Source organism: Oncorhynchus tshawytscha, linkage group LG05, assembly GCF_018296145.1.
Source record: "Oncorhynchus tshawytscha isolate Ot180627B linkage group LG05, Otsh_v2.0, whole genome shotgun sequence".
In the NCBI taxonomy this organism is placed as follows: domain Eukaryota; kingdom Metazoa; phylum Chordata; class Actinopteri; order Salmoniformes; family Salmonidae; genus Oncorhynchus; species Oncorhynchus tshawytscha.
This window is the reverse complement of record NC_056433.1, coordinates 39,300,618-39,432,015: the sequence shown is the minus strand read 5'-3', so window position 1 is coordinate 39,432,015 and position 131,398 is coordinate 39,300,618. Positions and strand designations below refer to the sequence as shown.

General features: G+C 42.3%; 2 protein-coding genes across 6 annotated transcripts in view; both read right to left on the bottom strand.

Moving 5' to 3' along the window:
• Positions 1-13,211: 13,211 nt before the first annotated feature.
• LOC112232945 (sterile alpha motif domain-containing protein 5-like) lies at positions 13,212-85,028 on the bottom strand. Of its 3 annotated transcripts, XR_002950710.2 has the most exons (5): positions 41,299-41,560; positions 40,806-40,935; positions 40,030-40,063; positions 39,594-39,681; positions 13,249-13,376 (listed from the first exon to the last, which is right to left on the bottom strand). XR_002950710.2 is itself a non-coding variant. In XM_024400284.2 (2 exons), the coding sequence occupies exons 1-2, from the start codon at positions 84,810-84,812 to the stop codon at positions 13,338-13,340; spliced, it is 537 nt and encodes a 178-aa protein (XP_024256052.2). In that variant the 5' UTR covers positions 84,813-85,028; the 3' UTR covers positions 13,212-13,337. The 3 variants fall into 3 exon arrangements, 1 of the variants encoding a protein (XP_024256052.2); XR_006083423.1 differs by lacking the exon at positions 40,030-40,063 and having other exon boundaries at positions 41,299-41,566; XM_024400284.2 differs by lacking the exons at positions 39,594-39,681; positions 40,030-40,063; positions 40,806-40,935; positions 41,299-41,560 and adding an exon at positions 84,315-85,028 and having other exon boundaries at positions 13,212-13,376.
• Positions 85,029-99,884: 14,856 nt separating this feature from the next.
• stxbp5a (syntaxin binding protein 5a (tomosyn)) overlaps positions 99,885-131,398 on the bottom strand; it is a 157,198-nt gene continuing 125,684 nt past the window's right edge. The window contains exons 9-27 of one of the 3 annotated variants that reach the window (XM_042321893.1): positions 130,707-130,785; positions 129,947-130,101; positions 126,908-126,980; positions 126,436-126,583; positions 123,243-123,310; positions 122,179-122,219; positions 121,783-122,006; positions 120,341-120,531; positions 120,049-120,174; positions 119,429-119,580; positions 118,208-118,267; positions 116,065-116,115; positions 114,912-114,962; positions 109,348-109,629; positions 104,399-104,771; positions 104,025-104,190; positions 103,798-103,909; positions 103,312-103,532; positions 99,885-103,140 (exon numbers count right to left, since the gene is read on the bottom strand). In XM_042321893.1, the coding sequence (XP_042177827.1) occupies positions 103,099-103,140; positions 103,312-103,532; positions 103,798-103,909; positions 104,025-104,190; positions 104,399-104,771; positions 109,348-109,629; positions 114,912-114,962; positions 116,065-116,115; positions 118,208-118,267; positions 119,429-119,580; positions 120,049-120,174; positions 120,341-120,531; positions 121,783-122,006; positions 122,179-122,219; positions 123,243-123,310; positions 126,436-126,583; positions 126,908-126,980; positions 129,947-130,101; positions 130,707-130,785 (2,615 nt within the window). In that variant the 3' untranslated portion in view covers positions 99,885-103,098. The remainder of the gene's footprint in view (positions 103,141-103,311; positions 103,533-103,797; positions 103,910-104,024; positions 104,191-104,398; positions 104,772-109,347; positions 109,630-114,911; positions 114,963-116,064; positions 116,116-118,207; positions 118,268-119,428; positions 119,581-120,048; positions 120,175-120,340; positions 120,532-121,782; positions 122,007-122,178; positions 122,220-123,242; positions 123,311-126,435; positions 126,584-126,907; positions 126,981-129,946; positions 130,102-130,706; positions 130,786-131,398) is intronic. The other 2 variants (XM_042321894.1, XM_042321895.1) reach the window with 2 other exon arrangements.

The following is a 131,398-nucleotide window of genomic DNA, read 5'->3' as shown; positions in this document are numbered from 1 at the left end:
TGTAGAATTTAATAGCTCTCATCAGGATTTGGATAATAGGTGGGTGTCAGCCTAATTCTGCTTTGTAAGCATTATTTTGTGTTTTTTTAACGTTGTACACAGAGGATATTTTTGCAGAATTCTGCATGCAGTCTCAATTTGGTGTTTTCCCCATTTTGGTTGGTGAGTGGACCCCAGACCTCACAACGATAAAGGGCAATGTGTTCTGTAACTGATTCAAGTATTTTTGCGAGATCCTAATTGGCATTTCGAATTTTCTGTTCCTTTTGATGGCATGGAAGGCCATTCTTACCTTGTCTCTCAGATCATTCACAGCTTTGTGGAAGTTACCTGTGGCGCTGATGTTTAGTCTGAGGTATTTATAATTTTTTGTATGCTCTGGGGCAACGGTGTCTAGACGGAATTTGTATTCGTGGTCCTGGCAACTCGACTTTTTTTTGGAACACCATTATTTTTGTCTTACTGAGATTTACTGTCAGGGCCCAGGTCTGACAGAAGATCTAGGTGCTGCTGTAGGCCCTCCTTGGTTGGGGACAGAAGCACTGCAGACTGTTCTAGTGCCCTCGCCAATTCGTCGATATATATGTTGAAGAGGGTGGGGCTCAAGCTCCCCGGCCCTGTGGAAAGAAATGTGTTGGTTTTTTTGGGCCAATTTTAAACTGCTCTCTCTCTCTCTCTCTCTCTCTTTCTCTCTCTCTCTCTCTCCAGATGTCTTTTGATAAAGCAGCTGTGGTAGAGATTTCTAACTCGTGTCATTGGTCTCTATTTGCCCATAAAACGGTGCAGGAATGATAAACACGGCTTCTCAGTCAACATCTCTCCTTACTTTAAACCCCCATCGCGTCCAGCTCTGACCATGTCTGAAAAATAAATCCTGACTTTGGGATTCTGCTGCTTTATCATGCTATTGCAGCTGCTTGTGTTCAAAGGCATGGCTGCCCTGCTGTGTGTGTGGTGTGTGTGTGTGTGTGTGCTTGCAAATATGTTGTGATGCATGTGTCATACTGTGCAGGGAGACACCAGCTGGTTTAAGGGAACATGCACTCTGTTTCAACTCCACAGCCTAGCATAGAGGCCTGTCTGGCATCCGCTTCCCCAGCCATCGCCCCCTCTATTCCCGGAGCTTAGCATAAACACGGCTGTGTGTGTGTGGGATGGACTGGGATGCCGGCTGTAAACAGTGGGGACAGCAGTCTGCTGAGTGATCCATGGTCCCGCTCCAGCTAAGGGACGCGGCTTTGGGAGGATGCCCAAATATGAGCCTGTGTGCCTGGCGAGAGAGGGCCTGCACTGGGTTTCTCCAATGGGTGTTGATCCTACAGTCAAGGATAAGCAAGAATGCTATTCATCTTCATTAGTGTAGCTGTACAAGAAAACCCACATAAAGTACATAGAAACGGGCCTATATGTGCGTGTTGGTCTACTGTACTTAAATCATTATTATTCAGTTGCCTTTTTCCCTAATGTTTTTTTTTTTCCACAAAATTGGAAGAAGATATCTTCAACAGCAAGACTGAAGTAGAAAAATTATTATTTGTAATTGCCTAACATAAAAACAAGCCATAAACTAAGATCACAGAGGCATTGCTAGGCTAGCTATTGCAGCAGTGCTTATGTGTGTGGTAAAGTTAATAGCCTTAGCCAGAGCTAGTGTGGAGCTGAAGATTGCTCATTTGTGTATGGGTCCATATAGAGCTATAGTTAATGAAGTCAGTGCCCTGGCAGTCCTTTTACGATAAATAAAATAAACCAGCCATATGGGAGGTTAAAATGTCTAGAGACATCTCTGCACACACATATTAGCACATGTTTGTACACAAATGAGTTTGTATGTGCTTGAACCAGGCTTGAAAATCTGTTTGTCAGGCGTTAATTACACTCAAAATCCAAACAATACAATTTTAAAGTAGGCTACATCACATTTTCCCGGCAGCGCAGCACAGAATTAAAATGCACTTGGTTGAAGTTTACTGTTTACTGAAAGAAACCCTTCTAAAATAGCCTGCTGTCTGATGTTCAACTAAAATAGCCAAGCTAGCAGAGTAGAGGCCCTAAGTGAACGGTGGCATGCAACCAAGTCTGGCACAGCCATCAAGAAGACCTGGCCTCTACAGCAGAGGGTTAGAGGAGAGGAAGCAGGATCCTGCCAACAGGTGCATTAATGCATCGATGTAATTTATTCAAGCCTTCTCCTTGAGAACCCTCTCCATCTCCATCCACTCGTAACCAATTACCAGCCTGCATTCTGTACGTGTGGAAAATGCATGAAGAAAATAATTTGATATTCCAAACATATTTTCCATTTTACAATTTGAATTGCTGCCCCCTATGTAACCATTAACAGGTCTGTCCTCTCCTAGAGAGACCAATCAGGGCTAAGTGTGCATGGTCAATTTCCTGGAGAGACTTGACACGCACTGTATCTGTATGACATCATCTACCCATAATCCTGTTGTGACTCCGGGTGAAGCTGTGTTTAAATGTACTGTATGACATCATCTACCTATCACATACATTTCTGCAGCATTGAAGATCCAAGAACACAGTGGCCTCCGTCATTCTTAAATGGATCAAGTTTGGAACCACCAAAACTCTTCCTAGAGCTGGCCACCCGGCCAAACTGAGCAATCAGGCGAGAAGGGCTTTGGTCAGGGAGGTGACCAAGAACAAGATTATCTGGTCTGATGAAATCAAGATTGAAATCTTTGGCATGAATGCCAAGCGTCACGCCTGGAGGATACCTGGCACCATACCTACGGTGAAGCATGGTGGTGACAGTATCATGCTGTGGGAATGTTTTTCAGTGGCAGGGACTGGGAGACTAGTCAGAATTGATGGAAAGCTGAACAGAGCAAAGTACAGAGAGTTCCTAGTTGAAAACATGATCTAGAGCACTCAGGACCTCAGACTGGGGTGGAGGTTCACCTTCCAACAGGACAACGACCCTAAGAACACTGCCAAGACAGTGGCTTTGGGACAAGTCTCTGAATGTCCTTGAGTGGCCCAGCCAGAGCCAGGATTTGAACCCGATTTGACATATCTGGAGAGACCTTAAAATATGTGTGCATCGACGCTCCCCATCCAACCTGACAGAGCTTGAGAGAATCTGCAGGTGTGCCAAGCTTGTAGCATCATACCCAAAAAGACTCGAAGCTGCCAAAGGTGCTTCAACAAAGTAAAGTAAAGGGTCTGAATACTTATTTATGTAAATGTAATATATTTCATTTATTATTATTTTTTGCAAAACAATGTACATCCTGTTTTTGCTTGTCATTATGCAGCATTGTGTGTACATTTATGAGGGGACAAAAACCATTTAATCCATTTTAGAATCAGGCTGTAACGTAACAAAATGTTGAAAAAGTCAAAGGGTCTGAATACTTTCCGAATGCACACTCTTGGCATTCTCTCAACCTGCTTCATGACGAATGCTTTTTTAACAGTATTGAAGGATTTCCCACATATGCTGAGCACTTGTTGGCTGCTTTTCCTTCTCTCTGCGGTTCAACTCATCCCAAACCATCTCAATTGGGTTGAGGTCGGGTGATTGTGGAGGCCAGGTCATCTGATGCAGCACTCCATCACTCTCCTTCTTGGTAAAATAGAGTGATAGAGAGTGATGCATCACAAAGGAGAGTGATGGAGTGCTGCATCAGATGACCTGGCCTCCACAATCACCCGACCTCAACCCAATTGAGATGGTTTGGGATGAGTCTTGATCTGGTGGTCCTCAAGACCTGAACCCCATTGAAAACCTCTGGAATGTGATCAAGAGGAAGATGGATAGTCACAATAAGTCCAAATAGTTGGTCTCTGCTTTATATTAACTGAATGTAAATATCTCAGTTTAAATAGAGCTTCACATGGGAACCTAACCTTTTTCAAACAGCTATTTTAGGCAGTAGTCCATCAGTAGTTGTCTTGAAGGATGTGTCAGTTTAGGAAACGTTTTCAACTTCAGCATCTCTGACTCAAAGCACTATAGCATTTAAACCTTTAGTGGCCTTGTGTACTCTCCCAAAAAGATTGATTTCTTGAAAACTGAAAGCTCTTGGATAAGATACAGAGCTATTGTCAGGTCACTGGAGGTCAGCTCAGTAATGTCTCCTAGCATCTTAACCGCATATACACAGACCCAGAAACAACAAACAAACCACCTGAAAGTGTCCAACAGAGTCTGAGCAGAGTGCCTCAAAGTTCACTAGTTCAGTCAAGTTTGTCCGACTTTGTGAAGGACTTATTTCAAACATTTTAAATTAACAGAGACTCTCCCTTAGATAGAGAGAGATACAGAGACCCAGTGCCTTAGGCCCCAGACAGACTGTCACCCCAGTCCCATGCCACAGGGCCAGAGACAGCTGCAGAGCACCAGAGCTATTTTTTTTAACCTTTATTTTACTAGGCAAGTCAGTTAAGAACAAATTCTTATTTACAATGAAGGCCTAGGAACAGTGGGTTAACTGCCTGTTCAGGGGCAGAACGACAGATTTGTACCTTGTCAGCTCAGGGGTTTGAACTTGCAACCTTCCGGTTACTAGTCCGACGCTCTAACCACTAGGCTACCCTGCCGCCCCAGCTATCAGGACAGTTCATCAGTACTGTCCTCAGGTCAGGTTGGGACACACTTATAGTTTGAACACTGATCTGAGAGCATTACATTAGCACAACAGCTGCACACTTAGCATACAGTAGTATCTGACCATACTGACTTCAGATCAGTTTTGTCTGAACTGAGTTCAGTTGGGGACAACCACTTAAACCACCAGCCCCACAACACTAAAACAGAGCAAGGCTCACACTGTCAACTGCCATCATACTAATCCCTATTACACTGTCACAACAAATCAGAACACATCCTTATAGCTTGCCTCTACATTTGTTTACGAAACTAAACCATGTCTGGCATGTAGTGGGGTGATAGTGCCTCTAAACCAACTGAACAACCCTAACACATCTAACTCAGACTAAAACCATGGCAGTGACAGCACGTTATAAATGCCAGTACTTCCTCTATTGTAGGAATTTCCTGCCCAACTGAACACCTATCGGAGGAAATAACCTCTTTCCTCCAGACACAATCAAAGGGCGCCAGCGACAAGAAGTGTCTGCCTGTCTCTTATATTAGCGTCTGGCTGTTATTGTACCGTTTCCCTGTTAGCACTCTGGGAGAGAGGGAGTTAGAGAGAGACAGAAAGACATACGTAGATAGTGAGAGAGAGAGAGACAGTGAGACAGAGAGAGATAGTGAGAAAGACATAGATAGTGAGAGAGAGGGAGAGAGAGAGAAAGAGAGAAAAAGAGAGAGAGAGAGACAATGGAAAAAAGGAGGCTCCTATAGCTCACTTCAGCCCAGCCCTGCTCTGCTCTACTATAGTCAAATTATTACAACTTTCATTAATTTAGTCCCACAAAGACTATCCTCAGAGAAATACAAGGAGTCCTTTATTCCAATCAATGACTGAATGAAGCGCTGAGACAAAAGACAGAACCGTGTATAATTGTTATTGTTAAATGTTATTGCTTGGTGTCGCAACATAAACATCCTGGAGAGACGAAGGAAATTGTTCCTAAATTGGACACTAAGGACTTCCAGATAGACATGACCCAAAGTAATGTGACTACAGAGTACAATGTGGCATATTAAGGCTAAATAATTATTCATTATTTGCCATGGAAAATGAATATAAATTGTGGTAATTGGGCTATTACACCAATGTTATTCTAACAGATGAGAGCAGTTTGAGGCAGACGCGTCAGGGTTGCTCTGTTTACTTTACTCTGACGGTACTTGCAGTTGGCAGCTGCAGCATCCTAAGGCTATGGCTGATGTTAGTGTGTGGAGAGAGGAGAGGGAGGTGGGAGGGAGGGAGGGAGGGAGGGAGGAGGAGAATGGTTAGAATCTGAGCTGGCATCCACTGCCAAAAATACTATCTAGGCCATCAGTATCTAGTCAACTGGTGTTCATTGGTGCCTTCTATGACCCAGAGTGGTGGCGAGTGAGTCATATTCTATACACGCAACATGGAGACATTCGGGTTGGTAGTGTGCCGATGTCTGTAGAGTCAGTGAATCTAGCCAGTGGATGCTGCAGGGCAGGCTAGATTTCAGATTTCAGAAAATTTCAGTCTCTCGATGTGCAAAACTGATAGAGACATACCCCAAGCGACTTACAGCTGTAATCGCAGCAAAAGGTGGCGCTACAAAGTATTAACTTAAGGGGGCTGAATAATTTTGCACGCCCAATTTTTCAGTTTTTGATTTGTTAAAAAAGTTTGAAATATCCAATAAATGTCGTTCCACTTCATGATTGTGTCCCACTTGTTGTTGATTCTTCACAACAAAATACAGTTTTATATCTTTATGTTTGAAGCCTGAAATGTGGCAAAAGGTCACAAAGTTCAAGGGGGCCGAATACTTTCGCAAGGCACTGTAGCTGATGTTTTGTGCATTGAAATCCACAAGCGAAGGGAAAAGGTGACAGGAGGAGAGTGCATAGATGCCATAAGGAATACAACGTGGCTGCTATGAAATGGAACAGTGTTTACGCATGATCAGGGGTGTCTTCATTCTGCCGATTCTATTGAAAAACGTTTCTTAAACAGAAGCAAATGAAACAAAACAAGGCTAAACATACCTGAATTTGTCCAATAGAAACTCTAGTTTTCAACTGTTGGACTAATGATTACACCCTCTATCAGCGTGATGCAGGCAAGAGTGTGCAAGGTGGTTATGAATGTCACTGTCTGTCCATGTGTCCCTTTCTGTCACATCAAATTTGTCTCTCGACCGGTGTGCACCTACGTTGTAAACTTTCATTTATAGGCTAGGTTGTAGCAACCTCATGAAGGGTATAGGGAAAATGTGACTATCATGTAGTAGAATAAACCTATCGCTGTTACATTTTAACTGGGTGAATGGAATATGAATGACATTCACCCAATATGCTGTCATAGAAATAAGGCCATGCTCATTAAAAATAATCATCCTCTCTCATCTGAAACGGCACTGACCGCCACTGGTGTGGACTAACAGTGAAATGTTTACTTACGGGCTCTTCCCAACAATGTAGAGAGAAAGAAAATAGAAAAATAATTAACAAGTAAAACACGTAATAATAGATACACAATGAGTAAAGGAAACTTAGCTACATACAAGGGGCACCAGTACCATGTCGATATGCAAGTGTACGAGGTAATTGAGGTAGGTATTTACATACAGTATACTGTAACTAGGAATAAAATTATATATATTAATTAGCAGCAGCAGCGTATGTGATGAGTCAAAACAGTTAGAGAAAAAGGGTCAATGCAGATAGTCATGGTAGCTATTTGGTTAACTATTTACCTAACTAGAGTATTTAGCAGTCTTATGGCTTGGGGGTAGGAGCTGTTCAGTGTCCTGTTGGTTCCAATACCGCTTGGCGTGGGGTAGCAGAGAGAACAGTCTATGACTTGGGTGGCTGGAGTCTTTGACAATTTTTTAGGGCCTTCCTCTGACACTGCCTGGTATAGAGGTCCTGGATGGCAGGGAGGTCGGCCCCAGTGATGTACTAGGCCATACACACTACCCTCTGTAGCGCCTTGCAGTCGGATGCCAAGCAGTTGCCATACGAAGCGGTGGTGCGGCCAGTCAAGATGCTCTCAATGATGCAGCTGTAGAACTTTTTGAGGATATGAGAGCCCATGCCAAATCTTTTCAGCCTCCTGAGGGGGAAGAGGCGTTTTTGTGCCCTCTTCACGACCGTGTTGGTGTGTTTGGGAGTGTGGAATAAGAAATGGGAAACATGAGTGTTCAACTTCCTGCATGAGTGCCAGTAGCAGGTCATCACCACACAACCAGCGGTGAAATCAGAAACCCACCACACTATCTAGGATTTTAATAGAGCACCATACACCTGTTTCTTTTTGATCAGATTACCAAAATAGGCTTTATTTCTTGCTTGCTTTTAGGTTTTCACTAACATTTCCAATGAATATTTTATACACTCACTAGCTACTAAACCATGTTTGATTGTATTGCCTTAGAAATTCACAAGCAAAGGGTGGCAGACCTAGCCTAAAGGGTCTATGTAAAGTGTCCTGCTATCATATCGATCACTCAGATATGAGCTGCTAAGAGGCTGTGACCATCAAAGTGACTTGAAATGTAGCATGCCTGTTAAGCAGTCTCTCTCTTGCTCTCACACACAACCACAGCAAAGTTAGTTTTCAAAGTCAAGAGACAGACTAGCATCTCTCTGGTTTGCAAAATTACTGCTAGGTTGCTGAAGTGGGTTTCATACACCCTTTAAACCCAAAGACCTGTGATGGAAAATCAATTATAACACCCTCTCCCAAACCTGGCACATACTGTACAGTGAAATATATTGAGAGAGAGAAAAAATACCTTCACAGTTATTGCATAACTGTGTAAAGTACATGAGTGTATCCTTATTATAGCATCGGATGTGCTAAAACCATCGCATTAGGAGGTGTCCATCCTCACACTACGCTGTCAGCTCTGGGACTGACAGGACGGGTAGCTAACTGTTGTTTTTCATCATCAGGGTTATTTCTGTCAGGTTGTACCATCACGTTGGCATTGGGTATGTCCCAAATGGCAACTTCCCCTATAAAATTTGGAACAAAATTGCAGTCTATTATGAGCAGTACTAAATACAGAAGGGCCATACTTGCCAACATAACCAAGCATTTAAAGTTAAATGGGTTTTCATGGACAAAATGTGTATCAGCCGATGAAAAGTGTTGATTTACTTGCATGTGACAGAATGCTAAATTGTAGCTAGTCCAAATCAAATCAAATTCAAATCACATTTTATTGGTCAGCAGCATGGTTAGCAGATTAGCACATACACATGGTTAGTAATTGCGAGAATAGCAAAATGCTTGTGCTTCTGGTACAGGCAGTGCAGTAATATCTAACAAGCAATCTAACAATTCCCCAACAACTACCTAATACACACAAATCTAAAAGCGGTGAATGAGAATATGTACATAAATATACGGATGAGCAATGATCGAGCGGCATAGGCAAGGTGCAACTAGATGGCATAAAATACAGTATAAACATATGATATGAGTAATATAAACATTATTAAAGTGACTAGTGATCCCTTTTGTTAAAGTGGCCAGTGACTGAGTCTCCATATAGGTAGCAGCCTCTCTGAGTTTGTGATTGCTATTTAGCAGTCTGATGGCCTTAAGATAGAAGCTGTCTCTCGGTCCCAGCTTTGATGCACCTGTACTGACCTCGCCTTCTGGATGGTAGCGGTGTGAACAAACAGTGGCTCGGGTGGTTGTCGTCTTTGATATTTTATGCCTTCCTGTGACATCAGGTGCTATAGGTGTCATGGAGGGCAGGTATTTTGCCCCCGGTGATGTGTTGTGCAGACCGCACCACCCTCTGGAGAGCCTTGCGGTTGAGGGCGGAGCAGTTGCCATACCAGGCTGAACTGGAAGTACAGGAGGGGGCTGAGCACGCACCCTTGTGGGGCGCCAATGTTGAGGGTCAGCAAGGTGGAGATATTGTTTACTACCTTCACCACCTGGGGGCGGCCCATCAGAGAGTCCAAGACCCAATTGCCCAGAGCGGAGTTGAGGCCCAGGGCCTCCAGCTTGATGATGAGCTTGGAGGGTACTTTGGTGTTAAATGCTGAAGGCCCTAAATAAGATCTGGTGAAACCAATTACCTTCAGAAGTCACATAATTAGTTAAATAAAGTCCACCTATGTGCAATCTAAGTGTCACATGATCTGTCACATGATCTCAGTATATTTACACCTGTGCTGAAAGGCCCCAGAGTCTGCAACATCACTAAGCAAGAGGCACCACCAAGCAAGCGGCACCATGAAGACCAAGGAGCTCTCCAAACAGGTCAGGGACAAAGTGGAGAAATGCAGATCAGGGTCGTGTTATAAAAAAAAAATATCAGAAACTTTGAACATCCCATAGAGCACCATTAAATCCATTATTAAAAAATGGAAAGAATATGGCACCACAACAACCTGCCAAGAGAGGGCCACCCACCAAAACTCACGGACCAGGCAAGGAGGGCATTAATCAGAGAGGCAACAAAGAGACCAAAGATAACCCTGAAGGAGCTGCAAAGCTCCACCGTGGAGATTGGAGTATCTGTCCATAGGACCACTTTAAGCCGTACACTCCACAGAGCTGGGCTTTACAGAAGAGTGTCCAGAAAAAAATCCATTGCTTAAAAAAAAAATGAGCAAACACGTTTGGTGGTCAGATGAGACTAAAATGGAGCATTTTGACCATCAAGGATAACGCTATGTCTGGCGCAAACTCAACACCTCTCATCACCCCGAGGATACCATCCCTCCATGTTTTTAATCGGCAGGGACTGGGAAACTGGTAAGAATTGAAGGAATGATGGATGGTGCTAAATACAGGGAAATTCTTGAGGGAAACCTGTTTCAGTCATCCAGAGATTTGAGCCTGGGACGGAGGTTCACCTTCCAGTAGTACAATGAGCATACTGCTAATGCAATACTTGACTGGTTTAAGGGGAACATTTAAATGTCTTGGAATGGCCTAGTCAAATCCCAGACCTCAATACAATTGAGAATATGTGGTATGATTTAAAGATTGCTGCACATCCGCGGAACCCATCCAGTTTTGGAGCAGTTGAAAGGGAGTGCATAACTGGCGGCAGGCAAGTCAGGTGCAGGAGAGCAAAACTGGGTAATCAACGGAGCAGTTTTATTCATAAAACCACTGGAAACCAGAACAACAAACAAATGGGTACAAAACCCATCGCACACCAGTGAAAACGTGCACATGCACTTACAATAAACAATTCTGGACAAAGACATGGGGGGAACAGAGGGTTACATACACAACATGTAATGAGGGAAATGAGACCAGGTGTGTGGGAAGACAAGACAAAACAAAAGGAAAATGTAAAGTGGATCGATGATGGCTAGAAGACCGGCGAATCTGACCGATAAATTCACTCACAGAGTCAGAGTATACGTCTATGTAATTCTCTGAGGCTGACTGAAACATATCCCAGTCCGCGTGATCAAAACAATCTTGAAGCGTGGATTCCGATTTGTCAGTCTAGCGTTCAATGGTTCTAGTCACTGGTACAGTGGCTCCTCCTTTAAAAGTTGCGAGCTTGCACCGCAGGACTTAGAGGTACCCACGGCTTCTTTGCTTCAGACCACCACAAGGGGGAGTTAAAGCACTCATTATGCATTTGGGTCCCAAGGTTTTTATATAACCAATCATATTGAGTGGTTCCAATGATGAATTTTGACACGAGCCAACCTTGCCTTTGTAGCATTATTCAACAAAGATGGCTGACAAAACATTACGGTGGAACCAGACGTAAGTTGTTACGTCATAACGTTGCAAAAAATGTACAATTGAAAGGAATATGTTAGTTAATGTGGAGACAAACGTTTTGTGCATATTTTTTGTCATAAAGTTAATTTTACAAAAATCGCTATTTAGCAAGATATCTGCCTAGCCAACATTAGCCAGCTAGCTAGTTTTAGGAGAATGAATGTGTAATTCGTGTTGTTTAATGACTCCTGAGAAAACCAGCAAACCAGGCTGTCGTCTTATGAAACAGTGGATGTAAAGTAGTTACTGCAAATTGAATGTACAATTGTGTAAGCTTGCCTTACAATGCAACTGAAGTAACATAGCTAGCTAACTATTTACTTGCTTATAGTATAGTGGAGGATAAAAATAACTGTATGCCTATGGATGTGTAGCTAACTACAGTATGTAGCCGATCTGTGTATGGACCCTAAAACGTTTGGTATGAATATTAGTTCAGAACCTATCTATGAACCTCAGCTATCATAGTTGCTGTATCAACTTCAAGTCTGAATGGCATTAATGAAGCCTATGGATAGAGTAGAATATAATAACTTTATTGTGCCAAGAATGCAAGTCCTATATACACATATACTGTAGTTATTACCATGCATGAGATTCCCACATTGTAGCCTGTACATTGAATATATTCACTGATCATGTACTCTTCCTTGGCAAATAAATGTGCGGTTCAGGTATGAATCTGAGACATTCTTTTGAATTATTTGAATGATGCTGTTTCTGCATGTATGTATTACAATTATACACTTCAACAGTGTTTACCACTCCTGGGACATCAATGATTACACATTGTAACTATGCAAAAGACTAGAAACCTGATTGATTTGTAATTCATATATGCAGAAAAAAAACGATGCATATCTAACTCCCTTCATCTGCATTAATCTGAGGACACAGGATAGTATTTCAATGAGATACTTAATTTCAACCAGTGGAGAATGTGAAACGCTTTATTGAAAGAAGTTAATTTTCCAGGTACATAAATGCATTATAGTTATGATAATTGTAATATTATAAATATGAGTTCAATCTGTACTTCAATGCACATACGTTGTGCATTATAAAACAAGGAAAAAAGACAAGGTGGGGAGAGAAGTGTTGAAGACAGAAAGAGAAAGAGGTAAGAACAGCGGCAGACAGCATATGATTCATGAATTACAGTGCTACCCTAATATTCTCTCAGTTCATCACAATTGCAGTGTCTCCTAACCAGCCTTGGGCCCCCAGTTGGATCGAAAGTTATCCTAAGAGCGGGTGAGGTGGATATGACAGGACTGGCTTCCTCTCTCACATCAAAACATACCTGCAGACAAGAGAGCATGATTAAGCCATGTTTTTTTATTTTTAACATGGGCAGTCATCTTAAATCAGTAGGTGAAATGCAAAACTGACCTTGGATCATTAACTCTGGGACTACTACATCTCTGTCTGTATTTCAATGTAAAGCATCTCTTTAATAATACTTCCGGTTGACCCGACCAAGTGACATCTCACCTATGATCGTGCTGTGCATGTTACGGTTTTCTAGGTGTGAAGGAGAGTCGGACCAAAATGCAGCGTGTAGATTGCGATCCATGTTTAATGAACGAACGTAAAACACGAATCAATAACAAACACTACAAAACAAAGAACTTAACGAAAACCGAAACAGCCTATACTTGTGTAAACTAACACTGAGACAGGAACAACGACACATAGGACAATCACCCACGACAAAATCAAAGAATATGGCTGCCTAAATATGGTTCCCAATCAGAGACAACGATAAACACCTGCCTCTGATTGAGAACCACTCCAGACAGCCATAGACTTTGCTAGATAACCCCACTAGCTACAATCCCAATACATACACACCAAAACCCCAAGACAAAACACACCACAATACAAAAACCCCATGCCACACCCTGGCCTGACCCAATACATGAAGAAAAACACAAAATACTTAGACCAGGGCGTGACAGTGCAGCCAGTTCAAATGCAGGAGGGGTTCACCAAAACAGCTGATATAGCCTAGAGGATTTAGGGAGAAGGGGGAGAGGGGTGAAAGGAAGAAGAGACTGTTATTGTGTGTGTGTGGTCTCAAATGGTGTCCACACTAAGTGGCTACAGAGTATTTTATGCTGAAAAACAGACATGAGGACAAACAATAGAAGATAATGTCAATAGAAGATACTGTATGTGACGCAGACACCTATCGGAGTGTACCTGAAACATTTAAATATAGAGGGCTATGTGTCTCACCACTTGGTTATTGCAAGGCTAACCCCCAGGGAAATCATGACTTGGCAGCAACAGATAGTCCAGAGAAAATGACTGTGTTTATGTGGTGTAAATCTGAAAATTAGCAGCTGACATCTTAAGAGTTTTAAATTAATGCATGTGAGACTTGTTCCATGTACAACAAGACAGGCAGAGATGGTGAAAAAGAACACAGAACAGTTTAAAACTTGTTGGGGATAGGGGGCAGTATTTTCACTTTGGATGAATTGCGTGCCCATAGTGAACTGCATCCTACTCTGTCCTAGATTGCTAATATATGCATATTATTATTACTATTGGATAGAAAACACTCTGAAGTTTCTAAAACTGTTTGAATTATGTCTGTGAGTATAACAGAACTCATAGGGCAGGCAATCTTCCAAACAAGAAGTGAAATTCTGAATGTGGGTCAAATTTGACGTCATCGCCCCTTCCCTTCCAAATAAGATATGGATCTGGTAGCACTTCCTACGCCTTCCACTAGATGTCCTCATTCAGTAGAATGTAGAATGGAGCCTCTGGTGTGAACTCTGACTGAATGGGAGGGGAAATAGTCACTGTCTTAGAAGAATGCAATTTCCCTGTGGCGCATTTGTCTGTGGGTGTCACCATCGTTCCATTTGGCTGCAGATGAAAACGTATGATCCGGTTGGAATGTTATTGGATATATATGAAAATAACATCCTGAAGACTGATTCTCTACTTAGTTTGACCAGTTTATTCGACCTGGAATATTTCTTTTTGAAGTTTTCGTCCCAGTTGTCCTGGACCAGCGTCAGCTTTTGGGCACGTGAGCTGAAAGTGCTAGCAAATGCAGCTAATTGGACACTAGTATTGGACATTATGGAACAAAACAACAATTTATTGTGGAACTAGGACTCCTTGCACTGCATTCTGATGAAAGATCATCAAAGGTAAGGGAATATTTATGATGTAATTTTGTATTTCTGTTGACTCCAACATGGCAGAGAAATATATTTACGTCTGAGCGCTGTCTCAGATTATTGCATGTTAGGCTTTTTTCGGAACGTTTAAAAACAATCTGACACAGCGGTTGCGTTAAGAACCAGTGTATCTTTAATTATATGTAGAACAACAGTTCAGTCAGCCTAAACCTACAGGAAGGAGCTGTTGAAGATGGATGGCTTATCGGTAAATGACTTATGTTTTATTTGCAAAGTTTAATTTGCCATGTTAGACCTCTACTGGGAAACAATATCTAAATGTTGTATTCATAACTGCAGGAGACCGGGGCTACCCATTAAAAACAAGGCTGATGACTCCCCTCACAAACCCCTCAAACCAACAAGAGGCAAAGTACAACCAAGCCCACGCACACACAAGAACAACAGTGGAGTGCACCATAGACCTGCTGAAAGGGCTTTGGCTGTGCTTGTCTGTGACAGGAGGCACACTGCAATACCAGCCTATGAAGGATTGCCTCTGAAATGACATTCCTTAAAATGCCATTTCGTGAATGTAATACAATGTGCAAATTCCTTTTTAGGTTTGCTACATTGTCAAGGCTTGCAGTGTGCTCCACAACATTGCAATCAAAAATGGCATTCCACTGAATGATCCACCCAAACCCGATGAGCCCATGCCTGACAGGGAGTGTCAAGAGTCAATATCATACAACGGTTTTAGGTATCTGTTCTTCAAAATATTGTAATCAAATCGACAAGGAAAAACATTTACATTGCACCATAATTTATTGTCTCACATGTTTGAGACATTCAACAAGTTCTTTCAATGATTGATTTCTCTCTCAGGCCGTTGCATACATCCTCTAGCTGCTGTTTGAGTCCAAGAATTGATGTCTTGATCTCTTCTTGCTGTTTCAGGACTGCGTCAGTCAAAACATGCGGCGCAGCTGAAGCGCTCACCAAAGAGGACACCCTTCTGGTAGGCCTGGGGCTGAGGGGTCAGAGGACACCCTTCTGGTAGGCCTGGGGCTGAGGGGTCAGAGGACACCCTTCTGGTAGGCCTGGGGCTGAGGGGTCAGAGGACACCCTTCTGGTAGGCCTGGGGCTGAGGGGTCAGTGGACACCCTTCTGGTAGGCCTGGGGCTGAGGGGTCAGAGCACACCCTTCTGGTAGGCCTGGGGCTGAGGGGTCAGAGGACACCCTTCTGGGAGGCCTGGGTCTGTCAAGATTTCATGTTTTGTTATTTTATATTCATTTTGTTACATTTGTTCTGTTATATATATATATATAAATATTCTTTCTTGACAATATATATATATATATTGTCAAGAAAACATATTTAGATGTGTTCCATGTCTAAAAATAGTTGCGAAAATAAATCTTGACTTACCATCAGTTGGTGTGTCTGGTATTCCTTCAGGGTCTGGGAGAGGGTCCTCAGTACCAACATCACAAATTATGCCAGAGACTGAGGTCTCTCCAATTATGCTGCCAATGTGCTGGTCCAGAGCAGACAGTGAAGAGTCACTCTGCCCTCCTCCTGTTGCACTTATATATCTTTTGTGGATCATAATTTATGTTTTTTCATATGTTTTCAAATGAAACAATTTATTTTTAATTTCATTAACTGTTCTGCATTCAGATGAGGCAGAATTTACCACAGCTCTAACATGCTCCCAAGCAATATTGTTTATCTTATTTGTCAAGACATTGCTGAGGGCTCCAAAAAGTAGGTCTTGTTTTGCTTCCAATTTGGCGATCAAAAGTTCTATTTCTGCATCCTAAAAGTTTTTTTACTTTGTCTTCTTTGATTTCCCCATGTTGGCGGACAGAAATGAATGACATTTCGTGCAGCTTTAAAGGTTTGTGACCATAAATTCTTTATGTAAATGGGACTTCACGTGCATTAACACAGTGTTTGAGAACGTGTCTGATTTATCAAGGCAGAATACTTAGTCCCATCCAATAATATGGCACACTTAAGCCCTATGCTATCTTCAACAGGTTGTACTGATTCATATCCTAGCACAACTTAATTTCCTTACCATCTTAAATAAGCATGCCCCTTTCAAAAAATGTAGAATTAAGAACAGATATAGCCCTTGGTTCACTCCAAACCTGACTGCCCTTGACCAGCACAAAAACATCCTGTGGTGGACTGCAATAGCATCAAATAGTCCCCACGATATGCAACTGTTCAGGGAAGTCAGGAACCAATACACACAGTCAGTCAAGAAAGCAAACGCTAGCTTTTTCAAACAGAAATGTGCATCCTGCTCTAACTCCAAAACATTTTGGGACACTGTAAAGTCCATGGAGAAGAAGAGCACCTCCTCCCAGCTGCCCACTGCACTGAGGCTAGGTAACACGGTCACCACCGATATATCCATGATAATCGAAAATTTCAATAAGCATTTCTCTGGCCATGCATTCCTCCTGGCTACCCCTTCCCCGGCCAACAGCCCCCAACCCCGCAGCTACTTACCCGAGCCTCCCCAGCTTCTCCAAAATCCCACGTTTTTTGTTTATTAGTTTCACAGCTTTTATGGGAAAACGATAAATTTGGTCCTTAAAACATATACGTTTATCGTACATCAAAAAATAATGAAAATGAAGAGCATTATGGATTTGTCAAAAAGCAGTCTGTGGACTATCGTGGTCCTTATCGCTTCTTGGTGCCACATTACTCGCAATCGATAGTGCACTTGACGTGGTTTTTTGTTGAGGAAAAAAAACTCTCCACTGCCGGTCCTTATGCTTGATTCAAACCGCATGTGACGAAGTGGATGATTATCATAATGTATAGCGGTTAGCCTGCATGTAAGTGTAGCCTACATAAGACTATAATACTGACAGCCAACTGTCCTGCAGACTCGCAAAAAAATATTTAAAATAACTGCAATAACTCGCTATAAACTTCTTCAAAATAACTTCAATACTGCCATCTGTTAACGAGAGTGCAAACTACCAGCTGTACACGTTATAATACTGATCCTTTTCAAGTCAAAAAGGCATACAGTAAAAAATCTTGTAGGCCTACATTTAGATGTTCATGTAATATAGCCTATGTAATATGATTATTACGCAATAGCAGTGTATTTGTGGGCAAGGCTGAAGAAAGAGGTAGCTCCTTATTAAATTAATTTGTAATCTTAATTTGCAAGCGGTTTGCTTACGGTGTCCCTTTTCAACACAACAGTGCTTGACTTGGGCATCACCTACCTGCACCTCTTATAAAATATTAGCTCAAATGTATTGTACAGTTCATGCACCTAAATATAAACAGTTCCGGCAACTATTTTAGTTCAATTTACCCACTGCACACTAACACAATACAAGTAATTCAACATGCCACAATCTGCAACGATTAAGTGGACTAGGCATTTTACACAGAGCAATTTGAGCAGTCAGTAAAATACTCAGTTGCTTTGATGATGAGAACATTCTGTTGGACTTAGGTATGTTAATTAAGGACACTTCTAGCCATGAACAAGTATTTGAAGAAGTTCAACTACTTCAATGATTTTAATTGGCTGATGCACTTGTGACAGGATATAATCAGTGTCACCTGTTGAAGTTAACATGGTACAAGTTAGCTCTATGCTAGCTGATGGAAAGGGAAAGATGGATACCTAGTCAGCTGTACAACTGAATGCATTCAACTGAAATGTGTCTTCCACATTTAACCACTCTGAATCAGAGGGGTTGGGTTGAATGCTATGATTTAGTGTTTGGCACATATGCAAGTAAATCAATGCTTTTCATTGGCTGATATGCATTTTGTGTGTGAGAACCCATTTAACTTTAAACACTTGCTTACATTCGCAAGTATTCAACCGTGTGAATACTTTTTTCATCTTCCAATTGATTGTTTATTGTCTGTGTGTTAATCCCTAAACAAACAACGTAATCATAATCTGGATATTGTTATCTTGTTTTCAGGGAGTTTTGGGATTAGACTCTTGGCATAATCTCACAGACATGTGTCTGCCTTCCTTATCCCTAATGTCCAGAGAGGATTATGGGAATCTGTCTCTCTAGACAATGGAGGGAGTCCAAAAATACAAACAAATACAAAACATAATTATGGCTTAGTCCGATCAGAGCTCATTGTTGGCCCTGGCCCTTGATGGCAGACATTTCACTGAGTGTTTTAATTGGCTGGTACAGTAGGAAGCAGAGTATTTTTAACCACTCTATGTACTTAGAGCTCTACTGTTATCTCACTCAATATGGAAAGAAATGATGCAGAGGACACAATGCAATATGATTGGAAGTTATTACAACAACTCATGCAGATAAATAACCTGAGCATTTTTCTATGGTGATAATCAAATATTATAAACAAACAAACAAACAAACAAACAAATAGAACATGATTATTCTGAAAATCATGCCATGCAAACCAGTTTGCCAGTTGGTGTATTTGTGTAAAGTAGTAAAACAGCCTGCACATAAATCTGAATGGAGCCAAAACAGACCTTGGACACCCCTTTCATTCTCTGCAAACATCAAAGCAGTGACTCGCTCCTGCAGGTTCATGCTCTACAACATCTGTGGAGTACACAGTAAACCAAGAATAGTTTAAATCACAATGTTAACATTTTTGGGGTTAAATGTTAACCCTCGAGTGTTACGCTCCCTGGAATTAGTGTTGATAACTGGAGTTCATTGGGACGGAATACTTTAAACTTTTAACCTGAGAGAATTAGTTAAATCTATGGAGTTAGCCACAGAGGTGGGAGGGGCGTCATTGGCATATTTCCCAGCATGCTCTGTTGCAGGCAGATTTTTAAAAAATAGTTTGTTGTAAAAGTGCTGGACATCTTCCTGCAAGTTGGCTTCCAACATACAGTAGATTGGATATCACATTGCAAATCACTCTAAGATGACACATATTTAATAAGGCTTTGCACCCTAATAACTCTAAGGAAGTTAATTGAAAGAGAAATGTACTCTGCTGGAGTTGATTGTTAATTCAAAACAACACAGAAAAGTGTTGGCAAGAGAGTTGATTAAAAACAACACTGTAAAGAGTAAAATGTCAATTGGAGTTCAATTTAAGCAACTCTGTAACGATCTGAGTGTAATGGGTGAGGAGTCAAGCGCAGGAAGCAGAGAGTTCAGGTGAGTGCTATTTTAATGCACCGACAAACGGCGAACATAAGCCAACCCTCACGAACACACAGGGAGTAATGAACAAACAAATGCCCCCAAACAGGGGGACTTAAACGGTCCAGGGAAAAACCCACAAAATGGGAAAAACACAAAACCCATAGACGTGCACACAAGCACACTAAAACAGATGGTCACAATAATTAATCCCGCACAAGGAACTCTGCGGGCCGGCTGACTAATAAAGCCTACTACCTAATTCAAAACAGGTGCACTCAATCAACACATAAGGAGGGGGAGGAAATAATCAGTAGCAGCTAGTAGGCCGGCGAGCGCCACCCGAACGGGAAGGGGAGTGTCCTTCGGTCGGAGTCGTGACAGTACCCCCCCCTTGACGCGTGGCTCCCGCAGCGCGCCGACACCGGCCTCGAGGTCGACCCGGAGGACGAGGCGCAGGGCGATCCGGATGGAGGCGATGGAAATCCCTCAACATTGACGGATCCAAAATGTCCCTGGTGGGTACCCAGCACCTCTCCTCCGGACCGTACCCCTCCCAGTCCACGAGGTACTGCAGGCCCCTCACCCGGCGTCTCGAGTCCAGAATGGCCCGTATTGTATACGCCGGGGACCCCTCGATGTCCAGAGGGGGAGGAGGGACCTCCAGTACCTCACCGTCCTGTAGGGGACCAGCTACCACCGGCCTGAGGAGAGACACATGAAACGAGGGGTTAATACGATAATAGGAAGGGAGTTGTAATCGATAACACACCTCGTTTATTCTCCTCAGGACTTTGAACGGCCCTACACACTGCGGCCCAAGCTTCCGGCAGGGCACGCGGAGGGGTAGGTTTCGGGTCGAGAGCCAGACCCTGTCCCCTGGTACAAACACGGGGGCCTCACTGCGGTGGCGGTCAGCACTCCATTTCTGCCGTCCACTAGCCTGTTGAAGGGATTCCTGGACGGCCCTCCAGGTCTCTTTGGAGCGCTGCACCCATTCCTCCACCGCAGGAGCCTCGGTCTGGCTCGGATGCCACGGTGCCAGGACCGGCTGGTACCCCAACACACACTGAAAGGGGGACACATTAGTAGAGGAGTGGCGTAGTGAGTTCTGGGCCATTTCAGCCCAGGGGATGTATCTCGCCCACTCCCCTGGCCGGTCCTGGCAGTACGACCGCAGAAACCTACCCACCTCCTGGTTTACTCTCTCCACCTGCCCATTACTTTCGGGGTGATAACCGGAGGTCAGGCTGACCGAGACCCCCAGACGCTCCATGAACGCCCTCCATACTCGGGACGTGAACTGGGGGCCCCGATCAGAAACGATGTCCTCCGGCACCCCGTAGTGCCGGAAGACATGGGTGAATAATGCCTCCGCAGTCTGTAGGGCTGTTGGGATACCGGGCAACGGGAGGAGACGGCAGGACTTAGAGAACCGATCCACAATCACCAGAACCGTGGTGTTGCCCTGAGACGGGGGAAGGTCGGTCAGGAAATCTACGGATAGATGTGACCATGGCCGTTGTGGAACGGGGAGGGGTTGTAACTTCCCTCTAGGAAGGTGCCTAGGAGCCTTACTCTGGGCGCATACCGAACAGGAGGAGACATAAACCTTAACGTCCCTAGCCAAGGTAGGCCACCAATACCTCCCCGAAGGCTCCCACTGTCCTCCTCACCCCAGGGTGACCCGAGGAGGGTAGGACGTGAGCCCACCGAATCAGTTGGTCCCGAACACCAAGCGGCACGTACCTCCGCCCCGCCGGACACTGAGGAGGCGCGGGTTCAGCCCGTAACGCCCGCTCGATGTCCGAGTCCACCTCCCATACCACCGGTGCCATCAGCTTTGAGGCCGGAAGGATGGGAGTAGGTTCGGTGGACCTATCCTCCGTGTCGTAAAGGCGGGACAGTGCGTCCGCCTTCACGGTCTGGGAGCCCGGTCTATATGATAAAGTGAACCGGAATCGAGTGAAAAACATGTCCCACCTTGCCTGCCGTGGGTTCAGTCTCCTAGCTGCCCGAATATACTTCAGATTTTGGTGGTCGGTCCAGATGAGAAAGGGGTGCTTAGCCCCCTCAAGCCAGTGTCTCCACACCTTCAGAGCCCTGACCACCGCTAACAACTCCCGGTCCCCACATCATAGTTACGCTCCGCTGGGCTGAGCTTACTCGAGAAGAAAGCGCAGGGGCGGAGTTTTGGTGGCGTACCCGAGCGCTGTGATAGCACGGCACCCACCCCAGCCTCGGACGCGTCCACCTCCATTATGAATGCTAGAGAGGGGTCCGGATGCGCCAACACGGGTGCATCCGTGAACAGCGCCCTCAACCTGTTGAAAGCTCTGTCCGCCTCTGCTGACCATCGCAACCGCACCGGGCCCCCCTTTAGCAGTGAGGTAATTGGAGCCGCTACCTGGCCAAAACCCCGGATAAACCTCCGGTAGTAGTTAGCAAAACCCAAAAACCGCTGCACCTCTTTTACCGTGGTTGGAGTCGGCCAATTACGCACGGCCTTACTGTGGTCACCCTCCATCTCCACCCCCGAGGTGGAAATGCGATAACCCAGAAAGGAGACGGCTCGTTTGGAGAACACACACTTCTCAGCCTTGACGTATAGGTCATGCTCCAGCACGCCCAATTTTTCAGTTTTTGATTTGTTAAAAAAGTTTGAAATATCCAATAAATGTTGTTCCACTTCATGATTGTGTCCCACTTGTTGATTCTTCACAAAAAAATACAGTTTTATATCTTTATGTTTGAAGCCTGAAATGTGGCAAAAGGTCGCAAAGTTCAAGGGGGCCGAATACTTTCGCAAGGCACTGTACACGGGAGGATCTTGTCAATGATCTCAAGGCAGCTGGGACCATAGTCACCAAGAAAACAATTGGTCACACACTACGCTGTGAAGGACTGAAATCATGCAGCGCCTACAAGGTCACCCTGCTCAAGAAAGCACATATACATGCCCGTTTGAAGTTTCCCAATGAACATCTGAATGATTCAGAGGACTACTGGGTGAAAGTGTTGTGGTCAGATGAGACCAAAATGGAGCTCTTTGGCACCAACTCGACGTGTTTGGAGGAGGAATGCTGCCTATGACGCCACGAACACCATCCCCAATACATGTGTGCCTAGCTTGTAGTGTCATACCCAAGAAGACTCGAGGCTATAATCACTGCCAAAGGTGCTATAACAAAGTACTGAGTAAAGGGTCTGAATACTTATGTAAAAATATCTTTTAGTTATAAAAAATTGAAAAAGCAAAAAAAATTATGTTTTTTTTCCTGTTTCTGCTTTGTCATTATGGGGTATTGTGTGTAGATTGATGACGTTAAAAAAAAAACAATTTAATCAATTTTAGAATAAGGCTGTAACCTAACAAAATGTGGAAAATTTTGAGGGCTCTGTGTAGCCAATATACCACGGCTAAGGGCTGTATTCCGGCACTATTGAATAAGAACAGCTCTTAGCCATGGTATATTGGTCATATACCACACCACATCAGGCTTTTTGCTTAATTATGTTCCAGGCCCCCAACCATCCACTCACGAGGAAATCGGCCAGCAGCTGAATCGAGTTGATGATCCCTGTCATATTATATTGTATGACTGCTATTACATTGGTAGGCCAATGTAATGTCACCTAACTTAAAGTAACATATCATACTAAATGGAAGTTTACGGATTTTAGTAAAATATATATATTTGGTTCTGAGACCAGGTTGTTTTTCCAGTTTCAAGTTTTGGTACATTCACATCACTCTGCATCCCTCTGCTGGTTTACCTCTGAAGCGAAGCAAGGTTGGTCCTGGTTGGTCCCTGGATGGGAGACAAGTTGTAGTTGGATGTGGTTGAATATATGTGAAAAAAACACAATGTGGGGATTTTTTTTCCCCGAGGAAAAAAACGTGAACATTTTACATGTGAAACTTCACACGTGTCTAAAAACAACGTGTCTGACTAGTTCATTTTAAAAGTATGTAAAAAAAATATAAGGAATGTGACATTTTTGCCATGGGATTTGTTCAATAAATAAATATAATTGATTTCTAAAGCCCTTTTTACATCAGCAGTTGTCACAAAGTGCTTATAGAGAAATCGAACCTAAAAACCCAAAGAGCCAGCAAAGCAAATGTAGAAGTCTGAAAACCACATTCTTTTCATGTGTTTTTATTTCCCCGAGGGCTGTTCAGACATTATCATTATTACAAACATCACTGAGCCCTGCCTACTGAATTTTACAATACAACTGGCACGAGGCCCTGCAACACTTCAACTATGTATCTTGGTCATTATCATTCAAACAGTATGTGGGTAATTTCCTAAATGGCTGTTCACTTTTCTAGAGATGAATCTCTAACATTGAGTATGACCCAGTCTTCTCTGCTAATGAGGGCCTGATTTGAGGACACCCAGTTACACCACCCTAGAGGGTATCCCCTAACTGGCCAATACAAATGAACCACAACATCTAGGCACCATACACAGGGTGTCCTATATGAAATAGACTAACACATCACTACATAGCCCGTTGTGCAATTGTATGCTCTGAATTACATGTTCTATATTCATTCAATTATGTAAACTTCTCATTGGTTCTCCTATGAATACATCTACACAAAGTACAAATTATAAACAAGCTTCAAATACAAACTCTCTTTATCCACGCAAATCAACGGATCCCATTTACAATACTCATGCAGCTTTCCTAAATTACAATGCTAATAAGAATATGAATAAGCAAGAGAGATTATGATGCACTATCTGGCTATCTCTATAGCACATCAACGTATCTAATACCACATCTCTAATTGGCTATCACTGTCATTGTACCTCGTTTCAGAATGCCTGGGCAGCATAAATTAACAAGCAAGCGCTGTTACCTAATTGCCTTGATTAGCATAGAACCCTGCTACAAAGCAAAGACAGCAATCAGAGCAGGAAATCAACAGTGATTACCTCTACCCACATGACTGTGAACAGTGACAAACTGCTCTAAATATTCAGTGCAGAATGGGGCAAATCTGGGACTGACACAGCATGTTTTAAAAAGAACAAAATAGGGTTGTGTGTGTGTGTGTGTGTGTATGTTTGTCTAATGGTGTGTCTCTTAGAATATGACACAGACCTCGCTGGAATAGTACTTCATTCCTGTGCCATATCTACAGTCTGTGACTCAAGGTGTCCACTAATCTCCAGCAGGAATGCATTAATTGCTGTTAATGAAAGTTGTGATGAATGCCATGGCGATTGGACCCGAGTAATGCATTATCCCAGAGAGACTGTACTGGTTATTACAGGTTAATCCCCATGGGGCGCACAGGCTTTAATCAAGGAGCTGACAAATCAACACAGTGTCATTAAGCAGGAACAAGGCCTTTTAACACAGCCCTGCTCTGATTGCCTTGGAAATGGACCAAGAGGTGGAGCTGTGTTTTATCCCCCCAGGCTTCCAATGAATGATCCCGTATTGATGACCCTTGTTAAATCCTCGTCAATCAGTGTAGATGAAGGGGAGGAGGCATGTTAAATAAGGATTTTTAAGCCTTGAGACAATTCAGACATTGATTGTTTGTGTGCCATTCAGAGGTTTAATGGGCAAGACAAAGGATTTAAGTGCCTTTGAAGGGGGTGTGGTAGTAGATGCCAGGCACACCAATTTGTGTCAAGAACTGCAACGCTGCGGGGTTTTTCACGCTCAACAGTTTGCTGTGTGTATCCAGAATGGTCCACCAGCCAAAGGACATCCAGCCAACTTGACACAAACTGTAAGAAGCATTGGACTGGAGTCAACATGGGCCAGCATCACTTTCGACACCATGTAGAGTCCATGCCCCGACGAAATTAGTCTGTTCTGAGGGGGGTAAAAAGGGGGGTGAAACTCAATAGGAAGGTGTTCCCAATGTTTGGTGTACTCAGTGTATATGGTAATGTGATTGTTTGGCAATCGTCACAAAATCCTGAACTCGATTAATTAAAGGAAAACTTCAAGATATGTAACTTCCAAAATACTGAAATCATCGCCGCATGATGTATTTATATATAGATGTATTTATATATCTATAACTGCCATCATCATTGCTTCAGTGGCAAATGAGAGAAAGTACAAACATGCTACTGTAAATATACACATTTCTGATATTCTGAAAATATAGCGACCATGTTCTAGGTATGTTTCTGTTTCTATTCCTTTACTTTGGCAGTTACCTGACATTGTGAGACTCGGGTTCTAATCCAGCTGGTTACAATATCACATGTGAAATGGGAAGGGAAAGGGAGATACCTAGTCAGTTGTACAACTGAATGCCTTCAACTGAAATGTGTCTTCCGCATTTAAACCAACCCCTCTGAATAAGAAAGGTGCGGGGGGCTGCCATAATCGACATCTTTGGCGCCCATGGAAAAGTGGGTTAACTGCCTTGCTGAGGGGAAGAATGATAGATTTTTACCTTGTCAGCTCATGGATTCAATCCAGCAAACGTTTGGCTACTGGCCCAATGCTCACACACCAGGACATTTAAATCCTCGACAGGGATCTGTTGACAGGACTATCCCCTAGTGCCACCAACAACTCCTCCCATCCCCTCTCACACTCACCCCTAGTTCCCCTTCTACTGGCTAATACATGTAATTTACAGAAGGCTGTTGTGCTGAGACATGAGGCTTTTGGTCTAGCTGAGGCATAGTAGAGCCTTAACGGATACAGAAGGCTGCATATACTGTACTAAGCTAAATAATCCACCGGTTACGGTCTCTGATTTGGAACAAGAGCAGAATCACCATCACCAACGTTCTGTTGGTAATCACATCATCAGAGACATTCCATTGATCCTGCTGAGGCTGTAAGGCTGCATGCAGCAGGAAGGGAAAGGGAGGTAGAGGAGAAGGATGCAGAAAGTAATGGAAACTGGATGGGTTCATTGTAGCAGGACAAAGTCTTTCATTCTCAAATGCAGATACAGGGATACTGTATAATGAATACAAGTCTGTGTTTGTCTGAATATACATTTGAGCATGCATGAATGTCCCATTGCAGTTCATAAAGTGTGAATCCATGTGTTTCTTCAGTAATTGATTCATTGTCTCTCACGTAGTTCTGGTGTATAAAGACTACAGGATGGAAATGCTGATGAGACAGTATAAAGCAGCCTATCCGTGTGGAAATGGAATGGGAGGGGGGATTACACCGTGATGTTTCCCCTGAATGACGGACTGTTTAACTGCTTTGGCAACCAAGCAGCACTAGCTAGTGTGGCTCAGGCCACACTAGCTAGTGTAGTGGCGGGCTAATTAAGTGTAGAAAGAAGATGAAAGTGCTGATGGTAGAGAGATTTGAGGGTCGACTAACTGACAGCTCCAATCACTTCCACAGACCACAGTATTCAGTGGATAACCACTTTAAAGTGTGTAGACAGGCATCATGGATCACTGGGCAACAAGCAGAACACGTCAAGAATCAATAGATGTCAACAACCAACAAATGACGCCAAGACAAAACATCAAAGCAAACGGCCAAGCATACAGAAAATCAGTTTCAGTTGCCCCCGGTAACAGATCAACCTGCATGCTTCAAGAAGGCATGAAAAGGAAATGCTGACTAAACCTGAACCTCATGTTGTTTATTGGATTACCCATAATATGCTGCTGTGAGAGAGTTGGTTGTCCAGGGAACATTAATACTGAAATGGTGGGATGGCCATTATCTGCATGGCTGTTATTAGAATCCATTGTTGGGTGGCAGCCCTGACAGACAGGTATGTAGCTATATATTATGTCAAGATAGATATTGCCTATTATTTCCTGAAAAAAATATATTTACAATCAAATAATGAAGTAAAGAGCTTCAAGGCAACACTAAAACAAGTGACCATCAATCTGAATACAATTCCATGTGAAAGACTTGATTAGCTTTATCAATGGTGAACAATACATGCTCACTTCCTCTACTACCCAGCAAACATTCCCAGAACATTAGCTAAGATTCCCATTCATTTCTAGTTAGGGTCATATCTAACATTAGGATAACAGCCTAATGTTTTTTTAGGGCAACATATTTTTCCCTTCTTTTAAATGAAATATCCTTCGAATGTTCTAATGTTCACTAAAATGACGTGTACAACATAGGTAACAACGACTACAGAACATGCCCCAAAAGTTCTCATTAACTTTCGAGGTAATGTAATAACACAACAACTGTCTAGTTGTGCTGATGATTATTATAGCCCGACCAATATGGGATTTTTGGCTCTGAAACCGATACCAATTTTAGCTAGGCAAGAGTAAAAAATGACAGATACAGTAGGGAGAACAATTATTTGATACACTGCCAATTTTGTAGGTTTTCCTACTTACAAAGCATAAACAGGTCCGTAATTATCATAGGTACACTTCAACTGTGAGAGACGGAATCTAAAACAAAAATCCAGAAAATCACATTGTATGATTTTTAAGTAATTAATTAGCATTTTATTGCATGACATAAGTATTTGATCACCTACCAACCAGTAACAATTCCATCTCTCTCTTAGTTTAAGAATCCATCTTGTTCTCCACTCATTACCTGTATTAACTGCACCTGTTTGAACTCGTTACCTGTATAAAAGACACCTGTCCACACACAATCAAACAAACAGACTCCAACCTCTCCACAATGGCCAAGACCAGAGAGCTGAGTAAGGAAATCAGGGATAAATTGTAGACCTGCACAAGGCTGGGATGGGCTACAGGACAATAAGCAAGCAGCTTGGTGAGAAGGCAACAACTGTTGGCGCAATTATTAGAAAATGGAAGAAGTTCAAGATGACGGTCAATCTCCCTCGGTCTGAGGCTCCATGCAAGATCTCACCTCGTGGGGCATCAATGATCATGAGGAAGGTGAGGGATCAGCCCAGAACTACACGGCAGGACCTGGTCAATGACCTGAAGAGAGCTGGGACCACCGTCTCAAAGAAAACCATTAGTAACACACTACGCCGTCATGGATTCAAATCCTGCAGCGCACGCAAGGTCCCCCTGCTCAAGCCAGCGCATGTCCAGGCCCATCTGAAGTTTACCAATGACCATCTGGATGATCCAGAGGAGGAATGGGAGAAGGTCATGTAGTCTGATGAGACAAAAATAGAGCTTTTTGGTCTAAACTCCACTCGCCGTGTTTGGAGGAAGAAGAAGGATTGGAGGAAGAAGAAGGAACAACCCCAAGAACACCATCCCAACTGTGAAGCATGGAGGTGGAAACATCATTCTTTGGGGATGCTTTTCTGCAAAGGGGACAGGACGACTGCACCGTAATGAGGGGAGGATGGATGAGCTGACAAGGTACAAATCTGTCGTTCTGCCCCTGAACAGGCAGTTAACCCACTGTTCCCAGGCTGTCATTGAAAATAAGAATATGTTCTTAACTGACTTGCCTGGTTAAATAAAGGTTACAAAATTTTTTTTGAAAATGTGTAAAATATGTCACACAACAAAATGCTGCAGATGTCTCAAGTTAAGAGGGAGCCTGCAATTGGCATGCTGACTGCAGGAATGGTCAACAGAGCTGTTTCCAGAGAACTGAATGTTCATTTCTCGACCATAAGCTGCCTCCAACGTTGTTTTAGAGACCACGTGTAACCACGCCAGCCAAGGACCTCCACCACTGGCCTTTTAACCTGTGGGCTCGTCTGAGACCAGACACCCAGACAGTTGATCTAATTGTGTATTTTCACAATGGAAGAATTTCTGCACAAACTATCAGAAATCGTCTCAGGGAAGCTCATCTGCATGCTCATTGTCCTCACGAGTGTCTTGACCTGACTGCAGTTCGGTGTCATAACCGACTTCAGTGGGCAAATGCTTACCTTCGATGGCCACTAGCACGCTGGAGAAGTGTGATTTTCACGGATGAATCCCGGTTTAAACTGTACCTGGCGTTGTGTAGGCGAGCGGTTTGCTTATGTCCACGTTTTGAACAGAAAGCCCCATGGTGGAGGTGAGGTTATGGTATGGGCAGGCATAAGCTAAGGACAACGAACACAATTTCATCTTATTGATGGCAATTTCAATGCACAGAGATGCCTTGATGAGATCCTGAGGCCCATTGTCATACCATTAATCTGCTGCCATCACCTCATGTTTCAGCATGATAATGCACAGCCCCATGACGCAAGGATCTGTACACAGTTCCTGGAAGCTGAAAATGTCCCAGTTCTTCCATGGCCTGCATACTCACCAAACATGTCACCCATGTTTGCCTTTATATTTTTGTTCAGTGTAGATGACATCGTGATACAGTCTACTCAATGGGGAGAGCATGAATGGCAACAACACCGGGAAACCGTGTTTACATATCTAAGACAAAAATATAAACGCAACATGATTTTACTGAGTTGTTGTTCATATAATGAAATGAGTCAATTGAAATAAATACATTGGGGCCTAACCTATGGATTCCACATAACTGGGCAAGGGTGCAGCCTTGGAAGGCATAGGCCCACCCACTAGGGAGCCAGGTCCAGCCAATCAGAATGAGTTTTTACCCACATAAGGTTTTTATTAGACAAAAATATAACCTCAGCATCTTTGTGCGCATTTTTCTGCGAATGGAACATTTCTGGCATTTTGTATTTCAGCTCATGAAACATTGGACCAACACTTTACATGTTGCGTAATATTTTGTTCAGTGTATTTTTCATTAAACTGTAACAACCTCGGCTCTCAGCTGTGCGACATAAGTCCCTGAAGATGGGACAAAGCGCATGACAAGTTGGCCCTGAGGAAGCCAGCTGTTCTCAACCACTTCATTGCTCCATTCTTCCAAGAATGAAGAGGCAAATACATGCTGCATGCTCTCCTTCCCATACTGTCCTGTTGTGTTTCAACACCTCTTAACCCCCTTCCCTGAATAGAGTTGCCTTGCCCCTGATCAGATTTAGGTTTGTACCTAATCCCAATTTCAACTCAATCACTCTCTCTCCCCTACACCTTAATACACACACAGGCGCACAATACTGTCATTTTAAATTAGTGCTGTAATGACGCTCTTATTTGGTTACATGTGTTAACTGTTGTTACTTTTGTCAATTAGTGTTAATTTGTTGTTCATGTTGTTACCAATTTGAATAAATGCATTTCATGTACAAATGTTTTGCTGTATTTACATTTAGAATATTTCAGGAATCATTTCCCTCGTAAATGTACAGTGTTAGCAGCTTAATATTGTAATTTTGCTTTACAACAGAGATACTGTAATATATTTTTCAGTACAATTTTCTTACTTAAAACATTACATCATCCCTGCTTTAAATTTACACTCGTGTATGTTTAAGAGGTGGGTTTTAGGGTGTGTGTGTGTTCGGGTGTGTGAGATATGAAAGTAGAAGCAACGTAGCAGTGAGTGTCAGATCAGTGTTGTGTTGTCACTAGTTGGCCATTGTGTCCTTTAAGTATACATTTACCCAGAGCAACAATTTCAAGCAAATTATATTACTTTCAGCCCAACATAACTAATTTCAGTCAGCAGCTTGATTTGATCCTCTTGTTTCCGTAGCGGGAAAATGGAAAAATTGTGACACATTGCCGAGTGTAATTTTAGATAAATGGTAGGCTTACAGGCTTATTGTTCTGAGTAAATCAGTGAGGTTCTCTTTAAAATAAGTTTTTGAACAGCCTGGTTCACTGCTACATGTTTCTCTGGAGAGAAGCCTGACGTCAGCTGTTCAATTAATTTAAAATGACAGCTCAATATATTCCTCTCTACCATTGAGATGGTGTGTGTGTGTGTGTGTGTATATACCTCTAACGCGCGTGTGTATGTGTGTGTCAGTAAGAACAAAGATGTGTGTATCAGTAGAAATATTTTGTTATCCCAGTGCATCATTCAGACTACAGAGGCAGAAATATCATCTACAATATTTATTTTCCTCTCAAACACTGTCAGCCGCATCAAAGGTCTGTTAGGTGGTTCAACTAGTTCTAAGCCAACGGCAGACATGTCTATGGAAAAATACATTTCAAACAGTTACATTTGCATAGAAGATAATAATTTGTAGTGCTGTTAAATTGAAAGCCATTAGCTGAAAAGATGACTCCCACTCCGCCAAACTCTTCTCCTGTTTAAATCACTCTACATATTTTTTATTAGAAATAAGGAGATGTTAACACCCATAAATAGATTCATGGCTGGAATTAAATAACTATTAGCGCATAACTTGCAAAAGTAAATTCACACCAGTTCCTTTCATTTTCACTAAAAACCTCAAAATGATTAATTCAATTAAAAATGCAAAAATGTGTTCCTCAAACGTAAAATAAGATTTTTCTTTGATTACAGCTAAAATGTGAATTATATAGCAGAATACTTAATTCATTCTAACGCAGCAAAAACTTTTAAAAAGACAAATTCCCAGTACAATATTAGAGAATGCGGCTTTCAAAGGCAATTTCCGATAGAGCCTACATGTGCAGCATTTACCATGAATACAATCTCCACACATGCATTGCTTTTAAAATCTACATTGTCTTCAACCCTTGATCAGATCGTATCCTGTCTGGGCAACACAGCTGATTCAAAAAAAATGTAAGACAGTGAAAAAAATAATATAACAATTAAATCAACTACAACCAGCATCAACATCACTGACTACTTTCTACTCCTGTCGACATTCATTCAGAAATGAATGTAAAAATATAATGTATAGCATCCATGTAAACAATCCTTAAGCACAGCTAGCAGACATTTTAGTCATTTAGCAGATGCTCTTATCCAGAGTGACTTACAACACACACACACACAGTGTTAGTGATGGAGCCTGGTATAGAACATAGCCAGAGAGACAAGATCAATAGGGAGGCTTGTGTTCCAAATAGAACCTGGAAGCATTCCAAGTGGGAACACTCAGAAGAACATTAGGCAGTTCTACGCATGGCATGGCTGGTGATTGTCGGGACAGAGACAGAGTCAACTCTGTGGAGACTCACTGGGAACAGAAATAGGTTTAGTGTGACAAGCAGACAGGCATTAACAAATGACAGAGAGGACTGGGTAGATAGACACCAGACACAGATGGGGGCAGGGAAAGATGTTAGACTGAACACAAAAAGAGAATAAGCCTTTAAATATAATTGCATTATCCGTTTGTGTGTCATTGTGTGTGTGTGTGTGTGTGTGTGTGTGTGAGAGATGTGAATGTACAGTTGAATTCGAAAGTTTTACAAACACTTGTATTCCAAGGCCTACCTTCAAACTCAGTGCCTCTTTGCTTGACATCAAGGGAAAATAAAAATAAATCAGCCAAGACCTCAGAAAAAAAATTGTAGACCTCCACAAGTCTGGTTTGTCCTTGGGAGCAATTTCCAAACACCTGCAGATACCACGTTCATCTGTACAAACAATAGTACACAAGTATAAACACCATGGGACCACACAGCACTTAGGTTGGAGTCATACCGTCAAACCACTCAGAAAGGAGACATGTTCTGTCTCCTAGAGATGAACGTACTTTGGTGCGAAAAGTGCAAATCAATCCCACAACAACAGCAAAGTACCTTGTGAAGACGCTGGAGGAAACGCATACAAAAGTATCTATAGCCACAGTCAAACAAGTACAATATTGACATAACCTGAAAGGCAGCTCAGCAAGGAAGAAGATCCTAACCGTGAAGCACAGGGTGGCAGCATCATGTTGTCGGGGTGCTTTGCTGCAGAAGGGACTGGTGCACTTCACAGAATAGATTATTTCATGAGGGAGGGAAATTGTGTGGATATATTGAAGCAACATCTCAAGACATCAGTCAAGGAGTTAAAGCCTGGTAGCAAATGGGTCTTCCAAATTGACAATGACCCCAAGCACACATCCAAAGTTGTGGCAAAATGGCTTAAGAACAACAAAGTAAAAGGTATTGGAGTGGCCATCACAAAACCCTGACCTCAATCCCATAGAAAATTTGTGGGCAGAACTGAAAAAGTATGTGCGAGCAAGGAGGCCTACAAACCTGACTCAGTTACACCAGCTCTGTCAGGAGGAATGGGCCAAAATTCACCCAACTTATTGTGGGAAGCTTGTTGAAGGCTACCCGAGACGTTTGACCCAAGTTAAACAATTTAAAGGAAATGCTACCTAATACTAATTGAGTGTATGTAAACTTCTGACCAACTTGGGATGTGATGAAATAAATAAAACACCCTTCTATTTTTTCTGACATTTCACATTATTAAAATAAAGTGGTGATCCTAACTGACCTAAAACAGGGAATATTTTCTACGATTAAATGTCAGGAATTATGAAAAACTGAGTTTAAATGTATTTGGCTAAGGTGTATGTAAACTTTCGACTTCAACTGTGTATACTTGTGTGTGTATGCTATTCTGTATTCCCCCCAAAACACACACACAGAGAAACACACTCATGTCTGAGCAAGCCTTCTATCAGTCCAGATTTGACACACACAGCAGCAGCGTAGCACCGTTCTGTCACTCCCAGTCAGCTAATGAACGAGAGGACGCTCTCACTCAAGGCTACCTGACCCTCTGCCACACTGACAGGCTAACAATGCTAATCGATTTACACACACACCACCTCATATGTGCAACTCAATTAGTCCCCTTAGCAGAAACAGAGGACCCATTCAGAACAGTAGGACTTTGTTAGCGGCTACAAGACACACTGACACAGCCAATTGTTTTCATTTCAGACTGGTACAACTGGGCACAGACGTCATTTCAATGTCTATTCCACGTCGGTTCAATGTAATAACATTGCAATTATGTGAAAACAACATTGATTCAACCAGTGTGTTACCAGTGGGGTCCTTGTTAAGTTTCAGTAGCACTCAGGCCTCAAAATTGTAAAAATAATTCTAGACTAGAACTACACTAGCTACAGTACTTTAAGGCTACCGTTTGTAATGCAACATATTTTAGAATGTCTTTTCCCCTAAGGCTCAAGTATTACATTTGACTTAATGTAATAGATTGCTTGTCAGGTTGTTTTTATGGTCATACTAACCACATTTAAAATATAGGAAATTAGACGTTAGTGCCAAGTGATTGTTCTTATATTAAACATCTCACCGCATTCAGGTTTTATTGCTTTCCAGAGACAGCCATTCCAGGATTGTTCAAAGGCATTCCTTCATCTAATGTTCCAATAGGACATGGAGCAGAATGTGAAAGGGATTCATTAATGCCATGTTGAAGCTGCATCACCAAACCCTTTTCTGGTAATGAAACTCATTCAAGTGAAACTGACAGTGTTTTAGCAACATCAAATGTTATAAAAATCTGTTCATATACACCCCCAGGAAGACTATGATGTATTTTTTTACGTTTTTATGAGCACTTAGATCAAATCAAACTTTGTTGTATTCGGCGCATGTGACAAGTGTAAACTTTACAGTGAAATTCTTTACTTACAAGCCCTTAACCAACAGTGCAGTTCAAGAAGAAAATAAAAAGTTATAATAAAAAGTAACAATAACAGGGCTATATACAAGGGGCACGAGTCAGTGTTCAGGGGTACAGGCTAGTTGAGGTAAACTGTACATGTAGGTGGGGGCGAAATGACTATGCATAGGTAATAAACAAACAGCGAGTAGAAGCAGTGTACAAAGGGGGGTCAATGTAAATTGTCTGGTGGCGATTTTTATAAATTGTTCAGCAGTGTAATGGCTTGGGGGTAGAAGCTGTTGAGGAGCCTTTTGGTCCTCGACTTGGTGCTCCGGTACCGCCTGCTGTGCGGTCGCAGAGAGAACAGTCTATGACTTGGGTGACTGGAGTCTCTGACAATTCTCTGGGCTTTCCTCTGACACCGCCTATTATATAGGTCCTGGATGGCAGGAAGCTTGGCCCAGTGTTGTACTCAGCCATTTGCACTACCCTCGACTTACCGAGCAGATGCCGAGCAGTTGCCATATCAGGCAGTGATGCAACTGGTCAGGATGCTCTCGATGGTGTAGCTGTAGAACCTTTTGAGGATCTGGGGACCCATGCCAAACCTTTTCAGTCTCCTGAGGGGGAAAAGGTTTTGTCATGCTCTCTTCACGACTGTCTTGAAACGAGGAGCTTGAAACTCTCGACCCCCTCCACTACAGCCCCGTCAATGTTAATGGGGGCCTGTTTGGCCTGCCTTTTCCTGTAGTTTACGATCAACTCCTTTGTCTTGCTCACATTGAGGGAGGGGTTGTTGTCTTGGCACCACACTGCCAGTTCTCTGACATCCTCCCTATAGACCGTCTTATCGTTGTCGGTGATCAGGCCTACCATTGTTGTGTCGTCAGAAAATTTAAATGATGGTGTTGGAGTCGTGTTTGGCAACGCAGTCGTGGGTGAACAGGGAATACAGGAGGGGACTAAGTACACACCTCTGAGGGGCCCCAGTGTTAAGGATCAGCGTGGCAGACGTGTTGTTGCCTACTCTTACCACCTGGGGGCAGCCCGTCAGGAAGTCGAGGATCCAGTTGCAGAAGGAGGTGTTTAGTCCCAGAGTCCTTAGCTTAGTGATGAGCTTCGTAGGCACTATGGTGTTGAACGCTGAGCTGTAGTCAATGAAAATAAAATTTGATTTGATTTGAACAGCACTCTCACATAGGGGTGTTCCTTTTGTCCAAGTGAGAAAGGGCAGTGTGGAGTGCGATTGAGATTGCGTCATCTGTGGATCTGTAGGGGCTGAATGCGAATTGGAGTGGGTTATGACCAGCCTTTCAAAGCACTTCATGGCTACCAACGTGAGTGCAACGGGGCGGTAATCATTTAAGCAGGTTACCTTTGCTTACTTGGGCACAGGGACAATGGTGGTCTGCTTGAAACATGTAGGTATTTACAGACTCAGTCAGGGAGAGGTTGAAAATGTCAGAGAAGAAACTTGACAGTTGGTCCACGCATGCTTTGAGTATACGTCCTGGTAATCTGTCTGGCCCCGTGGCTTTGTGAATGTTGACCTGTTTAAAGGTTTTGTTCACGTCGGCTACAGAGCGCGTTATGGCGCAGTCATCCAGAACAGCTGGTGCTCTCGTGCATGCTTCAGTGTTGCTTGCCTCGAAGCGAGCATAAAAGGCATTTAGCTCATCTGGTAGGCTTGCGTCACCGGGCAGCTCACGTCTGTGTTTCTCTTTGTAGTTTGTAATAGTTTTCATGTCCTGCCACATCCGACGAGCGTCAGAGCCGGTGTAGTAGGATTCAATCTTAATCTTGTATTGACGCTTTGCTTGTTTGATGGTTCGTCTGAGGGCGTAGCGGATTCTCAGAAGTATCTCCAATCTGCGTCCCCTTTTCCGGCATCTTTTCTTCACGCAAAAGGCCTGTTCCAGTGAAAGCAGGATATCGTTCTCGTCGGACTCTTTAAAGGAAAAAGTTTCTTCCAGTCCACGGCGAGAATTTGCTTTTCTGATGTCCAGAAGTTATTTTCGGTCATGAGACACTAGCAACAACATTATATACACAATAAGTAAAAAAATATTATAAAATTGCACAATTGGTTGGGAGAATGTAAAACGTCAGCCATGGTCTTCGGGACCGTCTTATATGGTCATTTTCTTACTTTCAAAAAATGTTTGGGAATGACGTAGAGTAAGGCATTTGTGAAAAATTCTATAGCAATGTATAGTGGGAAAGCGGCCGTGTGTTTGGACAATTAATAGAGCCGGTATGACCAAAAAAAAAAGTTACTGTTCTAATTACGTTGGTAACCAGTTTCTAATAGCAATAAGGCACCCCAGGGGTTTGTGGTATGAACTGTAGCCAATAAACAGCTGCTAATGGCTGTATCCAGGAACTCCGTGTTGCGTCATACTTAAGAACAGCTCTTAGTTGTTGTATATTGGCCATACCATACCCCCTTCTGCCTTATTACTTAATCATAGCAGTCAAACAAGTTAAATCGACATCCATTGACCGGAAATGATCTGGCGAGTTTCATAAGGTCAAATGATCTTTTCTCCTGCGATATATTACATCATGTCATAGCTCGCAATAATTATTATTTTGAGGAAAACCACATTTTGCTTCTGTTGTTACAAGTTACTACGATAATCCTTAATTGGTTCGATTATGGAAAAAGGGTTTATGTAAAATATGGAACTCCTCTTGCTGTGAAAAAAAAAAATGTTAGTTTTTAGGCCTTTTAGGCAGGTTTAGAGTGGTCAAGAGGACTGGATAGTTTTGCTATATCTGGCAACCCTGTTGGCAGTCAAAATTGCATTGATAAACTATGGGGAATAGTAGCAGGCTCGCCCTTCTGCAGCTTGCATGCCAATGCATTCTTGTCTCGACCCACGTTTTGACAACTGAATGGGAACTGCCTGGCCGCCCATTTTATCAATGCCAAATTTGATTGACAACTAAGCTTTATGCATGCTAACTGTGGATAACAGTTGTTCAAGATCAGCATAGCTAGCAAAGTGATTCACATTTCTTGCTTGCTAGCCAAATGACACCTGCATCTCTAGCTGTAGCCACTGAAAAATGATATTAGGGGAGGAAGTTGGTCACTCACCCATTGATTTCTACATACTCCCAGCAGCTACTGTAGCTAGCTAGCTAAGGTTAGGCACTGGGTTGTTTGCTTGCTAAATAAATAGCTTCATAAATAGATATGCTAGTCTATTAGCCACATTATAACTGACTTGTGATCTTTGCCATTTCTGGTTTGATTGTATTGACAATCCCAGCCTTAGTAACATTTGTCAGTTTTTGTCCAGAATATGGAGTCACTAAAACTGAAATAGTGCATCCTGAATGGGTGGAGGCAGCAATCAATGTACCAACCCGATAGCAATATTTTTTGGACAACCAAGAAATGTATTAGTGAATCATATTAATCATGCATTGAACTGCATCCATCTATTCTGACAACAATCCCTTGTTGAGTCAAACATAATCTATTTTTAAAACCTCTTATAAAGTTGGTTTTGTAGCATAAACTGGGAATTTAATATTTTTTACTGATATTATGATTGTTTGTTTCATGTCTGCAACGTAGTTGAAACGCTGTCAGTTCCACTTTAACTCCTATTGTCTTTCAACACTATGGCCTGCTACTGTATCTATGTATCTTGCTCTATCATCCTCTCCTACGCTCTTCACGACCACCTGCTTCTGAGAAAGCCTTTAAATAACATCTCATTAAATGAGGAATAGCGTGGTGAGGAAGAAAACTATTTGATTTCTGGCCCAAATGGAATATCCAAATGGAATAAATGGGAGAGCAAGGCATGCTCTCCCATGTCCAAACCTGTCTCACAGAAGAGACATGGTCATCTTAGTGTGTGTAGGACATGGCTTTGATATTCCCACTCTCATCCCAAAGGCATAGGTGTGTGTGATGGGGAGAGGGATAGGGTGTGTGTGTGTGTGCACGTGCCTGTCCGCTTGTGCATGGCAAAATCTATTTCAGAATCAGTGTATCACCTCACGCAAACTCTCACACATGCCTCATTGCACAAAAATCTAATTTACCAGAGTGGCCCCCAAAGGTGACAGTGGTTTTAAAACCATTCCAGGCAATTACACAGATGAAATCCTGCTCTACTTGTGACCCCGGTCACAAACCTGCTGCCTCTAAATCTTCCAGAGTATCCCCCATACTACACTTATAACTGCAGACATCCGAACCTAACAGCTAAAGAGCATTTAGAGAACCAGTTAACCTAAATAACCTTACAGCTCAAGAATGTTTACTTACCAGTCAGTGACCACAAGCATGTCTGCAGTAACAGTGCATTGTTAGGTATCTAGCTGATTTACCATAGACCTGACTGTTCATTTCCTTAGCTATACCCTTACCGGGAAAAAAACAGTCTGGCAAACAGTTGTGGCAAACCAATTTGTGCAAGCTCATAATAAAATTCAAAATCAAATAGCTAAATGATTAATAGTCTGACCATCTAAAATTCCATGTGTCAGCTTAGAACTCCCCCCCGTGTATACCCTCGTGTATAAAATGTGGCATTTACAGAATACTCACTGCATGTAAGGCTTTTATGTTCTTCTTTAACTTCAGGTTATAGTCGAGTCGTCCAAAAGCAAGAGCGTTTCCTGGTCCATCTTTTCAGCTGCAAAAGACAGTAAAAGTGGTACCTAATCAGTTGCACAACTGAATGCATTAAATCGAAATGTGTCTTCAGCATTTAACCCAACCCCTCTGAATCAGTGAGGTGGGGGGGAGGGGGCTGCCTTAGTCAACATCCACGGCACCGGGGGAACAGTTGTTGTTGGGGGTTAACTGCCTTGCTCAAGGGAAGAAAGGCAGATTTTTCCACCTTGCTGGCTCGGGAATTTGAAACAGCAACCGAGCTGGAAGACGTAGATGCTACTTTACACAGGGTCATTCAAATTTCGCAGTTTTACTTAACCTCAAACTTTGGAGATCAAAGAGGCCAGGTTCCATTCATTCAGCGTACCTTTACAAAGCTGCCCATTCACTGGCCTTGGCCTCTGCATTTAAGTACAGAAATAAAGATATGTTAGAAACATAGTTAGCTAAACTAACTTGGCTACATCAAATTGATGGTAAACTCTAACGCTAGTTGGCTAACAGAATTTCCATCCATCCTCCTCAACTTCAGAAGTCTGACTAAAGCGGTCACTGTCAGAAACCATTGAAAACCAGTACAGTAACGATAGCTAGCTCAATTAAATCACCATGCAAGCATGAGATAAACCTGCCAAATAGTTTGGTTAAATGAACCCAGATGGAGAATAAGTCAAACCTAGCTATGGCAACTTAGCTAGCCAGCTAACTTAGCTAGCTTTAATTAATGAGTGAAACAGTTTCCGAGACAGTCCAGAAGATGTGTCAGATATCGGGTCAAATATCCATAGCACAACCATAATAAACCAGCACCAACAACTCTTGCTGTAAATACAGAAAACAATCCAACTATTGACCCAATGCCTGCAACCCAGCAATTGGGTCATCCAAACAACCCAACATGTTGTGTAACTGACATCTCAAAGCCATGCATGCAAAAATCCTTGACCTGTCTGATGCTCGCATATTTCTGTCCTCAGTTTGATTGTATTTTTTTTGCCTTGTAACGGATTGCTTCTAAAAATACAGAAGGAAAAATACATCCAGATGAGCTAGCTACAAGTTTAAAGCAATTACATATCTAATTGTTACAAATTCTAAATGTATTGCCAACATTTTTGAGAATAATACAATGCATTTACTTACCTCAAATCTTGAAGAAGATACACTCATTTATCACGCAAATAAAGCGTGATCAGTGAGAGCGCAGCAAACATATTTGCAGGGTGTTGATGCATCCCCCTCGCAATACCACAGGAAGGGGATTGGTATCCATCTGCAAAAGTTAGGTTTTGCTCTGATGTCAAATCAATTCAAATTGTCGCTAGCTTGCTACCTAAGATGTTGTGCTAGCTGACATGCTACTGAACCGTGATACTAGAATATTGTTATTAAAGGACAGCAACATATTCACCTAGAAATATAAGTGTTTAGGCAAATCATTAGTTAGCTACCTATCAAATAAATTGTGCAAAAATATGATAGCTAACGTTAGCTAGCTAAGCTCTAGTCAGTCAGTCAGTCAGTCAGTGGCAGACAGAATGAAACTATCCTATAAAACATGACATTGCTAACTAGGCATCATTTAGCTAATAAAATGTTAAAGTTTATTAGGAAGTTTAATTAATAAGTTACTCACCGGACAACTTTGGTAGGTACTGTAGATAGTTTAGTTTCCATTTTTCAACAGATGTTTTTAGTCCCCTTGATTGGTCATCAATGGTTACTGGTCTTGAAACTCGTGTGTTCACCAGAAACGACTTCTGGGAAACTGTTGCCACTAGTAGCAATACATATTATTGTTGTCAAAGGTTTGCCGCAGATTCACCACTAGTGGCAAACTTTTGCATACTTCTGGTAACATTTTACGACACACTATTTACTTTGCAAGAAGTTTGCAGCAACAAATACATTTATGTACTAGTTGAACTGCTTTGAATTTCTAAAGTGAATGTGGTCATAAAATAACAGATAAACCATGAGATGTATCTTGTGAATTACATTTACACTATATTTGAATTCAGGTCATTCATTTTCAGTGCTGTGAAGCAAGGCTGCAACTATGGTTGTGTAATTGCTCCTGGTTTATCGTGCTGCAGTTGATGATAATTCATTTCAGCATGCTCGATAAGAGTCATATCTGTGGAAAAACAAAGGAAATAGTAGTCACCAGCAGCCTCTAGGCAGATTCAGACGTAAACATTAGTTTATAGTGCCCTTTTCTCCGTATCTGGAGAGAGTTGATAGGGGAAAGAGAGAGGGAGGGGTGAGGGAAATGGAGAGAGAGGGAGAGAGATCAAGATTTATTTTGAAAACACTGTGCCTTATTCGTATTGGCTAACTGACAACAACAACAAACAAAAAAACATGCATTGTCTGCTAAACAAACATAAATCTGTGGCCAAAGACAGTCTCCAATGGCTTGTTGCGACCTTATGTTCCACCCAGGATGAAGTGGACTAAGTAAGTACAGTGCCTTGCACAAGTATTCATCCCGTGGTGTTTTTACTATTATGTTGCATTGAAACCTCTGGTTTAGACAGATTTTTATTTGGATTTCATGTAATTGACATACACAAAATAGTCCAAATTGGTGGAGTAGAATAAAAAAAAAAATTTGTTTCAAAGAATTAAAAATATTTTTAAAACACACAAAAGTGGTGTGTGCATATGTATTCACCCCATTTGCTATGAAGCCCCTAAATAAGATCTGGTGCAACCAATTACCTTCAGAAGTCACATAATTAGTTAAATAAAGTCCACATGTGTGCTATCTAAGTGTCACATGATCTGTCACATGATCTCAGTATATATACACCTGTTCTGAAAGGCTCCAGAGTCTGCAACACCACGAAGCAAGGAGCACCACCAAGCAAGCAGCACCACCAAGCAAGCAGCACCACCAAGCAAGCAGCACCATGAAGACCAAGGAGCTCTCCAAACAGGTCAGGGACAGAGTTGTGGAGAAGTACAGATCAGGGTTGGGTTGTAAAAAAATATCCAAAACTTTGAACATCCCACGGAGCACCATTAAATCCATTATTAAAAAATGGAAAGAATATGACACCACAACAAACTAATGGACCAGGCAAGGAGGGCATTAATCAGAGAGGCAACAAAGAGATCAATGATAATCCTGAAGGAGCTGCAAAGCTCCACAGCGGAGATTGGAGTATCTGTCCATAGGACCACTTCAAGCCATACACTCCACAGAGCTGGGCTTTATGAAAGAGTGGCCAGAAAAAGTCATTGCTTAAAGAAAAAAATAAGAAAACACATTTGGTGTTCATCTGGGAGACTCTCCAAACATATGGAAGAAGATACTCTGGTCAGATGAAACTAAAATGTTTGACCTTCAAGGAAAACACTATGTCTGGCGCAAACCCAACACCTCTCATCACCCTGAGAACACCCTCCCCACAGTGAAGCATGGTGGTGGCAGCATCATGCTGTGGGGAAGTTTTTCATTGGCAGGGACTGGGAAACTGGTTAGAATTGTAGGAATGATGGATGGCGCTAAATACAGGGAAATTCTTGAGGGAAACCTGTTTCAGTCTTCCAGAGATTTGAGACTGGGATGTAGGTTCACTTTCCAGCAGGACAATGACTGGTTTAAGGGTAAACATTTAAATGTCTTGAGAATCTGTGGTATGACTTCAGCATCGCTGTGCACCAGCGGAACCTATCCAACTTGAAGGAGCTGGAGCAGTTTTGCATTGAAGAATGGGCAAAAATCCCAGTGACTAGATGTGCCAAGCTTATAGAGACTTACCCCAAGAGACTTGCAGCTGTAATTGCTGCAGAAGGTGCCTCTACAAAGTATCTGTTTTTTGTCTTATTTCTTGTTTGTTTCACAATCAAACATATTTTGCATCTTGAAAGTGGTGGCATGTTGTGTAAATCAAGTGATACAAACCCTCCAAAAAGGAGGTGAATACTTTCGCAAGCCACTGTAAGTAAACATAAATGTTGCTACAGTATTGCATAAAAACAGGATGAATCATTCTCTACTATTGTATTCCCTTATTGCACATCCACCATCCAGACCTACTGATGAAGGAAATTTGATCTACATTGGACAATGAGAAGGATCGCCATGTGTCTACCACTGATTCATAGGCCTATAACTCAACATTCAGAATTGTCTCACTATCTACTGTTTATAATAGAGTCCCTGTTTGAGTGATTAATAGTATTCACCCATTGTGATTGAAGGTTGCATTATCCCCTTATCTCCAGTAGAGACAGACATTACCATACATTGCATCAGCTGATAACCTCATTGGTGGAGATTTCTCTTGGTCTTATTCTCCCTCTCCCAACCAATCACAGCATACTAATTGCAACTCTCCTAATTACAATTACAGATTCTGTTTTGCCATCGCTGCATCCATGCATATTGAAACAGGAATCCTCTCTGAGATGTAAAAACAAGGTCATATTTCATACCCACACGCACTTCAAGCTGGCACATTGAAAGTGCGCTCTAACTGCAGCGTACATACTGAAAAATGCCCTTGTTGCTTGATTAAATTAGACATTCAGTATAATCATCCCCTACATTTATAATTGGGTGTTGAATCACAGGTGGAGAAAAAGGCCTTCATCCCATCAAGGACCTGATGGGCCTTTAAATTCCAAGCAGGCCTTTTTAGAGAGAGAGGGAGGGGGAAGCAAAAGGAAGGGAATAATTCTGAGGGTGAAAAACATTTTCTAAGGCAGGCATTTGAGCCTCAAAAAGGCCATTAAAGAGAATCTTTCTGTAAACTTTCCAAATGTCGACAAAATAAAATTGTCTAGACAAGGTGAGATCTTTTGTGTCTGTAAAATTAATTATTCAAAAAATGTCGGTTGAAACACTTATGCGCAAATATTGATATAATAACCGTCAAAACAAACTACAGATGAAACAAGTTATGATGAACTTCACAGGGTGGTGAAAGTGCAAGGTGGTGAGCTTGATGCTCCTTTCCAATAAATATCTACTTCTAGTGACATAATTATCGATGCTTGGCTGCAGTTTGAAAAATAATGTAGGCTATGCGTGCTCCATAGTCAACTGCGCCCACGTAGCCAATACCAGAGTGGGCACAATGCTAAATGCAAATCTCCAGATCGTATGAGCTGGTAGCATAGCTAGCGGTAGTGGTGGTAGTCAAAGTCATGTTTGGACTGTAATGCAGTTGATTGGTGATGATGAAATGAACACATCTTGGTGTTGACAACCACACAAGCATTATACTCAGATTTTTACCCCAACATAGTGAGAAAAACACATATAAACAATAGCCTAAATGTAGGCAAATTTTGCTGGTGGGCAATGAGGAGATTCGTGATATTTCCTCCACTGCATCTTCCCCACACGCATTTCCATTGTTTTGGTCAGTGCCATTGACCTTTTTACCACGTCTATTAGATAGCTACGTTTGCTCTAACTCTTAGTACATTTAGAAAGCTAGCTAATCAAATCAAATTGTATTGGTTGCCTACAAATATTTTCCAGATGATATTGTAGGTGCAGCAAAATTGTTGTCCAACAGTGTAGTAATACCTAACAATACAAGACAATAAGCAGAAATAAAAAATAAAATCAGGACGAGCAATGTCAGAGTCCAGAATACAAATATACTGTATACACATTCAAATATAGGTATACCACCCCGTTCACAAATGACCTATGCAAATTCGAGCATGTGGAATGATCATCAGAGCCAGGTTCGCTGGATCCATTATCTCGGAAACGGCCACCCTCCTGGGATTTTCACACACAACAGTGTCTAGGTTTTATCGAGAATGGTGCAACAAACAAAAAAAACATCCAGTAGGTCTGTGCGAAAACATCTCGTTGATGAGAGAGGTCGAAGGAGAATGGAAAGAATCGTCCAAGCAAACAGGCGGGCTACAAACAGACAAATAACGTCGCTGTAACGGGTGTCGTCGGTAGGATGAGACCAAGGCGCAGAGTTCTTTGAGTTCCACATAATTTATTAACGAAGTGAAACATTAGAAAATGTGGTGTCAGGAAAATAACCTCACACTCAACGTCAACAAAACTAAGGAGATGATTGTGGACTTCAGGAAACAGCAGAGGGAACACCCCCCAATCCACATCGATGGAACAGTAGTGGAGAGGGTAGCAAGTTTTAAGTTCCTCGGCATACACATCACAGACAAACTGAATTGGTCCACTCACACAGACAGCATCGTGAGGAAGGCGCAGCAGCGCCTCTTCAACCTCAGGAGGCTGAAGAAATTTGGCTTGTCACCAAAAGCACTCACAAACTTCTACAGATGTACAATCGAGAGCATCCTGGCGGGCTGTATCACCGCCTGGTATGGCAACTGCACCGCCCTCAACCGTAAGGCTCTCCAGAGGGTAGTGAGGTCTGCACAACGCATCACCGGGGGCAAACTACCTGCCCTCCAGGACACCTACACCACCCGATGCTACAGGAAGGCCATAAAGATCATCAAGGACATCAACCACCCGAGCCACTGCCTGTTCACCCCGCTGTCATCCAGAAGGCGAGGTCAGTACAGGTGCATCAAAGCTGGGTCAGAGAGACTGAAAAACAGCTTCTATCTCAAGGCCATCAGACTGTTAAACAGCCACCACTAACATTGAGTGGCTACTGCCAACACACTGTCAATGACACTGACTCTACTCCAGCCACTTTAATAATGGGAATTGATGGGAAATGATGTAAATATATCACTAGCCACTTTAAACAATGCTACCTTATATAATGTTACTTACCCTACATTATTCATCTCATATGCATACGTAGATACTGTACTCTATCATCGACTGCATCCTTATGTAATACATGTATCACTAGCCACTTTAACTATGCCACTTGGTTTACATACTCATCTCATATGTATATACTGTACTCGATATCATCTACTGTATCTTGCCTATGCTGCTCTGTACCATCACTCATTCATATATCCTTATGTACATATTCTTTATCCCCTAACACTGTGTATAAGACAGTAGTTTTTTGGAATTGTTAGTTAGAATACTTGTTCGTTATTACTGCATTGTCGGAACTAGAAGCACAAGCATTTCGCTACACTCGCATTAACATCTGCTAACCATGTGTATGTGACAAATAAAATTTGATTTGATTTGATTTGAAAAAGAAAAGACAAAAGATTACAACGACAGAACAGCTTCGTTGTGCAAACTACCTGCACACAAACAAAAGAACATGATCCCACACAGAAGGAGGGAAAAGGGCTGCCTAAGTATGATTCCCAATCAGAGACAACGATAGACAGCTGCCTCTGATTGGGAACCACACTCGGCCAGAAAAAAAAATAAAATAAAGAACATAGAATGCCCACCCAAATCACACCCTGACCAAACCAAAATAGAGACATAAAAAGGCTCTCTAAGGTCAGGGCATGATAGTTGCATTACAATAGTGGTGTGCAGAACAACATCTCGGAATGCACAACTCGTCGATCATTGTCATTGATGGGCTATTGCAGCAGACAACCACACCGGGTTCCACTCCTATCAGCTAAAAACTAGAAGAAGCAGCTCCAGTGGGCACCAGTGATGGACAATTGAGGAGTGGAAAAACATTGCCTGGAACATGACAGCCAGTTCAGTTTACTTGAGTCGCCTCTGCATTCCCTAGACCTCAACGTAAAGGCGCATCTTCATGATGAGACGGAACGGGCTGTTTGCAGCATGAATGTACCACCGTCCAATCTGCAGAAACGCCATCACGTCAGCCTGGACCAACATCTCAGTGGAACAGTTCCGACACCTTATAGAATACCTTGAAGAAGTCAGGCTGTTCTCTGTTCTGCAGGCAAAGGTGGATCTGACTCAGTACTAGATGGGCGTACCTAATAAACCGATAAGTATATATATGATGGTGTGTATAAACATTATGGACAGAGTATGAATAGAAAAGGTGTGTACAGCAGTAGTTGTATAGGATGAGCCTTGACTAGAATACAGTATATACATATGAAGTGGGTAAAACAGTACGCGTTATTAAAGTGACCAATGTTCAATGACTAGGTACATAGGGTAGCTGTCTCTAAGGCGCAGGGTTGAGTACCAGGTGGTAGCCGACTAGTAACAGTGACTACATTTCAGGGCAGGGTACTGGGCGGAGGCCGGCTAGTGGTGACTATTTAACATTCTGATGGCCTGGAGATAGTAGCTGTTATTCAGTCTCTCGGTCCCAGCTTTGATGCACCTATACTGCCTCCACCTTCTAGATGGTAGCACGGTGAACAGGCCGTGGCTCCAGTCTTCCTGTGACACTGGGTGCTGTGGATGTCCTTGAGGGCAGTCTATGTGCCCCCAGTGATGTGTTGGGCTGACCACACCACGCTCTGGAGAGCCCTGCAGTTGCGGATGGTGCTAAAGCCCGACAGGATTCTCTCAATGGTGCATCTGTAGAAGTTTGTGAAGGTGCTATGGGCCAAGCCAAATTTCTTCAGCCTCCTGAGGAGGGAGTTTTCATGTCATCACGCAACAGATGTCATCAGAGCGTGCAACAGAGCAGTGTCTTATCTACACTCGGTTTGTGTTTTTAATTAGTTTTCATTAAATAGTTTTTAATCATAGCTAAAAGTATGTATTACTACTGATTCCGCGACAAGGTCAGCCTTTATGGCTGGGACCGCAAGTTTGTGTCACGACTTCTGCCGAAGTCGTTGCCTCTCCTTGTTCGGGCGGTGCTCGGCGTTCGACGTCACCGGTCTTCTAGCCATCATTGATCCATTTTTCATTTTCCATTGGTTTTGTCTTGTCTTCCCACACACCTGTTTTCAATCCCATTCATTACCTGTTGTGTATTTAACCCTCTGTTTCCCCTCATGTCTTTGTCAGAGATTGTTTATTGTCAGTGTAGTGTTTTTTGTATAGGTGCGCGACGGGTCTTCGAACCCATATTTGTTTATATTCATTTTTCTATTTAGTGTTATGGAGCATGTTACTTGGACATATATTAAAAGACTCCATTTTACACTCCGTTTGACTCTCCTGCGCCTGACTTCCCTGCCACCTATACACATATCTCTGACAGTTTGTGTCTCGGATTCCTGTTAAGTAGCAGTTAGCTGCTAGCCATCATGAAAACGGAGCAAGTTAACGCTAGCAGTGTTAGCCCACCAGTGTTTTAATCCACGGCTGGGCACAAAGCCTTCAGGTGTGAGCTGATTTCCAAACAATCACAAGATGAAGATAATGTGTAAATGGGAAATGGACAGGGATTTGTCTGCCTTAAATGCTCCCCTATCAAACATCTTAAGGAAGAGATCCTCTGGAGTTTAGCTCGGCTGTGAGAAAAGGATAAACTGCTTTCTAAGTACACCAACCTTGCTGTAACCCAGGCAAAACAAACCTCAGTTTTACATGCCTCCTTTAGCAAAGCGGACGATGAGAGATGGGAGACTGGGAGACTGGGCACTCGCAAGGCATAGGAGATCGGGGAGGCAGTCTGAACACCTTTCATCTATCCGAGAAGATCCAGACATTAAACAGCTTTGCTCCCGCTTGAGACGGAGCTAGCAGCCTCGGGAGTCAGCGCGGATCCTGGGTTTATACCAACAGAAGGCGTCCACCCAGTGGCACCCTCCCCCACGGACACCACAGTCCAGGTGTGGTGGCCGTAGAGAATGATTCCATCATGACCACCATCATTATGGGCAGCTTGATGGTGACAGATTTTGGCCTGCCTACGGTCTGTTGACCGACCAAGGTCCACTGTCACCCAGAAACCAGTGTCAATGACATGAATTCCCTCCTGCCCAAGGTTCTGACCAACCACCATCGTCACTCATTAAGCAATCTGAGGAACTGCAGGAGGACTACAAAAATGTTTTAAACACCCTCGCTAGTACAGGGAAGAGAATAAGTATCTCTGGCCACCTCTCGTGTTACCATTTAATATAAACTGAGCAATACCATAACCAAAATTGAACCTTGTGGAATGCCCACGTGAAATGTATTTTTTTCTGATTTATGTTCACCAAGGCTGACAAAAAAAACACTTGACCGGTTAAATAGGTCCTAAACCACCTCTCCAGTCTGTCCAGAAAGACATCATGGTCAACAGTGTCGAATGCATCACTTAAATCCAACAGTAGAAGGACAGAGAGCTGTTTGGCATCTGTTTGGCATCTCTAAGATCATTTATTGCTTTAACTAAGGATATCTCTGTGCTGTTTTGGGCACGAAAACCAGATTGTAATTCTTCTTGCAGTTCCCTAACATTTTTGGGATCAGTGAGCAAATGTTTGGTCTTGTGAGTGGAAACTTGTACATTGTGATTATTTTGAACTTCCGGTGCACGTTTACAGTGAACATTGAGGCTGTACCCTTACAGTTTTAGACAGTAGCCAAAAGTATATTGTGGCTATTTTGAGCATAAAGTAGGCCTACCAACAGAACCAATGGAGTAAATCCCATAACATTTTCACGTGGAAATAGCTTTTGATTTCTATGATATAGCCTTCAGTAACCTACAGTATGTGTGGTGTTCAATGCAGGCCTACATTGCATGTCTTTACATAATGAAGGGCATGATATGAATTCATTATTTTGTACTTGGTTTGTAACACCATGGGCCAAATACTGTAGGTTTTGTAAATTACATTGTGTTGTGTGATGCAAGAAACCACTTTACAAAATTAAATTAATTATTATTACCATACTGAGAATTAGACAATGTAGGCTACCCTCTGCCTATTGGCTTATTTGTATATTCAAGCCTGTCTTAAAATACAACACTGACCCTTTAATAAGACATAAGCTATTTTTATCTTTGATTTAAAAAATATATATATATATATATATATATATATATATTTCACTTTTATTTAACCAGGTAGGCTAGTTGAGAACAAGTTCTCATTTACAACTGCGACCTGGCCAAGAATAAAGCAAAGCAGTTCGACACATACAACAACACAGAGTTACACATGGAATAAAACATACAGTCAATAATACAGTAGAAAAAAAAGTATATATACAGTGTGTGCAAATGAGGTAAGATAAGGGAGGTAAGGCAATAAATAGGACATGGTGGCGAAGTAATTTTATTTACCTGACTGGCTTTTCAAAGACAGCTTGAAATTTAGCCTACATGTGGTGTGCTCTTGTAGGAAGCAGTACCTTCCCATTGTTGACCTATACTCATCTATAACTGGACTAATGACAACAAATGTGCTTTGATCTGAAAAGAGCATTCACTCTCATATGACTGAAAGACCGCTTGTGGGCTACCCCAGCAAATAGAATTCTACTCGGTTGCACTCTGGCTCTGTCGACAACAAAATCACAGACTTCAATCTTGCAAAATTTGATTTGTTTTGGTTTGTTGCATTGATATAATGTTGATTCCCCCAGAGGTACGCACAATGTTTACATTTATAAACAGTCCATTTATATTTTCCAACGAAGCTACACATTTGGGTGAGGTTTTTTGCACACCTGAGTTCCCTGTTGGTTAAAAAAAGTAAGACCTGCTTCCATAGAGACACACACCAGCTCTACTGGTAAGTTCTACTACTATCAGCAGTACTATACCTGCACCTGTCAACAACACAAGTTGTTCTGCTACCACGAGCACATCCAACGCTAGCATCAGTAATTCTACATTTGTTGTTAGCCCAGCTAGCATGGACACTGACAGTTGTGAATCTGATGCAGCCGAACAGCTACTGCCCCCTTACCCGGGAAAACACCGAACAACAGACAGGGATGTTGGACCATTGAAGAGGGGCAAATGTGATGAGAACTACATTGATTTGGGCTTCACTTATAATGGGAGTAATGCCTTTCCTCAGCCACAGTGTGTTATATGTGGAAAAGTACTATCTCACAACTTGATGAAACCTTCACTCTTGTGCAGACATTTAGAAACAAAACATGCCATGAGCGAGAATTAAGACGACTTTCGCGTAGTAAGACATGTATAAAAGCAACAGATACTATTAATAAGAAGGGGCTAGAAGCATCTTGTATGGTGAGCTACTGAGTGGCTAAGACATGCAAGCTCCATATTATCCTGCTGCGCAGATATGGCTGGGACAATACTGGGGGAAAAGGACCAAAAAACTATACGGACAACATTATCAACTTTATCAAACACTGTTTTAAACACTGTTTTACAACACATCAGTGACATGGCAGGAGATGTTTTGAAATAATTACTGCTTAGCATTCAAGCCAGTGAATTCTATGCATTACAGCTGAATGAGTCAACAGACTTGGCGGGCCTGGCACAGCTCCTGGTATATGTCCGTTACGTTTATGAGGGGTCAATTAAGGAAGACATTCTCTTCTGCAAACCACTGGAAACCAGGACAACAGGAGAGGGTATTTTCAAAGTACTGGACAGTTTTGTAACATCAATTGGACTTTGGTGGTCAAGATGTGTTGGTATCTGTACTGATGGAGCAAAAGCCATGACAGGGAGACAAAGTGACGTGGTAACGCGCTTGCAATCAGTTACCCCCTACACCACTTGGGTACACTGCAGCATCTACCGAGAGGCTCTTGCTGCCAATACGTTTTGTGCACCACAGTGAAAATGGTTAACTTTATTAAATCAAGGCCCCTGAACTCTCATGTATTTTCTGCATTATGCAATGATACGGGCAGCGACAATGTAACGCTTTTACAACATACATACAAGTGTGCTGGTTATCAAGGGGCATTGACACGTGTTTTTGAATTGGGAGACAAGCTTAAAGTTTCTTTACTGACCATAATGTTCACTTGTCTGACTGCTTGCATGATGACGAGTTCCTCACACGACTGGCCTATCTGGGTGATGTTTTTTGATTGATCTGAAGCTAGGATTACAGGGACTCTCTGCAATCATATTCAATGTAGGCTGTGATTAAGAAGTTGGAGCTCTTCTCTCTCTGCATTAACAAGGACAATTAACAAGGACAACACACAGGTCTTTCCATCATTGTATGATTTTTTGTGTGCCAATGAACTCAACGGACAATGTCAAATGTGATATAGCGAAGCCCCTGAGTGAGTTGGGTGTGCAATTACACAGGTACTTTCGTGAAACGGATGACACAAACAACTGGATTAGTTATCCCTTTCATGCCTTGCCTCCAGTCCACTTACCGATATCTGAACAAGAGAGCCTCATCGAAATTGCAACAAGCGGTTCTGTGAAAATTTAATTTAATCAGAAGCCACTGCCAGATTTCTGGATTGGGCTGCACTCGGAGTATCCTGCCTTGGGAAATCGCGCTGTTAAGACACTGATGCCCTTTGCAAACACGTACCAATATGAGAGTGGTTCTCAGCCCTCACTAGCATGGAGGCTAAATACAGGCGCAGACTGTAACGGGATTCGTCCTCCTCTGACGAGGAGTATGAGATCGGACCAATATGCAGCGTGGTACGTGTTCGTCATGTTTTAATGAACAAAATCACTGAACACGAAAATACAAAATAACTCATTGAAAGACAGAAATGAAAACCGAAACAGTTCCGTGTGGAACACACAGACACAGAAAACAATCACCCACGAAACACTGGTGGGAAAAAGCTACCTAAGTATGATTCTCAATCAGAGACAACTAACGACACCTGCCTCTGATTGAGAACCATACCAGGCCAAACGCAAAATACCACATCAAAACAAACAGACTGCCCACCCCAATTCACGCCCTGACCATACTAAAACAAAGACAAAACAAAGGAACTAAGGTCAGAATGTGACACGTGTGGGAAATGATTTAGTACAACCCAACATTGCAGAGTATCCAATACAACCCAACATTGCAGAGTTATGTGCATCCTTTCAAGCACACCCTTCTCATTAACCTGTGGGGAGTTATTCACAATTTGATGAACAAATATGTTTTTACATGTAAGAGGGTTAAATAAAGAGCAAAATTATTGATTATTATTACATTTTTATTTGTGTCCTGGTCCTATAAGCCGGGTTGTGACATAAACTCACACTCATTCTTATGTTTAACAAATGTATCATATGAGGTGTGCGTGGCCGGCTTACAATGATGGCAAAAAAACAACATTTGAGAGTACGTTGACCCTGGTGCTAGAGGGGGTACAAAGCTGGAGGTTGAATATTTGAAGGGGTACGAGACTATAAAAAGTTTGGGAGCCACTGTAATAGTGCAAACTAAAGGGGCGACCTCATTGATGTTCAAAATCTTGTGTCTTTGCACAGCCTGGCATTTCATCTGCGCAGAAATCCTGGAAGAGGGGCGCGGTCGTGCACGTGCGCAGTTTAGAGGGAACATTGTTTGTCACTTAAACAATATTTTAGGTGTTTTGAAAACCTATTTCTCTAGAATTTTGCTTAAGAATGTAAGGTTGGAGAATTGCCCGAAAATGGCTAAGAGCGTAAGAATCTAGATTACTTTTCTTCAGTATAGTAGTTCTGTGGGGAAAGTGCCTGTGATTAACAATAGCTTGCACTTCAGAAATTTAATTAAAAACTGTTTTGAAAAAGGTAGTGGGGGTAGGATCAAGAAGACCGGTAGAAGGCTTAAGTTGTGATATCACTTTCCTGAGCATGTCTGTGTCAACCAAGGAAAATACTGTATGTTACCCCTTGGCATCATTATCAGTGTTATCATTGATTTTTCACTGCTATGCAGACTATACACAACTTTACATTTCTGTGTCAACAGAGGATTTTAGCTCCACGGATAAATTATTAAGACTGTATTAGTGATCTATACAAAAGTATTTCAGCCACACCCGTTGTTGACAGATGTATAAAATCGAGCACACAACAATGCAATCTCCATAGACAAACGCTTGCAGTAGAATGACCTTACTGAAGAACTCAGTGACTTTCAACGTGGCACCATCATAGGATGCCACCTATCCAACAAGTCAGTTCATCAAACATCTGCCCTGCTAGAGCTGGCCCGGTCAACTGTACAGTGGCTTGCGTAAGTATTCATCCCCCTTGGCATTTTTCCTATTTTGTTGCCTTACAACCTGGTATTAAAATAGATTTTGGGGGGATTTGTATCATTTGATTTAAACAACATGCCTACCACTTTGAAAATTGAAATATTTTTTATTGTGAAACAAACAAGAAATAAGCCAATATTAACTGAACTTGAGCGTACATAACTATTCACCCCCCCAAAGGCAATACTTTGTAGAGCCACCTGTTGCAGCAATTACAGCTGCAAGTCTCTTGGGGTATGTCTCTATAAGCTTGGCACATCTAGCCACTGGGAGTTTTGCCCATTCTTCAAGGCAAAACTGCTCCAGCTCGCTCCTTCAAGTTGGATGGGTTCCACTGCTGTACAGCAATCTTTAAGTCATACCACAGATTCTCAATTGGATTGAGGTCTGGGCTTTGACTAGGCCATTCCAAGACATTTAAATGTTTCCTCTTAAACCAGTCGAGTGTTGCTTTAGCAGTATGCTTAGGGTCATTGTCCTGTTAGAAGGTGAACCTCCGTCCCAGTCTCAAATCTCTAGAAGACTGAAACAGATTTCCCTCAAGAATTTCCCTGTATTTAGCGCCATCCATCATTTCTTAAATTCTCACCAGTTTCCCAGTCCCTGCCTATGAAAAACATCCCCACAGCATGATACTGCCACCACCATGCTTTTACTGTGAGGATGGTGTTCTCGGGGTGATGAGAGGTGTTGGGTTTGCTCCAGACATAGCATTTTTCTTGATGGTCAAAAAGCTCAATTTTAGTCTCATCTGACCAGAGTACCTTCTTCCATATGTTTGGGGAGTTGCCCACATGCCTTTGGGCGAACACCAAACGTGTTTGCTTATTTTTTTCTTTAAGCAATGCCTTTCTTCTGGCCGCTCTTCCGTAAAGCCCAGCTCTGTGGAGTGTACGGCTTAAAGTCGTCCTATGGACAGATACTCCAATCTCCGCTGTGGAGCTTTGCAGCTCCTTCAGGGTTATCTTTGGTCTCTTTGTTGGCTCTCTGATTAATGCCCTCCTTGCCTGGTCCATGAGTTTTGGTGGGCGGCCCTCTCTTGGCAGGTTTGTTGTGGAGCCATATTCTTTCCATTTTTTAATAATGGATTTAATGGTTCTCTTTGGGATGTTCAAAGTTTCTGATCATTTTTTTATCAGAAACACTGATCTGTACTTCTCCACAACTTTGTCCCTGACCTGTTTGGAGAACTCGGTTTGTGGTGCCCCTTGCTTAGTGGTGTTGCAGACTCTGGGGCCTTCCAGAACAGGTGTATATATATTGAGATCATGTGACAGATCATGTGACACTTAGATTGCACACAGGTGGACTTTATTTAAATCATTATGTGAATTCTGAAGGTAATTGGTTGCACCCGATCCTATTTAGGGGTTTTCATAGCAAAGAGGGTGAATACATATGCACACACCACTTTTTCGTAAGTCAATTACATGAAATCCCAATAAAAATATATTTCAATTACATGTTGTAATGCAATAAAACAGGAAAAACGCCAAGAGGGTTTTATACTTTTGCAAGGCACTGTAAATGCTTTTATTGTAAAGTGGAAACATCTTGGAACAACAATGGCTCAGCCGCAAAGTGGTAGGCCACACAAGCTCACAGAACGGGACCACTGAGTGCTGACGTGAGTAGCACGTAAAAATCGTCTGCCTCTGGAAGCAACGGCGGGCACTGTGTTTTCCTCAAAGTGGGAAAAGAAGGTGTTTACCTTGTCTGGGAATGAGGCATCGGTGTCTGGGATGTGGCTGGTTTTCCCTTTAATCCCTAATTGTCTGGAGTCCCTGCCACATGCAGTACCAGTCAAAGTTTGGAAACACCGACTCATTCCAGGGCTTTTCTTTATATTTACTATTTTTTAAATTGTAAAATCAAAGTGAAGACATGAAAACTATGAGATAACACATATTGAATCATGTAGTAACCAAAAATGTGTTAAACAAATCAAAATATATTTATATTTGAGATTCTTAAAAGTAGCCACGGCAGCAGTTACTCTTCCTGGGGTCCAAACATATTAAAGCACTTACATTACATATAAAACAGTACAACATATAACATTAGTACACTACTACATATCTACAATACAAAACGCTTGATACCACCATACAACAATATCACAATGCATGCGTATGCATGTGTCTATACCTGTCTATATCAGTTACCTGATGTGGAATAGAGATCCATGTAGTCATGGCTCTATGTAGTACTGTGTGCCTCCCAGAGTCCGTTCTGGACATTGAAGACACCTCTGTTGGCATGTCTTGTGGGGTATGCATGGGTGTACGAGGTGTGTGCAAGTATTTTAAACAGACAGCTCGGTACATTCAGCTTGCCAACACCTCATACAAAAAGAAGTAGTGATGAAGTCAATCTCTCTTCCACTTTGAGCCATGAGAGATTGACATGCATGTCATTAATGTTAGCTCTCCGTGTACTTTTAAGGGCCAGCCGTGCGGCCCGGTTTTGTGCCAACTGCAATTTTCCCAAGTCCCCACTGAACAATAGTATAGGTGTGACATAACTAGGGCCTGTAGGACTTGCCTCATTGATAGTGTTGTTAAGAAGGCAGAGCAGTGCTTTCTCATGGACAGACTTCTCCCCATTTTAGCTACTGTTGTATCAATATGTTTTGATCATGACAGTTTATACAATCCAGGGATAGTCCAAGCAGTTTAGTCACCTCAACTTGCTCAATTTCCACATTATTCATTACGAGATGTAGATGAGGTTTAGGGTTTAGTGAATAATTTGTCACAAAAACAATGCTTTTAGTTTTGGAAATATTTAGGACTAACATTCCTTGCTACCCATTCCGAAACTAACTGCAGCTCTTTGTTAAGAGTTGCAGTCATTTCAGTTGCTGACATGTATAATGTTGAGTCATCCACATACACTACCGGTCAAAAGTTTTAGAACACCTACTCATTCCAGGGTTTTTCTTTATTTGTACTATTTTCTAAATTGTTGAATAATAGTGCAGACATCAACACTATGAAATAACACATAGTAACACACATAATAACAAAAGTGTTAAGATTTTGAGATTCTTCAAATATCCACCCTTTGCCTTGATGACATCATTGCACACTGTTGGCAATCTCTCAACCTTGAATGCTTTTCCAACAGTCTTGAAGGAGTTCCCACATACACTACCGTTCAGAAGTTTGGGGTCATTTAGAAATGTCCTTGTTTTTGAAAGAACAGCACATTTTTTTGTCCATTAAAATAACATCAAATTGATCATAAATGTAGTGTAGACATTGTTAATGTTGTAAATGTTGTAAATGACTATTGTAGCTGGAAATGGCTGATTTTTAATGGAATATCTACATACTGTAGGCACACAGATGCACATTATCAGCAACCATCACTCCTGTGTCCAATGCCACGTCGTGTTAGCTAATCCAAGTTTACAATTTTAAAAGACTAATTGATCATTAGAAAACCCTTTTGCAATTATGTTAGCACAGCTGAAAACAGTTGTGCTGATTAAAGAAGCAATACAACTGGCCTTCTTTAGACTAGTTGAGTATCTGGAGCATCAGCATTTGTGGGTTCGATTACAGGCTCAAAATGGTCAGAATCGTCAATCTATTCAATTATTTTGAGAAATTAAGGCTATTCCATGCGAGATATTGCCAAGAAACTGACGATCTCGTACAACGCTGTGTACTACTCCCTTCACAGAACAGCGCAAACTGGCTCAAACCAGAATAGAAAGAGGAGTGGGAGGCCCCGGTGCACAAGTTTTGGATATTTTTTTTATAACCCAACACTGATATGTACTTCTCCACAACTTTGTCCCTGATGTGTTTGGAGAGCTCCTCGGTTTTCATGGTTCCCGCTTGCTTGGTGATGCCCCTGTAACGGATGTGAAACGCTAGCTTAGTTAGCGGTGGTTCGGCATAAATAGCGTTTCAATCGGTGACGTCACTTGCTCTGAGACCTTGAAGTAGTAGTTCCCCTTGCTCTGCAAGGGCCGTGGCTTTTGTGGAGCGATGGGTAACGATGCTTCGTGGGTGATTGTTGTTGATGTGTGCAGAGGGTCCCTGGTTCGCGCCCGGGTATGGGCGAGGGGACGGTCGAGAATTATACTGTTACACCTCTTGTTTAGTGGTGTTGCAGACTCTGGGGCCTTTTAGAACAGGTCTGCTGAGATTATGAATACAGGTAAAATCATCATATACTGAGATCATTTGACAGATCATTTGACAGATCATGTGACACTTAGATTGCACACAGGTGGATTTTATTTAGCTAATAATTATGACTTTTGAAGGTATTTGGTTGCACCAGATCTTATTTAGGGGCTTCAACCACTTTTCCGTTTTTTATTTATTCAAATTTTTTGAAACAAGTGATTTTTTTCATTTCACTTGACAAATTTGGACTATTTTGTGCATGTGTGTTACATGAAATCCAAATAAAAATCAATTTAAATTACCTGTTGTAATTCACCAAAATAAGAAAAACGCTACACTGTAGTTCTGATGTTATTTTAATGGACGTAACATTTGATTTTCTTTAAAAAACAAGGACATTTCTGAGTGACCCCAAACTTTTCAACGGTAGTGTATCTGACCATGCAGACTGCAGAAGAAGAAACTGCGTGGTCGAACAACACTGCAGTTTCCTTGAGTGACAGGAGGCTGGGCTTCGTGTGGGAAGCGGCCTAGCAGCAGGAGGAGTGGGAGAAAGATGACTGAAATTCTTCATACGTACATGTACCTCCCTAAGAGGCAGGCTGGAGAAGAGCTGTATGTGTGTGTGTTTGTGCCAATCTCATTTACTTTGATTGGTGTGTTTGTCCAAGATCAATTCATCTATGTATGAGGGTGTCAATGAGTTTGTGTGTGTGTGCATATCTGTGTGTTTGCATGTGTCTGTTTGTTTGTTGTCATGGATACAGCTGTCTTGCACAGAGGGGGGATATGAGGGGTATAAGTGGTAGTATACAAGTGTTGAATACAGAGAAGGAGACAGTTTAATCATTTTCATTTGAAATCTGTGACTTGCCTGTAACATGCATTCCTGTCTGGAGAACTATCAATTCTTTCTCTGGCTGTATGTGTGTCTTTCAATCTCTCTCTATCTCTCCCTCAGAAATTATTACAATTCCCTCCCAAATTATCACTCAGACCACAGTACAGCAGGCCATAATTGCATTCCCAGAACCTTCCCATTTGTCACAGCTGCTCCCGCTCTTCCCCCCTCGAGCTCCAGGACGCCAGGCTCCCCAGCCTTGCTCACTCCTGCCATCATTACGCACACCTGCCTTCCTCCCTCACCTGGACTCAATCACCTCTGTCATTACCTTCCCTATTTCTGTCTGGTTCCCCGCTCTGTTCCCGGCTTCTGCATTAATGTTCATATGTCCTTGTATACCCGTGTGCTGATGCTGTTTCTGTCCTGTTACAGGTCTGTTCCTATTAAATGTTTGACTCCCCATACCTGCTTCTCATCCCCAGCATCGGTCCTTCCCACATTGTTCTAGGAGGCTCATCTCCCAGTGCCTGACACACAGAGCTGGAAGACCAGACGATGACTGTACAGAAGGCTATGGACATGAGACATGAGAAATCCACCACTCTAAGCATCAGGGCTAATCCACAAAGGTTTACGATTACAAAAGATGATGCCATGCAGCAATGAGTATCTACCATGATACTGTACTTAAAACCTAGGAAAGATCTACAGTACAAAACCCATATGTTCGAAACCAAGCACCGGTTTAGGCACTTACGGCATACAGTAGCTTGTTCATTGGGTCAGGACTTTAAGTACTGAGAGTGAATGGGAGCTAAGTGTCTTTATACAGTATATAACAGGAATAGAGAGAGAGAATATATGGTGCTGTTTGAAATGTAATGCTCCACTCCTTGAATAGCAGCACGTTGGATCTAAAGCCCAGTGTGTCCATCCTCTCTCTGCCTGTGTGTTTTAGTGCTGAGGTGAGCATAATGGCTCTTTACAGTCCATCCCACTGGGAGGAAGGCATTAGCCCATGTGGGAAGAAAAGATTTCACACTGGGACTCACACACAGTCACACACATAACAGACTCATTTCTCCAGGGGTGCAGTTTAGCCTCGCAGATAGCTATTCATTACCATAGGTGTTAGTTCATTTGGGATTTTAGTGTGCGTGTGTATGTGCATGAGTAAGAGAGAAAAAGAGAGAGCTTGAGAAACAGAGAGAGAGACAAAGGAATAGAGAGACAGATATTCCATCATAAAACAGCGTGGTGTTGTGCCAATTATTATTATTGTTTTGTCATATTAACTGATGAAATTTCCTGATATCCCCTGGGCCTATTGAACAACTTTAACCCTTTGATGCGTGCGATCACATATTTGTGATCATTGTTGGGGGTGTCCCTGCAGCGTACCATCGTAAATATGTGATTGGAGAGTAGCAACAGAACGTATGATGCAACAAACACGGCGAAACAGCATTCTTGTCTAAAAAGTACCTGAACAAAGTTTTGTACTGATGGGAAATAAAGGTCTTCACAACTTTATTCCTCAATTTGGCCAGGTCGCAGTTGTAAATGAGAACTTGTTCTCAACTAGCCAACCTGGTTAAATAAAGGTGAAATGAAATAAAATAAAAATGTAATATTTTATTGTAAAAAATAAATGCGAAGTTCATCATCCAAGCATCACTGTCACGACTTCCGCCGAAGTCGGTTCCTCTCCTTGTTCGGGCGGTTTTCGGCGGTTGGCGTCACCAGTCTTCTAGCCATCGTCGATCCACTTTTCATTTTCCATTTCTTTAGTCTTGTTTTCCTACACACCTGGTTTTCATTTCCCTCATTAAGAGTTGTGTTTTTAACCCTCTGTCCCCCCCCATGTCTTTGTGTGGAATTGTTTGTTATAATTGCTTGTGCACATGTTTACTGGTGTGCGTCGGGTTTTGTACCCATGTAGGTTATTTCTTTATGCCGTTGGTTTTGCAATTAAACTGCTCCGGCTATTAGCTAAAAAACTAAACATAAGTTAGCGACCTAACAGCGAGACTTACAATGTACCACATCTCTGGTAAGCACTGTAATGTTGTTTAGAAAAGCTAAACTAACAGCAGCTAACATCTTTATGATGGCAGCTATGTTTGTTTATGTTTGACAAGCGAAAACGTCCTAATCCCAGACTGCTATTCACTATAAAACTCATATAAACAAAGTCAAAGTCAAAGATGGCTGTGCCCATTGCCTGAAAAATATGAACATAGTTTGGCTGCTTTTCAGCATATTGCAAATCTTCAATGTACTTGTTACAGTGTATACAAGAACCGGAGCAAATTACTTGACAAGTCGTTTACAGTTTTTGACAAATCACAAAGCAAATGAAATGTTATCACCTCACAGATCACCAGCCAAATAGAGGCCTAATGCCTAGCTTAACCATAGCGTGAAAGCTAAACAGGATTGCCATCACTTCACCTCATTTTGTTTTAACATCTTTGGTCAGACAGACATTTATATGACAACCAGAATGCATTGTATGATGTCAGCAAACATGGTGCCAGACATAGCTGGTATTTAGCTCAGCATTAGTTCATCATAATCAGTACAACCTCCCAAAAAGTATTTTACACATATTATATTTGCCCATTACAGTCTTTACAAGAACTGGAATGCATGATTTGTCACCAGAACTTAAAAACGTGAATAAAACAGTAAATGCATTATGCTCCACACATACTTTGATAGGAATGTACACATGTCCAAAGTTATTATTAGTAAGGAAAACAACAATGAAGGCAATGGTGGCACCAGCCGCAAAATGTGCCAGGGGGAAAATTTTTGTTCTGTTCTGACTGTAGATTTGCAAATGTCTGCATACTTGATACGGGGAAACACTGGGGAAGTGCTTGGGCTCTTGTCGAAGAGAGAAGTTTGTATGGCTCAGTGAAGCCTCAAACATGAATTGTCCGCAACAGTGAAATGGGCTACTTCTATGTGAATGAATGCAGAGGTGGAACACACCTAAATTTAAACTGATGTTAGAAAATAAAACTTGTTACAAAAATATTTGAAATTGACAAGTTGATAGATAATTAGCAGGCACTGTGCCTTGGTTTGAAGGCAGCGCAGGTTAACTGTCCTGTTGCGTACTAATCATATTTTGGAACAGTGAGTGCATTCTGATATTACGGCCATAAAATTCTGGGGTGACCGTTCGAGATATTTGGAACTCACACGTGAAAATGTTAAAGGCGTCAACTACCACAGCAGTTTGCCTACATCATCTGCCTTGGCATGATATGACTCACAAGTCGAGGGTGGCCATGACGACCAAGTGGCCACACTACCTGAAGAGTCAACATGAACTGCCCTCATCTATTTTCCACTTCACAGAAACCGGCTCCAAAATGACCCTTGCACTCAACGTGTCAACTACAAAGCAGGAACACTTTGAGCAAAACTCTCTGTAATTCTGCTTGGCAAGCACGCAAGAACAGGCAGTGAATGTTCAAATAGGACTCAGAGACATACAGTGTATGACTGCCCACCATATTTCCTTTATTGGGTTACTGGTTACACCCTCATACTATTAAATTAAAAACACATTTACCCTACCTGAAACCTGCTGCACCTAATTATAGTTATTTTTCTACACATCGGTATTCAGAACCTACTTGATCTTCTACCAGGTGTACACCTGATTGTTCTTGACACACCTCTCCCTGGTCTTTGTTTGTCCCTCTCCTCTCACCGTAGCTGTGATTGTGAATTGACGGAAACAGAGAGCACCAAAACACAGCACTAGGGAAAGGACATGTGGCTCCATCAGCCTGCAGCCAAACAATGGGGGCATCTCACTGTGTTTAACTTCCACTTCCTAACCACACAGACATGGGGCTTACAGATGAGAGAGAGAGAGACTGTATTATGGTGGAGAACAGGGTAGCTATTTGATTTAATACAATTCAGGCAGTTACAAATGATAAGGAAATTTGACCAAATTGTATAATCAAATCAAATCAAATTGTATTTGTCACACAAAATATCACAGACCGGTAACTAGGGGGCAGAAGGCAGGAAATTGCTAAATGGACACACGTTGTGATAATTTCGTTGGCTGAGCACTTTTTAAAGGTGGTCCTCTGTAGTTCAATCGGAGCATGGTGCTTGCAATGCTAGGATAGTATGTAATATTCCCAGGACCACCTCTACGTAAAATGTGTATGCATGTAGTTTTGGATAAAAGCGTCTGCTAAATGGCATATATTTTTATTATATTATTATATACTGTATTATAATATTTATTAACCAACAGTATTCTCCATAGATATCTACTGTATCTTCCACACAGTTGCCAAGGAAACGCCAGCAGTTGCCAACAGTCGTTTAAAATTCCAAAATGAGACAGTTGAATTTCTATGGAAATTCCAGAGGTGGAATATTTTTCAACAAAGTGCTATTTATTCTCCAGAAACACAAAACAGTTAACGCACAGTTAGCCTATTTATTTTCCATAACACCTCAATTCCCAAAACCTGCCATTAACCAATTATCATACAGCCAGGCAACCTGACATGACATGCATTTTGTGAGGAGAGGAAAATGAAATGAGGAAGCAGAACTAAGCCTTAACACTTAGTGGTTTATGTTTTTATATAGCAGTCTTCTGGTCTTGTTCATCATCTCTGATGTTTGTTCTCCTGTCTCTACAAGGACTTGGCAAGTGGCTGAGTTTGTTTATTCTGTCATTTTATTATCAGACCAAATTGGTGTTGTGGGAGACCAGAGCAATTTTCAGCCCAGACATGCTAATTAGACACTATATGCTGCTCAGCCAGAGAGAGGAAATAGACATACTTTTTGTACAATACAACCCCTTTTATGACTCCTGCATATCATGGGTTATGGGGCAACAGATGGCTATTTGGTGATGATGGCGGGGATGGTTTGGGGCTGCTAGCAGCCTGAGCTAACCTTGGCTACCCATCCACATCGCTCCGGCCAACTGACATTTATTCTGAAGGCCCTACCAAGAACTAAAGGCCTCGTCCGGAGCGTCTTAGTTAAGACAAAGACTAGCATTTTAGCCAGGCCCATCACCAAGCTCTGTCTGCTCATTGAGGCAGAGTAAGCCTATGAAAAAAGTCTGATGTTGAGCTCCAACCCCCATCTTTAAGTGACATGCAACCCAAGATGTCGAGCTCATGAACTATGGATTTTTCACCGACACGCACCCACATACAACCATACATCTAGGTCGATATAGGACCTTAGACAATTATGAATTACGATTAGGCTCTGATGCAGTATAGTTTTTGTTGTTATGGGCTCTACTTTAAATATTTTAGGTAATTGATTATGCATTGTGTGCATTTTACAATTAGGGGCCGGAATGTTAGAGCCAAAAGACCCATTTGTGTACAATAACCAGAGCATTATTAGTTTAATTATTAGTGTGAAGCCATTATTGGAAGAGTCTTGGTTTGACCACACTTGCTCACACTTACTCACATGATATCTTGAATTTACTGCACACAATAGCCTTCCTTTATTGCACTTGTAAGTTATTAGAATTAGAGGAATTATAAGGAACATTTTCCATCTTCTATATTAGAAAGTCTAAGTTTTATACGCTTGAACGAAGAAGCATCCTTTTGTTTGTAACTTGAAATCCAAAGTGCCACACTGCCATCGTCTCTACAGACATGCAGTAAAACGTCTCCCTTCACCCCCTGGCTCTAGCCTACTGTAGTTCTAACAGGGATAAAATGCCATCTAGCCCTCCCGAAAGCATAGTAAATGGCCCCAGATAAATCACCTCCATTTCATTTAATAAAACAGGTTGTGTATAAATCACAGTAAATCAAATCAAATCACATAAATCACATAAATCAAATCTCCTCTTCTGTCTACACACAAAAACACACACTCGAATAGCTCTTTGTTGACTGTGGCTGGGTGTCCACCATCAGCATCGGCCTGTACCCTCCTGCTCTAAACACTGTCCCGGCCCCTTACACTAAGCCTGAATTTGTCCTGCTAGGTGACTGAAACTTGGACATGCCTAAATCACTTGACCAAGTTCTAAAGCAATGGGACTCCCTAAATCTTTCTCAGATTATTTCCAATCCTACAAGGTATGACTCCAGACACCCAGAAAAGGCTACTCTCCATGATATTTTCCTCACAAATGATCCTGATAGGTATCAGTCTGGTGTTCTCTGTAATGACCTTAGTGAGCAAGCATTCCTTCATAACTTTGCCTCTGTAAATTGGTATAGAATCAGCTTGATCCACCCTTTCGAAGATGCTTGGACCTTCTTTTTTGATATTTTCAGTGGTATTGTAACAAACACACCCCATACAGAAAATGAGAATTAAAAACAGGTTCAGCCCTGAAAAAAAATGTTTTGCCTGCAGTACAGAGGTCTATATCGGTCTGCTAATAAAGGCCCAGTACAGTGTTTTTGTGTCCCCATAGAAGAAACCTTTTTGTTTCCAGGTAGAACCCTTTAAGATTCTATATGCCAACAGTAAACAACATTGGCAATGCTCTTTGTGGACTCAAATATCAGGGAGATAGGGTGTTATATGACTATTTCCTGGGTTTTGGAAAATAATAATTATGGCAACGAAGGTAATAAAACTCAGCCTACACAGTAGCATTAGGCTATATAGCAAAGAAACAGCATGTCTTGTTAATGTTCTGTAAATATGTACTGCACCTTTAATTATTAAATGGGAACAAATGTTAGAAATTATCTGTTTGCGTGATCAAATATGCTGTACATCAAAGCCGACAGACTTGAAGCACAGGGTAGTAGTACAGTATATATTCTTTCTGTTGGTGCCTGGGTGTTCTACCTGCATGCGCACCAAATCAAATCACATTTTATTTGTCACATGAGCCGAACAACAACAAGACCTTACAGTGAAATGCTTACTTACAAGCCCTTAGCCAACAATACAGTTTTAAGAAAAATAAGATTAAGAAAATATTTACTGAATAGACTAAAGTTTTAAAAAGTAACACAATAAAATAACAAGGCTATATAAAGGGGGTACCGAGTCAATGTGCAGGGGTACAGGTTAGTCAAGGTAATTGATCTAATATGTACATGTAAGTATGCATAGATAATAAACAGCGAGTAGCAGCAGCGTAAAAAAAGGGGGGGGGGGTTTAATGCAAATAGTCCCTGTTTATCTTCTCATATGGGAGCTCCACTACAGCCCTGTCGATTTGAATGGGGGCATGCGGAAGGCGCAGCAGCGCCTCTTCAACCTCAGGAGGCTGAAGAAATTCGGCTTGTCACCAAAAGCACTCACAAACTTCTACAGATGCACAATCGAGAGCATCCTGGCGGGCTGTATCACCGCCTGGTATGGCAACTGCACCGCCCTCAACCGTAAGGCTCTTCAGAGGGTAGTGAGGTCTGCACAACGCATCACCGGGGGCAAACTACCTGCCCTCCAGGACACCTACACCACCCGATGCTACAGGAAGGCCATAAAGATCATCAAGGACATCAACCACCCGAGCCACTGCCTGTTCACCCCGCTGTCATCCAGAAGGCGAGGTCAGTACAGGTGCATCAAAGCTGGGACCGAGAGACTGAAAAACAGCTTCTATCTCAAGGCCATCAGACTGTTAAACAGCCACCACTAACATTGAGTGGCTACTGCCAACACACTGTCAATGACACTGACTCTACTCCAGCCACTTTAATCATGGGAATTGATGGGAAATGATGTAAATATATCACTAGCCACTTTAAACAATGCTACCTTATATAATGTTACTTACCCTACATTATTCATCTCATATGCATACGTAGATCCTGTACTCTATATCATCGACTGTATCCTTATGTAATACATGTATCACTAGCCACTTTAACTATGCCACTTGGTTTACATACTCATCTCATATGTATATACTGTACTCGATATCATCTACTGTATCTTGCCTATGCTACTCTGTACCATCACTCATTCATATATCCTTATGTACATATTCTTTATCCCCTTACACTGTGTATAAGACAGTAGTTTTTTTGGAATTGTTAGTTAGATTACTTGTTCGTTATTACTGCATTGTCGGAACTAGAAGCACAAGCATTTCACTACACTCGCATTAACATCTGCTAACCATGTGTATGTGACAAATAAAATTTGATTTGATTTGATTTGCTCAGCCCTCCTTTTCCTTTAGTAACATGGTGGTTCATGCACAGAGGTGTGTGTGAGTGTGTGTGTGTGTGTTTTTTTTTCTTCAGTTATAAAATCCCTGTTTATCTTTCCAAATGGGAGCAGAGACACAAAAAGAGACCAGGCAGGCACAACAGGATGCTAGAGCTCTGGTGGATCAACGTGCTCTTATATGCAGGATTTAAGATTCATTCACATCAACACAATAAATAAATGCAGTGCTACATTCATGATGCACTGTACAGCAGCCAGAATGAGGGGAGCAAAACGTTAAAAGTTCCCTAAGTGGCATTATAGGCTAATATAATAATATAGTGCAGTGCAGTAGAACTGTTCCGTGCAGTGGAAGTGGCTCATGTGCGCCAGTACATTACACGGTGGCCTTAAAAAATGCCCATTAAAGTGGTCTCTCTTTTATGCTAAAACACGACATTCCATGCATACTGTAATCAAACACAGACAATTCTGGTGAAGAAATGGGCTCCTTTTAAACAGCATTTTGAAAAGCAAGATGTTCAGGAGAGTCACGGAAAGGAGAAATCAAATCATTCCACAAATGGGGAAAGTGGCTTTTCTCTTTGTGCCACAGTAGCAGATAGACAAGAGAGCTTCCCAGGTCTACTAGGATGAATATGCAAGAAACCTTCTCATTTGCCATTAATTCAGTGATGTAAAGTACTTACAGTTGCTTGCAAAGGTATTCACCCCCTTGTCATTTTTCCTATTTTGTTGCCTTACAACCTGGAATTAAAATATATATTTTTTGTGGGTTTGTATCATTTGATTTACACAACATGCCTACCACTTTGAAGATGCAAAATATATTTTATTGTGAAACAAACAAGAAATAAGACAAAAAAACTGAAAACTTGAGCGTGCATAACTATTAGCAGTATGCTTAGGGTCACTGTGCTGCTGGAGAGTGTACCTCAGTCCCAGTCTCAAATCTTTGGAAGACTGAAACCGGTTTCCCTCAAGAATTTCCCTGTATTTAGCGCCATCCATCATTGCTTCAATTCTGACCAGTTTCCCAGTCACCGCCGATGAAAAACATCTCCACAGCATGATTTTTATCTGTAAGCAATGGCATTTTTCTGGCCACCTTTCCGTAAAGAGTTTTTGTGGCGTGCCTCTCTTGGCAGGTTTGTTGTGGTGCCATATTCTTTCCATTGTTTTAAAAATGGATTTAATGGTGCTCCATGGGATGTTCAAAGTTTTGGATATTTTTTTATAACCCAACCCTGATCTGTACTTCTCCACAACTTTGTCCCTGACCTTTTTGGAGAGCTCCTTGGTCTTCATGGTGCCGCTTGCTTGGATGGTGCTCCTTGCATAGTGGTGTTTTAGACTCTGGGGCCTTTCAGAACAGGTGTATATATACTGAGATCATGTGACACAGATTGCACACAGGTGGACTTTATTTAACTAATTATGTGACTTCTGAGGGTAATTGGTTGCACCAGATCTTATTTAGGGCCTTCATAGCAAAGGGTGTGAATATATATGCACGCACCACTTTTCTGTTTGTTTATTTTTTAAATGATTTTTTAAACAAGTTCTTTTTCTCATTTCACTTCACCAATTTGGACTATTTTGTGTATGTCCATTAGAACAGGGGACCAACCTTTAGGGTTCTACATTGTGACATCATTAAAATACTCCCACTACAAGGTTTAAACATTCTACATTGTAACATTCTACAATCCAAATACAAATCAATTTAAATTACATGTTGCAATGCAACAAAATAGGAAAAATGCCAAGAGGATGAATACTTTTGCAAGGTACCGTAAGTAAAACAAATGTTTTTGTTTACTTTACAATTCATGTTTTTGACAACTTTAACTTTGCAACATTCCTATAGAAAATAATGTACTTTTTACTCTACATTTTCCCTGACACCCAAAAGTACTACGTACATTTCGAATGCTTAGCAACACAGAAAAATTGTCATTCTCACACTAATCAGGAGAACATCCCTGGTCATCCTTAAAGCGGACTCAATAAACACATACTTTGTTTTTTAAATTATGTCTGAGGGTTGGAGCGTGCCCCTGGCTATCCATAAATATATAAAAACAAATAAAATGGTGCATCTGGTTTCCTTAATATAAGGATTTTTTTCAAATTACTTATACTTTTACTTTTGATACTTAAGTATATTTTAGCAATTACATTTACTTTTGATACTTAAGCATATTTAAAAGCAAATACTTTAAAACTTTTACTCAAGTAGGATTTTAATGGGTGACATTAATATTTTCTTAAGTCATTTTCTATTAAGGTTTCTTTACTTTTACTCAACTATGACAATTGACTACTTTTTTCACCACTGCATTAATGATGCAGTATGCCCACGTCTGACTCAACTCCACACCAAGGTTAGGAAGGATGGTGATAAAAAAACAAGCAGATGTTATTTGAAAACACGTACAGCTCTCGCCCATCCAGGGTTTCAACCAAACCAAGCTTTGCTTAGCTTTGAAATTGTCAATGAATACTACCTATGTGCGATAGAGAGAATGCTAACAGATAGGTATTTTAATGACTAAATATGTTCGCTGTTGCTATCGAAGTCATTCTAAAGGGTAAGTTTTACAGAGCAAATTAAATGTGATCAACGATACTTTGCAAAGTCATCAACAGCTTTCGTTTCAATTCAACCAATGGTAGCCTCGGTTTTTCGGATGACTGCCTTGCCTGGTTCACCAATTACTTTGCAGACACAGTTCAGTGTGTCAAATCGGAGGGCATGCTGTCCGGTCCTCTGGCAGTCTCTGTGGGGGTGCCACAGGGTTCAATCCTCGGGCCGACTCTTTTCTCTGTATATATCAATGATGTTGCTCTTGCTGCGGGCGATTCCCTGATCCACCTCTACGCAGACGACACCATTCTATATACTGCCGGCCCGTCCTTGGACACTGTGCTATCTAACCTCCAAACGAGCTTCAATGCCATACAACACTCCTTCCGTGGCCTCCAACTGCTCTTAAACGCTAGTAAAACCAAATGCATGCTTTTCAACCGTTCGCTGCCTGCACCCGCACGCCTGACCAGCATCACCACCCTGGATGGTTCCGACCTTGAATATGTGGACATCTATAAGTACCTAGGTGTCTGGCTAGACTGTAAACTCTCCTTCCAGACTCATATCAAACATCTCCAATCGAAAATCAAATCAAGAATCGGCTTTCTATTCCGCAACAAAGCCTCCATCACTCACGCCGCCAAACTTACCCTAGTAAAACTGACTATCCTACCGATCCTCGACTTCGGCGATGTCATCTACAAAATTGCTTCCAACACTCTACTCAGCAAACTGGATGCAGTTTATCACAGTGCCATCCGTTTTGTCACTAAAGCACCTTATACCACCCACCACTGCGACTTGTATGCTCTAGTCGGCTGGCCCTCGCTACATATTCGTCGCCAGACCCACTGGCTCCAGGTCATCTACAAGTCCATGCTAGGTAAAGCTCCGCCTTATCTCAGTTCACTGGTCACGATGGCAACACCCATCCGTAGCACGCGCTCCAGCAGGTGTATCTCACTGATCATCCCTAAAGCCAACACCTCATTTGGCCGCCTTTCGTTCCAGTTCTCTGCTGCTTGTGACTGGAACGAATTGCAAAAATCGCTGAAGTTGGAGACTTTTATCTCCCTCACCAACTTCAAACATCTGCTGTCTGAGCAGTTAACCGATCGCTGCAGCTGTACATAGTCTATCGGTAGCCCACCCATTTTTACCTACCTCATCCCCATACTGTTTTTATTTATTTACTTTTCTGCTCTTTTGCACACCACTATCTCTACCTGTACATGACCATCTGATCATTTATCACTCCAGTGTTATTAATCTGCAAAATTGTAATTATTCGCCTACCTCCTCATGCCTTTTGCACACAATGTATATAGACTCCCCTTTTTTTTCTACTGTGTTATTGACTTGTTAATTGTTAACTCCATGTGTAACTCTGTGTTGTCTGTTCACACTGCTATGCTTTATCTTGGCCAGGTCGCAGTTGCAAATGAGAACTTGTTCTCAACTAGCCTACCTGGTTAAATAAAGGTGAAATAAAATAAATAAAAAAACTAAAACTAGGCTATTTAAAAATAGGCCAAGGGTTTCAAGGCCTAGGGGTTTCAATGCCTAGGGGGTTCAAGCTTTGGTTGATTTGAAATTTAAGTTAATCATTAATATGTTGGATTCACGTCTCCATCTCAACCAGAAATGTAAGTTAAAGAATAGGTCTAAATCAATTCTAACTTTATTTAAATGCATTAAATCTCGATTAGATTAGATGTAGTCCTATTCTTTGTCCTATTCTTTTAGATGTAGTCCTATTCTCTATTCTTTTAGATTTTTGGTTGAGATGCAGATGTGAATCCAATATATAAAATATGAATTGGTAGCCAAACTGGATATTGAATTGTGTTTGTCAACACAACCAAATATCAACATTGTAAGGGAGATGGATCTTGGATAGTTCCATCTGTGCCACTGACTTAAACAATTGGACTAAATCAAATCAAACTTTAAGTTCACTTTAAATAACGTTTGATTTGATTTATTCTTTAACTTTTATTCTTGGTTGAGATGGAGACGTTGTTGGAATTAAATCCAGACATATCAGTGGCACAAAAAACCCATCTCCTTCAGTTGTTGATATTTGGCTGCGTTGACAACCAAACACAATTCAACATCACTTTTGCGATAACAGTAAATAGCCTATTAACTTGTCGACATGTTAATAAATTATATCCCAACTGCAATCCAGGTCATTTAAGTGTGCTAATAGAAGAACAACAGTAAAATACATTGTTGTTGTATAAATACAAAATATCTGACATTCCCATTCCCTTCCCTGCCGTTAGAACAGCCTCAATTAGGCGCGGCATGGACACCACAAGGTGTCATGCGTTCCACAGGGATGCTGGCCTATTCTTGATACACACAGGAAACTGTTCAACGTGAAATCCCCAGCAGCGTTGCAGTTCTTGACACATACCCTTAAATCTTTTTTCATGCCCATTCACTCTCTGAATGGCCAACATACACAACCCATATCTCAATTGTCTCAAAGCTTAAAAATCCTTCTTTAACCTGTCTCCTCCACTTCAACAACACTGATTGATGTGAATTTATCAAGTGACATTTTATCAACCATCAATTTCATCCCCCTGAAAAGATAGAACGGCTGAACTCAAATGTGTTGGTTGATAAAATACCTGTATTTATGGGAAAGATGTTTTAAAATGATATTGTAAATTGGAATGGTATAGAGTTATGTCCTTCATGGAGTTATCAGAATTGTACGGGAAGGTCTGCTCAATCCAAGAGTACAACCAATTGATTACAGCATTGCCCCAAAAATGGAGTAGGCGGGTGGCAGCGGGAGGAGGTAGGTGAACTGGTCTGTCTGCCCAATATAAAGGGTCAAAACTGGCGGAGGAATAAAAATAGAATAAATAGGAAAGTATACCAGTTTCATTTGAGGACCAGGATGTTTACAACTGTGCCATACAGATGGAAAAATAGTTGAAGAGATGTTTGATGTACCGATTCCATGGTACAGGGTGTATAAATTGACATATAAAACAACTCAAGATTCAAAACTTTGTGCTTTTCAGCTAAAATTATTATATAGACTTCTTGCTACCAACAAAATGTTGAATGTTTGGGGCATAAAATCATCGAAGCTCTGCAGATGTTGTTGTGAGGATACAGAAAGAATAGACCTTTTATTTTGGTATTGCCCTCAGATAGCCTGTTTCTGGTCTCAGGTTCAGGAATGGCTGAAAATGCATAGCATTGATCTAAAATTGACCCTAGAAATAGAACTGTTAGGAGATCTGGAGAGTCAGTCAATTACTGATACTCTTTAGTAAAAGTATTTATCTTCAACTCGCAATCTGTGGATTCTATTCGATTAGATAGATTGAAATTGTACGTTAAACAGCACAGCATAGTTGAAAGATATGTGTTGCGTAGAAACCCGGAGTGGGTGGCCAGCAGAGATAGAGGGATGGGCTGAGGGAAGCTGAGGGTTGGGATATGGAATTGGAGACAAGTGGGAGTGGAGTTGCTGCGTGGGAGATAAAAAGATGGTCAAAGATAAAAGTTTTTTTTAAAGGCTAAATAAAACATAATAAAAGTACATTTGAATGACACTAAGTGGCAGTGTTTTTACAACTAATGCCGGTTTGCCTGAGGCTTATGCCGTGCAGGTGTTTGTACACATACATATACACACACTATCATTCAAATAAACACATACAAGAACACACACATACATGTAATAGTGCCAGACATACACACAAACATATACAGTTGGCATTACTGTTATAATTTTAGTTGTCCTTGATGTCCTTTTTTGCGTTGTTATTTGCTGTTTTCTTGTCTTTTTCTTTTTTCTCTTAGTTGTTGGTGCATTGGGGGGTTCTTGGGGGTGGGGAATGGAATTCATTGTATTTTTTATTTTTTCTTCCTGGGGGGGGACTGTGGGAGGGGTCTTGAATGGTTGAGGGTCTGCTATTGGGGAACTGTGGGGGGATATTGGAGGGTTTGGGTTCACATTTTTTGGCCTGGTGGTAGATCGGTCAACATGCCCTTGAGCAGGACATTGATCCTGGATGCTTCTGTGTGTCGCTCTGAACAGGAATCTGTTGGATGACTGGTATGATGTAGTTGCTCAGCGGCTTCACTGCAAGTATATTGTATGTTTCGAATGTTCAATAAATAAATAAAATATATTTTTTAATTATTTTTAAAAAAGTGACATCAATAAAGGATCATAGCTTTCACCTGGATTCACCTGGTCAGTGGATATCACGGAAAGAGCAGTTGTTCTTAATGTTTTGTACACTCAGTGGATGTATTTCAATGAACCTTGACCAAAACTTGCACTTCTGTCTTTTCACTAGCTCAGAACAGCATGGTTTCTAATTGGACTCCAGCTCTAGAATCTAGACTGTACAAGATGTACTGTGGATTACAGGTTATACTGTCGACCGGTGAAATTCACAGTATTAGTGTTCTTGCTACGGAGGGAGAATCCTTTGTCATACAAGATGATTTTATCAGAGCAAACATTCTAAACGATCACGTCACCATTGTGGCAGAGCCAGCAATCAAGCATCATCCATGTGCATCCTTATTCCTGACTCATCTCCTTCCAGGCCAGAGCAGGGGAACGTCAGACTTTCCTCTACTTATAGAATCTGCCAAGAGACAACAACCAACATGAGGGTCACCCTATGACTCCACTACAACAGTCACGCTTCTTAGCTGCTCATCGTCTCTGTCAGCCCTAGTTTACTACTAGAGCTGTGAACTGTCAGCATTTCACCTAGATTTCATATTTCACATTTGTTGTAGTCGTCTGAGACCTGATTCAAGTCATATGGGTAAAAGGGTATTTTGTAGAGCATTCTAATGAGGGAAACTGGACTGGCCATTCACCTTTATCTAGGGACCAGTAGGCTACAGTGAGGCGGCATCTGAAAGGGCACCCTGCTATTCCCTACATAGTGCACTACTTTTAACCAGAGTCCTATGAGCCAAGGTCAAAAGTAGTGTATATAGGTGGGAATTCTGACCAGATTTAAAGCTGCAATATGTAACTTTTTGGGCAACCTGACCACATTCACATAGAAATATTTGTTATAGATCTGTCACTCATTGAAAGTGAGTCTAAAAGCGGTTGATATGTTCTATGTGTGCTTTCTCTGTGCTTCACGTTCTTAAGTTTCATTTTTGCATCTTTTACTTTCAGTTTTGTACACTAGCTTATTCAATTAGGCAAACTATTAGAATTAGCAACCTGGAGATGACAGATCGATTTCTGCAAAGAGCAGCTTTAATCACACATAAATAGAACAAATGAAAAGAGAGTTGAGGAGACAATGTCATCCAACTGCATTGTTCAGGGGCAGAACAACACATTTTTACCTTGTCAGCTCAGGGATTTGATCCAGCAACCTTTCTGTTACTGGCCCAATGCTCTAACCACTCGGCTAACAGCCACCCCAGTGAGTTGTAATTCAGTAACTATAGTAGAGAGATGAAAGAATAATCCTTTAAACATGACGGGGGAATCTTTTAACCTCGCACAGTACAGCAAGGACCTATTAACCTCACACAGTACAGGAAGACAAAACACACCGTGTATGGTTGAAAAACAGTTATTTGTCTCCTGCCATTGAGTGAAGCTTTAAATGCCACTAAATAATAACCTGTCATAAGTCTGGATAAGACTGATCTTTCTCTTTTCCTTTTCTGCTCCTCTCTTTTTCTTTTATATTTTGCCCTCGCTCCTCATGACACATGGATTCCCTGCTGTGCGGACATGGTGGGGTCGTTCATGCTCCGGGTCATCTTGGCAACCACTCACACTTACGTCATCTACTGAGCGGGGCACAACAATTTAAATGGTAAAATATTTCAAAAGTTATCCTATTTAGATGAAACTATACTAAATATATCACCAAATAACTGATTAAAATACACTATTTTGCAAAGGTCTACAGTAGCCTCAACAGCACTCTGTAGGGTAGCACCATGGTGTAGCTGGAGGACAGATAGCTTCTGTCCTCCTCTGGGTACAATATAATACAAATACAAAACCTAGGAGGCACATGGTTCTCACCCCCTTACACAGTCATTATGACAACTTCCGGAGAATGTCCTCCAGCCTTTCAGAGCTCTTCCAGCATGAACTAACATGTTGTCCACCCAGTCAAAGGATCAGAGAATGAATCTAGTACTCAAGCATACCTTACCACTAGCTAGCACTGCAGTGTATACAATGTGGTGAGTAGTTGACTCAGAAAGACAATAGTTGAACAGTTTTGAACAAACACATTTCTTCCGAAATGAAGAAGCAAGAGAGAAATAGAGAGAGATTGTCATATATTTTTTCACTTAGCTGGTAAATGCAGCTAGCTAGTTTAGCCTACTGAAACACCCTAATCAAGCAGAGGGCTGCTATGTTAGCTATCTGGCTATGACTTTCCAACATAACACCGGCACTTTTCCAAATCAAGAATGTCACCAGGCCCGCCGGTGTAACTGTTTACTTACTGTACACTAACATTCCTGCATGCTTTACTACCGTGTTAGTTCTACTATGGGGACAACAATGTCGGCTGTTTGTAGAGGTTTGGCTTGGAAGGTTTTTTTTGCCAGGTCACATACAGCTGATGTGTTGTACATTGAAGTCCACAAGAGAAGAGAAGGAATACAACGTGGCTGTTATGAGAGTGAACTGAGTTTAGGCGTGATCAGAGGTGTATTCATTCCGCCGATTCTGTTGAAAAACAACATTTTTTTTTTACGTAAGCAAATGGAACAAAACACGGATAAACATACCTGAATTTGTCCAATAGAAACTCTTGTTTGCAACTGTTGGACTAATAACTATACTAATTATTATACCCTATATCAGTTAGATGCAGGCAAGAGTGTCTGTCACCTCAAATTTGTCTCTCGACCTGCGTGCATCTATGTTGTAATCTTTAATTCATAGGCTAAGTTGTAGCAACCTCATGAATGGTATAGGGAAAATTTGAGTACCATGTAGTAGCCTAAACCTATCACTGTTACATTGAACTGGGTGAATGAAATGTGAATGAGATTCATGCAATATGCTGTAATAGAAATAAGGTCATGCTCAGGCCAGTAGGTCAGGAGAGAATGCAACATCAACAGTCAGCTCTTCTCAATGAACATGGCTTCATGGCAACAGTCAGGCAAATTGAACAAAGCAACACCCCTATCCTCCTCCTCACACTCACCCCTCTTCCTCACCCAACAACATCATAGCGCACACCCACACATATTCTTATGCTTGATAAAAAAAATGCATGTATGCAACACTTAATCTAATCAGTCCTACATTTGGCCGATAATTTTGTTTTGGTAAATAAAGCATTAGCAGCACTAGATACCCTGTAGCCTACCACACCTCACTGGCACATGTAATGTGTAGGCTATAGTCCATAGACTCACATTGTGGTGCAAATACAGACATGCACAAATGCATAAGTATACACACCCGTACTCAGACAGAGACAGAACAGGAAGATGTTCCTCTCTCCACTCTAAACTGTAGCTTTATTTGTGTTCCTGCCAAACGTACATACCCCAAACCGTCCATTAAAAATACATTGTTTTTCTTCACCAAGAGAATTTGTGATTTATGAGTCTGTAAGGAAAGCAGTATTGGCTTTTAGTTAAATTGATCATAGAACAACTGCTTTGCCCATTCCACAGAGAAAAATATGAATTCAATCTCTAATAGATAGAGTAGGGGGATATCCCCAAATGCTTTTCCTTTAATTACTTAGACACATTCAAATGGAATTTTGTGTCCCGCAACCTTCAATGTTGGTTCAGGAACTCTGCGCACGCCTAAAAAATAATATATGGGAAACACTGGAACACCATGAACAGAGAGGCCTCACTGATACATGATGCTACACTCTAATGCTAGTTCTCAGCCATCATCTAAGACCTAACCCTGGGCCTTGAGAGAGTTGAGGACACTAGATAGGTGAGGTCAGTGTGAATTAATAATTATCAGGTTGTAAATCGCCACCCTCTACAGGAAATAAGAGACTTGATTGTCAAATTACAGCAGCCGACAACACAGCAATTCGAACACAGACCTTCCCAGGGTAGAACCTGTTCTTAGGGCAATATGTAGGATGTGGTATGTATATTTATTCCCTCCATTTTGTATGATATATTACTTTACATTAGGTTACATTATGAATGGAGTAGCTGTTGTACAATATCATACGAGTTAGAGGACTTATCATAAGTTGTACCCGGTCGTACAATAGCATACAAATTGGGTGACGTAACTTACAGTGCCTTGCAATAGTTTTCACCCCCTTTGGCGTTTTTCCTAGTTTGTTGCATTACAACCTGTACTTTAATTTGATTTCATGTAATGGACATACACACAAATTGTCCAAATTGGTGAAGTAAAATGAAAACTAATGTATTGTTTAAAAAAATTAACAAAAAAAAAACTGAAAAGTGGTGCGTGAATATGTATTCACCCCCTTTGCTATGAAGCCCTTCAATAAGATCTGGTGCAACCAATTACCCTCAGAGGTCACATAATCAGTTAAATAAAGTCCACCTGTGTGCAATCTAAGTGTTACATGATCTGTCACATGATCTCAGTATATGTTCTGTTCTGAAAGGCCCAGAAGACAAATGAGCTCTCCAATCAGGTCAGGGAAAAAGTTGTGGAGAAGTACAGATCAGGGTTGGGTTATAAAAAAATATCTGAAACTTTGAACACCCCATGGAGCACCATTAAATCCATGATTAAAAAAGGAAAGAATATGGCATCACAACAAACCTGCCAAGAGAGGGCCGCCCACCAAAACTCATCGACCAGGCATGGAGGGCATTAATCAGAGAGGCAACAAAGAGACCAAAGACAACCATGAAGGAGCTGCAAAGCTCCACAGCGGAGATTGGAGTATCTGTCCATAGAATCACTTTAAGCCGTACCCTCCACAGAGCTGGGATTTACGGAAGAGGGACCATTAAAAAGCCATTGCTTAAAGAAAAAAGTGAGCAAACATGTTTGGTGTTCACCAAAAGGCAATGTGGGAGACTCCCCAAACATATGGAAGCAGGTACTCTGATCAGATGAGACTAAAATGGAGCATGTTGACCATCAAGGAAAACGCTATGTCTGGCGCAAACTCAACACCTCTCATCACCCCGAGAATACCATCTCCACAGTGAAGCATGGTGGTGGCAGCATCATGCTGTATGGATGTTTTTCATCGGCAGAGACTGGGAAACTGGTCAGAATTGAAGGTCATGATGGATGGGGCTAAATAAAGGGAAATTCTTGAGGGAAACCTGTTTCAGTCTCTCAGAGATTTGAGACTGGGACTGTGGTTCACCTTCCAGCAGGACAACGACCCTAAGCATACTGCTAAAGAAACACTTGAGTGGTTTAAGGGGAAACATTTAAATATCTTGGAATGGCTTAGTCAAAGCCCAGACCTCAATCCAATTGAGAATCTGTGTTACGACTTAACGATTGCTGTACACCATCAGAACCCATCTAACTTGAAGGAGCTGGAGCAGTGTTGCCTTGAATGGGCAAAAATCCCAGTGACTAGATGTGCCAAGCTTATAGAGACATACCCCCAAGAGACTTGCAGCTGTAATTGCTGCAAAAGGTGGCTCTACAAAGAATTGCCTTTGGGGGGGTGAATAGTTATGCACGCTCAAGTTCAGTTTTTTTGGCTTATTTCTTGTTTGTTTCACAATAAAAAATATGTTGCATCTTCAAAGTGGTAGGATGTTGTCTAAATGATTCAAACCCACAAAAAAATCCATTTTAATTTCAGGTTGTAAGGCAACAAAATAGGAAAAATACAAAGGGGAGTGAAAACTTTCTCAAGCCTTGTTTTTTGTTGTAACAGCAAATTGTTGTAACGGCATATTTTACTAAAATACTTCTAGTTGAACTCAAAGTCAATAAAAAAAGTATTCTTAATTTTAAAATGTTTGTGGCACTGACTCAAATCTAAATCAGAAGTATTTTTTAAAGTTTTGCTAAGTTTTGCTTTTTAAGTTTTGCTCTACTGCAGGTAGCTTTAAAAAAATTGTTTTTAATATCTTTGTTTTTGCATGTACATTGATTATGCCACAAAGATAAATCACATACATTTTTCTAAACTAATCCAATCATTTTAGTTAGATTTTTTTGTACCCATTACTGAAATGGTTGTTCTAATTTAAATGGCATAGGTAGTCTCCTCACACTGATCCTAATTCTGCCAGTTATTATGAATGCAGGTTGCGGGTGACTAAAACCTTAACTGTTGGATATCCTAACTCTGTCTGGATTCCAATAGGAATTACACATCACTTTGCAAGCATAATGTGACTTGCAGGTAGGGTTGCAAAATTCGGATAAATTTCCCAGGTTTTCCAGAAATCCCAGTAGGAAGATTGATGTAAATCCTTCATTGACGTAAATCCTTCAGCCAGGATATATATACATTTTGGGGGGCCTGTAAACCATGAGTTTCATTCCACAGTGTTAGGGAAAGGTCTCAAAATAAGGCCTTATGAGATAAATAGTCAAAGAGTTTAGTTATAACGACATTAGCCTAGAACTGTGAAAAGTCAAAGGATTGAAAATGAATTCGACAACCATATCTCTGTCGCTAACAAATACAGTCATGGGTGGTACTCTACAATTCACTCTAAAAGGAAGGGGCACACAGGGAAAGTATATCATAGCCGTGGCTAAGTGGGGGCTTTAGTCAAATTGTGTATATATATATACAGTGGGGCAAAAAAGTATTTAGTCAGCCACCAATTGTGCAAGTTCTCCCACTTAAAAAGGCGAGAGAGGCCTGTCATTTTCATCATAGGTACACTTCAACTATGACAGACAAAATGAGAAAAAAAAAGAAAAAGAAAATCACATTGTAGGATGTTTTTATTAATTTACTTGCAAATTATGGTGGAAAATAAGTATTTGGTCAATAACAAAAGTTTATCTCAATACTTTGTTATATACCCGTTGTTGGCAATGACAGAGGTCAAACGTTTTCTGTAAGTCTTCACAAGGTTTTCACACACTGTCGCTGGTATTTTGGCCCATTCCTCCATGCAGAGCTCCTCTAGAGCAGTGATGTTTTGGGGCTGTTGCTGGGCAACACAGACTTTCAACTCCCTCCAAAGATTTTCTATGGGGTTGAGATCTGGAGACTGGCTAGGCCACTCCAGGACCTTGAAATGCTTCTTAAGAAGCCACTCCTTCGTTGCCCGGGCGGTGTGTTTGGGATCATTGTCATGCTGAAAGACCCAGCCACGTTTCATCTTCAATGCCCTTGCTGATGGAAGGAGGTTTTCACTCAAAATCTCACGATACATGGCCCCATTCATTCTTTCCTTTACACGGATCAGTCGTCCTGGTCCCTTTGCAGAAAAACAGCCCCAAAGCATGATGTTTCCACCCCCATGCTTCACAGTAGGTATGGTGTTCTTTGGATGCAACTCAGCATTCTTTGTCCTCCAAACACGACGAGTTGAGTTTTTACCAAAAAGTTCTATTTTGGTTTCATCTGACCATATGACATTCTCCCAATCTTCTTCTGGATCATCCGAATGCTCTCTAGCAAACTTCAGATGGGCCTGGACATGTACTGGCTTAAGCAGGGGGACACGTCTGGCACTGCAGGATTTGAGTCCCTGGCGGCGTAGTGTGTTACTGATGGTAGGCTTTGTTACTTTGGTCCCAGCTCTCTGCAGGTCATTCACTAGGTACCCCCGTGTGGTTCTGGGATTTTTGCTCACTGTTCTTGTGATCATTTTGACCCCACGGGGTGAGATCTTGCGATCTCCCAGATCGAGGGAGACTATCAGTGGTCTTGTATGTCTTCCATTTCCTAATAATTGCTCCCACAGTTGATGTATTCAAACCAAGCTGCTTACCTATTGCAGATTCAGTCTTCCCAGCCTGGTGCAGGTCTACAATTTTGTTTCTGGTGTCCTTTGACAGCTCTTTGGTCTTGGCCATAGTGGAGCTTGGAGTGTGACTGTTTGAGGTTGTGGACAGGTGTCTTTTATACTGATAACAAGTTCAAACAGGTGCCATTAATACAGGTAACGAGTGGAGGACAGAGGAGCCTCTTAAAGAAGAAGTTACAGGTCTGTGAGAGACAGAAATCTTGCTTGTTTGTAGGTGACCAAATACTTATTTTCCAACATAATTTGCAAATAAAGTCATTAAAAATCCTACAATGTGATTTTCTGGAAAAAAAATGCTAATTTTGTCTGTCATAGTTGAAGTGTACCTATGATGAAAATTACAGGCCTCTCTCATCATTTTAAGTGGGAGAACTTGCACAATTGGTGGCTGACTAAATACTTTTTTGCCCCACTGTATGTGTATATATATATATATATATATATATATATATACACACACACACACACACACACACAAAGGTATGTGGACACCCCTCAAATTAGTGGATTTGACTACTTCAGCTTCACCCGACATGTGTATAAGATCGAGCACACAGACATATGCAAAGTCCATAGACAAACATCTGCACACAAGCCTAGGATGCGCAAGTGATTTTAGGCTTGTGTGCGGCTGCTCAGCCATGGAAACCTATTTAATTTCTATTTTACTAGGCAAGTCAGTTAAGAACAAATTCTTATTTTCAATGACATCCTAGGAACAGTGGGTTAACTGCCTTGTTCAGGGTCAGAACGACAGCTTTTTACCTTGTCAGCTTGCAAGCAATGCCAAGCAATGCCAAGCATCAGCTGGAGTGGTGTAAAACTCACCGCCATTAGACACTGGAGCAGTGTAAATGCGTTCTCTGAAGTGACGCTTCACCATCTGGCAGTCTGATGGATGAATCTTGGTTTGGCGGAGAAAGCTACCTTCACGAATGCATAGTGCCAACTGTAAAGTTTGGTGGAGGAGGAATAATGGTTGGTCGCTGTTTTCCATGGTTCGTGCTAGGCCCTTAAGTTCAAGTGAAGGGAAATCTTAACGCTACAGCATACAATGACATTCTAGACAATTCTGTGCTTCCAACTTTGTGGCAACAGTTTGGGGACGGTCCTTTCCTGTTTCAGCATGACAATGCCCCTGTGCACAAAGCGAAGTCCATACAGAAATGGTTTGTCGAGATAGATGTGGAAGAACTTGACTGGCCTGCACAAAGCCCTGATCTCAACCCCATCCAACACCTTTGGATGAATTGGAACGCCGACTGCGATCCAGGCCTACACTCTACTGCTCTTGTGGCTGAATGGAAGCAAGTACCCCCAGCAATGTTCCAACATCTAGTAGAAAGCATTCCCAAAACAGTGGAGGCTCTTATAGCAGAAAAAGGGGGACCAACTACATATTAATGCCCTTGATTTTGGAAGATGTTCGACCTGCAGGTGTCCACATACTTTTGGTCATGTAGTGAATAATAGGTCTTGGAGGCGTATCGACATATGTATCGTATGCTTTGTATGGCTCTGAGGCCAGGCTGCAGGGTGAACTGAACTCAATGACCCTGGGACAGTTCTATTCTCTCATGGTTATCATTAAATAAATCTGATATGTGACCAGTCAGTCACTCATTACATTAGCGCTGGGACTGACAAGTGTGAGGTGAGGTGCTGATCCAAAGTTTGTGTTTTGGGGGTATTCAAAAGTTTAGATTATTATTGCCACTTTTACATGAGGCCCCTGCCCTCATGGCAGATAGATGATACAAACTCATTTTTAGATTATAAGGATGTGAAGAGTATTGGAAGCTAGGCACTAATATCTTTCTCATGATGGTAACCCCACCAAAGTGAACTTCAAAAGACAGACTGGCCACCGACCACTCTATCACCTGAGAACACACTGGGAGGCAGCAGGCACTTATGTGAGATCAATACAGGGTTTCTGTAAGACAATATGAGGTCAACACTGGACAAAGCACCAAAAACATTTGTGTGACTTATATACCTTGTTTGAGTATGGTGGCCTGGCGATGTTGATGCCATCTCTGATGACTTTATCCCTAATCATGATCTTCAGCTTCATTTTGGGGTAAATCACCAACTCCCTTCGGTTGCCAAGCATCAGGTTCCTTTGCGCGCACAGATATGTACCCCCATTCCTCCCGACCCAGTCACTGTCCGGTTCAGTCCAAGACCTTGACCCCCAGAGTTTGGACTCGTAATGTTCCAACAGGTGGCTGTTGGGGGGGTTGGTGGGCATTGGCTCAAGTGTGAAGTAAAGCCCGGCGGCTTCCTCATCCTCATCTTTCAGCCTTTGCACCGCGTTGTTGATCCTTCGCCGGTGGTGCGGTATGTAGACACCGATAGCATCCAGGTCGGGGTCCCCAATTTGTTTGCAAACTTCCAGATCATCATAGCCGTTATCCACGAAGGACTCCACATACTGAGAGAGCTGGAGGGTCTTCAGCCACTCAAACACGATGCTAGGTCCACGGGTGGTCATTTTGGGGAGCAAGCAAGAAGAACAAATACGAAGGTAAACGGTTCAGTAAATCAGAAAAACACTAGCCATTTTGCTTTATTCTAATGAAAATCCTGACTGCGTGTAGCACGCTCATCCTCTCCTTTTCTCCATCTGTCCCATCTACCAACATGCGCGCTACGCATAGAGCAAGTGTTTGCCAGCTACTCGAAAGTCCCCACTCCGCAGTATCCCCACTACAATGGATAGTCCCCAGCTACATCGCAATGCACTTAGTGTCCTGTTGGGTTCAAATGAATTGAACTGATTCATGAGTGTTTGCTGCCATCTACTGGGAAATTATTGATTTGTCGATAACTGTGTCTGAGTGGACCAATGAAAGACATGTATGGGCTCTGGGACTTGACCTTGATGAGACTGTCCTGATTTTTAGGCTCAAACTTCATGAAACTGTCTGATGCTCCCACTTTTAGACATAGCTGCTGGAAGTAGTAGTGGGGGGTACGACAAATAATCCTCCCACAAAAATATCTTCATATTTTTACTGATGAAATAGCGCAGTCCAGCTGCCTTAGCTTCACAAGTAATCAGGCTTGAAGTGCTGGAGAAGCGTGAGGGGGCAGCGCTTCCTAAATTGTTTGAGAATACACTGAAAATGTATTCCGATCAATTCTAAATAAATTATATTTAATTACCACTAAAATTCCATTAAAAACAATAGGTTGACAAACCAAATAAATCCGTAGGCTACAGCAGCCTAAAAGTAGGTAAATGGTGGTTTCTTCTCTGTCTTCTCTCTGGCGAATGATGACGAACTGTAGGCTACATGTGTGCACTGCAGAGGCCCATTAGAGGCTTGACAACTTCATAATGTTGGAAAAAAATATCACCTGTCTGCCTTGATGTTCATAAAACTTCCCCGACCTGCTCTGGTGCAGTGGAATCCAGAACGATATGTGACCACTTGGTTACAGCGACACCGTTCTGTCAAGGACACTCAAACCAGAGTGGCCCCCATAAAGCCCAAGAGCCTGACTCTCTCTGGAAGTTGCTGTAGCCCTGCTTGGGATCTTTAGCCTATATTGACTATTGGTTGAGGCCCGTTAAGGGTAGGCTATGACAGGATGGGAAATTGGAAATGAATTGGTCCAAATTGGAGGTAATAATGTGAAATTATAGATCAAACGTATCGGTGCTCATTGGCCATTTGAAATAAACATTTCCAAGTTGGAAATCGAAATTCAACAATGAGTGATTTGGAAAGAATCAGTGGCTAACTGCAAGCATAACAAAGCAATCACTATCCTGCTATTCAGTGGAGTGGGTGTGTGGTCCAAGTCTAGGTTTAAGGATTTATTTTCCAAGCTTAAATAAGGATTGGTGTCCCGTGTAGGTAATTAAAATAATTCTAATAGTTATTATGGATTTTAAACATTTAGGTACATATAAGCGTCTTATATTGGCTGAAAGCTTAAATTCTTGTTAATTGAACTGCACTGTCCGATTTACAGTAGCTATTACAGCGGAAACATGCCATGCGATTGTTTGAGGACTGCGCCCCACAATATTTTTCCACTGGCACAGGTTTCATACATTCACATATAAAGATTAAATATTCACTTACTTTTTGAAAATCTTCCTCTGATTTGTCATCCAAAGGGTCTCCGTTATAACATGTAGTGTCGTTTTGTTAGATACAATCCTTTTATACCCCAAAAATCTGTTTAGTTTGCGCCATCGATTTGATTAATCCACTCGTTCGTTTTGCAGAGAAAGGAATCCATAAATCTACCTATAAACTTTGTTTCAACAAGTCAAAATACATTTCTATTTACTCCTCAGACACCCTAAAATGTAACCAAACCATAATATTTATTTCGGAAAGAGATATGTTCAATAGGAAACCGATTTTAGCATGTGCTCAAATTCATCATTACGCGCAGTGACACAGATTTTGCAGAATGTGTTCTCATACAAAAACGGTTATTTCTTATTCGTTTTTGAAGTTACAAGCCTGAAACCTTGAACATAGTCTGCTGACACCCTGTGGAACATAGACTGCTGACACCATCCAGGGAGCTATTTTACAATATGACCTTTCTCTTGCATTTCTAAGAGGAAGGTCTCTCTCTCAAAAAAAGATCTGTTTGGTTTTCTTTGGATTTTCTCCTACCATATCTATTCTGTTATATTCTCCTACATTATTTTAACATTTATACAAACTTCAAAGTGTTGTCTTTCCAATGGTACGCATATCCTGGCTTCAGGGCCAGAGCTACATGCAGTTAACTTTGGGCATGTCATTCAGGCGGAAATTGAGAAAAAATGGGCCTACCCCTAAGAAGTTAATTAATTAAAAGGATTAACATTCAACACCATGGGCCAGAAAAGGTTGAATACATTGGCTATGCTGTCAATCCAGCATGACTTCTGCCATATTCAAATCAACTGGAAACCCAGAACTGGGAAATCTCAGACTTCAGTGAGTTCAAGACAACAACCAAAAAAACTTTTTAAAAAGAGCTCAGACTGGGATAATACGTTTTGAACAGTCATCCAACTTGGAAATCCAAGTCGGGAACTCAGGCCTCGTTCTAGAAGATCACTGACATCATGATTCAATTTTTTTTTGTCCAAGTTCCCAGTTGTCTTGAAAGCACCATCAATCCAGAGAATGCCAGAATTTGATGACAAAGTTTGCCCACGAGGACCGCCGCGCCACCTTCCTGTTCAAGTGAGCACAATGTCCAAAAATGTGTTGTATGCTGCTGTATAAATGATGTAATATGCCAGGGAGATATGTATACTGTAGCTAAGAAAATAATAATAAGTGTATGTTGTGTAGTAAGCTGTTAGTAGCCCGTGTGCCTCACCCTAATCATTTGTTCCCTTTCCCTCTCATCACTTAACCTATGTTTATGACTTGGTGGTGCACATGTAGCCTATAGCCTGTTTTAGAGAACTGTAGTCATGGAATATTGTCAGAGCTTTCATTGTCTGCTTATATGCCTCCTTTATTTATCTTACGGTTCTGACTTGGTGTACAGGGAGAATACTGTAACAGCAGCCCATGTTCTGAATTCTGTCACTTTACATTTCAAAAGTGCTGAAAAAATAGTTATATTGATTAAGTCCGTCCTAGCTTGCTCATTAATGTCTTAAATGAAATTACGGATTGCCTCTTATCCGCTCGTCGTCCCCTTATGCCATAGTTTGTACATCTCAATTGTCAGTAGAAAACACATTTGTTTAAGCAAGTCAGCTATATCAGCTATGTCTTTTTAAAAGGCAGTAAATGAGGCTGAATGAACTGTTTCGCTGCCAGACAAGGCTCTGCTGATAACTAGGTGTAGCAGTGGTGAGGATTCAATCCATGGTGCTGAAAATAAATTTGAATGCCAATCAAATTATTGGCATTCAAATGTAAAACGTGAATAATTATCATTCACGATTGACAGTGATGATGGCCTATTTCAAAATTAAATCAAATCAATGTAAATAGTCCAGTGGCCATTTGATTAATTGTTCAGCAGTCTTATGGCTTGGGGGTAGATGCTGTTAAGGAGCCTTTTGGTCCTAGACTTGGCGCTCCGGTGCCGCTTGCCGTGTGGTACGAGAGAAAACACTATATGACTTGGGTGACTGGAATCAGTCTCCTGAGGAGGAAAAGGTTTTGTTGTGCATGAACGGCATTCTAACATAGGTGTTTATTTTGTCCAGGTGGGAAAGGGCAGTGTATAGTGCGACTGAGATTGCATCATCTGTGGATCTGTTGGGACTGTATGCGAATTGGAGTGGGTCTAGGGTATCCGGGGGATGCTGTTGATGTGAGCCATGACCAGCCTTTCAAAGCACCCCATGGATACCGACGTGAGTGCTACAGGGCGGTAATCATTTAGGCAGGTGTTTCTTGTCAATCATTGCCTTATTGGTGAAATCAGCAATCAGACAATATATTCTTTAAGCTAATCAATCAAACCTTTATTCATGCAATTGCAGACAGAAGGTGAGAGAAGGTGACAACAAAAACACATCACACATGTTTCAGAGTAATTTCTGCAAAATAAAAAATGTCAGTTGCTTTAATATGCTTGCAGTCAACCCCTAGTGATGTAACTGCCTAAGTCAACACCTTCTACTCATGAGACCAAGCCCATGCATATACAGTGAGAAAACACTGGACTATTGTTTGTATAAGGACTCAGTAATTTTCCATTCCAATGTGGCTTACAGTGGTATGTCTGACTTTTCTCTTATCTCTGTACTCCCTTGCAGGGGTCTGTGGCTATGTGTCTCTTTTAGCCTTGAGGGACTTTCTCACAGACACCCTGTTTTGACTGCAATGGCTCACACATCTGCTCAGACAGTTTCAAATCAAATCAAATTTTATTTGTCACATACACATGGTTAGCAGATGTTAATGCGAGTGTAGCGAAATGCTTGTGCTTCTAGTTCCGACAATGCAGTAATAACCAACGAGTAATCTAACTAACAATTCCAAAACTACTACCTTATACACACAGGAGGACAGTGTAAAGGGATAAAGAATATGTACATAAAGATATATGAATGAGTGATGGTGCAGAGCGTCATAGGCAAGATGCAGTAGATGGTATCGAGTACAGTATATATATATATGAGATGAGTATGTAAACAAAGTGGCATAGTTTAAAGTGGCTAGTGCTACATGTATTACGTAAAGATGCAGTAGATGATATAGAGTACAGTATATATGTAGACATATGAGATGAATAATGTAGGGAATGTAAACATTATATTAAGTAGCATTGTTTAAAGTGGCTAGTGATATATTTTACATCAATTCCCATTATTAAAGTGGCTGGAGTTGAGTCAGTGTGTTGGCAGCAGCCACTCAATGTTAGTGGTGGCTGTTTAACAGTCTGATGGCCTTGAGATAGAAGCTGTTTTTCAGTCTCTCGGTCCCAGCTTTGATGCACCTGTACTGACCTCGCCTTCTGGATGATAGCGGGGTGAACAGGCAGTGGCTCGGGTGGTTGTTGTCCTTGATGATCTTTATGGCCTTCCTGTGACATCGGGTGGTGTAGGTGTCCTGGAGGGCAGGTAGTTTGCCCCCGGTGATGCGTTGTGCAGACCTCACTACCCTCTGGAGAGCCTTACGGTTGTGGGCGGAGCAGTTGCCGTACCAGACGGTGATACAGCCCGACAGGATGCTCTCGATTGTGCATCTGTAGAAGTTTGTGAGTGCTTTTGGTGACAAGCCGAATTTCTTCAGCCTCCTGAGGTTGAAGAGGCGCTGCTGTGCCTTCTTCACGATGCTGTCTGTGTGGGTGGACCAATTCAGTTTGTCTGTGATGTGTATGCCGAGGAACTTAAAACTTACTACCCTCTCCACTACTGTTCCATCGATGTGGATAGGGGGGTGTTCCCTCTGCTGTTTCCTGAAGTCCACAATCATCTCCTTAGTTTTGTTGACGTTGAGTGTGAGGTTATTTTCCTGACACCACACTCCGAGGGCCCTCACCTCCTCCCTGTAGGCCGTCTCGTCGTTGTTGGTAATCAAGCCTACCACTGTTGTGTCGTCCGCAAACTTGATGATTGAGTTGGAGGCGTGCGTGGCCACGCAGTCGTGGGTGAACAGGGAGTTCAGGATAGGGCTCAGAACGCACCCTTGTGAGGCCCCAGTGTTGAGGATCAGCGGGGTGGAGATGTTGTTACCTACCCTCACCACCTGGGGGCGGAGACTAGAAAAGAACTGTGAAATAGTATGAAACCTTATAATGCATATATTGGTAATCTCTGGTCCAGGACCCTATAAATGTAGTGGGGGAGGGTCTTATTGCCCTTCCCCTTCTATTAACCTCTCTTGGGTTGGGGGCATTATTTTCACATCCGGATGAAAAGTGTGCCCAAAGTAAACTGCCTGTTACTCAGGATATGCATATAATTGGTAGATTTGGATAGAAACACTCTAAAGTTTCTGAAACTGTTAAAATTATGTCTGTGAATATCACAGAACTGATATGGCAGGCGAAACCCTCAGGACAAACCATCCCCCCAAAAAACATCAGCCTTCCACTGTTCCCAATGGCTTTCATGTTTATTATGAGGCGAAGTCCTCCCAGATTGCAGTTCCTAGGGCTTCCACTAGATGTCAACAGTCTTTGGTAAGAGTTTCAGGCTGTTTTTTTGAAAAATGAGCTAGAAGTTGTAGTTTTTCTAAGTGGCTCCCATTTTGGCTGTAGTGTTTCCATGCGTGTGGGTGAAAGTGCATTCTTTGTTATTTTTCTCCGGTAATGAACATACTATTCTCTGTCTTAAATTGTATAATTTATTTACGTATTAGGGTACCTGAGGTTTGATTATAAACGTTGTTTGATAATTTTATTGGTAATGTTTGGGATTCATTTTGAAGGAGGGAAACCGGTGGATTATTGATTGAAGCTAAACTGAGTTTTTATGGATATAAAGAAGGACTTTATCGAACAAAGGGACCATTTGTGATGTACAGTGCCTTGCGAAAGTATTCGGCCCCCTTGAACTTTGCGACCTTTTGCCACATTTCAGGCTTCAAACATAAAGATATAAAACTGTATTTTTTTGTGAAGAATCAACAACAAGTGGCACACAATCATGAAGTGGAACGACATTTATTGGATATTTCAAACTTTTTTAACAAATCAAAAACTGAAAAATTGGGCGTGCAAAATTATTCAGCCCCCTTAAGTTAATACTTTGTAGCGCCACCTTTTGCTGCGATTACAGCTGTAAGTCGCTTGGGGTATGTCTCTATCAGTTTTGCACATCGAGAGACTGAAATTCTTTCCCATTCCTCCTTGCAAAACAGCTCGAGCTCAGTGAGGTTGGATGGAGAGCATTTGTGAACAGCAGTTTTCAGTTCTTTCCACAGATTCTCGATTGGATTCAGGTCTGGACTTTGACTTGGCCATTCTAACACATGGATATGTTTATTTTTGAACCATTCCATTGTAGATTTTGCTTTATGTTTTGGATCATTGTCTTGTTGGAAGACAAATCTCCGTCCCAGTCTCAGGTCTTTTGCAGACTCCATCAGGTTTTCTTCCAGAATGGTCCTGTATTTGGCTCCATCCATCTTCCCATCAATTTTAACCATCTTCCCTGTCCCTGCTGAAGAAAAGCAGGCCCAAACATGATGCTGCCACCACCATGTTTGACAGTGGGGATGGTGTGTTCAGGGTGATGAGCTGTGTTGCTTTTACGCCAAACATAACGTTTTGCATTGTTGCCAAAAAGTTCAATTTTGGTTTCATCTGACCAGAGCACCTTCTTCCACATGTTTGGTGTGTCTCCCAGGTGGCTTGTGGCAAACTTTAAACGACACTTTTTATGGATATCTTTAAGAAATGGCTTTCTTCTTGCCACTCTTCCATAAAGGCCAGATTTGTGCAATATACGACTGATTGTTGTCCTATGGACAGAGTCTCCCACCTCAGCTGTAGATCTCTGCAGTTCATCCAGAGTGATCATGGGCCTCTTGGCTGCATCTCTGATCAGTCTTCTCCTTGTATGAGCTGAAAGTTTAGAGGGACGGCCAGGTCTTGGTAGATTTGCAGTGGTCTGATACTCCTTCCATTTCAATATTATCGCTTGCACAGTGCTCCTTGGGATGTTTAAAGCTTGGGAAATCTTTTTGTATCCAAATCCGGCTTTAAACTTCTTCACAACAGTATCTCGGACCTGCCTGGTGTGTTCCTTGTTCTTCATGATGCTCTCTGCGCTTTTAACGGACCTCTGAGACTATCACAGTGCAGGTGCATTTATACGGAGACTTGATTACACACAGGTGAATTGTATTTATCATCATTAGTCATTTAGGTCAACATTGGATCATTCAGAGATCCTCACTGAACTTCTGGAGAGAGTTTGCTGCACTGAAAGTAAAGGGGCTGAATAATTTTGCACGCCCAATTTTTCAGTTTTTGATTTGTTAAAAAAGTTTGAAATATCAAATAATGTCGTTCCACTTCATGATTTTGTCCCACTTGTTGTTGATTCTTCACAAAAAAATACAGTTTTATATCTTTATGTTTGAAGCCTGAAATGTGGCAAAAGGTCGCAAAGTTCAAGGGGGCCGAATACTTTCGCAAGGCACTGTAACTGGGACGTTTTGGAGTGCCAACAGAAGAAGATCTTCAATGCTAAGGCATTTATTATATCGCTATTTCTTACTTTCGTGTCGCTCCTGCCTGGTTGAAAAATGTTTTTCATGTTTTTGTATGTGGGGCGTTGTCCTCAGAAAATCGCATGGTGTGCTTTCGCCGTAAAGCCTTTTTGAAATCTGACACAGCAGCTGGATTAACAAGAAGTTAAGCTGTATTTTGACGCAAAATACTTGTATATTCATGAATGTGAAATATTTATATTTCTGTCATTTGAAATTCACACTCTGCAATTTCACCGGATGTTGGCCAAGTGGGACGTTACCGTTCCACCTACCCATAAGAAGTTAATACAACATAAGCATAATCAGTCATTATAATACATAAATCATTTGGTGCAGCCCCTATCATGACTCCAAGGTGACCCTCATCACAGGTTACCTTCAATTCATTGGGCACAGGGATGGTCTGCTTAAAACATGTAGGTATTACAGACTCAGGTTGAAAATGTCAGTGAATACACTTGACTGTTAGTCTGCGCATGCTTTGAGTACAGTCGTGGCCAACATTTTTGAGAATGGCACAAAAGTTTAATTTCACAAAGTTTGCTGCTTCAGTGTCTTTAGATATTTTTGTCAGATGTTACTATGGAATACTGAAGTATAATTACATGAAGCTGATGCAAAGGGTCAATATTTGCAGTGTTGACCCTTCTTTTTCAAGACCTCTGCAATCCATGCTGGCATGCTGTCAATTAACTTCTGGGCCACATCCTGACTGATGGGAGCCCATTCTTGCATAATACATGCTTGGAGTTTGTCAGAATTTGTGGGGTTTTGTTTTTCCACCCGCATCTTGAGGATTGACCACAAGTTCTCAATGGGATTAAGGTCTAGAGAGTTTCCTGGCCATGGACCCAAAATATTGATGCTTTGTTCCCCGAGCCACTTAGTTATCACTTTTGCCTTATGGCAAGGTGCTCCATCATGCTGGAAAAGGCATTGTTCGTCACCAAACTGTTCCTGGATGGTTGGGAGAAGTTGCTCTCGGAGGATGTGTTGGTACCATTCTTTATTCATGGCTGTGTTCTTAGGCAAAATTGTGAGTGAGCCCACTCCCTTGGCTGAGAAGCAACCCCAGACATCAATGGTCTCAGGATGCTTTACTGTTGGCATGACACAGGACTGATGGTAGCGCTCACCTTGTCTTCTCCGATCAAGCTTTATTCCGGATGCCCCAAACAATCGGAAAGGTAATTCATCAGAGAAAATGACTTTACCCCAGTCCTCAGTAGTCCAATCCCTGTACCTTTTGCAGAATATCAGTCTGTCCCTGATGTTTTTCCTGGAGAGAAGTGGCTTCTTTGCTGCCCTTCTTGACACCAGGCCATCCTCCAAAAGTCTTCGCCTCACTGTGCGTGCAGATGCACTCACACCTGCCTAATGCCATTCCTGAGCAAGCTCTGTACTGGTGGTGCCCCGATCCCGCAGCTGAATCAACTTTAGGAGACGGTCCTGTCGCTTGCTGGACTTTCTTGGGCGCTCTGAAGCCTTCTTCACAACAATTGAACCGCTCTGCTTGAAGTTCTTGATGATCCGATAAATGGTTGATTTAGGTGCAATCTTACTGGCAGCAATATCCTTGCCTGTGAAGCCCTTTTTGTGCAAAGCAATGATGACGGCACGTGTTTCCTTACAGGTAACCACGATTGACAGAGGAAGAAAAATGATTCCAAGCACCACCCTCCATTTGAAGCTTCCAGTCTGTTATTCGAACTCAATCAGCATGACAGAGTGATCTCCAGCCTTGTCCTAGTCAACACTCATACCTGTGTTAATGAGAGAATCACTGACATGATGTCAGCTGGTCCTTTTGTGGCAGGGCTGAAATGCAGTGGACATGTTTTTTTGGGATTCAGTTAATTTGCATGGCAAAGAGGGACTTTGCAATTAATTGCAATTCACCTGATCACTCTTCATAACATTCTGGAGTATATGCAAACTGCCATCATACAAACTGAGGCAGTAGACTTTGTGAAAATGAATATGTGTGTCATTCTCGAAACTTTTGGCCACGACTTTACACATCTTGGTAATCCGTCTGGCCCCGCAGCTTTGTGAATGTTGACCTGTTTAAATGTGTTGCTCACATTGGCTACCAAGAGCGTTATCACACAGTCATCCAGAGCAGCTAGTGCTCTCGTGCATGCTTCAGTGTTGCTTGCCTCAAAGTGAGCATAAAAGGCATTTCCCTCGTCTGGTAGGCTTGCGTCACTGGGCAGCTCACGTCTGGGTTTCCCTTTGTAGTCCATAATAGTTTTCAAGCCCTGCCACATCCGACGAGCTTCAGAGCCGGTTTAGTAGGATTCAATCTTAATCCTGTATTGACCCTTTGCCTGTTTGCTTGTTTGATGGTTCATCTGAGGGAAAAGCCGGATTTCCTATAAACGTCCGGATTAGTGTTCCGCTCCTTGAAAGCGGTGGCTCTATCCTTTAGCTCGATGTGGATGTTGCCTTTAATCCATGGCTTCTGGTTGGGATATGTATGTACGGTCACTGTGGTGACGATGTCATCGATGCACTTATTGATGAAGCCGATGACTGAGGGTGGTATACTTCTCAATACCATTGGATGAATCTCGGAACATATTCCAGTCTGTATTAGCAAAATAGTCCTGTACCGAAGCATCCGCATCATCAGACTACTTCCGTATTGAGTGAGTCTCTGGTACTTCCTGCTTTAGTTTTAGCTTGTAAGCAGGAATCAGGAGGACAGAATTATGGTCAGATTTGCCAAATGGATGGTGGGTGAGAGCTTTGTATGCATCTCTGTGTGTGGTTTCACATGTGAAATGCTGGTAAAAATTTGGTAAAACTGATTTACGTTTTCCTGCATTGAAAGTCCCCGGCCACCAGGAGCGCCGCTTCTGGATGAGCATTTTCTTATTTGCTTATGGCCTTATAGTGTCACGTTCTGACCGTTATTTTCTTTGTTTTGTATTTATTTAGTATGGTCAGGGCGTGAGTTGGGTGGGCAGTCTATGTTTGATTTTCTATGATTTGGGATTTCTATGTTTCGGCCGAGTATGGTTCTCAATCAGAGGCAGGTGTCATTAGTTGTCTCTGATTGAGAATCATACTTAGGTAGCCTGGGTTGCACTGTTTGTTTGTGGGTGATTGTCTATGTTGATGGCTTGTTTCAGCGCAGCTCGCATTAGCTTCACGGTTGTTATTTTGTTTACTGTTTTTGTATAGTGTTTCAGTGTTCAGTGTTTTCTTTATTAAAATTCATGATGAACACATATCACGCCGCATTTTGGTCCTCCGATCCTTCTCGCCTCTCCTCTTCAGATGAAGAGGAGGACGACCGTGACAGAATCACCCACCAACCAAGGACCAAGCAGCGTGGTAAAAGACAGCGACGACAGCAGCAGCAGCAGCAACAACAGCGGCCAGCATCACAGGACTCCTGGCCATGGGAGGAGATACTGAACGTAGAGGGACCCTGGGCACAGGCTGGGGAATATCGCCGACCCAAAGCAGAGCTGGAGGCAGCGAAAGCTGAGTGGCGGCGATATGAGGAGGCAGCACGGCAGCGCGACAGGTACGAGAGGCAGCCCCCCCAAAAAATTGGGGGGGGCAGACGAGGTGTGGGGGTAAGCCAGGTAGCAGACCTGAGCTCACTCCTCGTGCTTATTATAAGCACCGCGTTACTGGTCAGGCACCGTGTTATGCGGTAAAGCGCACGGTGTCGCCAGTACATGCCCATAGCCCGGTGCGCTATAGGGCAGCCCCCCGAGAGTGTCATGCGAGTGCGGGCATCGAGCCAGGGCGTATGGTGCCTGCTCAGTGGGTCTGGTCGCCGGTACGCAGTTTTGGTCCAGGGTATCCTGCGCCGGCCCTGCGTACTGTGTCTCCGGGGCGCTGGGAGGGTGCAGTGCGTCCTCTGCCTGCGCTCCGCTCGTGCCGGGCAAATGTGGGAGTGGAGCCTAAGGGAGAGGTGCGCGTAGTAAGCACTAGATCTCCCGTGCTTACCCACAGCCCGGTTCAACCTGTGCCTGCACTCTGGAGGGTCCGGGCTAGAGTAGTTGTCCAGCCTGGGGAAGTGGTGCCAAGGCTGCGCACCAGAGCTCCAGTGCTCCCCCACAGCCCGGTCCTTCAGGTGCCTCTTCCTAACACCAAGCCTCCTGAAGGTCTCCCCAGCCTGGTGGTTCCTGTGGCAGCCCCACGCACCAGGCTGTCTCTGTCTCCTCCCTGCAGGTGGTCCTGTCTGTCCGGCGCTGCTGTCGGAGTCTCCCGCCTGTCCGGCGCTGCTGCCGGAGTCTCCCGCCTGTCCGGCGCTGCTGCCGGAGTCTCCCGCCTGTCCGGCGCTGCTGCCGGAGTCTCCCGCCTGTCCGGCGCTGCTGCCGGAGTCTCCCGCCTGTCCGGCGCTGCTGCCGGAGTCTCCCGCCTGTCCGGCGCTGCTGCCGGAGTCTCCCGCCTGTCCGGCGCTGCTGCCGGAGTCTCCCGCCTGTCCGGCGCTGCTGCCGGCGCCAGAGCCCCTCAGCCCAGAGGCGCCAGAGCCCTCACCCCAGAGGCGCCAGAGCCCCTCACCCCAGAGGCGCCAGAGCCCCTCACCCCAGAGGCGCCAGAGCCCCTCAGCCCAGAGGCGCCAGAGCCCCTCACCCCAGAGGCGCCTCAGCCCAGAGGCGCCAGAGCCCCTCAGCCCAGAGGCGCCAGAGCCCCTCAGCCCAGAGGCGCCAGAGCCCCTCAGCCCAGAGGCGCCAGAGCCCCCGCCCCTCTGTCCCGAGCTGCTGCCCCTCTGTCCATTGAGAAGAGCTGCCATGGTTAGGAAGCCACGGAGGCGGACAATGAGGCAGACTAAGACAATGGTGAAGTGGGGTCCGCGTCCCGCGCCAGAGCCGCCACCGCGGACAGACGCCCACCCAGACCGCTCCCCTATAGGTTAAGGTATTGCGGCCGGAGTCCGCACCTTTGGGGGTACTGTCACGTTCTGACCGTTATTTCCTTTGTTTTGTATTTATTTAGTATGGTCAGGGCGTGAGTTGGGTGGGCAGTCTATGTTTGATTTTCTATGATTTGGGATTTCTATGTTTCGGCCTAGTATGGTTCTCAATCAGAGGCAGGTGTCATTAGTTGTCTCTGATTGAGAATCATACTTAGGTAGCCTGGGTTGCACTTTTGTTTGTGGGTGATTGTCTATGTTGATGGTTTGTTGATGGTTTGTTTCAGCGCAGCTCGCATTAGCTTCACGGTTGTTATTTTGTTTACTGTTTTTGTATAGTGTTTCAGTGTTTTCTTTATTAAAATTCATGATGAACACATATCACGCCGCATTTTGGTCCTCCGATCCTTCTCGCCTCTCCTCTTCAGATGAAGAGGAGGACGACCGTGACATATAGATTTGGTTGAGTGCGGTCTTAGTGCCAGCATTGGTCTGTGGGGGTAAATAGATGGCTATGAATAATATAGATGAGAACTCTCTTGGTAGATAGTGTGGTCGAGGTACTCTCATGAGGTACTCTACCTCAGGTGAGCAATACCTCGAGACTTCTTTAATATTAACCTCTCTGGGGTCGGCGGGACGCTTGCATCCCACATGGCCAATAGCCAGGGAAAATGCAGAGCGCCAAATCAAACTTTCATTAAATTACACATGCAAGACAGCAAATTAAAGCTACACTCGTTTTGAATCCAGCCAACATGTCAGATTTCAAAAAGGCTTTTCGGCAAAAGCACAAGATGCTATTATCTGATGATAGCACAACAGTATACAATGAGAGAGTAGCATATTTCAACTCTGCAGGCTCGACACAAAACGCAGAAATAAAGATATAATTCATGCCTTACCTTTGACGAGCTTCTTCTGTTGGAACTCCAATATGTCCCATAAACATCACAAATGGTCCCATTGTTCGATTAATTCCATCGTTATATATCCAAAATGTCAATTTATTTGGCGCTTTTGATCCAGAAAAATACAGGGTCCAACTCACACTACATGACTACAAAATCTCAAAAGTTACCTGTAATCTTTGTCCAAACATTTCAAACAACTTTCGTAATACAACTTTAGTTGTTTTTTATGTAAATAATCTATCAAATTTAAGCCGGGATAAACAGCGTTCAATACCGGACGAAAACAAAGAAAGCATGTTCTAGGTCGTGCGCACCAAATCATGAGAGTGCACCTGGAGTGACACAGGAAAATAACAGGGATACTTCATTTCTCTAAAGAAAAACATCAACCAATTTCTAAAGACTGTTGACATCTAGTGGAAGCTATAGGAACTGCAAGGCTATTTCTATTAAAACAGCCTTGCGGTAGAAAACCAATGGAAAACAGATTGACCTCAAAAAAACAATTCCCTGGATGGATTGTGCTCGGGTTTTAGCCTGCCAAATCAGTTCTGTTATACTCACAGACTTTATTCAAACAGTTTTAGAAACTTCAGAGTGCTTTCTATCCAAATATACAAATTATATGCATATAATATCTTATGTTATATGCATAAGTTTCTGGGCCTGAGTAGCAGGCAGTTTACTTTGGGCACACTTTTCATCCGGACATGAAAATAGCACCCCCAAGCCATAAGAAGTTTTAACTGTCCTGTTGCTTAGCAATCACATTGGAATAGTGAGAGCATTCTGACATCACATGCATAAAAAAACTCACACTGGGAGTCGCCGATATTTGGAAGGTTAATATTTGTTTAGTTATTCAGATTTGTCAGGGGGTGCTGCAGCACCCTCAGCACCCTTGTTCTTTTAGATACCCCAGATGTTGTATCAATGCTGTAAGACAATGGCTTTGGCCTTCTCAAATGAGTACTCTAACAAATTCCTCTGTGTTAATAGACTTATTTGAGCAACACAACTGTATGAAAGAAGCAGCACTACCCTGCAAAAGATGGCAGTGCATTTACCTTAGGGTTCATGATGGACATGGAGAATAAACCACCACCAAAGGTATACATTTTTTCCACTTTTATTTTCCGTTGCACAGTAATTTCTATCTACATAATTTCTAAATTGTTTGTGGCAGCAGAGAAAGTCATAAACATCCATGTGAAATTTGCATAAAACTGTACAAGAAAATTGGCTACAATGAGAAAATACTGCAACCCACTGATAACTGTTAAATCCAGGACAGAAATGGCATTATGGCGGACAGACTCCCTCTTGTAAATTAGTATGAATCATACCAGGTAAGAAGAATACTGCATACTGAGTATAGGCAAGAAACAACTCACTCAAAGACAAGAAAAAACACATTAAAAAAATCGAATAGAAAAATAAAAGAGAGCTAGAAGGGAAGGGACGGACCTCAATCATAGACTAGTTGTTTTTTTCCTGAAGTATTCTTTCCACCTTGGAAGATTGAAGCAGGGCTACCTACCGACATCCACACAACAATGCATACTAGAACACAGAGAAGGAGACCAAACCTGTTAGTTAGCATCACCAACATGAGCCACTTGGAACTGCTACTGGAGTAGAAGGAGAATGCAATTAGAAGACAAGCGAGGGAGAGTTGAAGCATGATGTGTGCAGACTCGGACACTGAACATGCGAGGCCGGTCTATGATGGAGCCACATTACACAGAGGTTGCATCATCCTGCTGATGTAGACATCCTCTACTTACCGTGGTTACTGACTTGTTTCTTTTTTTCTTGGTGATTTCCCACAATTGATTGGATACAGAAAGCTTGGTCATGGAAATCAAGTATTTCAGACAAGAAAGACATTGTTGATCATACAACAAACCAACAAATGTTAAAGAACAATGTACAACTGCAAATAGGAAAGGAAAAGACAGCAAAGTTGAACATTAAAGGTAGACTCAGCAATATGACGTAGTTGCAAAAAGTAAATGGCATGGTGGGTCAATTTCTGCAACAACTAAGAGCGTTGAAGGACGATGCTCAACTTCTTCGCTATTTTGGCACCCTGGCTACCCAACACACATGCACCTATACTGTGTGATTGTGTGAGAGCAAAATCTTGCATCTCGCTCATCTCAATATCTGCGGTGCTGCTTGTGGCAACGTCTACCTTGACAGATACTGTGCTGGTCAAATGTTGTTTAGAAGTTAGTAAAACTTTTATGAAGGGCACAATGTTGTGAATACAATAGTTGTGTTCGATTCTGAAAACTTGCTACCCTCACTAGTGGCCTCACGGTTGAGTTGCTGTAATCTTACTCCAACCTAACCAGCCATCTCCTATCAGGATGAGTCGAAAAGGTCTTTGAGAAGAAAGAACTGGAAACTAACTCAGTGACCGAGTCAGAATGCACAGTTCCCAGAGGCCCTGTATAGACAGACCCAGACCTAGTATTTCAATTAGTGAAACACTTGGTGTGTTGAGTAAGTTGAGTAATTGAGTAATAGAGTTGAGTAATAGAACAATGAAATGAAAGCTAAAATAATTCTTTGGCGTTAGAAAAAATATGGCAGCTGTCCTTGTGTCGCTTGCTTGAGCAATGTCAACCACTTTTCAATTGGTCTTAGATTGTCAAACTATTTACCTATTTACAAAAGAATGGTAGAGAAGCCTGGCAGAACATTAAAGTAGATACAGATGAGTGTTTTCACCACTGAAATAGGGACAGAAACAGAGAACAGTTCCGACACACTACACATATAGCAGCGTCTCTTACACTTCAATATATAAAATGTGAATTAATAGACCACTCACACTGACAAAGTTATTTTACGGAAAGAAAAAAGAAAAAAAATGTTTCTGTCTTCAAAAATGCATGACTTTGCCTGAATGTACATATATATATTCCTGCATATATCAACACACACAAATAGGTTTTCCCATGTGTATATACTGTAGTAATCTCCAAGTGTATGTGCACTCAAGGAGTTTATGTCCATACAATATTACTCCTGAAAACCAATCCAATAGGTGTGGATACACTAGCAGTGTATAGGCCTACTGTAACACTGACATAATTCACACAGAGTCATTATTAAAGCCAAACTGTAGTAGATGTTAATGGCATGATGAGGTCAGGGGGAGAAGGTAGCATTTACATGTCAAATTAAACACTTCAGGGAGAGGAGACACTGACGGTCTTGCTTCTAGAGTTCTGATCTTGCTTTTAGATTTCTGATGTGTGTGATACCTGGTAGGACACATTATTTATGGTGACGTGTACTGATCTGCATGATAAATCTATGTATTTTATATCCATGACCTCTTTTTGAATCCAGCCCTTTTTATAAGGATCAATTAATGGGAGTTTGACAAAGCCACAAAACATACTGGCAACATTACCAAATCAAAATATATCATAATTCACAACGTTCACGACAACTAAGAACAAATAAAAACAGATTTCAAGTAAAACAGTCTGAGCTTAAAATTAACGATACACAAGAGGAAGGAAATGAATACATGTATAATACAGTTGTGAACAATATGAAAACAGTGAATCCATATGATGAGGAGAGTCTAGTTGGATCAAGGAGAGAGGATCCAGTGTACATTGGAATGACTTGCTTTTTTAATCCTGCAACTCTCTGCATAGAGCCGGCTGTCACTATGACAACACATCCTGTGACTTTGAGTAGAGCTTCTTATCCCCACCACCAGTTTCGCTCCACCTGTGAAGTTCTCCTCTTGTTGTTTTGCACTTGACAGTCAGAAGTGAATACAGCGTTGATCATTTATATAGATTTATGTATATATAATTATGTATATATATATATATATATATATCATTTTTTTTTCATCTTTTTCCTTTTTGAGATTTTTTTTGTAGTTGTTTTTTCTTCGTTGTTAATTTTTTTCTCAGTTGTGTCTGTTTTTGTCTTTAGTATACTGGCCCCGGATTGGTTGGAGCAGAGACGACCGCACAGAACATTTTGGCGAATGAGGATGAGGGAACCCCAGAGCTCCAACCAACTGGCAGGCCACAGAGGGGAAAACAAACAAAAGATAACAAAAAAAAGGACACCTTTTTTCCCAGTTTGTCCTTCTCTCTAGTCCGATCCTCATATGAAACCTTATGACTGAGGTAAATACAGTATACAACATTGTGCTAGGGAAGAGTATCCCACGTGTCCAGCGAAGGAAGGAGAGATGGAAGGATGTATGGACGGAGAGATGGAGGAGGGGGGCATGTAGAGTCCAGATGAAGCAGTGTCCCTTTGGCTCTGCTCCCCTCTTTCAGATCAGAACTGGTACCACTTCTTGTCTTTGCACTTCAGCATCATCTGTGGAGAGAGGGGAAAATGAAAAACTAGTGTTACAGAAAACTGCCATTTGTCTCCCTCTAGGGGCTATACATGACACTATACAAGTAGCATCTTCTAGGAGTATAGGAGGAAGCTGATCTAAGATCAGTTTTATGTTTTGTCTCACAATGTAATGTCTCTCTTTCTTACATCGTGGGCGTGTTTGCCAAAGGAGTCTGCGCTGGCCAGCATGGCGGCCGTCCTCTCATCCAGCTCGCCCAGTTTCTGCCCTCTCTCGTCCAGCGCTATCCGGGCACGTGCCAGGTCAGCCACCACGCCCGAGGCTGCCCCCTTCATGCCTTCCAGGCCCTGAGGACCTGGGATGTGCTGGGCAAGGCCACGGGATGCTTTACCCGCCTGCATCTCACCAACTGGAGGAAAAGGGTAGAAAGAGAGGTGGAGAGGGGAAGGTAGGACGTGTGAGAGGGAGATTCAGAAAGACAAAGAGAGAGGAAGAGGCAGGTGATTGGGAGATACAAGTCTCTCCCTTTCTGTGCCTATTGTAACAGATATCAAACTTACACTGAGTATGTCATCTTAGTGCCTGCTGTGTTAGGGACTTTGGATGTATTACGATGAAGAATAGAGTTTCTGTGTGTACAGTATGTATGTACATTCTGTGTATCTGTCACTCACATAGCTCCTCTCTGTCCAGGGAAGTTGCTCCTCCCCCAAAAAGCCCTTTGAAGAATCCTCGGTTGGGAGCCTCCGGGGTCTCCACTGGTGTGAATAGTTCTCCTAGCATCTCCTGAAACACGCACATACACACATAAATGCATGTATATTGATTGTGTGTGTGTGTCTGTGTGTGTGTTAGCATGCATGCCTGAGTTCTTGTGTGGATGTATTTGTGAGGTCCTAACCTGCAGGTTCTCGCAGGTCTCCTGGCTGTATGTGATCCTCTGTATCTCAGTGGGGGAGGTGAGGTACATGGCCTGGCCCAGGTTGGTGAAGCAGAAGGTCCGGGCTATCCGCATGTCTGTCAGCGGCAGGTAGTTTACATCAAGCAACGGTCTCAGCCCCGGAAGACTTCAGACAAAGATGGAGACCACATACAGCACATTTTTACTCAAACACAACATCATTCTACTGGCCGTGTCCAGAAAAATAACTTTTAATCTAGAAATCTTAAGTCTAACCTTAGCATTCAATAAGCTATTGTAAAATTAGGTATTATCAATTACCTTTAATGTATGTATTTCTAACCTGTGTGTGGTTGTATGGCCCACTGACTCACCTGAGGGTCATGATGTGTCCGTTAGCACAGAAACAGGCCACACAGTTCCCTATGTTCATCTGGACCACGTCAGCCCTCAGGACGAACGATGTCTCTGTGATGCTGTGTTTGAATATGCAGTTCTGGGAGGGCAGTGCTATGACCTTAGCCTGTTTCTCAGAGCACACCACCGCATACTGGCTCTCCTGCAGCTCCTGGGAGGTGGAGGGCGAGACAGAGACCGGGCGGCGTTTACGGGCTTTGTCTCGCTCCTCACTGTCGGCGCCCACGGCGTTGGGCTCGTACCACAGCTCGAAGGCAGGGGGAAGGAAGGTGCCCGTGTTGTCCAGGAAGGCCATCCTCAGGATACTGCCCTTCAGACGCCCCAGGGTACCTGGACAGATAGGGGAATGGAGATGTTAGCGTGTTTAAATTATATCTACGTGTTATCGAAAGCTTGGACACACCTACTCATTAAACATTTTTTTTCTATATTTTTTACTATTTTCTACATTGTAGAATAATAGTGAAGACATCAAAACTATGAAATAACACATATGGAACCATGTAGGAGAAGTGTTAAACAAATCAAAGTATATTTTATATTTCAGATTCTTTGCCTTTGATGACAGCTTTGCACACTCTTGACATTCTCTCACCGAGCTTCATGAGGTAGTCACCTGGAATGCATTTCAATTAACCGGTGTGCCTTCTTAAAAGTTAATTTGTGGAATTTATTTCCTACTTAATGCGTTTGAGTCAATCAGTTGTGTTGTGACAAGGTAGCGGTAGTATACAGAAGATAGCTCTATTTGGGTAAAGACCAAGTCCATATCATGGCAAGAACAGCTCAAATAAGCAAAGAGAAATGACAGTCCATCAATATTTAAGACAAGAAGGTCAGTCAATGCGGAATATTTCAAGAACTTTGAACGTTTCTTAACTTCTTGGATATAGGGGGCGCTCTTTTAATTTATGGATAAAAAAAACGTGTCCGTTTTAAGCGCAATATTTTGTGACGAAAAGATGCTCGACTATGTATATAATTGGCAGCTTCGGAAAGAAAACACTCTAAGGTTTCCAAAACTGCAAAGATATTATCTGTGAGTGCCACAGAACTCATGCTACAGGCGAAACCAAGATGGAACTTCAACCAGGAAATGGGCAGAATTTTTGAAGCTCTGTTTTCCATTTTCTCCTTATATGGCTGTGAATGCGCCGGGAATGAGCCTGCCCTTTCTATCGTTTCTCCAAGGTGTCTGCAGCATTGTGACGTATTTGTAGGCATATCATTGGAAGATTGGCCATAAGAGAATACATTTACCAGGGGTCCGCCCGGTGTCCTTTGTCTAAATTGGTGCGTAATCTACAAGCTGCACACAGTCATCCAGTGATTGAGAGGAGAGAGGAGGCTTTCAACGAACGATATATATCATGAAGAGATATGTGAAAAACACCTTGAGGATTGATTCTAAACAACGTTTACCATGTTTCAGTCGATATTATGGAGTTAATTTGGAAAAAAGTTCAGTGTTTTGAAGACTGAATTGTCGTTTTTTTTTGGTAGCCAAACGTGACGCACCAAACGGAGCAATTTCTCCTAAACAAATAATCTTTCAGGAAAAACTGAGCATTTGCTATCTAACTGAGTCTCCTCATTGAAAACATCTGAAGTTCTTCAAAGGTAATGATTTTATTTGAATGATTTTCTGGTTTTTGTGAAAATGTTGCCTGCTGATGCTAACGCTAAATGCTACGCTAGCTGCGCTAGCTGTTACACAAATGCTTGTTTTGCTATGGTTGAGAAGCATATTTTGAAAATCTAAGATGACAGTGTTGTTAACAAAAGGCTAAGCTTGAGAGCTAGCATATTAATTTCATTTAATTTGCGATTTTCATGAATAGTTAACGTTGCGTTATGGTAATGAGCTTGAGGCTGTATTCACGATCCCGGATCCGGGATGGCTCGACTCAAGAAGTTAAAGTACAGTCGCAAAAACCATCAAGCGTAATGATGAAACTGGCTCTCATGAGGACCGCCACAGGAAAGGAAGACACAGAGTTACCTCTGCTGCAGAGGATAAGTTCATTAGACTTTAGACCAGCCTCAAGAATTGCAGACCAAATAAATAAACAGAGTTCAAGTTACAGACACATCAGAACTGTTCAGATGAGACTGCCTTCATGGTCAAATTGCTGCAAAGAAACCACTACTAATGGACACCAATAAGAAGAATAGACTTTCTTGGACCAAGAAACAGACAGAAAATAGAAAAATTACAAATTTACCTTATTTGTTGGTTATTTAAAAATTATTTACTTAACAGTAAGATATTTCTGTCCTGCTAATGCTGTGTTTTATGGTCTCCACTCTAGCACCCTGCAGCTATTCTGGGCATATGGTTTTACTAGAGATATCTTGAGCTGACAATTGATTAACTTGGTGATAAAACCTACAGCTGGCATTCCAGTGACAGGCTGGTGGATGTAACTGGAATAGAGAGGAGTAGAACAAAGATCTCAATGGTTCTTAGACATCCTGGCATCTGGGAAATTAGGCCAGGGTCAGGGGTTAAGATAACACCTGGTGCAGATAAAGACAGGATGAGCCCAAAGTGGTTTATGGTGCCCCCAATCTATATGGGGGGTGGGCGTTGAACCAGCTATGACTGAGAAAAAATGGGAGATTTTTGGTTCCAACAGCTGTATCTTTGTGAGATGCAGAGTAGGTGAACGGATGATCTCCGCATGTGTGATTCCCACCTTGAAGCATGGAGGAGGAGGTGTGATGGTGTGGGGCTGCTTTTCTGATGACACTGTCAGTGATTTATTTAGAATTCAAGGCACACTTAACCAGCATGGCTACCAGAGCATTTTGCAGCAATACACCATCCCATCTGGTTTGTGCTTAGTGGGACTATCATTTGTTTTTCAACAGGACAATGATCCAACACACCTCCAGGCTGTGAAAGGGCTATTTGACCAAGAAGGAGACTGATGGAGTGCTGCATCAGATGACCTGGCCTCCACAATCACCCGACATCAACCCAATTGAGATTGTTTGGGATGAGTGAAGGAAAAGCAGAGTGAAGGAAACGCAGCCAACAAGTGCTCAGCATATGGTGGGAACTCCTTCAAGACTGTTGGAAAAGCATTACAGATGAAGCTGGTTGAGAGACTACCAAGATAATGTAAAGCTGTCATCAGGGCAAAGGGTGGCTACTTTGAAGAATCTCAAATCTCAAATAAATGTTGATTTGTTTAACACATTTCTGGTTACTACATGATTCCACATGTGTTATTTAATAGTTTTAATGTCTTTGGCGCCGAAGAGGATGGCTGACGTTTTACATGCCCGTAATCAATTTTTGTTATTTAGTTCATTTTTTTGCTCCTAACCAACTGTGCTATTTTGTTAGTTTTTAACTTATTTTTAAACGGATTTTGTACATAATGTTGCTGCTACCGTCTCTTCTGACCGAAAATAACTTCTGGACATCAGAACTGGGATTATTCACCACGGACTGGAAGAAGCGGTTGAACGACGACATAGACAATAAAGAGCTGGAGAGATTTTCAATGCACCGGCAGAACAGAAAAGCTACATCTGGTAAGATGAGGAGTGGGGGTGTGTGTCTATTTGTCAATAACAGCTGGTGCACGATGTCTAATATTAAAGACATCTCAAGGTATTGCTCACCTGAAGTAGAGTATCTTATGATAAGCTGTAGACCACACTATTTACCAAGAGAGTTCTCATCTATATTATTCATAGCTTTCCATTTACCACCACAGACCGATGCTGGCACTAAGACCGCTCTCAACCAACTCGTTAAGGCCATAAACAAGAAAATACTCACCCAGAAGCGGCTCTCCTAGTGGCCAGGAACGTTAATACAGGCAAACCTAAAACAGTTTTACCAACTTTTTACCAGCATGTCACATGTGCAACCAGAGGAAACAAAACTCTAGACTACCTTTAATCCACACATAGAGATGCATAGCTCTCCCTCACCCAGCATTTGGTAAATCCGACCATAATTCCATCCTCCTGATTCCTGCTTACAAGCAAAAACTAAAACAGGAAGTACCAGTGACTCACTCAATACAGAAGTGGTCAGATGGTGCGGATGCTACGCAACAGGACTGTTTTGCTAGTAGAGACTGGAATATGTTCCGGGATTCATCCAATGACATTGAGGAGTACACCTATTATGGTGGTGTCAGAGGAAAGCCCATAAAATTGTCAGAATCCAGTCACCCAAGTCATAGACTGTTTTCTCTGCTACCTCACGGCAAGCGGTACTGGAGCGCCTAGGACAAAAAAGGCTCTTTAATAGCTTCTAACCCCAAGCCATAAGACTGCTGAACAATTAATCAAATGGCCACCGGACTATTACATTGACCCCACCCCCACCCCCTCCATTTGTACACTGCTGCTACTCGCTGTTTATTGTCTATGCATAGTCACTTCACCCCTACCTACATGTGCAAATTACCTCTAACCTGTACCCCCACACACTGACTCGGTACAGGTATCCGCTGTATATAGCCTCGTTATTGTTATGTTATTGTGTTACTTTTTATTATATTTAACTTTTGTTTTTTTGGTACATTTTTTCTTAACTTTTCTTGAACTGTACTGTTGATTAACGAGTTGTAAGTAAGCATTTCACGGTAAGGTCTACACATGTTGTATTTGGCGTGTGTGACAAATAAAGTTTGATTTGATATCTTCTATTGTTCCACAATGTAGAAAAAATAGTAAAAAATAAAGAAAAAACCTAGAATGAGTAGGTATGTCCAAACCTTTGACTGGTACTGTAGATTATGTGTAGAGCCAGATGTAATGTGTGTACAGAAACATGATAACATATAGCAAAGAGTTGTTAGCATGCCTTATGTATTCATTTGCATACTCGCACAATCACACACATACTCATCCATTTACACATAACCCAGACACCCACCGCTAGGCAAGACGATGACAGGCTGCAGTAGCCTCTGTTCCCCAGCAGGAGGCAAGTTGAGGGCCACAGCCAGCACTGTGCCCAGGGAAGTGCCCACGTACAGGCAGGGTGTGATGATGCTGTCCCCCTTCCGAGCGAATGTCTCACAGAAGTGGAAGGAGGTGATGGCCTCGCGTGCCTCCTTGTCGATGGAGGTGACGGAGGAGGAGCGTGAACGGCTGAAGGAGTTGTCCCGGTAGTCTAGTGGGTTGGCGCCCCGCGGAGGACATACAGACAGGAGGACAGTAGAGGAGAGGGCACAGAAAGGTAAAGCACCCGCACACACAGAGAGAGAATACACACAACACACAAACATACAGTACCTGAATACTGTAAACAGCTGTATGGTTGTTAGACTGCAGTTGGAATATGACAAACATTGCGGTTAAAACATTATTGTATCACTGAGCTAAAAGAGCATTTAGAGTCGGGAGAAGCAAACAGTGAGCAGACATATTAAACAGGTCTATAACACCTTATAAAATGTAGTAAAATAGCTGTGGATGAGCAGATGTACTGTATCTTTTTAACAGTACACAAAAAAACTGCGGGGAAAACCTTTTTCCTTACGTGGTAAACTAAAAGTTTGAGGTCCAGATGGGTCACAATGAATATAAAACAACTTTTATCTCTGGGGCAGATGGAACTCATGAAATGAAGAGTCAGCACATAAAGAACATTTGGCATGTAGGAGAGAGACCCATGGGGAGATGTCACTAAAACTTTACAGCCTTGTACTTGACTGATTTTATTAATCAATAAAAACAACACACCCATCATCACAACCTTAAACAAGGTTTCAATTTAATACGCCAATAGAGTCTTTTTAGTCTTAATAGCAATTTGTGAGTTGATAATGATTAAGTTAATAAGAATTAATGGGATGATGAATTAACTAAACTTCATAAACAATGTCTAAACACTTAGTTAGTGTGTTACAGTGGCTTGCAAAAGTATTCACCCCCCTTGGCATTTTTCCTATTTTGTTGCCTTAGAACCTAGAATTAAAATATATTTTTGTTGTTACATTTTATCTACACAACATGCCTACCACTTTGATTATGCAAAATATGTTTTATTTTATAAGACAAAAAAACAGAAAACATGAGCGTGCATAACTATTCACCCCCCTCTCCAAAGTCAAAACTTTGTAGAGCCACCTTCTGCGGCAATTATAGCTGCAAGTCTCTTGGGGTATGTCTCTATAAGCTTGGCACATCTATCCACTGGGATTTTTGCCCACTCTTCAAGTCAAAACTGTTGTAGCTCCTTCAAGTTGGATGGGTTCCACTGGTGAAAAGCAATCTTTAAGTCATACCACAGATTCTCAATTGGATTGAGGTCTGGGCTTTGACTAAGCCATTCCAAGATATTTAAATGTTTCTCCTTAAACCATTTGAGTGTTGCTTTAGCAGTATGCTTAGGGTCACTGTGCTGCTGGAAGGTGAAGCTCCGTCCCAGTCCCAAATCTCTGAAAGACTGAAACAGGTTCCCCTCAATAATTTCTGTTTATTTAGCATCATCCATCATTCTTTTAATTCTGACCAGTTTCCCAGTCAAAACGTAAAAACATCCACACAGCATAATGCTGCCACCACCATGCTTCACTGTGGGGATGGTATCTCGGGGCGATGGGAGGTGTTGTGTTTGTGCCAGACATAGTGTTGTCCTTGATGTCCAAAAAGCTCAATTTTTGTCTCATCTGACCAGTGTACCTTCATCCATATGTTTGGGGAGTCTCCCACATGCCTTTTGGCGAGCACCAAACATGTTTGCTTATTTTTTTCTTTAAGCAATGGCATTTTTCTGGCCACTCTTCAGTAAAGCCCAGCTCTGTGGAGTGTATGGCTTTTAAAGTGGACCTATGGACTAGAGGTCGACCGAATTATTACCGATTAATCGGACGATTTTTAAAAATGTATTTGTAATAATGACAATTACAACAATACTGAATGAACACTTTAATTTTAACTTAATATAATACATCAATAAAATCCATTTAGCCTCAAATAAATAATGAAACATGATCCATTTGGTTTAAATAATGCAAAAACAAAGTGTTGGAGAAGAAAGTAAAAGTGCAATATGTGCCATGTAAAAACTAACGTTTAAGTTCCTTGCTCAGAACATGAGAACATATGAAAGCTGGTGGTTCCTTTTAACATGAGTCTTCAATATTCCCAGGTAAGAATTTTTAGGTTGTAGTTATTATAGGAATTATAGGACTATTTCTCTCTATGCAATTTGTATTTCATATACCTTTCACTATTGGATGTTCTTAAAGGCACTATAGTATTTCCAGTGTAACAGTATAGCTTCTGTCCCTCTCCTCGCCCCTACCTGGGCTCGAACCAGGAACACATCGACAACAGCCACCCTCGAAGCATCGTTACCCATCGCTCCCCAAAAGCGGCAGCCCTTGCAGAGCAAGGGGAAAAATTGACGTCTGTGATTGAAACGCTATTAGCGCGCACCCCGCTAACAAGCTAGCCATTTCACATCGGTTACCCCAGCCTAATCTCGGGAGTTGATAGGCTTGAAGTTATAAACAGCTCAATGCTTGAAGCACAGCGAAGAGCTGCTGGCAAACGCACGAAAGCGCTGTTTGAATGAATGCTTACGAGCCTGCTGCTGCCTACCATCGCTCAGTCAGACTGCTCTATCAAATATCAAATCATAGACTTAATTATAACATAATAACACACAGAAATACGAGCCTTTGGTCATTAATATGGTCCAATCGGGAAACTATCATTTCGAAAACAAAACGTTTATTCTGTCTAACGGATGGCATTCCTAAGTCTAAATATTGCTGTTACATTGTACAACCTTCAATGTTATGTCATAATTATGTACAATTCTGGCAAATTAATTACGGTCTTTGTTAGGAATAAATGGACTTCACACAGTTTGCAACGAGCCAGGCGGCCCAAACTGATGCATATACCCTGACTGCTTGCACGGAACACAAGAGAAGTGACACAATTTCCCTAGTTATAAGAAATTCATGTTAGCAGGCAATATTAACTAAATATGCAGGTTTAAAAATATATACTTGTGTATTGATTTTAAACTAAGGCATTGATGTTTATGGGTAGGTACACATCGGTGCAACGACAGTGCTTTTTTCACAAATGCGCTTGTTAAATCATCACCCGTTTGGCGAAGTAGGCTGTGATTCGATGAGAAATTAACAGGCACCGCATCGATTATATGCAACGCAGGACACGCTAGATAAACGAGTAATATCATCAACCATGTGTAGATAACTAGTGATTATGTTAAGATTGATTGTTTTTTACAAGTTAATGCTAGCTAGCAACTTACCTTGGCTTCTTGCTGCCCTCGCGTAACAGGTAGTCAGCCTGCCACGCAGGCTCCTCGTGGAGTGCAATGTAAGGCAGGTGGTTAGAGCGTTGGACTAGTAACCGGAAGGTTGCAAAAACGACAAGGTAAAAATCTGTCGTTCTGCCCCTGAATAAGGCAGTTAACCCACCATTCCTAGGCCGTCGTTGAAAATAAGAATCTGTTCTTAACTGACTTGCCTAGTTAAGTAAAAGTGTAAAAATATATATTTAAAACATGTTTTTTTTAAATCATCCGCAATTCGTTTCCAAAAATACAGATTACCGATTGTTATGAAAACATGAAAGAGGCCCTAATTAAATCGGCCATTCCGAATTATCGGTTGACCTCTACTATATGGACAGATAGTCCAATCTCCGCTGTGGAGCTTTGCAGCTCCTGTAGGGGTAATCTTTAGTCTCTTTGTTGCCTCTCTGATTAATGGCCTCCTTGCCTGGTCCATGAGTTTTGGTGGGCGGCCCGCTCTTGGTAGGTTTGTTGTGGTGCCATATTTGTTCCGTTTTTTAATAATGGATTTAATGGTGCTCCTTGGGATGTTCAAAGTTTCATATCTTTTTTTATAACCCAACCCTGATCTGTACTTCTCCACAACTTTGTTTCTGACCTGTTTCGAAAGCTCCTTGGTTTTCATGGGACCTTTCAGAACAGGTGTATATATACTGAATCATGTGGCAGATCATGTGACACTTAGATTGCACACAGGTGGGCTTTTCTGAAGGTAATTGGTTGCACCAGATCTATTTTAGGGGCTTCATAGCAAAGGGGGTGAATACATATGCAAGCACCACTTTTCCATTTGACATTTTTTCAAGTAATTTCTTTCATTTCACTTCACCAATTTGGACTATTTTGTGTATGTCCATTACATGAAATCCAAACAAAAATCTATTTAAATTACAGGTTGTAATGCAACAAAATAGGAAAAACGCCAAGGGGAATGAATACTTTTGTAAGGCACTGTATATGTCAACACTTCTCAAAATATTTACCAGACTATATTATCCCTGCATCAGACAGATTTGGCACATTCAAGGTGCTGACCAAATACCCCTCTCTTTCCCATTCAATGATTTCTGCCATTTGGGCATCCTAGGAAGGAAATTGTGCTTTTTGTTTTGGGTAAACTGTGCAGATAAAACAAAGTTAAAGGACGTTTTGTTCTGTAGTTGCATCTGTCGGTCACCTATAAGAAAACATTTGAACTTTTTGAAAAGACTAATCACAAAGTAAACAAATAGAGAAACAGAAAAGAGGAAGAGAAAGCTTCTGAACACACACACATACACAGAACGCTCTATTGTGCAACAGTGTGCTGGTTAGTTTACCGTAGCAGTTGGTAAAATATCCAACCAAAATGTGTTGTAGTAGAACTTTTGTTAAGTTCTCTACAATTTCTTTTGCTGGGCTTCCCGAGTAGCCCAGCGGTCTAAGACACTGCATCGCAGCGCCACTACAGACCCGGGTTTGATCCCATAGGGCGGCGTACAATTGGCCTAGCTACGTCCGGGTTAGGGGAGGGTTCGGCCGGGGGGACTCATCACGCTCTAGCAACTCCTTGTGGCGGGCCGGGCGCCTGCACGCTGAACTCGGTCGTCAGGTGAACAGTGTTTCCTCCGACACAATGGTGCGGCTGGTTTCTGGCGAGCGGGTGTTAAGAAGCTCGGTTTGACAGGTCATGTTTCGGAGGACGCATGACTCGACCTTCGCTTCCCGAGCCAGTTGGGGAGTTGCAGCAGTGAAACAAGATTGAAATTGGGGAGAAAAAGGGGGTAAAAAAAGATAGAATAATAATAATTTGCTTTCTGTCCTCTCCACCTCTTATCTCCAGGTTTATCTCAAGAAGTAGCAGAGAGACTGCCAAATGATGATCGTTAGTTAGTTAGTCTGACTGTATTTCTGAGGAAATCCATAGGATGCTATCAATTTGGTAGTCGACGGGGCTCTTTGCCAACCCTAGTGCAATATATGTACGATAACATCTTATAGAAAACTACATAAGGTTCTATTCATGGATAGTAGCCTAACTATGGAACTCATATTATTCCTTTGAGATGCTCATATCGTGAGACCATTTGGACTTGAGGATACAGTGCGAGTCCAGTTTTTTTGAAAAAAATGATTTAGAAAAGCAAAATTGTAAACACGAAGTTAAGGCTTACCCAAGTCTGGCTTTAGCTCAGTAGGCAAGCTTAATTTCCGTGACATCTTTGCTGGAAAAAAGAGAACATCCCTCTTTACAAACACACCTAAGCTAACACGACAGGCCATGCAAAGCTAGCTAGAAGCTAGGAGTTGGGAACTAGCAGATAGGACTGAGCTGTGGTTGTGCTTATAGCATTACAATACATACACATTGCTGGGCATTGCTTTATTGTGCTTCATTGGAGGCAAAATGCTTTAGAATGAAACAGGAAGGAAGCATTAGAGCATCAGAGGAAGACAACCCTGTTGAATCAAAGAGGAATGCTGGAACGGACAAAATAACAACAAGGAAGTAAGCTGTCGTACGTCGCACACACAGTGCCCTGGAAGAGAGGAATTGTAAGAAGATACACATTCATTAAGAACCCCTCACCACAGGAGCATGCATCGAGGACAGGAAGGTAACAGGAAACAGGAAGTGAGCAGGATGGAAGAAGACAGTGGAAGGACAATACAGTGCAAGCAGAGAAGGTGTATCTCTGGGGAGGCCTACAAGGCACTGTTAGCTAAGTAGTCAGAACTACATTAACTTTTGGAGCCTGCAAAATTACAGTCCATTTCTATTCCTTATTAACTAATGTTACAGACACCTTGCAAACAGAATTGCACACAGAATTTGTATTGTCAGCAAAGACAGCACTTCTTAAAACTGATAATTTCCCTAAATCTACGAGGTAGAGAATGGTAGTGAATATAAACCTTGCTGCAAAGTCAACGGTGTCGGACAGACAGAACAGATTGAATACAAATAGACTGCTGTGATGTCATAACTACAGACAGACACACAGCCAATCAGGAGCGGGGGTGAAGGTGGAACAATCGTTGAGGCTGATAAGGACATTTGCCACAGGCACATTTCACGATGTGACAATCGTGCTACAAACATGTAGCATGCAATGGTGGTCTAGGGTATACCGTTATAAGAGTGTGGGTGTGTGCATATTATTTTAGTGTTTTCTAAGTCAAACAGTGATTCAGTGCCACTGAAGTGACTATGAAACAGAGACAGAGACAGGTTGTTAGAAGAAAACAGGGGCGGACACCTTATTTTATACAGTGTACTATCCCTGACCAAACTACTCCAGGGTTGAAGTCTTTGGCCACTCTTACCTCCTCTACCCCCACTTCCATTGTAGAATTGCTGATGGTTTAACGCCAACACTTTTGGGAGGAAGTAGATAAACGTGCAGTTAGAAACATCCTGGTACTTTACCATACCGCCTACCAATCACTTTTCCCGAAATGTGTCCATTTGTGGAAGGACTGTTTTTCTGCTTGTTATCATTGTAACATGTAAACCAATTGGTAGCAGTTTACCTCAATCTTCAGTTCCAACACTACCTGGGTGCATGCAGAATATTTGTTGACATTGTGTACATTTTTGCTCAGACTAATTATTTTCTTAGCGGCACAAAGCTTTAAAGCCTTGTTGACTCTCCCGACGACTCTAGAATCTCAATTAAGGAAGAGACATATGCGCAAGTCAAGACTGCATGTCCGATATGCCATCCTCATAAATAGCAGGTGAACTGAGGCAGTGTCTAGCTAGCAACACCAGACGTTGGGGGTTGGGGTAGTTGGCTGAACACCTGGAACATAGCTTGCAGTGGGATTTCAGTCTTGGGACCTTTTAAAAAGCAGCTCAGCTCTGTGTTTGAGCCTCAATGTCTGTGTGTTAATATCAAGCTACCAGTAATGAGATGGAACTGGGTTGTTCTCTCATTAGCATGCCTCGTCACCTCAAATGCTAATTTATCAAACCGAGAATAGATGTCGAGGGCAGGGCATCGAGGAGGCACCTTGTCTTGACAGTAACGATTTGTTTGTGCAAATCTAACAACGGGCAGATGTTTGGATTACGTTGTGTGAAAGGTGTTGTTTGTTGTTGACCTGTTTATGACCATGTTCCATATACTTTAGGTAATAAATAAATATTTAGTTTGTCAACAATCTATAATTGAATCGTCATCTCCTAGCTACATGATCCGATCTCACTTGGAACTCACATGGAAGTTTTCAGTTTCATATCAAATCTAGATCTGCAAATGCCACAGCATTATATGAGTAAAACCCACTGGAAAGAAAACCACAACATCAGGTCCTATAAAAGTCCAAACAAAATATGAGGTCTGGAAGACAGACAATATCCTAGATAGAAAAAAATAGATTTTGGCAAATCGTAGGATCCTAGAAAAACCTTTTTTTCTGATTTTAATGGGATTAATTGAGGTTTTCCAAGACTGTAAAGTCCATATAAACTAAACAAACCCTCCTTATATTATATTGATTCTTACCAAATAGGATATGAGTTTATATCTTGGACTGACTTCAGAGTACTCACTAATTCAGTGAGTTTTATGGTCTTTAACTGTCTAGGCAATTCAGAATCATTAGTGGCCTCTCCGCAGTTTACTGCTAATGTCTCAGGTTTTGATAAAACATACTAAAACAACTGCCAAAATCAATCTGATACATACTTTCTATTTTATTGAAAGTATGACGTGTCAGTACACAACTGAGACCTGTAACAAAAGTCAATAAAGTCTGCCTGAAATCAAACTTTCACAGTCAGAGAACTGTAACATCCAAAGGTTTGACATCCAAAGGTGTGACATCTAAGAGAAAACCATATTTACCAATAGCAACCAAATCTCGCTGATGCATTCTAATAGAATTGCATGCAAATACACTATATACACAAAAGTATGTGGACACCCCTTAAAATTAGTGGATTCGGCTATGTCAGCCACACACATTGCTGACAGCTATATAAAATCAATGTAATCTCCACAGACAAACATTGGCAGTAGAATGTCCTTGACTGGCCTGCACAGAGCCCTAACCTCAACCCCATCGAACACCTTTTAGATGAATTGGAACAGCGACTGCGAGCCAGGCCTAATCGCCCAACATCAGTGCCCGACCTCACTAATACTCTTGTGGCCGAATGGAAGCAAGACCCAGCAGCATCGTTCTAAAATCTAGTGGAAAGCCTTCGCAGAAGAGTGGAGGCTGTTATAGCAGCAAAGGGGTGACTAACTCCATATTAATGCCCATGATTTTGAATTGAATGTTGTTTACAATGAATTCATCATTTTCAGGTTAGGTCAATATATAGTCTTCAAGTGAATCATGCTTATTATCCACAACCCACCTGTTACTAAACAATGGGTTGTGGGTAAAGTCAGTAGGTGTTGTAACTGATGTGGGTACCAGTGTAATGCTAACTCTAACATGCTGAAAGACAGTTCACCTGAAGTGGGGGACTTGCAGCGGTCTTCTGAGGCAGAGCCCTCGTTGATATCACACAGGCCTACAAGCGGAAAAGACAGACATTGCACGACATTAGATATCATTATTATCAAACTGCAGATTACATGCACTCTGTCCTTTTCTCCTTTCTGTTTGATAAGAGTTCATGATATGTAGGTTTAATTTGAGCATAGCGCCATTTTCCCTGCCAAAGAGACCAGAGGTGAAACAGACTAAACAGACTGCTATCCAAGCCATTGCCCTTGTGCTGTGCCATTGCCCCAACCTTCCTGTACATAGAGCCAGAAGTTCTAGGCACGCAGACAGACAGGCAGACAGGCAGACAGGCAGACAGACAGACAGACAGTCAGACAGACAGACAGGCAGGCAGGCAGGCAGGCAGGCAGACAGACAGACTCTAGTCCTGTAGGTAGGACAGACGGCACAGCTGGAGACGTCATTACTGCTCAGACCCCACACTCTGACAGGTGCCAGCCCACCGCTAACCAAAGTCAATTACACCAGATGCTGCACACACACACACACACACACACACACACAAACACACACTTCTAATTTCCTCATCAAGCTGTTGCTAAGCAACGCAGGTTACATAGTCATTACACCACAGCAGTTATTGGCATTGATTTGGTGATGCTGAAGACTGTAGTACAATCACTGAACAGAAGGTGGCAGTATGTCATAATGCAGTCAGTGACGCTGCTGACTGTCAATAACACAGTGCTGCACTGACAGGGTGTGTGTAGGAAAGGAAGACAGGCGTTTATGTGTCTGAGTGTGTGTGCCAGCCAGGCACCACAGAGAGATGTACTGGATCGTCAAAAGAACTATTTAGATACCATTCAAAATCCTCTCAAGGATTTGCAAAGATACAGAGACAGAGGAGAGGAGACAGAGAACCTCACATAACCTCGTCACCACCACCATTGCTATTTCTTGACTGCCTGCATGTGCATGTGATACAGTCTGAACAGTCTGTAAGCACATCTACCAAATATACCTCTCATCCCTATAACATCGTATAATACTGCATCAGCCCATATCTACATACCTATAAGTAGTAGTTTAATTAAGATGACATAAACCATATCTAGTACTAGACTACAAAACACTGTACTGAATGTCCATATATAGTACAAGCCTACATAGAGCTATCTGCTTGGTGGTAAATCAGTGACCTGGTAACAGTCTTTACCATTACCTCCGGAAGGCTGGCGCGTCTTGCGTGGAGAGCGAGGCTGCCTCTGGTAGGGATCGTTAGACCCATACAGCTCCACTGTCCCCAGGTTCAACAGCACTGTCTTCTGGAGGTAGTCCACCACCGCCAGACCATTACTGTTCCCAAACACAATCCTGTTGGAGAGAGGAAGTGGAGGGGGGGGGAGTAGGGGTAGGGAGAGAGAGAAGGGGGAGAGGAGAGAAGGAGAAGTTGAGAGAGGGAGAGATGAAAATATACATGAAATTGGGGTTCAGGTGAGATGTAGCTAGTTCTACCAGAAAGCAAAGCAGCAGAAGTCTCCGTCTGAATTTCCCAGCAGACATAAATTGTGTTGACACGGCTTGATTCCATTCCAGCTTGGCTGTACTAGGAAAATCATATCAATCATACCAAAACCAGGGCTCAAAACCACATTTTGACTCTTTGAATTGAGGACTTGTTACTCATGTTGAGATATCGACCACTCCTTAAAACGTATCTTACTTTTACAGTATCCTTGGTTGGTTTGCACACAGCTCCAGATTTAACTGCCATATTGGGTTGTTTCATTAGGGTGCACAGTAAATCTCATATAGATACACTGTCTATCACCTTATACTTACAGGCCGTAGGAGGAGTTGAGGGCCAGGCTTGTGATCTGTTGGGGGGGCTCTCCACTCACCCATACCAGCTGCACCACCAAATCTACCTGGTACCCTGGAGACTGCTTTAGAGGGGTACTACGCACCCTACAGATGGAGAGGGAGAGAAAGAAAGAGAGAGGAAGAGGGGGGGTAGCTCCCCACCCAGTTGGATAGCCTATGGGTGGGTATAAATGCCCACTTTGTTGCAGAGAGGGAATGTGTGTGTATGGTAAGTACTGTATGTGATCTGGTGGTGGTGCAGGGTGCATACTTAAGGCAGGGTACGTTGTCTCGGACCCCGTCAGAGGAGTTGCTGCTGCTGGAGGGGTGTGTCGGGGGTCCAGTGGTCTGGGGGCTGGGTGAGGCTGCTCCGGGGGTGGGCAGGTCACGGTCACCCCCTCCTCCCCCCTCTGGAGGGGACTCCATGTCATTCACCTCGTACTGCAAACGCACCTCCAACAGCTGGGGTACACACACATTCCAGAAACTCAATTCTGAAAGTTAAGCAGCCTTTATTTCAATATGACTAAAGTGCCTTCTGAGCAGTTTCTTTCCCACCACTTGAATCAGTGAAAGCTAACAGTGTCTCTTCAAAGAGAGAAGGACTCTTCATCTTTAAGGACACCTACAAATGGTCTCAGCATGTCAACCTGGTGAGTGGCTTTGCCTTCTGGTGTGTGTGTGTGTGTGTGTGTGTGTGTGTGTGTGTGTGTGTGTGTGTGTGTGTGTGTGTGTGTGTGTGTGTGTGTGTGTGAGTGTGTTTTTGTGGGGGTGATTGCAGGGTCAAGGAGGTGCTCTGAAGTGAAGATATCCCAGGGTTTCTTCTAAGTCCTCCTTCAGGCTACTGGACTGCACTGCCACTCCTCCCCAACCCCAACCCCACACACACACAACCAATCACCAGGGCGTGGGGGCGTGGGTGCGCTGGTGCATGATGGGAGTCTAATTAGCAGTATTGGAATGTGTATGTGATGCTGATCTGTGCCCTCTTTTCTCTCTACCTCTCTTTCTCCCTTCCTCTCTCTGTATCTGGGGTTGGGGGTAAATATTGCCCTGTGAGAAGAGAAGCTCCTCTCCTAATTTTAAGATTCACTGCTGTTTAAACTCTGCTCTCAATCTCTCCACAGGTCACATACTTGATCTCAGACAGACAGACAGACAGACCAAACGCATACCCCCTGACCGACCGACCGACCGACCGGCAGACCCAAGGCATCATGGTTAACCAAACGCATACCCCCTGACATAACACTGACAAGGCTGCATTAGCATCATATCATTATCTGCATTCCAACAACTCACGTCAATTCACTTCTCACAGCTGCCGCAAAATAATGATCCACTGGTTAGGTTGTTAACCGTGTGTGTGTGTTGTCATGGCAGCCACATTGTGTTCTTACTGGCTGGAGACTCATCTAATGGGGCATTGGGAGGCCGCAGGAGTGAAGGGGTAAACACTGTCTTTAGGAACAGTCTTCAGGAAACAAGAAACATTACTTAGCCACTAATGAGAGAAGGGAGAATCTAGCTGTCTACGGGTGGCTATATTTACCACTACAGTGTGTGTCTGTTGTCATGGCATACATACTGGCATACAGGCTACATACAGGCTTTAAGCATAGATAATAAATGGGTATGTTTCTCAGTTTACACTATCCAACAATTAAACATGGTAAGCACTGAGAAATGGTGAACACACACACACTGACCCACCTGTACGACCTCGGTGGTGATCTCCTGCTTGCTGAAGCGGTATATGATGAGGTTGGCAGACACCCCGGCCACACACAGCATCCTGCTCTCAGGACACCAGGCCATGATCTGGATGGCAAACGGGTCCTCGTCCACAATCTCTGTGTTCTGCTTTTCCTCCTTATTATTCCTGCTCTTCTCAAACACCTTGGCTGTCTTCAGCTTGTATAGTACCTGGAGCATTACTGGGGGGAAAAACAGGAGAGTGCTCAGTTACGCACCAGGGACATTAGTAGACAGTACAGAGTTGGGAAACTGTGCAACATGTTGACTCCTTGTTGACTTCTGGTTAATCACACTTTAAGGCCATCTAGGCCAAGATATTATATGTAAGGAAGTCCATGTAAAGGCACTTACTTGCAGAAGCATCCCAAAACTTCACAGTCCCATCAGCATGCCTGTGAATTGCAAAGGAAAAGAGAGGAAAAGCGCGAAGAAAGGAGAGTGGGCAGAGAAAGAGAGAGGGAATCATTACGACTTCAGCTTCCTGCACACACACCCACAGTTCTAATGATTCAGCTTGGCTTCACCTCTGATTATATTCTAGATTCAGCTCTACAGAAGAATACATCGAGAGGAGAGACCATAACACTGTCACTGGCACTTGGTGTCACCCGTTCTCCAATCTCTCTTTATATGTTTTTTTTTTCTTTTTGCCATTTCAGCTGAACAGAGAGCTGGAGACAGAGAGAGATATTCTTGGAATCCATTTTTGGTTCCTGGTAGAACTCTTTTGGGTTCCATGTAGAATCCTCTGTGGAAAGGGTTCTACATGGAACCCAAAATGGTTTTATCTGGAACCAAAGAGTTATACATGGAACCAGAGGGTTCTTCTTTGGGAGCAGCCCGAGAACCCTTTTTTTGGTTCTGGATAGCACCTTTTTTTCCAACAGTGTACTTTGCTATGCTGGAGCTTTGCCTCGGAGTGAGACGTGGGGAGAATACTAACACAGGGGTGTCTGGGGATGAGAAGAGAGAGAGCGAGGCGGAGGAGTGTAAAGGGACCCCTTTTTCCAAGCCCATGCCTCACTGTCACTTTTCAAAGTTCAAGTATTCTACACTCCCATGGGTGGGGGGGGGTGAGTGCTATCTAGAACCTTAAAGGGTTATTTGGCTGTCCCCATAGGAGAACCCTTTGAATAACCCATTTTGGTTCCAGGTAGAACCCTTTTGATTCCATACAGAAGCCTTTCCACAGAGGGTTCTACATGGAACCCCAAAAGTGTTCTTCCTGGAGCCAAAAAGGGTTCTACCTGGAACCAAAAAGGGTTCTGGTATGGGGACAACCGAAGAACTGTTTTGGAATCCTTTTTTCTAAGAGTATAAAAGGCTTCTTCTCCCTGTCTGTGAGTTTTTCCCCCATCATGACTGCTAGGCAGGATTGGAAAAGGTAATATGGTTAAATAGAGTTGGTCTCCTACCCAGTGATGATGATCTCAGGGTAGCTCTGTGTTCCAAGGCCCCAGTTACCACCACTTATGGGCCATTCCTGCAAAACACAATACAACAAACAAGACAACACAATAAATGGTCATTATTGAGATTGAAACATACTGTATGTACAGGACCAGTCAAAAGTTCAAGGGTTTTTCTTGGTTTGTATTATTTTCAACGTTGTAGAATTGTAGTGAAGACATCAAAACTATGAAATAACACATATGGAATCATGTAGTAAAGTAAAAAGTGTTTAACAAATGAAAATATATTTTAGATTCCTCAAAGTAGACACCCTTTGCCTTGATGACAGCTTTGCACTCTCTTCGCATTCTATCAACCAGCTTCACCTGGAATGATTTTCCAACAGTCTTGAAGGAGTTCCCACATATGCTGAATGTTTTTCCTTCACTCTGCGGTCAAACTCATCCCAAACAATCTCAATGGGGTTGAGGTTGGGTGATTGTAGAGGCCAGGTCATCTGATGCAGCACTCCATCACTTTCCTTCTCTGTCAAATAGCCCTTACACAGCCTTGATGTGTGTTGGGTCATTGTCCTGTTGAAAAACAAATAATAGTCCCACTAAGCGCAAACCAGATGGGATGGCGTATCGCTGCAGAATGTTGTGGTAGCCATGCTGGTTAAGTGTGCCTTGAATTCTAAATAAATCACTGACAGTGTCACCAGCAAAGCACCCCACACCATCACACCTCCTCCATGCCTCATAGTGGGAACCACACATGCGGAGATCATTCGTTCACCTACTCTGGGTCTCACAAAGACACGGCAGTTGGAACCAAAAATCTCAAATTTGGACTCATCAGACTAAAGGACATATTTCCACCAGTCTAATGTCCAGTGCTCATGTTTCTTGGCCCAAGAAAGTGTCTTCTTATTATTGGTGTCCTTTAGTAGTGGTTTCTTTGCAGCAATTTGACCATGAAGGCCAGATTCACCGTGAAGGCCTGAACAGTTGATGTTGAGATGTGTCTGTTACTTGAACTCAGTAAAGCATTTATTTTGGCTACAATCTGAGGGGCAGTTAACTTTAATGAACTTATCCTCTGCAGCAGAGGTAACTCTGGGTTTTCCTTTCCTGTGGCGGTCCTCATGAGAGCCAGTTTCATCATAGCGCTTGCGACTGCACTTGACGAAAACGCTTTGAAATGTTCTGCATTGACTGACCTTCATGTCTTAAAATAATGATGGACTGTCGTTTCTCTTTGCTCATTTGAGCTGTTCTTGCCATAATATGGACTTGGTCTTTTACCAAATAGGGCTATCTTCTGTATACCACCCCTACCTTGTCAGAACACAACTGCTCAAACGCATGAAAGAAATAAAATGACTTCAAATGATCTTTTAACAAGGCACACCTGTTAATTGAAATGCATTCCAGGTGACAACCTCATGAAGCTGGTTGAGAGAATGCCAAGAGTGTGCAAAGCTGTCATCTAGGCAAAGGGTGGCTACTTTGAAGAAACTCAAATATAAAATATATTTTGATTTGTGTAACACTTTTTGGTTCCTACATGATTCCATATGTGTTTTTTCATAGTTTTGATGTCTTCACTATTATTCTACAAGATAGAAAATAATACAAATAAAGAAAAACCCTGGAATGAGTAGATCTGTCCAAACTTTTGACTGGTACTGTATAAGGAATCAGTGAGAAGATCATTTCAGATATAATCTAGCTTTCCTACACACATTATATAAAACATTATGAGAGCATTGGAATGAGACAGGAGGGAAGCAAAAGGAGGGAGACGAATGCCTTCTCTTAGCTACAGCCTGGGCTGATGGGATGTCATTTTGTCTGAGAGATAGAGGGAGAGGGAACCTTTACCACGGTGACAGACGCAGTCGAGGAAAGGGATGAGTAATGCTTAGGTCCTTGTGTGTGAGTGTGTGTGTGTGTGCGTGTGTGTATGTGTCTGAGAGAGTTTGAATCTGTTTTATACGTTGTTTTAAATGCAGTAGCACATACAAAGGTCCGTGGTATGACTCAACATTGATCTTTCAGTAAGAACACTTCCCACCGCTACCCCTTAACAAACAGCAGAAAGAAACAGGGAAGGAGAGAAGGGGATGGAGGGAGGAGAGGGTCAGGACATGGTGACATTTCCAACAGCGGGGGAGAATATAACACGAATACAATGACATAAAAAGTGGCAGAACAGAGATACTGTAGGATAGAGGGTAGAATACAGATAGGATTAGAAAAAATGTAGGGTAAATGAATGGATAAATCCATACATTTGAAAAGAAAAAACATTCAGGAGATAGGATTGGAATGTAGAATATAATGGGATAGATTATATACTGTATAACTTTCAACGTAAACAATGATGGGATATGATGGTATAGCACATAACACAGTACTGAACATTAGGTAGGGCCCAGTCAAGGCCGGCCCTGGGCATAAGCGACATAAGCTGGCACTTAAGGCCCCCGGCTGCTTAGGGGGTCCACAACCCAATTATTATTTTAAAAATGAGGAACTCAGCAGGGGTCTCAATTTACTGATGAGAGTTAGATAGTGTAAATGTTAGTAGTGCTTCAGCATTATTCCTCTTGTAATGTCAGTCACTGATTGGTAAGTTAGTCTAGCCAGCTATCTACACCCTGTAATAATCATGGCGGAATTACTGACCAGGCCCTTTGTGCCAAGGGGCCCTGACCTCCAGGGGGCTCCCATTGATTGTGTTAGTCACTCGCACTCAGCTATCATAATGAGCATAAGTCATCGCAAAACGTGTAGAATTGCAGAAAATTTGCTTTAAAACTGCACATTTTCTCTCCACCCGATGACAACATTTGTAGAACTGTAGGAAATTAGCTTTAAAACTGAAAAATGTTCTGTCCGCCCCATGGCACAATGAGTAGAATTTCATTAAATTAGTTTTAAAACTGCAAATAATACATCTCCGCCCCATGGCAAAATGTGTAGAATGGACAAAAATGTGATTTAAAACCACAGCATTTTTTCTACGCCTCATGGCAAAAATGTGTAGAATTGCAAGAAATTACATTTATTTTTATTTTTAAATCTCCTTTGTCAAGAGGGGGACAACTAAAATGTTTTACCCATTAGGTGGGGGACCCCACCTATTGCTTAGGGCCGGCCCTGTGCCCTGTATCCGAGAGGGTGTAGTATAGAGATGTGTGTCCCGTACCTTTTTGCTGTAGCCCTGTCGCTTCTGTCTGGAGCCAACAGAGTAAAGTGCGGGTATGAGGTCCACAGGGCAGTCAGCATAGTACTCACAGCAGGTCACAGGAGACTCGTGGATGGTCAGTGGATAGGGGTTCTCGAATATGGGGTAACTGGGAGAGGGGAAATGTTGACCCAATAGTTTTTTTCAGGACAGAGTTACATTTAGCTCACAGTTTTAGTCCCTATGATGCTAGGCCATGTACAAATCATAGAAACTGTAAGAGACACACGCAACAGAATGGAAATGAATGAAAGTAAAGCATCGAACAAGTATACTTCCTGTTTGTGACATAGTTATAACAGTATGTAGGCAGTAATAACTGTTGTATTTTAAATTAAGAGGAGCATTCAGGACGTCTGAATAATACAGTATCTACAAGTACATCCTTTATGTTGGCAGCATGTTCCGTCTGTTAACATGTGTTCAGACGTACCCATTTTGTGCAAGGTCGATCACCACTAAATCCTTTTCTAGAAGGACCACAACAGCATAAGGTTCCTGAAAATCTGCACAGAAAACAAAACAACAAAATGAAAGATGGAGGCCTTTCATCATCACAATGCACTATAGGTAGTGTATATTCACTGGAAATCTGCTCCTCTTCAAGAAGTTGACAAAATTAGCTTGGGGCTTGGTACCATAGGGATATATAGTAGCATTTAGATTGCATATCAATATCATACTTACGATGAGTTTAGATGTTTACATGATTATGGAACACCATTTGGCTAAATAAAGCTTTGGATGAAGATGAACTGAATTGAGGAACATGAGAGAATATGTCAGACCTGAAATGCCTATCATGTACATAACGCAGAACAATAGCAGTATGTTATTGGAGGTGGTTGGATGAAAATGCGTTTTTCTTTTGTTAGCGTCTGAGTGAGCAAGAGGTCGATGTGTGTGTGTGTTTGTGTGTGTGTGTGTGTTAGTGTGTGTTTATGTGTGGGCGTGTGTGCGTATGTGTGTGTGGGTGCATGCGTGCGCGTGTGTGTGCAGAGAGAACAGTGTGTGAGCTGGAAGCCTTGAACATGTATTCAGTGTCTTCACTTCCGGGTCAGTACAGCGACAGGCTGTAAGTCCCCATAGAAACACATTGTAAACCAGGGCAGCCACAACCTTGACAATCAATGTCCCTCTGCTCTGTCTCTCTCCAACTCCCTCTTGCCTTCTCTCACTATCTCCTTTTGTCTGTTTGAATGTTTCAGACATTGTCTAAGTGTTTCTCATTCTTTGGTGTCTGTCACTATGTCTGTCGCTATGTCTGTCAGTCCATCTATGTCCAGCTGTCTGTGTTTTTTGCCTGCCCATCAATATCTGTTAGTTTGTATATCTCTCTGTCATTGATCTGTGGCTGATCTTTCCATATGACCACACAAAAAGCCTAATTTCCATAATTTAATTTGTTCCCTTCCATATTCATCTCCTCTTCCCTGTCTCTTAACAGTAACAGCAGATTGAGCCACTAGTGGAGTAATCAGCCCAGTATTGTTGCTATAACTAGATTAAATCAAAGTCCCAAAATCAGGTCGTTCACCATGTAACCATCGTCAGATCGTCTGCTAATCCATTTCCTCGAACCCCACACCATCGCCAAATACGACAGACACACTTCAAGCTACACACACACACACACACTTCAAGCTAATGTACACACACTTTTTGAATGAGCTACATCCACACGACTTAGCCCCCATTTGCTGCGGTTAAGATACAATCACATCCTCTTTACACCCATTCACACGTGCATAACGACAGTAAACTGCCTAGGGAGGATTATGTCATGACAGAGATTGAATAGTTTTGTGACTTGCTTTCATATAGTATGATTTAATCCAAGGATGAAGTTATTCCTTTAAACGTCATTGACACACGTTTCATCGTCTATCGTCTGAATACAGTATGTACAACCTTGGTCAAGCAGCATCCTAAAATCCAAGAATAGCCGACTGTACCATTTGAACAAGCAACTGACTGGAACATCAATCTTTTCCATCAACCCAAAGCATCAAACCATAATATAAATTATAACATCAAACCAATTCATAAATTATAGTTTGTTGTGAGAGACAACATAGTAGCTATTTCCACTGTAGTAAATATTTATCGCTATTATTCAACGCGACCTACAAGTTCCTTGCTCAAGGGCACATCGGCAGATGACCTAGTTATCCCAGGGATTCAAACCAGCGACTTTAAGGTTACTGGCCCAATGCTCTTAACCGCTAGGCTACCTGCACCCAACACACTGCTTTCCCCCCTTGAAGGACACTTTGGCTGACGGCTGAAACTTCTCTACCACCCCTTAATCTGGGGCTAACCGATTTACAAAAAGTGCATTTAAAAAAGGAAGCTGAAACCTCCATCCAACCTTAACCTAATTCATTTCTCAAGCCTTAATCAGAGGCTACCTGGAGCTATAGAGCAGGTAAAAATAACAGCTCCTCTCTGACCCAGACAACCAGACACTTCGGCACAAGGTGTAAAACTCCATTCACTTGAATAAGGTCTATACCCACCTCCACTCAAAGGGTCCCAATTAAACACACACATCTTTATTAGCAAACAAAACCAAAACAAGACAACAAAGTCAACACCTCTGTCACTACATAATGATCTTGAGAACAGAACATCCAAAATCATCACCATCAATGAAAACCCTTTCCCAAGGGATGTCATCTCACCAAGGACAGGGCATTGATGTAATAATGCAAAAAGGTCACACAGCTATTGTGAACCAGGGAGAAAATACAAACATAACATTCATTGTACTGTATATTGAATGCAGAGCATAACCCTCCCCTGGGATATTTCATATTCATCACAGGAGCAACAGACACACACACACATACACACACTCACTCTTCGTTTGGAGCACAAATGGAAAATTCAACAGAAAGGTCAAATGTCAACGTTGAGAAAGGCGAGGACACAACGTATTATTAGTCCAACTGGAAACACAACAACAACGTTGTCAGTGTAGTTGCTAATTAAATTGATTCCACTCATAAACACACTGAGGCATACTGGGATATTTGTAGATAATGTTATAGCAAGCATACAAACACACACACACACACTCATAAACACACTGAGGCATACTGGGATATTTGTAGATAATGTTATAGCAAGCATACAAACACACACACACACACACACACACACACACACAACACACACACACACACACACACACACACACACACACACACACACACACACACACACACACTGAGGCATACTGGGATATTTGTAGATAATGTTATAGCAAGCACACACACACACACACACATACACACACGTAAACACACTGAGGCACACTGGGATATTTGTAGATAATGATATAGCAAGCATACAAACACACACACACACACTCATAAACACACACACACACACACACACACACACACACACACACACACACACACACACACACACACACACACAAGTGCACTTGCACAGGATGACTGACCGTTAGGGTATGGCGTCTCACAGAGCGTGAGGAAGTCTACGATGGGGTAATCCATTTCCAGCACGGCTGTACTCTTCCCATGCATCACCGTCAGACATGGCCGCCGACCCACCGTGTCATAAGACAGACCTCCGGACAGGATCATAAATGGGTCTCTGTATAACACAAATAAACCACACACACACGCACACATAGACACACACACAGGAGACACATGAACACAAGGAAACAAGTCAACATGGAAGGCTATGCCATATTCATTTACCTATTCATTCACCTCTTCTAGCATGGTAGGCCTGTGTGTGTGTGTGTGTGTGGTGTGTGTGTTGTGTGTGTGTGTGTGTCTTGTGTGTGTGTGTGTCAGACATGTGTGTGTGTGTGTGTGTGTGTGTGTGTGTGTGTGTGTGTCGTGCGTCTCTGTGTGTGTGTGTGCCTGCGTGTCTGTGTGTGTGCACACATAGACACACACACAGGAGACACATGAACACAAGGAAACAAGTCAACATGGAAGGCTATGCCATATTCATTCACCTATTCATTCACCTCTTCTAGCATGGTAGGCCTGTGTGTGTGTGTGTGTGTGTGTGTGTGTGTGTGTGTGTGTGTGTGTGTGTGTGTGTGTGTGTGTGTGTGTGTGTGTGTGTGTGTGTGTGTGTGTGTGTGTGTGTGTGTGTGTGTGTGTGTGCGTGCGTCTGTGTGTGTGTGTGCCTGCGTGTCTGTGTGTGTGCATGTGCGTGTGTGTGTCTATGTGTATTATTACCCCAGTCTAGTGGTCTTGTACTCCACTTTGAGGATGGGTTTGCAAGGCTCTGGCTTCTTTCCATCCTTGGGCTGTTTTCCTGAAATAGAACACGGACAGACCACTTTAGCTTGTCACTTCCCTTCTTTATTCCCCTCCTGCTCTGTGCTCCTTTCCCTCTCTCCTCTTTTCCCTTGCTCTCCCTCTACTTTCCGATCCACTCTCTCTCTCTTCCCTCTTCTTCCACCCTTTTCCCTGGATGCTGCAGGAATACCCAGTGCAAGGCTCCGTGTGCGCCAGACTCAGGTCTATCCATCAGAGAGAGGGAAAGAGAGATAGCTAGAATTTATACACAAATCTATGTGCGCAAAGACCAAATGAAGTAAGCCTAAGAGTTAGTCAAATAAGTCTCCGCTATCGAGGAAGAATTTCATCATCATTTATTTGAATGATTTACAGTTGTTACCTAGCCAGAATTAAATTACTTAAAGGAATACTTTTTTAATTTCACATAAACCTGACACACACGTTTTCATAATTGTTCATTAAAAACTCAAGTGATTATGCATGCAGCAGTGGAAGAAAGAACTAATTAAAAGCAGTTCCAATGGAATCCTTTCCCCATTACACCATACACAACAACAAAGAAACTGCACTTTCAAAAAGGGCTTCAGAGGTTTCTATTGCTTTCTCTCGCTCCCTTTCTCTTGTTT

Bases quoted from the DNA above. Each gene is read 5' to 3' on its own strand.
- LOC112232945 (XM_024400284.2), bottom strand. From the start codon at position 84,812: ATGACCACCCGTGGACCTAGCATCGTGTTTGAGTGGCTGAAGACCCTC. The intron at 13,377-84,314 runs GTATATAAGTCA...TAAATCCTCTAG, and splicing joins GGCCACCATACTCAAACAAG to GCTATATCAGCTGTTTTGGT.